The 133,020-nt window shown below is 51.7% G+C and overlaps 12 protein-coding genes across 26 annotated transcripts in view; 8 read left to right on the forward strand and 4 right to left on the reverse strand.

The window, feature by feature from the left end:
- Positions 1–296: 296 nt before the first annotated feature.
- RGP1 (RGP1 homolog, RAB6A GEF complex partner 1) lies at positions 297–9,088 on the reverse strand. The gene is made up of 8 exons (XM_025852987.2): positions 8,960–9,088; positions 8,440–8,576; positions 7,836–7,919; positions 7,582–7,731; positions 7,196–7,342; positions 6,872–6,999; positions 6,477–6,666; positions 297–6,008 (listed from the first exon to the last, which is right to left on the reverse strand). Exons 1-8 carry the CDS (start codon positions 9,073–9,075, stop codon positions 5,785–5,787), a joined length of 1,176 nt encoding a protein of 391 aa, XP_025708772.1. The 5' UTR covers positions 9,076–9,088; the 3' UTR covers positions 297–5,784.
- Positions 4,530–5,558, forward strand: MSMP (microseminoprotein, prostate associated). Its single transcript, XM_025852992.1, has 3 exons — positions 4,530–4,659; positions 4,896–5,004; positions 5,378–5,558. The coding sequence occupies exons 1-3, from the start codon at positions 4,530–4,532 to the stop codon at positions 5,556–5,558; spliced, it is 420 nt and encodes a 139-aa protein (XP_025708777.1).
- Positions 9,015–21,125, forward strand: GBA2 (glucosylceramidase beta 2). The gene is made up of 18 exons (XM_025852984.2): positions 9,015–9,120; positions 9,905–10,489; positions 13,555–13,646; positions 14,210–14,325; positions 16,412–16,630; positions 16,920–17,159; positions 17,385–17,487; positions 17,650–17,803; positions 17,895–18,020; positions 18,222–18,394; positions 18,592–18,696; positions 18,889–18,996; positions 19,094–19,245; positions 19,372–19,478; positions 19,629–19,771; positions 19,850–19,965; positions 20,065–20,256; positions 20,538–21,125. Exons 1-18 carry the CDS (start codon positions 9,074–9,076, stop codon positions 20,805–20,807), a joined length of 3,048 nt encoding a protein of 1,015 aa, XP_025708769.2. The 5' UTR covers positions 9,015–9,073; the 3' UTR covers positions 20,808–21,125.
- Positions 20,989–25,424, reverse strand: CREB3 (cAMP responsive element binding protein 3). Its single transcript, XM_025852991.2, has 9 exons — positions 25,173–25,424; positions 24,924–25,068; positions 24,780–24,847; positions 24,580–24,669; positions 22,976–23,082; positions 22,798–22,866; positions 21,836–21,920; positions 21,656–21,740; positions 20,989–21,578 (listed from the first exon to the last, which is right to left on the reverse strand). The coding sequence occupies exons 1-9, from the start codon at positions 25,263–25,265 to the stop codon at positions 21,262–21,264; spliced, it is 1,059 nt and encodes a 352-aa protein (XP_025708776.1). The 5' UTR covers positions 25,266–25,424; the 3' UTR covers positions 20,989–21,261.
- A 214-nt stretch (positions 25,425–25,638) lies between these two features.
- On the forward strand, positions 25,639–57,367 carry TLN1 (talin 1). 3 transcript variants are annotated; one of them, XM_025852981.2, is made up of 57 exons: positions 25,639–25,903; positions 31,861–32,023; positions 32,267–32,364; positions 32,554–32,737; positions 32,850–33,002; positions 33,264–33,406; positions 33,515–33,642; positions 34,371–34,431; positions 35,071–35,175; positions 35,515–35,670; positions 36,432–36,533; positions 36,695–36,771; positions 37,005–37,185; positions 37,388–37,501; positions 37,631–37,739; positions 37,966–38,174; positions 38,331–38,429; positions 39,437–39,604; positions 39,775–40,069; positions 40,641–40,807; positions 41,602–41,730; positions 41,896–42,012; positions 42,101–42,214; positions 42,406–42,540; positions 42,927–43,055; positions 43,612–43,714; positions 43,825–44,033; positions 44,400–44,519; positions 44,729–44,926; positions 45,143–45,282; positions 45,467–45,560; positions 45,664–45,753; positions 45,869–45,991; positions 47,164–47,307; positions 47,741–47,902; positions 48,133–48,273; positions 48,367–48,548; positions 48,724–48,856; positions 49,064–49,165; positions 49,253–49,423; positions 49,519–49,668; positions 49,778–49,879; positions 49,955–50,074; positions 50,823–50,969; positions 51,143–51,309; positions 51,422–51,605; positions 51,700–51,825; positions 51,925–52,041; positions 54,322–54,507; positions 54,642–54,749; positions 55,265–55,370; positions 55,571–55,695; positions 55,791–55,916; positions 56,045–56,107; positions 56,225–56,407; positions 56,548–56,676; positions 56,803–57,367. In XM_025852981.2, exons 2-57 carry the CDS (start codon positions 31,894–31,896, stop codon positions 56,926–56,928), a joined length of 7,680 nt encoding a protein of 2,559 aa, XP_025708766.1. In that variant the 5' UTR covers positions 25,639–25,903; positions 31,861–31,893; the 3' UTR covers positions 56,929–57,367. The 3 variants fall into 3 exon arrangements, with proteins under 3 accessions (XP_025708766.1, XP_025708768.1, XP_025708767.1); XM_025852983.2 differs by having other exon boundaries at positions 32,608–32,737; XM_025852982.2 differs by lacking the exon at positions 25,639–25,903 and adding an exon at positions 30,227–30,359.
- Positions 57,368–65,164: 7,797 nt separating this feature from the next.
- TPM2 (tropomyosin 2) lies at positions 65,165–72,924 on the forward strand. Of its 4 annotated transcripts, none has more exons than XM_025852944.2 (9): positions 65,165–65,513; positions 65,944–66,069; positions 68,975–69,108; positions 69,207–69,324; positions 69,422–69,492; positions 69,933–70,008; positions 70,185–70,247; positions 70,414–70,483; positions 71,697–72,018. In XM_025852944.2, exons 1-9 carry the CDS (start codon positions 65,400–65,402, stop codon positions 71,777–71,779), a joined length of 855 nt encoding a protein of 284 aa, XP_025708729.1. In that variant the 5' UTR covers positions 65,165–65,399; the 3' UTR covers positions 71,780–72,018. The 4 variants fall into 4 exon arrangements, with proteins under 4 accessions (XP_025708729.1, XP_025708728.1, XP_025708727.1 ...); XM_025852943.2 differs by lacking the exon at positions 71,697–72,018 and adding an exon at positions 72,773–72,924 and having other exon boundaries at positions 65,169–65,513; XM_025852942.2 differs by lacking the exon at positions 69,933–70,008 and adding an exon at positions 69,621–69,696 and having other exon boundaries at positions 65,172–65,513.
- A 957-nt stretch (positions 72,925–73,881) lies between these two features.
- CA9 (carbonic anhydrase 9) lies at positions 73,882–91,719 on the reverse strand. Of its 6 annotated transcripts, none has more exons than XM_073881371.1 (16): positions 91,549–91,719; positions 91,308–91,459; positions 89,911–89,971; positions 89,728–89,818; positions 89,518–89,630; positions 79,397–79,771; positions 78,575–78,604; positions 77,929–78,099; positions 77,610–77,752; positions 77,440–77,532; positions 76,326–76,392; positions 75,297–75,505; positions 74,946–75,090; positions 74,771–74,797; positions 74,278–74,377; positions 73,882–74,120 (listed from the first exon to the last, which is right to left on the reverse strand). In XM_073881371.1, the coding sequence occupies exons 1-16, from the start codon at positions 91,652–91,654 to the stop codon at positions 74,054–74,056; spliced, it is 1,950 nt and encodes a 649-aa protein (XP_073737472.1). In that variant the 5' UTR covers positions 91,655–91,719; the 3' UTR covers positions 73,882–74,053. The 6 variants fall into 6 exon arrangements, with proteins under 6 accessions (XP_073737472.1, XP_073737471.1, XP_025708569.1 ...); XM_073881370.1 differs by having other exon boundaries at positions 89,911–89,974; positions 91,549–91,718; XM_025852784.2 differs by having other exon boundaries at positions 75,297–75,454; positions 89,911–89,974; positions 91,549–91,717.
- ARHGEF39 (Rho guanine nucleotide exchange factor 39) lies at positions 85,315–89,193 on the forward strand. Of its 2 annotated transcripts, none has more exons than XM_025852793.2 (9): positions 85,315–85,516; positions 85,715–85,809; positions 86,075–86,195; positions 86,448–86,566; positions 87,177–87,247; positions 87,491–87,619; positions 87,798–88,027; positions 88,278–88,366; positions 88,542–89,193. In XM_025852793.2, exons 1-9 carry the CDS (start codon positions 85,379–85,381, stop codon positions 88,555–88,557), a joined length of 1,008 nt encoding a protein of 335 aa, XP_025708578.1. In that variant the 5' UTR covers positions 85,315–85,378; the 3' UTR covers positions 88,558–89,193. The 2 variants fall into 2 exon arrangements, with proteins under 2 accessions (XP_025708578.1, XP_025708579.1); XM_025852794.2 differs by having other exon boundaries at positions 88,545–89,193.
- Positions 91,720–94,859: 3,140 nt separating the features above from the next.
- On the forward strand, positions 94,860–96,538 carry SIT1 (signaling threshold regulating transmembrane adaptor 1). Of its 2 annotated transcripts, XM_025852795.2 has the most exons (5): positions 94,860–95,045; positions 95,160–95,295; positions 95,379–95,437; positions 95,561–95,622; positions 95,710–96,538. In XM_025852795.2, exons 1-5 carry the CDS (start codon positions 95,006–95,008, stop codon positions 95,941–95,943), a joined length of 531 nt encoding a protein of 176 aa, XP_025708580.1. In that variant the 5' UTR covers positions 94,860–95,005; the 3' UTR covers positions 95,944–96,538. The 2 variants fall into 2 exon arrangements, with proteins under 2 accessions (XP_025708580.1, XP_073737475.1); XM_073881374.1 differs by having other exon boundaries at positions 94,860–95,295.
- A 10,506-nt stretch (positions 96,539–107,044) lies between these two features.
- On the forward strand, positions 107,045–114,269 carry CD72 (CD72 molecule). Its single transcript, XM_025852792.2, has 9 exons — positions 107,045–107,272; positions 107,362–107,469; positions 108,155–108,226; positions 108,815–108,904; positions 109,243–109,578; positions 112,093–112,238; positions 112,864–112,979; positions 113,694–113,840; positions 114,131–114,269. Exons 1-8 carry the CDS (start codon positions 107,191–107,193, stop codon positions 113,833–113,835), a joined length of 1,092 nt encoding a protein of 363 aa, XP_025708577.2. The 5' UTR covers positions 107,045–107,190; the 3' UTR covers positions 113,836–113,840; positions 114,131–114,269.
- A 136-nt stretch (positions 114,270–114,405) lies between these two features.
- TESK1 (testis associated actin remodelling kinase 1) lies at positions 114,406–120,002 on the reverse strand. Its single transcript, XM_025852790.2, has 10 exons — positions 118,486–120,002; positions 118,240–118,361; positions 118,063–118,111; positions 117,413–117,559; positions 117,008–117,090; positions 116,748–116,838; positions 116,414–116,497; positions 116,172–116,261; positions 115,921–116,035; positions 114,406–115,593 (listed from the first exon to the last, which is right to left on the reverse strand). Exons 1-10 carry the CDS (start codon positions 118,696–118,698, stop codon positions 114,707–114,709), a joined length of 1,881 nt encoding a protein of 626 aa, XP_025708575.1. The 5' UTR covers positions 118,699–120,002; the 3' UTR covers positions 114,406–114,706.
- The window catches only part of CIMIP2B (ciliary microtubule inner protein 2B), a 21,645-nt gene continuing 7,080 nt past the window's right edge, over positions 118,456–133,020 (forward strand). The window contains exons 1-2 of one of the 3 annotated variants that reach the window (XM_073881383.1): positions 118,456–118,581; positions 130,546–130,664. The gene's annotated coding sequence lies outside the window, so the exon portion shown is untranslated. Of the gene's footprint in view, positions 118,582–120,058; positions 120,808–130,545; positions 130,665–133,020 lie in introns of those variants that run through there. The other 2 variants (XM_073881382.1, XM_073881384.1) reach the window with 2 other exon arrangements.

Here is a 133,020-nt window from a genome sequence, read left to right on the forward strand (position 1 = left end):
AAAGGAAGATTTCAACAAGAGTGTTAAAGATGGAAAAGAGCCAGAGAGGGCTGTAGGCTTTAAAAAAAAAAAAAAAAAATCAATGAAGAAGTAGTGGTGTATGTTGGCAAAGAGAAGTGCAGAGTTAAGGGAAGGGAGAGAATTTATGGTAGAGGAAGTTGGTGTGAAGTTTTCCTCTAAAGATGCCCAGCAGAGCAAAGAAGGAATGAAGGCAAAAGCCACTGGGATTAAGGTAGAGCTGGGCCTGAAACAGCACAGGAGAAAGCAACAGGGCCCAAAGTAGGAAATTATTATTATTATTATTATTTTAATTAACTGACCCAGATTTTCTGGTCTGGGGCCAAAGGCAACTGCAGGATTTAAAGATCTTTAAAATAAATTATATAAAGATCCTACTCCCTGGAACTGCCTTTGGCCCCAGATAAAATAAACTATAAAGATCATGACAGAATTAGCATCAGTTTCTGAGAAAGTACAAAATACCATTGTAGAGTTAATTTTAGCAATCAAACTAATAAGTGCTGTTACAGAAATGCTACTTTGAATAAAACACCTTTAGCTTCCTCTTTTTATCAGCCACAGGGTAAAAACAGAAACTCTGTAGTTACATACATGCCCATAGGAGATAGTAAGTAACCTAATATATACTTAAAACCGAGTTATTTGTCTTTGTATACTGTAGCCTATTGCCCCACCCCAAGAAATGTTTTACTTGGTTCAGGATTCATAAGACAGGTTAAAGGGCTGCACAGAAAAAAGCTAAGGTTAAAAATAAAGACCATAAGATGAGGGAGGGGGAAATGAGATGTGTTGTGCTGATAACAGAAATGGGGCATTAGAAACACAGAACGCACTCAAGTCAGCAAGGGGAAAATGGCACAAAAGCATTACAATGCCATTTAACTAATCTTGATAGCCTTACTGAGGGTTCCAAATCAAATACTGAATCAGATTTTTCAACTTTTCTATTTTTAAAACAACATTTAATCATTTGATAAATGCAGTTATGTGATTTTAAATGACTATTAAAATTAGCACATCAATGCCTAATTCTTTGGCAAAGGCCAAATGGCAGGCAGTAATGTTAGACACAGAAAACCTCGCCTTTAAGTCACTCACTACTCTTCTTTCTCAGAGGTCGTGGATTCTACCTGTGAGGCCAAATCCCAAATCCTCATGCCAGCATTCAAAGCCTTCAATGACCTAGCCACAACGGTACCTATCGAACCTTAAATCCCGCTACCCCCAAAACCTGGCCTCCACTGTCCGAGCGCACAGACCTCTGGACAGACTTTATCTCTGGGGTCTGGCCATTTCCACCTTCCTACCTGGTGTGGAAGTCCCCTTCCACCTACAGGTTCTGGCTCGCCAAGGCCTACACTGGCGCTGCGGTCCTCCAGCACTCCAGTCCACCGCGCTCTCACTCCGCAGCCCCGCACTCCGCCCTCCCTGGGCAGCACCACCTAACCCACTTGCCGTTTTGCCCCGGGACCCTTTTCCCTCCCCTCGGCCAGCTCTTTGAGGCCTTCTCCCTACTCCCCCTCCTCCCCAATATTCTCCCATGGGACATTCCCCGCCTGCCTCCAGTCACAGACTCTGTATTCAGTGTCTATCGGGTTTCGCACCTGGGGTAAATGCAGGACCTGGACCCCGCAGGGCCCCTCCCCCCTTAACTCCCTCCCCAGGCTCCCCCGGTCCAGCCACCCTCGGGGGCTCCGGCCACCCAAATCTTCCCGCCGCGGCCGGTCCCTCCATCCGGCGGCGGCGGGCAGCGCGGGTCGGCGGTGACTCACCGGAGGGCCAGCGGCCGGGGCGGGGGGGGGGGGGGGGGGGCCGGAATGCGCTCACTTCCTCACCGCGCGCACCTGCCCGGCGCCGCTGGAGCGCCGCCCGGCCGGGCCTCCGGCGGATGTTTTTTCTGTCCCCGCGCGCGCGCGCACGCGCGCGCGGGCAGTGAGCGCCAACCGCCCCCTCCCGGCCGCGCCCCCCCCAACTGGCATCCCCAACGACCGCTGCCCCAGGAATCACAGAATTGGGCCCTAACTACTGACATCCCCAACACACAAGCACACACACATAGCAACCACCAGCGTGGACTCTGACCCCAAATGGCTACAGAGACGCACGCTGCCGCACACACACCAGCAGGAATGCAAGTGGGTTCAACATCTTCCCGACACCCACCGCCCCACAACTTCTGAGAGAGGGATCCTAGCTCAGCCCCCGCCTTTCTTTCCGGAAGCCCCCTACTCCTGCCCATATGCCTACCTTATCTTCATTACAGGCGGCTCTCACTTCGGTCCCCATTATCTCACACAAACCAATTCCCACCGGGCCCCCTTTGCCTTCCAGCATCACCTTCAAGCTTCCCAGCCGTGTCTGCCCCCTACTGGGTTGGCTCCAGGTTGCAGGAGCAAAAGACTGGTCCAGACTTTCAGGGTGTCAGCAGGACCCCCTTCCCCAGAAAGGTAGCAGCCGAGCTACTGACCACTGACAAGACTTCTGGGCCTTGTGCTAGAAAGGCCTTCTCATCCACCTCCTCCAGCCATGCCTCCCACACACAAGCCTATTAACAGGGCACCCTGCTTCAACCATGAGTTTCCTTTTTTCTCTCGGTACTCCTCTGAAACAGAAAGGGTATCAGACCTAACTAGGGTGAGCATGTACAGCTGGCATCTCCATCCACTTAAGCTCTCTACTGGGAAGAGGAACAGACAGGGAGTCTGAGGTGAATGGATGAGGTTGTTTCTGAATGGTCAAGAGGTGAGGCAGGGTAGCCCTCTAAAAAGCTCAGCCAGAAGTAGTTGTAGCTGATCCACTGGGTGACATGGAAGGAGAGTCGTTGAAGTAAAAGGGACAGGAGACTTAGAAGGAACAAGAGAACGTCAGAGTGATCAGCCTTCTGCGTAGGAGGGGGAACAGCTGGGATGGGGTCTTTGGAGTGTGGCAAACCGAAGGAAAGGGGCCATTAGTAGCAAAGAGATGGCCAGCATTTTAGAGTGGTCAGAAAAAAAGAACTTGAGAGTTCCCATGAGTGGGGACGGGACGCAATGGATCAGAATCCTAATGTGAAAAGCAGGAGTCCCAAAGTTAGCTGGAAGGATGAGAAAATGACACCTCTTCCCAGGGCAAAAGCAAGGGTACTGACCTAGGAAAAGTGGGTTTATCAGCAACACTGTTTCTCAAACTGGAGGTGGTAAGGACAACACGAAACACAAATGTGAAATGGGCGGAAGTCTGTGGTAGGAGACAGCAGCCCCCAACAAAAGTCCTCAGCAATGCAGAGCTGCTCGATGTGATTCAAACAATGAAACACACCTATTTTGTCTCTGAACTCTAGCACCAATCACAGCAGCTGATATTTTCTGAGGGCCATGTGCCAGGGACACTACTAACAGCATTACATGCATTACCTCATTGAAAGCCTCTTAACAACCCTGAGTTAGTATTACTATCCCAATGTAAAGATAAGGAAACAGATTTGAGAGGTTAAGTGGCTTGCCCAAAGTCACACAGTCTTAAGTAGAATCAGGATCTGAATTCAACTAGTCTGACTCTATAACCTATGCTCTTAATCACCCATCTTGGGGGTCTCTAGAACCTGCAGGAAACCCAAAAGAGGATGTCAGAGGATTCCTCAATTCTCATTCCATAATGTACAAGAGGAAAGAGGGGTACCTCTGTGAAACTGGAGTGACTCATACCATCAGGGCATTTTAAAGATGTTCCTCTTTGAAAGAACCATCCCCAGATATGGGAAGACCTTTTATCTGCCGTATGTTTGGAGGTACTGAACAATGCATCCTCAGTATGCCTGTGGAAAAGAGACACCTACCTCCCCATCTCTGAGGGGCAGCCATGTCTCTAGGATACTTCCGGGAGACTCTGCCCTAGGATCTGAGAAACATTCCGCACTCCAGGTGCCTGTTCGCTCTCCTGGAGCCTCTGGCTGTCGCACCCTACTGCAGCTCCTTGGTTTGGCTGGGGCACAGGATTAGCCATCCCCAGGAAATGCCTCCCTCCGGTCCAGGCAAGGATCCCAGCACACACACCCCTGGAGTGTGTGTGCTGGGGGTGGGGGGGGGGGGGTGGAATGCTTCCTTCTCTCCAGGTCAGGGAAGAGATGTAGGGACCACCTGGGGGCCCTCACCCCTCCCACCTCCTTGCTGGGGAAGTGCCCAGTCCAGTGCCCCTTCCATGGCCACCTCCCTCCCCCAGCTGTGCCGGGGCATGAATCAGCTCTCACAGCTTGTTAAAGCTAGACCTCTTGTTTTCATGCCCTCACCTCAGGAAACAGAGTTACAGCTTTTCCAGCTCTACTCAGCAGGGGGCCAGGGTCCTCACTTTATAAACATCCCCAAGCCTGCAAGAGCAGAGGGCACGGAGATGGTGTGAGACAGGAGCCCAGGGGAGAAAGAGAGAAACTAAGACCCAAGGAGAAAAACAAAGAAAAGCCAGAGACAAGCCAGAGACAAGCCAGAGTAGCCTGAACAGAGACCAAGAAGGGATCGCGAGGGCTGTGCACAAGAATGACCCTAAGGATGTGCTGGACTGGACAGGCGAAGGGGGTCCTGGGAAGCTGGGGGATCATCTGCTTGGTGACCTCTCTGCTCCTCCAGCAGCCAGGAGTCCACAGCAAGTGCTACTTCCAAGCTCAAGGTAAAGCTGGGGAAGGCGTTAGGAAAGGACAGGGACAGAGGGAGCTGGGGTTTAGAGATGATCTGGGGGGCTTAGAGATGATCCTCTATCGGGATACCCAGACTCCCCCCAGCTCGGAAACAGGAGAGACTAAAAATGGGGGTGATATGCACTTACTTTCTCCCACTCCAGACCACAAGCGATCCTGTCTGCCACCACCACTCCCAAACACACTAACATTTCCTGTTCTTCCCTAGCCCCCTGCCACTATGAAGGGAAGTATTTTACCCTGGGTGAGTCTTGGCTCCGCAAGGACTGTTTCCATTGTACCTGTCTGCATCCCGTCGGTGTGGGCTGCTGTGACACGTGAGTGACCAAAGATGGCCAGAGAGAATGGCTCTGACATGAGTGACTGAGGGCTGGCCAGGGCGTAACCATATTGCTGTGATGTGACAATGAACAGAACAGTGGTAGGAGGCTGGCCGAACCCGAAGGTACCAACAAGAGTTTGAGAGATAAGGCTGCAGGCTACAAAGTGAGGGGATGTAGGGGTGGGTCTGGACGGAGAATATTTCTGCTATGAAATGAAAAAATCCGTATCTGGTAGGCGAGAGCTTAGTTAGGGGGACCAAGAGGGCACTAAAGATAGGGGAGGAATGCTGGCAGAGAGCAAGTGTGGGGCAGGGATAAAGGTGGCCCTTCGCTGTGCTGACTCCTTTCCCATCCTTTGGTTCCCCAGGTCCCAGCATCCCATCGACTTTCCTGCGGGCTGTGAGGTACGTCAGGAGGCAGGAACCTGCCAGTTCTCCCTGGTGCAAAAATCTGACCCTCGGCTGCCCTGCAAAGGCGGAGGGCCCGACCCAGAATGGGGCTCAGCTAATACCCCTGCTCCTGGGGCTCCTGCTCCCCACTCCAGCTAAACTCAACTGATCACCCTTCTGCTGACTGCCCACTGCTGCTGCCACTTCCAGGGAAACCACTAGCAGCTGCCAATTTATTCTGAATAAATAAATTAATGCTACAGCTGAAAGCCTGCCTCTCACTGTCCGTGCCATTGGACCCCGCATGGGGAAAATGGGCCCTACTAGAGTCCAGATGCTGAGTTCTTAGTATCCTGAAGAAAGACAGTGTCACGGTGAGCCAGTTTCAGATGGTTATGGTGCTGGTGCTGGGGCCTGGGGCTGCGTATGAGGCCAGGGTAGGGCTTGTGGGCAGCACCTTGATGGGGAGGTCCCAGCTGAAGGTGTCTACAGGCACTTGCTCAGGCCCAGTCCAGGTGACAGGCTCGGGCTGTTCCAAGGGAGGTAGGAGCACCAAACCTGGTTCTCGCGATGTTACAAATTCAAAATGCAATCGCCACTTCAGGGACACTGTGGAAAAGAAAAAGATAAAAGGCAGAGGCATTAGAAGCCAGAAGCAAAAACCAATGCAGGATGTGGTTAGTGAATGAGGAAAAAAAGCGGTATTCAGGAAGAGAGGGAGAGAAGTCACAGGGCTAGAAATCTGTTAACTAGAAATGTGACAATCAGGATAGCAAGGTCAAGCATCTAATAACCATAGCATAGACTTGGTAGCTTGAAGTAAACATGCCGGGGAATCAAGAGATTGAGGCATCATAGGGTCTCAGTGGGTAGGAGAAGGAAGGATACCTGCAAAGCTCTTTAAGAGTTTAAGTGTTGGTGCATCTAGGACACAGGTTGAAGGTCTGAGAAAGTGTTAAGGGTCAGAGGCTGGGTGTGGGTCTGGCCAGGAGTTTGTTAGGAATCAGGACCCATTACACTCTATGGAAATACGGCATTTTACTCTCTCCCCCCCTCCGGTAAGGGTCAGGATCTCACCAACGGCTGTGCAGAAGCCTGGGGTGGAGCTGAGAGGGATGGGGAGAGAGAAGCTGGTTCTGGTTGTATGCAGGCAGGACTCCTGGTGCCGGGCATGAGTCACATGAGACACAGAGGGGACACCCCCCGTCCTGCGGCGCCTCTGGTACTCGGGCTGTACACGTTCCTCAGTCTGTAAGCTTACTGAAAACTGGGAGCAAGAAGAGAAGTGGGTGGTAGCAGGCACTGAGAAGTGCAAACTTTAGATGAGAGGCTTGAGTCCAACCCCAAGCTGTTTTACCAAAAGAACCCTGGGTGACCACACTATTCACTTCTATATACCACCCCTCTATGCAGGCCCTTCTTCCTCCCTAGCCCTCCAGGCCCAGCATCCCAAAAGCCCCTTTCCTTCTCACCTGCAAACAAGCTACAGTTCCTTCCCCTAAGTTTAAGGTCCCCACCACATCCTCGCCGAGTCTGTATACAGATTTGAAGATGCCAAATGTCCCAACTTTTCCTCGGCCATCACTGATATTGTATAGATCTGGGGAGAATGGGACACTATAAGCCTGGCGTCCACACTGGGGAGTACCTTGGGCTGGGAACCAGAGGCCAAGGTGGGGCTTTTCTTTATAACGTGGGATATATCAGTGAATCCTCAGAAGTACGTGGCAATTAGGAACATCTGTAATACTATGGGGAGGGTTGGAGGGGGGTGGCAATTGTGAAAGGATTCTCACGGAGGCTGCGGCAGGATGTGGCAGCCATGAGACGCTCCCCAGCCAGCTCAGCTAGCCATGAATCCTTCTTCCCACCTTCATCCTCCTCCAAGAATGGACTAGATGGGGCTACAGCCTCATCCTGGGGAAACCGGACATCTTGAAGGCCTACAGAGAGAATAAGTGGAAAGAAGTGCTAGGAGGGAATAGACAGTAGAGGTTAGGGTTTTAGACGCCAACCTGTGAAGGCTGAAAGTAATGGGAGCCGTGCCCCAGGTACCCATCTTAACCTATTGTCCAGAACCCTCCCCCCCCCAACCCCCTCACACCTTTACTAAGACCAGGAAGCCTCCCTCCAGCCCCCCTCACAAGCCCTCTACAGATCATTTCCAGAAATCCTTACTTACCTGTCAGCACAAGAACCCTCAGAGGAACCCTGAGTAAAGTGATGGGTGAGTTGACACGCTGGCAGCCAATGGTCAGTTTGTAGACATACTTGACTGACTGACCCCGAAAGGACGGTGGTCCCTCTATGGGCAGCACTTCACTGTAGGAGTCTGGTTGGGAAGTAGTAGTCAGGGCAGCCAGAGGCAGCCAGAGAAGTCCTCCCTCCAGGAGCCTTAGAAGGCAATCCAGGGGTGGGGAGGAAGCAATCACTCACATGATTTGGACTCTCCGGGATCTAGCCTCAGATCACAGAAAAGGATTTTTGGTGGAGTGGAAAGGATACACTGACCTCTCTCACCTAAAAGAGATTAAAAAGACTGCAATTTATTTTTATTTTCTTTTAAAGATTTTATTTATTCATGTGAGACACAGAAATACAAAGAGAGACAGCATGAGCAGAGGGGAGAGGCAGAGAGAGAGGGAGAAGCAGGCTCTCCGCTGAGCCAGAAGCCCAATGTGGGCCTTGATCCCAGGACCCTGGGATCGGACCCAAGCCGAAGGCAGAGAAGCTTAACCATCTGAGCCACCCAGGCTGCAGCCACCCAAAAGACTGCAATTTAATGACCCCTCTGTCCAGTACCGGATGAAGCTAGCACAGCAAGTAGGGGTCGTAAGCACTGCCAACAAAAGGCAGCCCAAACTAAGCCACCCCCCTTTTGTTTTAAGATACAACCAGTCTTAAACCCCCAAAGTAACAATTACATTCCCCCTCATCTCCGATATGACAAAGACAGGAAGGACCCACTAGAACAATTTTACAAGTTTACTCTCAGATGACAATGATTCCCCCCTTCTAAAGACAAATGCCCTTCTCTAACCTCGGTGCGGTAGAAAGACAGTCTGGCTCTCCGGCTGGACGTCTGGCTGACTGGAGTCAGGGGGAGGTAGTGCTACTCGACTCTCACTCGCATGGAACTGGCAGTGGATTTGGGCACTGGCCCAGGCCAGAGCCTCACTACGGGAGGAGGAAAAGAAGGCATCAGAGGGGAGTTGCTGACCTCATAAATGCTCTCCCAAGCTCCCTAACCCCCCTGAGGAGACCAACACGGTGAGGTGGCTGTCCTAGGAATCAGGGAATCTAGAACCCCAAAGAGAATCCATTAAACAAAGAGAAGTATACTGTGGGTAAAAGTGGGAATGGGGGAGTAGGGAGGAAGGGAGTGTAGAGGGTTGTGTCAACCACATCTTCTGTTAAACAGCCCTTTCTTTCCTACAATGAGAACACAATGAGCAAGAAGGTGGTGGCGCAGCTACAGGACAACCTGAGCTCTGGCTTAGCACTACAGATACCAGGCTACCTCCCAAAAGAACCACCTTCTTCAGTATCTCCATTCCCACCTGGATGCAGAAGTGGCCGTGGGGGGCAGGGGGTTGGTGACCGTCACTACACACTCCAGCGCCTCCCCCGCCAGAAACACAGGACCTCGGCTCAGCTCTGCTACCACTTCAATCATGGCAGCTCCGGAATCAGATCTAGAAGGAAACAGGGGGGGTCAGAAGTCAGTACCATGGCAGGCAGGGGCGTCTGCGGCGAGCCTCGGGGCGAGGACAGAGGAGATGGGCGGTCACCACCACGGTGTCTGAGGGAAGCTCCTGGATTTGGGGTGCGGGAAGTGGATGGGAAGTACGGGTGGCAGCTGACTCAGTAGGGGGAGGTCGTCGCTCGGGCTCCCAGTCCCCCGCCCCTCTTAGCGCTGAGTTAGTCCCCTTACCCCACCCCCCCGGAACCTCCAAACCGGCCTCCGCCCCCCGCCCGCCAGATTCCAGGTCCCAGCCCAAGGCCACGGCCGCCCGTCACCTTGTGCCCCAACCCCGGGCACCTCGCACGGTCGAAAACGGGGTCGCGGCACACCGAGGCCCTCACCTGCCCTCCCCGGCAGGACCAGGCCCAGTGCGTGCCGATGTCCGCGGCAGAGGCGGGACTTCCCTTCAGTCCCCTTCCCGACCGAGCGCCTTCCGGCCGGAAACGCCCGCCTGACCGGACCGGAAGGGGCTCTGGTCGTCCCGCCGCCTGGGGTCAACTTCCCACGGGCTGGCACCTGGGCGCAGGCGCTGTCCCAGACACCAACCGGCGGGACCCGGCGCCCTACCCAGGGAGGGGCCTGGCGCCACGGCCCTTGGACCGGGCTGAGGCTGCCGCGAGATCCCAGGACGGTCCCGGGGGCGGTTCCTTGCGGGCTGGCCCCCGGGGCTCCTCCTCTTTCCGCGGACTCGGTAGCTCTTTGGCCGGGCAAACTAATCACCGCGGCCCAATGACGACGAGGCCCGACCCTTCCCTCTCAGGACCCAGAGAGACTACCGAGGGGGAGTCCGAGGCGGCTTCATTGCTGTCGCCGCCAACGCCGCTGCAGCAACAGCTCCCAGGCTCCACAGAGACGCTAGCTCACCTCGGCTTTTCCCAGCGCCCGGCCCTCCGAGACGACACCTAACCACCACAGCCGCCCGCATCTCGACTTGGCTGGCGAGGTATTTTGTACCAAAAGACTTAGGACCCGGGACCATCGAGGTCGTGGGGACCCAGGATCCAGGAAACATGGGAACTGGAGTCCCAGCCTCGGAGCAGACTAGGTGTGCCAAAGGGGAACCACAGATTTATCGCCCTGAAAATGCTGGAGGCACTGAGGCTGGGCAGGTTACAGACTTCGAGAGCTCTGAGGACAATCGACTCCAAAGTGAGCCAGGCTACAGCAATCCGGAGGATTCTGGGCAACTCATGGCATCTTATGAAGGTAAAGCTAAGGGCTACCAGGTGCCTCCCTTTGGCTGGCGCATCTGCCTGGCTCATGAATTTGCAGAGAAGAGGAAACCCTTTAATGCCAACAACGTCTCTCTAAGCAACCTGATAAAGCATCTGGGCATGGGCTTGCGGTGAGTAGATCCCATTGCCTAGAGTACCTTAGGTTTCACTTTGTTCCAGGTGAGAAAGGGTGGGAAAGCAGGTGGATGCTTTGTCCCAGTCAACTGGCCCCCCACCCCCAACATATTCTAAGCCTGTGGTTTTGGGGGGTGAGACCGGGTCACATCTCTGCAACCCCCTTCCTCCCAGTAACTTACTTTCTAGTAGGAAAGAACAGGAACATCTGGGCCTGTAGTCAGCCTTTCCCATTTAAGCTCCCTCTCACATAATCCCTCTTTCCCCAAGACCGCCCTTTGGCATTTGCTATACTTTGTGGCAAGGTGGGAAAGGATAGTTTGGCGGCTGCCTACTGACACAATGTTGTTTTCTTCAGGAGGGGGAAGTTCTCAACCCTGATTCCCCTGAGCAGCTGGGGTACTCTCCTTGCCTCATTTAGGCATACCACATTACGTTTCTTTCCTCAAGCTTTAGCTCCAGGGAGTGGGTGACAGCCTGCCTGCTCTCACCCCCAGGAGAGGGTGTGAGAGGTGCCGTTCACTCGCTTCTGGGATAGACAATCCCTGATATAAAAAGCAAAGAAGACCTCTGGCCAGAGAGGCACTGCCATAAGTGTCCCCAGAGCTCTCAGTAATAATAGCCTTCCAGAGCCTGCGCTGATGCGCTTTCCCCCAAGGGTTACAGACACCCCAAGCACTTACCCTGAGCTGTAGAACTCCTTTAGATCCCTACAGATCCCCTCTGAGTTCAAAAGCTAGTGATGAGGAGCCAGGACCTATTAACAGGAACAGGTGGATATGAAGACAGAAAGCATCACCCCGAGGTCATCCTGAGTCAGCCCACACTGTAAACACAGCTGGGGATGGAAGCATAAAGGTTGGAAAACCCAGCCCTAACAGCCTCTAAACTAGGGGATCCTTCCCTCTCAGTCAGTGCTGTAGGGCTGGGTTGGGTAGCCCATTTACCTAACCCCAGCTCTCAGCAGTGGGAAGGGTCTGGCACTGTCTGGGTATCTGGCTCCTTTGCTAGGTCCTGTGGGTAGCCTGTCCCAGAGAACAATCATCCCTACAGGCTACTTCAGAAACTGACCCAGCCTAACTTTGACACCAAAAGCTTCTGGGTCAAAATAAGATCGAGGGCTAGAGTGCTGAGAGAAGCGCGCTGGGGTGCATGTGATAGGGACCCTGAGATCAAGAACAAGTGGGCATCCTAGCCCTTCGGTCCCTAAGTATGAACTGAGTCAGAGGCCTAAAGCTGTGCTCAGCCCCCTGGACCTTGGCTCCACATACCAGGATAGGGTGGAAATCACCGACACAGGGCTTTTAGAACAGGATGCAGTCCTGCATTGAGGAGAAAGCAGGGGTGAGACAAGGAACAATTCTGAATGATAATCCTTAAATTGGGGCTGACATTATGGAGAAGGCCAAATAGATCAGGAATGGCCAGCTGCCAAGTTAAGGGAATGAGACGTGAACCCTAAGAGGAAGCCAGACTGGGGGTACTCTAGTCAGGAGTTGTAGCAAGCCGACATCCTCTTGGCCTCATTGTGGGAAGATCTCAATTTTGATCGCTGTCCCTTCCAGCTAGAGTCCATTCATTCAATTAGTATTTATTGAGTGCTTGTTCTATGCGAGATGCTCCTTTGTGCCTATCTCCATATCTTGCATTTCTCCCTTACTGCCCTAATCCCCACTGCACCCACCCTCCCTTCCCCAATTCTTTCTGGCCTCTAGTTTCAAAGTCCAGCTTACTCTAAAATGGCAGAGAGAACTTTGTGCCTTCCCATCCTCTCATCCTTTGCCCTCCCTCCTCCTCCCCCTACTCCCAGAATGTGCCTTTCCCATTCTCATTTCTCCTCCCCTTGCTTCTCTTTGTGTTCATCTGTCTAGTGCCCCACTGCTTGTACAATCATTGGTAAATTCAGCAAGTGTTTATCAACTGCAGACCACATGCCCTGCCTGTGCTTGATGCTGTGGGTAATCAACTAGTCTTTGTCAATAACCCTTTCCCCGAGGAATTTAAAAGTATGTCAGACTCCCACGAGGAACACTTAGAAATAACAAGATTGTCTGATTGGGCGTTCAGACAGTGTATGTACAGGTAACGACCGTACCTGACACACATATTCCACTTGATGGGTTTCCTCTCTATTATGCCATTTGCTCTTTCAACCACTCCATGAAGTAGGGAGGACAGGAGGTACCCCATTTTGCAAATGAGGAAACTGAGGGTCAGAGGAGTTACTTACCCCAATTACACGGTTACAAGTGGCATGCTTGAACAATGGGTATAAAATAGCTGGGTAGGGAGGATAGTGGAATTGGGAGAGTCTGGCAGGGCAAGGGTTGCTTAGTGAGGACCCACTCTGAATGGGGATTTGTAGGACTTAAGATTAGAAGTTAGGCTGAAACAGATGTCAGAGCCTTGAATCCCAAACAGAATCATTTGCCTGTTGGACACAGAGCTGTGACAAGACCAGGAAAATGTAGGGATTTTTTTAGGCTTTACTAGGATATTATGAGAGAGCAGACTCAGAAAGCTTACAGTTTAAATGAACTTTTAAAAAAGACTTAAAAGGGTATGCCCCCAAAAGTAAATACTGGTTGTCTATGGGTGGGATTTTTTTCCCTTCCATCTGGCATATTTTATAGATTTTCACCTTTCACAATCACTAAGAAAAATAATCATTTTAAAAAGAAGAAATTTATCCCAGCAGACTGTGCCTATTGGGGGAGGGGGGTGTAGTTGGGAAACCAAAACTGGTCCTTTCAGCACCTCAAACAAAAGTTCCTAAGCTAACTCAAGCAGTGATAGTAGAATTAGAGGTGAGGCAAGGTCAGAAAGCTCCTGATAGAGGAGAAACAAAGACAGTCCCATGCTGTGAGCTGGGGTGACTGGGAAGAGAAATAGAACTGTTGAGAAATAGAGAGGAGGACAGATTTGGAAGTGAAGAGAATGGGTCCTCTGCAGACTCATTTGATGGGAAGTTACAACTGGGTATCTGGAGAGAGGCAGGTGACTGCAGCCCAGGAGGTACCACCCCCTGCCCCTTCTACTCACACTGCCTCTTGCTCCTCAGGTACTTGCAGTGGTGGTACCGGAAGACCCAGGTGGAGAAGAAGACACCTTTCATTGACCTCATCAATTGTGTGCCCCTGAGACAGATCTATGGTGAGCCTCACCCCAGCTCTGCTCTGCACAGAGAGGGCCCAGCCTCCGGGTCTACTGCAGAGATAGGCAAAGAGGCTTCCAGCTTAAGCACGTTGCACTGCCCCATCCCCTGGGGTTTTCTTTCCCCAACCTTATTGAGCTATAGTTGACACGAAACATCATATTAGTTTAAAGTGTACAATGACATAACAATAAAAAATTAAAAAAAAAAAATAAATAAAAAATAAAGTGTACAATGTAGGGGTGCCGGGGTGGCTCCATGGTTAAGCGTCTGCCTTCGGTTCAGGTCATGATCCCAGAGTCCTGGGATTGAGCCCCACATCAGGCTCCCTGCTCCGCGGGAAGCCTGCTTCTCCCTCTCCCCCTACTTGTGTTCCCTCTCTTGCTGTCTCTCTGTCAAATTAAAAAAAAAAAAATCTTTAAAAAGAAAAAATAAAGTGTACAAAGTGTTGATTTGATATTCCCGTGGTTTTTAGAGGAACTCATGTCTATGGTCTAGAAAGTAAGAAATGGGCTTCGTTTCCTCTCGCTGTGCTTCACTGACTATCCTGATCTCCCTCTAGGTTGCCCTTTGGGTGGCATCGGGGGAGGCACTATCACCCGAGGCTGGAGAGGCCAGTTCTGCCGCTGGCAGCTTGACCCTGGAATGTACAAGCACCGAACGGTCGTCGCTGACCAGGTAAGAACCAGGAGGTGGAAGAGAGGTCCAGAACAACATCCCGGGTCAGGAAGAACATCTTGGCTCGTGTAGGATGTGGACGTTCGATGTGCACATGTGCACCTGGTTCACTCCAATAAGTATTTTAGGATGCTTTCCTTGTGCCCAGCCTTGTGCTAGGATGTACTGGGAATGAGATACTCCAAGGGCACACATTTCTGCAAAGCGCCAACAGCCCCAGCACCCCCGTGCCCTCCAATTCTCTAGTAAATGCCTCTTAACATCCTTCATACTGCCCCAGCTCCACTAACTCAGCCAGTACCTGCACAGAGGGTACAGGGAATTCCCAGATCCCTTAACCTAGGTGAAAGAACATGTAGTAGGACCAGAAGGGAAAACAAACCAAAAGTCTGTAAATGCATGGAGAAAAAAGATGTATAGAACACCCGCTGTTTACCCTGATTGGCCAGCCTTCAGCTAGAGGTCAGCTCCTCTGCTGATCACTCCTCTGGAGGTCTCCTTGGCTAAGAACCTGGGAAGCCCCTCCTCTCCCAGACATAGCTCTCTGGCCTTTTTCCCTTTTCTGAAGCTTCACTTCTTTTCCGTCTGTTCCTTCATCACATCTGGGCCTTCAATTGCCAGAGTCATATGGTCTACCTTTCGTCCTATCTCTCTAGTGACCTCACAGGTAGAGCTGTCTACCACGTTCCCATTTCCTGTCTGAGGGATGCCTCCAGCTTTCAGCTCGTCTTCAAAGAAAAAAATGACTAGCAGACCTTGAGTCCAATTAATGACAATGCCCTTCCTAGTTCAGGTTTACCAGCCCTGCCCAGTGCCCCAAGCTTCCTCTCTGGCTCATCCATTAGGTATCCTGAGGGGACGTGCCTGCCAGAATCATGACTCTAGAGTTAAAGTAATTATTGCATGCTTAACATGTGCTAGAGATTGTGCTATGCATTTTGTATGATATTTAATATTTAAAGACAGTCCTACAAGTTAAGTACCATTATTATGCCCATTTTATAGATGAGGAAACTAAGATCCAAAGAGATTTAGTAAACACCCCCAAGGTCATGTGGTTGGCAAATGGAAGCACGTTGGGATTCAGAACCAGCTCTCAATGTGGTCTTAACCATTCTCTACCATTCCAGCAATATTAAAAGTTATTGTATACGTACATAAAAATATCAGGCATACTTTGAAGCAAGGGAAGAGATATTAGCCCTTCATATCCCCTATCCTCCAGAAGATTAAATTTTTATTAGGCAAATAGGACTTTGAGAAAATGGAGACTGTGAGACCACATAAGAACCAAAATGAGAGGGATAGATAGTACACTGAGAAAAAATGGACACTTGGCCCATTCTCTCCCTATACATGCCAACTGTGCCTGTTTCTGGTGGTGGAGTCGTAGTGGAGGTGGGGGGAGCCTCCATGAACTGGAGAGGGCCCTGCCCTCAATGAACCCATAGAGCAATCAGGGAGTCAGAACGTAAACAAAAACACTATGCTAGACTAAAGAGGTAGGGGCACATACAGGACAATGACTCACTGCCTGAGGAGAGGAGATGGCGTTTGACCTAGGCTTTGAAGGATGAGCGGTTTCATCAGATGGGGAATGAGCAGGAGCAAAGGCATGGAGGAGGAAATGTAGTGTGTTCAATGAACAGTGAGTATTTGACATGACCAGAATGTAAGTGCTTGAACAGGTAATGTGTCTGATGGGCAGGGAGAGGCCAGATCAAGAAGGGCCTTTAGCCTTTAGCCTGAGGGCCATGGGGAGTCACTGAAACATAAACACAGCCTGGCACATCTTGACTTGTCTGTGAGAAAGATCACTGATAACAGATGGGAAGAGGCAGAGCATAAATGACGAAATGGTGAGGGCACGAAGACCACCACAGTAAGAAAGGAGAGGAAATGGGGCGGCGGGGGGGAGAGAGGGGGAGGTAGGACCTGGTGGTGACTCACAGTGCGGCAGAGGGGCCTGGCGGATGAGCGAGGCTGTGGTGCGGTGATAACCCCTGTAGGCCCAGAAAGGGGAGGGGAGACGAGTTTGAGGTGGCTGTGGTTACCCCATCCCAGCCTATCTGCCTTCTTGGTTTAGTTCACAGTGTGCTTGCGTCGGGAGGGGAAGACCGTGTACCAGCAAGTCCTGTCCGTGGAGCGCCCAAGTGTCCTGCGCACCTGGAACTGGGGCCTGTGTGGGTACTTTGCATTCTACCACGCCCTCTATCCCCGAGCCTGGACTGTCTATCAGCTTCCTGGCCAGAATGTCACCCTCACCTGTCGCCAGATCACACCCATCTTGCCCCATGACTACCAGGTGAGGTTCCCACTGTGTTTCCTCCATTGCCCTCCCTTCCCTGAGATCTGTCTCTGCTGTAAATTCCACAATCCTTGAAAGAGAGGGGACCGGAACATGAGATGCTGGTTTTCCAGGACCTCCACTCAGTGGTAAGACCCCCTGCCTGGGAATATGGGGAGATGCAAGTGGAAACTAAAGAGAGTCTACTGGGGGCAGGGGATAGTATTTGAGCCAGGTCCTCAGTTCAGAGGAGTGGGGCCAGGAGGGGCTACACTGGGACCATCTGAGTCTGATCTTTTGCTCCCAGGACAGCAGCCTGCCTGTAGGAGTCTTTGTGTGGGATGTGGAAAATGAAGGGGACGAAGCCCTGGATGTGTCCATCATGTTCTCCATGCGGAATGGACTGGGGGTTGGAGACGATGCCCCAGGGGGATTGTGGAATGAGCCCTTCTGTCTGGAGCGTGATGGGGAGACCGCACAGGGGCTGCTGCTACATCACCCAACCCTTCCAAATCCCTACACGATGGCTGTGGCTGCACGACTCACGGTACATTAGAGCCTCCCCTAGACCTTAGCCCCCAAACGCCTCCCCTCAGCCTGGCCCCCAAGTTCACTGCATCCCACCACGGGCTCTTCCTTTCCTCAGTTCCTGAGTTCCATCCTCACGACAGCCCTTAAGCCTCTGGTGGGAATAATAATGGGCACTGGAGAGTAGTCCAAAGCCAGCGTACTTGTGGAGCTTCCCCTCAAAGAGTCTTTGGCCCCTTAACAGGCGGCTACCACGGTAACCCACATGACAGCCTTTGACCCTGACAGCACTGGGCAGCAGGTGTGGCAAGATCTACTTCAAGATGGACAGCTGGACTCCCCTGCTGGTGATGGGGGCATTTGATAGGGAGGTGGTGGGAAGAGAGGTTGTCCCCGTCTTGGGAGGAGGGGTGAGAGCACTGGTTAACGAATAGGCCTTATTTTCCCATATTAGGGATCCCTGGGGCTGAAGGGGGTGCCTATGCCGATTTCTCCTGTGCTTCTCTCAGGCCGAAGCACACCCTCGCAGAAAGGAGTAGGCATCGCTGGGGCTGTGTGTGTTACAGGCAAGCTGCCACCTCGAGGCCAGTGCCGCCTGGAATTCTCACTGGCTTGGGATATGCCCAGAATCATGTTTGGAGCTAAGGGCCAGGTCTACTACAGGTGAAGGGACCAAGAGAGTACAGGGATCCAAGGTGCTGGAGCTCTGACCTGGAACCCGAGTTCTCATTCCTCCCCTTTTTATCCATCCCAGGCGGTACACGAGGTTCTTTGGCCGTGATGGTAATGCAGCACCTGCCCTTAGCCACTATGCCCTGTGCCGATATGTGGACTGGGAAGAGAAGATCTCAGCTTGGCAGAGCCCAATACTGGACGACAGGTGCCAATGGGGCTGATCTCTTGCCTTTCTCCTGGGCACTCACACTCCAGTTGGGACTCCTTGGTTCAGTCTCCACTCAACCATAGTTAGCAGAGTTGGGCTGGGATTCACCTGGTGCCCCCTGCTCTGCAGAACTCCAGAATCCTTCCCTTCTGGGGAGATCCACACTCATCAGACCATTTCTTCCTCCTGACTCCCCAGATCCTTGCCTGCCTGGTACAAATCTGCGCTGTTCAATGAACTATACTTCCTGGCTGATGGAGGCACAGTATGGCTGGAAGTTCCTGAGGACTCCCTACCAGAGGAACTGGTGGGGAGCATGTGTCAGCTCCGCCCCATCCTCCGGGAATACGGTCGATTTGGCTACCTGGAAGGTACAGGCAGCTGGTGGGCCACAGTATCCATGAGGCCAGTTAGTGCCCTGCCACAAGGCAGGACAGTGGGTCTTGCCTACCCCGGGGGATTGGTTGGGATGAGGGGGTAAGCGGCCGGTGTGGGGTAGGCCAGTGCCCCATCCCCAATTCCAGGGGAAGCAGGAATTCTGGCAAGTGTGTCTTCCTCCTTCCCCCAGGCCAGGAATATCGCATGTACAACACATATGACGTCCACTTTTACGCTTCCTTTGCCCTCGTCATGCTCTGGCCCAAACTCGAGCTCAGCCTGCAGTATGACATGGGTGAGGGTCCCTTTTGTGCCCCTTCTGCCGTCTCCCCCGCCCCACCGAATCTTTGTGGCCCTCAGATTGCCTCCACCCTCCTCTCCACTCGTCCTGCTTACTGGCTCCCCTCCAGGGTCGTAAACACAGTTCTGAGCTCCACCTCAAGTCTGCCCATTCCCTGCCCCCCCACTTGTGTGTCTGCTTCCCCAGCTCTGGCCACACTCAGGGAGGACCTGACACGGCGACAGTACCTGATGAGTGGGGTAATGGCACCTGTGAAAAGGAGGAACGTCATCCCCCATGATATTGGGGACCCAGGTAAAAGTACCTCCACCCCAGGGTTCACTTCCCTCCCTCAACTTTTGCACCCTCTACCCACCAATGCAAATCAGTCAGGTTTCCTCCCCTCCCACAGATGACGAGCCATGGCTCCGAGTCAATGCATATGTGGTCCACGATACCGCGGACTGGAAGGACTTAAACCTGAAGTTTGTGCTGCAGGTTTATCGAGACTATTACCTGACGGGTGACCAGGGCTTCCTGAGAGACATGTGGCCTGTGTGCCTGGTAAGACATGCATGTGCAGTGGCCAGTGTGCCAAGGGTACGACTGGTGTTTGGGGACAGCCCAGCGGGCTATTGTTGTCTTTCTTTAGCATCTACCTAGGTCTTCAGTGTCTTGGTTCCTCTCTAGGCTGTGATGGAGTCTGAAATGAAGTTTGACAAGGACCAAGATGGACTTATTGAGAACGGAGGCTATGCAGACCAGACTTATGATGGATGGATCACCACAGGCCCCAGGTTGGGGAGTAGGGATTTCCAGGGTGCCTGAGGTGGGGAACTGGGCACCAAGGAATTGTGGGCTCAAGGAAGAATGAGTCATCGCTTGTGGTGATGTATGGGAGTGGCTGGAGTTGCCAGTCTGACCCCCAAACCCGTGTCCCTGATCAGTGCTTACTGTGGAGGACTGTGGCTGGCAGCTGTGGCTGTGATGGTCCAGATGGCAGGTCTGTGTGGGGCACAGGACGTCCAGGATAAGTTTTCTTCCATCCTTAGACGGGGCCAAGAAGCCTATGAGAGACTGCTGTGGAATGGTGAGTTGGAGGATCCTAAGGAGTCTTAAGACAGCTGTGGGGCCACAAGGAACCTTATTTTGTCTTCCTCTACGCCAGGCCGCTATTACAACTATGACTGCAGCCCTCAGCCTCAGTCCTGTAGCATCATGTCTGACCAGTGTGCTGGCCAGTGGTTCCTGAGGGCCAGTGGTCTAGGAGAAGGAGACACCGAGGTGAGGAGGACGAGGAGGAGGAGCCAGAGAAAAAGGTGGGTTTCCCCTGGAGGTGGGAAGCACCTTTAGGAAACCATGATTCTGCCTTTGCCCCTCTAGGTATTTCCTACCCGCCACGTGGTCTGTGCTCTTCAGACTATCTTCGAGTTCAATGTCCGGGCCTTTGCAGGAGGAGCCATGGGGGCTGTGAATGGGATGCAGCCCCATGGTGTCCCCGACAGATCCAGTGTCCAGTCTGATGAAGTCTGGGTGGGTGTAGTCTACGGGTTGGCAGCCACCATGATCCAGGAGGTAATGCACTCCCTTTCCATCTCTCCTCCACCATCTGTATCCTGGGCTGGCAAACTTCCTTAGCCATCGAACTTCTGTAGAGCCCTACCCATCTGGAAAGCCTCTCCCTTTTTCCTGGCGTGCCTTCCATTTCCTGCCTTCAGGTTCTGTCTATGGGTCAAGCTTATTTCTACCACAGGCTGGGAACTCCCTGAGGGCAGAGGCCCTATTGTCTCTATCTGTCCAGCTGAAGTAGCTATTCAGGGATTGCCAAGTAATGTGCCTGACATCTCTTCCTCCAGGGCCTGACTTGGGAAGGCTTCCAGACAGCTGAAGGCTGCTACCGAACGGTGTGGGAGCGTCTGGGCCTGGCCTTCCAGACCCCTGAAGCATACTGCCAGCAGCGGGTGTTCCGCTCACTGGCCTACATGCGACCGCTGAGCATCTGGGCCATGCAGCTGGCCCTGCAGCAGCAGCACAGAAAGGCCTCCAAGCCAGTAGCCGAACAAGGCACAGAACTAAGCACAGGACCTAACCCTGGACCAAAGGAAGCCACAACAAACCCAAAGTGAGCCCTCTGAACTGTGGGAGGGAGGCTCTCCAAGCCCAGCCTCCAGCCTGGCCTTTCCTCTTCCTCTCCACTGCTCCCCGCCCCCCAGTCTCCTGCAACCCTGAGCCACCAAGACAATCATGCCCCTTCCCTTCTCCCCACCCAATCGTGCCAGTAAAGAGGGGTTGAAGGTGATCCAAGCATCAGAATCACTTATTTATTTCTCTCCTCACCCAATCCCCTCACTGCATGAAATGTTTAACGAGGTCGGTTGATTCCCCCAGGCCCACTCAAGGGGTGGTAGATTTACATGGGTACAAATAAAAGACCCAGAAAGCCAGTTAAGTGTGGTGTGTTTGAACTCTCAGGCTTCCTGACACAGGACGCATGAGCTCACACTAGCCCTCTCCCATTCCTTTCATTTGGACACAGACTAGGAACCGCAGGCTCTGGCATAGCACCCCCCCCCCCCAAATCTAGCCTGAATATCTGCCCTGTAGGATAACAGATGTGGGGCTGTGAGTAGGGAACCATGCCCCATCTCTTGTGAAATTTGCATGCAGGGGAAGCGCGGGACCTGGGCAGGGGGACTTTGAGGAAGGGACAGGAAGTGGCAACTTCAGGGGAGGCTCAGCACCAGGAGCCTGAGGCATGTGGTAGAGCAGGCAGCAAGAGTTGCCAGGAGCCTGGATCTCTTGGTCTGAACTGTCCTTTGGTACCTCTGACTGCAGGGCAGGCAGCTCCAGCTGGTGAGGGTCCTCACTGGGGAGGGCACGAAGCTGGCGGGACAACACTAAGGAAACAGACTCCTCAAGGACCCGCCAGGCTTCCCCACTAGCCCTTCCTCAATGGTATTCTCAAGCCTCTCACCTCCATGCTCAGCTGGCAGGCTCCCCCTTGTGTCAGAGGAGTACATAGCAGGTACGATGAGCAGACAGAAGGAGAAAAGTAGGACCTGGAGAACGGGGGGAAAAAAAACGAAGGGCTCTAGGTTGCAGCCCTGTCCCTGCCACCTGAGAAAAGGATCTCTCCTTCCATCACCATCCTCACCAAGACGCAGGTGCTGGTGCTGCTCGTTTTGTCTGACACCTGAATCACCATGGCCTGGAGTCTCCTCAGCTGGTCCAGAAGGGACCTGGAAGAAGAAAGGGGACAGTGAGCAGTCCCTGGCCTGGCACCCTGAGATACAATGAAATCTTCCTGTTAAGGCCACCCCTCCACCTGTGCACTGAATTAATCTCTTTTGCTTTTCGGCCTATCTTTAAATGATTCTTCCTCTCCGTGGACAAAATGCCTGAAGTTCCTCATTAAAACAAACACCTTTCTGTCCTGACCTGATTTAAACTCCTTTGCAAATACCTTCAGTGGTTCTACACTGCCTCATCAGCTATGCACATAATCCTCACCGGGCATTCGATGTTCTCTTTCTGACTCAACTCACCTATGTTAAGGTTCCAGCCAGACTGCACTATGCCGTGCTCTTTCTGCCTAGAGTGCTCCCTATCCCGATCCCCACCCCAGAATCCTATCTACTATCAAATGTCATCAGCCCCAGGGGGTCTTTCTTTTTTTTTAATTAACATATAATGTATTGTTTCATTTGTTTCAGAGGTACAGGTCTGTGATTCATGCTCCTTCGGATCACTACATTTGTATCTTTGGGGTAAATACCCAGTAGTGCAATTGCTGGGTCGTAGGGTAGCTCTATTTTCAACTTTTTGAGGAACCTCCATACTGTTTTCCCAGAGTGGCTGCACCAGCTTGCAGTCCCACCAACAGTGTGTGGGGGGGTTCCATGGGGTCTTTCTGACTCCCTCCTCTCTGTTTCTGATATTTAACTTACTTAATTACTTGTGAATTTGTTCCCCACTACTGTAAGCTTCTTGAAATCAGATCCACTAAAGGCCAAGCACCAGACCTTGCATGTAGGAGCTGCCCAGTGTGGAACAGGGGAAGGAATGAGACAGCATAAAACAGGAGGGAGGAGGGACTGATGTTAGAGAGTTACTTACAAATTCTGTTCCTCCAGGAGCTGTACTTTGTTCTGTAGCTCCAGATTCTGGGCTGTGTATTTCAAGACCCTGGGGGAGTAACAGGACACGGGGATATGTTCTGTGCCCCCCTTTAAAACCCAACACTTCCAACTAGCTCTGCGCCCCCCCCCCCGCTCCATCCCTCTCCCTTTTGTACCTGCTCTCTAAACCTCCCAGATACACCTTCTTCTTCCTGCGGCTTTCCTGAGCAGACTTTTTGTTTCTAATTTTCCTCCGCACTCGTGTCAGAACTTGCTCCTCCATCTAAGAGAAGATAGAAAAGAGATCTTCATCAGAGGAACACTGGACCAAAGAGTTGGAAGGCAACTAAGTTCAATCTTCTCAATGCAGGAATCCCTTCTACAGCTTCCCTGACCAAAAGGCACTTGGCTTCTCTCTGAATGCCTCTGAAGGCCAGGGGTTAACATCCTTACAAGCCAGACCATTTTTAACAGTTTTATTAATTAAAAAAAAAAAGAAGAAAAGAGAAAACAACCCTTGCCCAGGTACCTCAGTTGGTTGGGAGCCTGACTCTTGATTTCAGCTCAGGCCATGATCTCAGGGTCGTGGGGTGGTGCTCAGTGGGGAGTCTGCTTGAGATTCTTATTGCTTCTCCCTCTCCCTCTGCCCCCCACCCTGCCCTGTTTGTGCGCACAAGCACAATCTATTAAAATAAATAAATCTTTAAAAAAAAATTTTCCTTATTCTGAGCCAACATATGATTTCTATCAATTGGACTTACCTAGTACCTATCTCTGAGGCCATACAGAATGAACAGTCTTTAACTATTTTAAGGGACTTAACATTTCTTCAGAGTTAAATAACCCGGACAAAAATTTTAACTCCTCACTTTATCTTCTCTCCTTGGGATGGACTGCATCCTCTTAATATCTGTCAAAAATCTGGGTTCAAAACTAGACACTAAAATGTGCTCTGGCCAGTATAAAGGAGAATAAGATGGTCACTGCCCTTTTAGAGGCAACATCTCCATTGATACACCCTTCAAACCCCACTCACTTTTTTAGTCATCTCAAACTGCTACTCACCTTGTACTTTTAAGAAATTAAAATTCTCTCAGGGCACCTAGGTGGGCAGTCGGTTAAGCGACTGCCTTCAGCTCAGGTCATGATCCTGGTGTCCCGGGATCGAGCCCCGCATCGGGCTCCCTGCTCAGCAGGGAGTCTGCTTCTCCCTCTGACCCTTCCCCCCCTCTCATGTGCTCTCTCTCTCTCTCTCTCTCATTCTCTCTCTCTCAAAAAAAAAAATCTTAAAATTCTCTCAACTTTTCTGTACTGTTGATTTCACAACAGTACAATACCGTGCTTGTAAAGCTGCCACTCGTTGCTTGAAACTTAAAAACTTAAAACTTGGGATTTTACCATTATTCTTGCTATTAGTCCAGCCTTGATGAATTCTAAAACTTAATTCTACCGTTCAACTATAGGTGGATTATGATGAGGCCCTTAGTGAAATCTAAGCATCAGGGTCCTTTGCTTGCACAGTCCTTCCAAGTCCCTATACCAATGTTGCACTGATGATTTTGAATTCTTCTTTCTTAGAACACCAAAAATTTGTAAAAGCGCCACAAAACCAGGACCTGCCTCTGCATCCACCATTTTAACTACATGTTCCAGCTTCCTATTAGCAACAAATTTGCTAAGTTCTCTAACCTCAGTCCTTCCTGATATAAAATTAACAGAAGTGGGTACTTGGGACTCAAAAACCCCCTCCAGCTTTCACTCCTATCAATGGGAGTCTTACCTTAGTAAGAGGAAGTGTCCCATGCAGAGTAAGCCCCTCCTTCTCCAACAGCCTCTTCTCCTCATCTGTCAGTATCAGCCTAGCAATTTCCTAGGGTTACCAGGAGGTGGGCAGCAGAGTTGCAAGGGGATGTCAGAAAGGAATGGGGAATCCGCCCCCACTCGTGCAATGTGTGAATAATCCCGCCATAAATCAAGTACCTGCTCTGCTGGCTCCTCCACACGCAGTGGAGTCGCCTGGGCCCCCTCTTTTCCATAGTTCCCACCATCTGCAAAAGGGAAAGTACAAATAGCCAGGCCCACGAGTCCTGTCTTCCGCCCAAACCTCACTTATTTCACACTCACCTAGATCTATGGAGACATGCTGTGAGATAGAGTAGGTATGATCATGGTGAACAAGACAGGAATCAGAGGAGCTAAGGACGTTCAACGATGCTGGAGGACTCAGCAGGGAACTGAGGAAATCCTCTGCCTCCCATTCACTCAGCGTCTGCACAGGGTTCAAATTAATAAGCCTTGACCTATTACTACCCACTGCCTCATGAATGCCGTCCCCCCAACCCTGCGCCTCCCCGACTCACAGCCCCCACCCACCTCGGAAAGGGGCTGCTCGGCCCCCAAATCTCCGCTTTCCTCTAGCAGGAAGTCCAGCAGGTCCTGGTCACCCAAGTCCAACGCCAGGTCCATACTGGATATCAACGGGAAGGATGGGCAGAAACCCAAACGCTCACCCCACCACCAATCCGCAACCCTGAACCAGTCGATCTCCAACCGCACCAGCTCCCTAGACTCGCTCCTCCGCAGCTTCCAACACCACGGAAGTGACGCGCCTACCCCCGAGGCATTCCGGGACTTGGAGTTCCCTCTGACGCGGAAGTGGCCTAGCAGCGGCGCGCCACGTCCCAGGAGCTATGCAAATAGAGGGGCCGTCCCTGTTGCCTCCTCACACCCTGAGGGCGGGCATTCTGGGGGACGGGCTCCGCCTTGGCCCCCGGCTGAAAAAGGGAAGAGTTCGCGACTAAAAGGGAACTCGGGCGCAGTTAGAGCGTTTTCTCCGAATTGTGCCGCACCCTTACTTCCTGCCGGGGAGGGGCCGCCGGTCTAAGGCCGGCTCTCGAGCATCGAGAGCTGGGGCCAGAGCAGCTTCCTCCTGTCCCCGCAACCATAGAGCGTGGGCCCAGGGCGCCGCCCGCGGGTGGGGGACGTTCCGGGGACGGAAGTGGCCGAGAGAGTGTCGAAGGGAGGGCGAGGCCGGAGCCCGATTGCCACCGGGAGAACGAGCGGGTTAGCGGGCCGGCGGGCGGGGCACGAGCCGGGCAGCGCAGGTAGGCCGGGCCGGGCCGAGCCGGAGCCTCAGGGTGGGGCCGCAAGGCCAGGCCCGGGAAGCGGGCTGGCGGGCAGGCGGGCGGGGTCTCCTGACTCTTCTGCGTCTCCTATTTCGGGTCCTGTTGGAGAGGTCACCGTCCAGTGTATCTCGGCTTGGGATCGGAGTTAAGTAGGCCGTTTTAAGGGAGACAGGCCCTTCCTGGGATCAATCCTCTGTCTGGAATAAGTTTTGAAGAGGGAGAGGAGTGGGGTGGCAGTGAGGCGCAGGGCGGGGATCGGCTTTGAGGTTAGCTGATAGCGGGTATGTGGGTAGGAAAGCCTCGGGTGAATTTGGGATTAGGTGGAGTTGGGTTTGGGAATCAAGGTTAGCTTAAGGAGTTATAAAACCGGAGTTGGAAATTTAGAGTTACTAGTGTGAGTCAGGTCTGTTTTATGTAGGTAAAGTTTGGATTAGGTCATTATTTTGTTTTCTGGCCAACGTTAAGTCAAAGTTAAGATTCAGGGCCGGGTTAAGGGTCAACACAGGAATTGAATTAGAAATCCAGTTTTAGGGACTAGAGAACAGTAGCATAGTACCGGGATAAATAGCAAAGGGTTGGGTCGGGAATCAAGTGACAAAGGAGTTTTAGGCTTAGAGATCAACATTTAGGGTTAAGGTCGGGGAATTTGGTGCTAGAGGTAAAAATTAGATCAATATTAGGGCTCAGGGATTGGGTACGGGTGTCTGTTAGGAAAGGGATGAATGTTAAAGCCAGTATTAGGAAACAGGAAACAAAATATGGGTCAGGGTTAATGTCAGGAATTAGGGTTAGTTTTAGGGGGGTCATGGTTGAGATTAGGGCAGTTGACCTCGGACAGATAAAATTTAAGAGACTGGCAGTAGATACATGCACTCGTTTTGCGGGGAGGTCTCATTCCTCCGTAGTTTCAGGGGTTCTCTAGCCCAGAGATACGATAAACTAATTTCAGGTAGGGTTCTGGGTTTCAGCTACAATTGCAGGTTTCTGGGATTCCAGCTTCTTTATTCTGCTCTTTAAATCCAGTGCTCTTGCTGTGGTCACCACAGTTGAGGGACAGGGGTCCGTGGACTATGTTGTTTACAACACAGGGGGTGGAAATGGGACTGGGACCCAGGAGATGTACAAGGCCTAGTCATAAGTGGGGGATTACTCAGGGAGAGGGGACTATGATGAAGGGAAGGCTGACCACGGAAACACTGTTGCCACCGGAGAAAGAGATGACTGAATCCTCTGAAAGTTCAGCCCCACTGCCTCCCAGTTCCCTCATTCTGTAGTTATTAAGTCCTTGTTGGCCCTGCAGTTCACACCCTCCCTGCATACCCCCTTTCTGCAAGCACGGTCCTACGTACAGAATTCTCCCCTCATCTGTAACTCTCCCATACTTGTTCATCTTACCAACGGTTTCCAGCTGCAGTTCTTCCTCCCTTCCTATCCGATTCTGCACCTCCTGCCATATTTTGCCCTCCCAAATCTGAGCTTTCCCATCATCTTAAAGCACTCTCCCACACTTTCCCCCACTCACCCACCTGCATGCCTCCTGGTCATCTGCTGAATACCGCCCGCCCCCCCCCCAGCCCAACATAACTGTCAAGTACCCCCAGGCCCTGCTATGTGCCAGCCCCTGGCGCTAAGCCTCCTTAAGTTCTTGGTCCAGTTGTAGATCCCCTTCCCCCACTCCCCAAACAGAAAAGAGGAAATGAGACCCAAAGAGGAAACTGGGTCTTGCTGATCCCACGCCCAGCCAGGCCACTGACCACACCCCCATCTCACTCCCAGCCTGACCCTGCCACTGACCACAGCACTGTCCCCTCCTCAGTGTGACGGGTCATGCCCTGTACCCACCCACCGCCACCAACTCCAGCTCTGCTTATATACCACCAGTGTCCCTCCACTCTCCCCCTCCTCCCCATCCCAGCCTTATTTAGCCGCTGACAACAGCCCCATCTCTTCTCAGCCTCCTGCAGCCTGATCTGACCTCTGACCTCGCTCTGTCATTCCCTGACTTATAATTATTTTTTCCCCTTCCCCTAGCCTGATCCAGTGACTGATCATATATGTATTTTTCCTGTCACCATCTTCCCCAGCCTTTCTCTACACCTCGTCTTCCCCATTTCTAGTCCGATACGGTCACTGACCTCATCCCTTCTGCCCCTACCTGGTGCAGCCCACGTCCCCATCTCCTGTGCCCCAGAGCCCCATCTTCATATACCCAGCTCGACCTGATCTTTTCCTTCTCCCCTTCCCAATTCCTTATGTAAACTCATGCCACCCCAGCCACTGAGTGGCTACTGATGACAGAAGCTGTGGGACTCCAGTCTGACTTTGGGCCCTGGTCCCTGAAGGTTGACAGGACAGACTGCCATCAGGTCCTGACAGTTCTGCCTCTTAAAACTACAAATGAGCGACACCCTCCTCTCTACCGTTCTAACTGTTGTCATCACTTCTCACTTGTGCTAATGCACTTTCTGACCAGTCTCCAAGGTAACTGCCAGAATTATTTTCCACAATCTAGTTCTGGTTCTGTCCCTTTTCTGCTCAAAGCCTCCCGTGGCCTCCTGGTGCCCTCCAGTAGGTAAAATACTCCTTCCTCTCTAATCCTCCCCTGCCTTTCCACCCTGACCCGGATTTCCCCATCGCTGCTCCCTTGCAGGTACCCTGTGCTTCAGCCAGCCTGCCTGCTCACTTCCCTGAATGCTCCTCCGTGATTTCCTGCTCCTCCACCTTTGCTTATGCTCTTCTCTCTGCCTGGAATGCTACCCCTGACTCACCTCCGGCTGGCGTAGCGGAGACAGCTTGGGCTTTGGAGTCAGAGAGGTGTGGGTTCGGATCCTGGCTTCACAACTCCACAACTTACTAGCTGTATGATTTTGGAGAAGTTCCTTAAACAAGTGTTTAACGTCTTTGCACCTCAGTTTCCTAACCTGTAAAAATGGCTATAATGGTATCTTGCCGGGTTGTTGTAAAGATTAAATGAAATTATGTATACAGAGAAATTGACATAATCGTCAATAAAAGGTAGATCCTTATGATTTTTATTATCTTTATTTAAAGTCCTAACTAACTGACACTTTTCACAGAGACTTTTTGGTCCCTCTTCTCTAACCTAAAGGGATTTCTCCCCTGAGCACACACCTCTTGACTCTGACCACATCCTGCCCTGTATTATAATTCTGTATTTAGCTTACCCACTCAGCTAACTGGGAGCCCCTTGAAAGTGAAGGCGAGGGCTTGCTCTTCTTGCTTCCCAGTCACTGAGAGTTTGGCCCGGGGCCTTTTTCACAACAGACCCTCAGAAATTCCTGTTCTATGAATGGAAGGAGAATGTCTAATGGGAGGAGAGATGTTGGGGCAAGTTGTTCTCTTACGGATAGAGGTGTGTTTGTGGAGGAGCTGTGCGCGTGGGATGGGGTCTTTACGGGAAGATAATGTGGTTGTGATGGGGTCTGTGTAAGGGACTGCATGTTTGAGATGACGTGTATGTGGAGACAGTATAAGTAGGTTTGTGGTAAAGAGCTCTGTGCATAGACTGGGGTGCAGTTGGGGAGAATGAATATGCATAAATAGGTGTAGGTGGTAAGGGACTATGTCGAGGGAGATCAGGTCCAGCCCTTCAGCTGCCCAGTCCAGCCCGAAGTGAGCCTCCAGCAGCCTGAGGCCGGATATGTCAGTCTCACCCACAACCACCACCTCCCCCCCCCCCCCCCCCCCCCCCCCCCCCCCGTGGTTGCGGCCTCAGAGGCCAAATTTGGTAACAGACTGAGTGTTACTCCCCCAACCCTCATACGTTCTGACTTTGTTTTCAGCTTTCTCTCTCCCTTGTCCCTGTCTGTAGCTCCCTGTCTTTCTGCAGCTCCCTTTGTGGGTATCTGTTCTGACTATATTCTCCATGTACCCCAGATTCTTTACCCTCCGTATACTTACATTCCATTCCTTGCTGGGATTTGACCTCTTGTCCTCCCCCCCCCCCCATTGCCCAACTCCTCTGGAATGCATCTCAGGAATGCCTTGAGGGAGGAGGAGTTCCCTGGGAGGGAGTTGGGGGGGGCATTGTTGCTGTTTCATAAAACATGATGGAAAAGGGAGCAAAGTTCTCAGGCCAGACTGGGACCTGGATAGCTTCTCCCCATACTTCCAAGGACCTTGTTCTCTACCCTCATCACCCTCAGTTCCCACTTCTCAGTTCGTCATCCTGTAGCTCTGGGGGTGCTCACTCAGGAGCAGCCTGGGAGTGAGGGTAGGCATGACTCATCTCCCTTATCGGGGTCTCACCAGAGGTTTCCGTGCTTGAAGAAGAAGGGGGTGTTCATATGTCCGGAGGAAATGGGGGAGACGTGCAATTTCGACTTAGGGTGGAGGGTCCTTTCAGTCCTGCTCTCAGGTCCTCTGACGACTCCACTTCGCTGACCCTCCAGCCCTCCAGCAACCCCACAGCCAGGTCTGTCAAGCTACTGGGAGAGGTGGCCGAGGAATGGGGAGGTGGGCAGAGAGCTGGGGAGACTGGAAGAATCCTCATTTCTTTGGAAATAAAGAGAGAGAGTGAGCTGTGGTTTCGTGGGAGACTCTGGACTGTTCTATAAGGTCAGAAACGGTCTGTCAGATCCCCCATCCACACCTTTCCCACATAGACCTGTCTCCTGTTTCTAGATTATTAGTCTCTTTCACCTCATCCTTCCTAACCTCTTCACCCTCCAAAAACCTATCCCTTCCCAACTTCCCTGGTTCTCTACCGGCTACTGTGTCCCAGCACCCCCACCTGTTTCCAGCCTTCCTCTGGTCCTGCGTTTTCCCACTTGGGGCCAGCCAAGGAGGGTTTGCCAGGAGGGGAATGGGCAGCCCGGATTTGCTCATTCTCTTAGTTGAGAGGAACCAATCCCTATACCAAACTGGGTCACATCATCAGCTGCCAGGCAAATTGTGCCCTGGGTGCCAGCCGCCACCTGCAAGGGTTCCTCCAGCCTGCTGAGATGTGGTGCCAAGGAGGGTGGGAGAGGTCAGGGTGGGGCTGATCTTGAGCTGCACTGAAAACACCATCAAGGGAGGTAGTGAGGCGGATGGCAGAGTTTGAGGACTTACTGAAGACGGGAGAGCATGCGAGGAGTTGTCGCGAGGACTGGGTATTCACTTGGTGACTTGAAGCAAGGACCAAGTTAGAGGGACTGGGCTCTTCTTCTGACCTGCCTTGAAACTACCCCGCCTGCCCCACCACAGTCTGATATGCATTCTACAAAACTGAGGAGTTGACTAGTAATTTCTGAGATCCTTTTGGATTAGAGAATCATCCATTCTAGCTCGACTGCCAGGGAAGCCAAATATGGGGCCAGGCTCCCTGGGAAGGCACCTCCCTCTCCAGTTAGATGGCTCAAGCAGCCGGGTTTGGTCTCCCTGCTGGGCTAGCTAGAGTGGGTGTTTGCAGGCTTCAGGATCTCTTGGGAATTACCTAACATAACGTCCTCATTTTGCAGAGAAGGAGGCTAAAGCTGTCAGAGGGGAGGTCACATGATGAGTCAGGGCAGAGCTCTGAAAATCCCAGACAGGAAAAAGCCAGCAAGACCTAGTGAGAGACAAAGAGAGAAAAAGACTGGACCAAGAAAAGATGAAAACAAGGCAGAGGCAGGGCTGGGAAAGGAGCAGCTTAAGGGGCAAGAGGGAGATACTTGGCAGACAGAAGCGAGGCACAGATTCTAGTGGTAGGGGCAGGATGGCGTCCTCAGGGAACATAGCATTGCAGACCAGACTCCTTCACATATCTTAGGTGGTGAAGATTGGTTCCTTTGGTATAAATAACCTCTCACTCTTTAAAATTCTTAAATAAAAACAACTACATTACTCTCTGCTCCGGTGGGTCCCTTTCAAAAACACCCCTCCCGGGGCCCCATCTGGGGGACCTCCTCCCCTCTAACGCGGATGTGTGCTAACGCCCCGATGCCACGGGCCAGGTCGAGCCAGGCTGGAGAGGAGAAGCTGCCACCATGGTTGCACTTTCACTGAAGATCAGCATTGGGAATGTGGTGAAGACGATGCAGTTCGAGCCATCCACCATGGTGTATGATGCCTGTCGCATCATTCGTGAACGCATCCCAGAGGCCCTGGCTGGCCCTCGTGAGTCTGAGTACCCCGGTGGCGGGGGTGGGAGTCTTCGGTGCCTCCTTGTTCCCAGGCTCTTGGCTTTGAGGGACGACCCCATCGTCCCTCAAGGCTACTCACCCCTCAGGCCTATGCTCCATGGTTCCCTCTCTCCCCTTTAGGCCCCCGGTCCCTGGGGAAATAGTAAGGGGCAACTGTGCAGCGATTCAGCCTCACTGGGGTCCTTGTAAGTCTGAGGTGATCCATCCTCTCTTTTAGCCAGCGACTTTGGGCTGTTCCTGTCAGATGATGACCCCAAAAAAGGGATATGGCTGGAGGCTGGGAAAGCTTTGGATTATTACATGCTCCGAAATGGGGTGAGTATCACTTCATCAAGGACCACCAACATCCCCTATTCCACCTCCTCTTTTCAGCACCCATATCTCTTGTCCCTGACCCTCTCCAGGCTTTCTGTCACAGGCAGTCAAAATAATCTGCTTTTTGAGTGAGCCACCCCAGTCTTGCTGTTAGTAATCTACTTTCCTCCCCTCTGGCCACGGAAAAAGGAAGTAATACCTCTAGCTTCAAGTGGGCCCCTCCTGCTATTCCTGCCTGAACAGGACACCATGGAATACAGGAAGAAACAGAGGCCCCTGAAAATCCGTATGCTCGATGGAACTGTGAAGACTATCATGGTGGATGACTCTAAGACTGTCACCGACATGCTCATGACCATCTGTGCCCGCATTGGTAAGGGGTCTCAGTGGGGCTGAGGGCTGGGGAATGGAGGCTCCAACTCTGCCAGAAAACACGGATGCAGTGCCTGGGATGCTACCAACCCCTCCCCCTCCCCCTCCCCCAGGCATCACCAACCATGATGAATATTCACTGGTTCGAGAGCTGATGGAAGAGAAGAAGGAGGAGGTGACAGGGACCTTACGAAAGGACAAGACACTGCTGCGAGATGAAAAGAAGATGGAAAAACTAAAGCAGAAGTTGCACACGGATGATGAGTGTAAGCGGAAATAGAAAAAAAGAGGGCCCTGGAAATGGGTCGGGGTCGGGGGAGCAGGGGACAGCTCTATATTCATTAGTTATGGAAAATCTGCTTTTGGAAGACACTGTTTTAGATGCAGGATGCATCAGTAGTAAAACAAAGTCTTACTCATGGAACTTAGCGGTGAGAGAAGGTAGGAGATGAAGAATAAACAAAAGGCAAAGAGCAGACAAGACAGGCGCCCTAAGGGCTTGGCACTGAGGGGACTCTGTGTCCCAGTGAACTGGCTGGACCATGGCCGCACGCTGAGGGAACAGGGAGTGGAGGAGCATGAGACGCTTCTGCTGCGGAGGAAGTTCTTCTACTCAGACCAGAATGTGGACTCCCGGGACCCCGTACAGCTGAACCTTCTTTATGTGCAGGTGTGGAGAGGATTTGTCCAGGGTAGGGGAGGTGGGGAGAGGGGGCAGAAGCACAGCGAAGGGTATCCCTGCACCCACACACAACCTCCACCGCCTTGTGTTCTCCAGGCACGAGATGACATCCTCAATGGCTCCCACCCTGTCTCCTTTGACAAGGCCTGTGAGTTTGCTGGCTTCCAGTGCCAGATCCAGTTTGGGCCCCACAATGAGCAGAAGCACAAGGCTGGCTTCCTCGAGTGAGTGACCCACATCCCACACCCTGTCAGGGCCCAGGACTCATTGCCGTTGTGACCCCAGCAGCCCTGCCCCGCCCCCCAGGCCTTCTCTCTCTATTCCTTTTCTGATGCACCAGGGTTTGACCCACACAGGTACCTTTTTTGCTGCTGTCAGCTGTTTGTCTCCTCACGGGCCCCATGTGGAACATGAATGTAGCCCAGAATCTCTTGCCTCTGCCCCATACCTCTCAAGCAAGCATGTAACCTTTTTGAGATCCTCTGAAGAATTTTACTGCAGTAGCCAGAGAAAAACAGAACATTTCTCCTCATAGGGAACATAGACTTAATAGAAAGCTTCACAAATTTGATCCACTGACACTCCTCAGAATGTGTAGAGTTCAACGTGTCTTGCTTAGCTTCCTACGTGCATGGTCATCCTTCTACTGAGTTCCTTCTGCTCTTGGTTCCCTGCAGTAGTGCCCTGGACCCTCTTTTCCTCAGGGACTGAGCCTGCAACTCAGGTTCCCTCAGTCCCTTTTTCCCGTAGGGAGAGACACAGGCTGCGCTCAAGAGCTCATGCTAGGTCGTCTCGATTTCATGGATAATCCCGACTCTGTTCCCTCGAGCCTTCCTTCTCCCCAAAGATAACACTGTCCTAGACATTTCTTCACACCCCCAGGCCCACAGTCCATGGCCCACATATCCCTGATGCTGTCCACTACATGCTGACCCTCCCTTTTCTGGTGTAGCCTGAAGGACTTCCTGCCCAAGGAGTATGTGAAGCAGAAGGGAGAGCGTAAGATCTTCCAGGTGAATGGGGGTAGGGGAAAGTGTTGGGGATGCCCCGGGAGCTTTGCTGCTTAATCCTAGCTGACTGAATGGACCCCTGCCCCTTCCTTGTCCCCTCCCACCCTGCTTCCACCCACCAAGCTGCCCTCCCACCTCTCCTGGGCCAAGAAAGCAGAAGACCTGGGCCTTTCATCTCAGCTCCATCACTGCATTTGCTGTGGAATTCAATTCAATATTCTTGTATTCTTTTCTTTGCCTCTAACGTGGGATGACAGTACCTGCCCTGGGTAGGATTGATAGGAGAATCAAATGAGACAGTATGCCTTAAATTACCCGGAAAACTATATCTTTGTACAAACGTGTTATCTCCACTTCTTGGACACTCAACCCAAAAAGCCTTCTGTTTGACCTTCTACTTCTTATCTGTTTATGTCTCCAGAACATCTGCAAGTTCTTTAACTATATTCCTTGAACTGTCGCTTCTGCGTACCCTTTGTCAGCCCCCAGCCTGCCACCCTCTCGTTTCTCCTATCCTGCACCCCCTAATCTTTCCTGTGTCCCCCACAGTACGCTCCCATTGTAGTTAACGTCGCAACTCTTTGTCTGTGACACTGTCCTCCTGCCTTTTGTTAAACGTTTTTTCCCACTTCCTACTCCAAGGCACACAGGAATTGTGGGCAGATGAGTGAGATCGAGGCCAAGGCGCGCTACGTGAAGCTAGCCCGTTCCCTCAAGACATATGGCGTCTCCTTCTTTCTGGTTAAGGTGGGCTACAGACCCTTCTCACTGCCTTCCTTATTCCCGCTCTTACCCTTTCCCCTCAAAGTTTGGCCCTGCCCTTGTTCACATTTTCCATCATCCCTACGAGTCCCGTTCTCTGCCTTGCTCTGACCTTGTGAAAACTTGCCCTGTTGTCAGCCCTCTGCCACCACTTCACTCCGGACCCTGTGTTTTCCCTCGAGGAGCTTGTTCTGGCTCCATCCAGACACCCAGTTACGCTCTCCCGTGCTCCTCAGCACCCCCTTGTGGTCGAGATCTGATGTGCTCATTCACTCCTCTGCGTGACCTCTGGGTACAGCACCAATGACAACCTCTGCCTCACAGGAAAAGATGAAAGGAAAGAACAAGCTGGTGCCCAGGCTTCTGGGCATCACTAAGGAGTGTGTCATGCGAGTGGACGAGAAGACCAAAGAGGTGATCCAGGAGTGGAGCCTCACCAACATCAAACGCTGGGCTGCCTCTCCCAAGAGCTTCACCCTGGTGAGTCTAGGTGCCCAGAGGGAAAGGGGCTTTGGAATTTCCAGGCGGGGGCAGCTGCAGAGGTCTCTCCCCCCGCCTTGGGATAGGGCACTGAGTGTGACTCCAGAAAAAGGGAGAACTTTGTAACGATTACAGGACCATGGAGATCAGAGTAGAGGAGGTTTCCTGGAGAGTAAGTGATGCTTAAATGAAACAGTCTTTAAAATCAACAGGACAGAACCGTCACCAGCAAGTTGAGCTCGCAGGAAACTTGGGGAGAGGGAAGAAAAAGGTGATAGAAAGAAAAAAAATAAGCCTCCTCCCTTTCAGCAGCAACTATATAATAGTTTCCCCCCCAGCTTTATATTTTGGTGTGCTGGATTGGAAACTGATACCATCTTGATGAAGTGCCCCAGTAAGGGAATGAGAACTTCATAAAGGCTATCTCTCCATTTTGGATACTAGTGCTAACCCTCAATTGTGGTCATTTCAATGATAAATGTTTGTGTCCTTCCAACTTTATTGTCAGGGGGAGAGAACAGAGATTTCCTGGATGGCATTCGTGTGAAACTATGTAGCATAAAGACTGCTTCTCAGAAATAAAATGTTGCCCTCCAGGGAGGAAAATGAAGAAAGAGGAAATTGAAGAAGGGCGGGCTTCTCCCTAGAGGGCTGTCGGCAGGGGAAGCGCTCACCGGCTCATCCATGGGGCTCCCATCCTACCCTTTTCCATCCTGGGAAGATGCTGCCCCTCCCACCAAGCTCCCACCTTGTCACCCTAGGATTTCGGGGACTACCAAGATGGCTACTACTCAGTACAGACGACGGAAGGGGAGCAGATCGCCCAGCTCATCGCCGGCTACATTGATATCATCCTTAAAAAGGTGCCCGCCCCAACCATCTCCTTATCTAACCCCACCTTCTACCCAAGCCGGTCCTTTCAAAGTGGGGACCCAGGTTCTGGAAAAAGGCTGACTAGGGGAAAGAAGAGGCTGCCGTTTCCCTGCCTCTCTTTTCTTTAATTGTTCCTTTTTCCTTCCTACAGAAAAAAAGCAAGGATCACTTTGGGCTGGAGGGAGACGAGGAGTCTACTATGCTGGAGGACTCAGTGTCCCCCAAAAAGTACGAAGGGAGCTGGGCTGATCCCATCCGTCAGGGGCAGGGACGGCAAGGCCTGCCTCCAGGGACTGCTGAGGGGTGGGGAATCCGTGGGACGGCTCTTGAACCGGTTACGGGCTCTCATGAGACCTCACACGCCCCCTAGACCACAGGACCTGCAAAGGTAGTAGAGCTGGGTGGGAAGGGGGTGAGACCACAGAGTCCTCTGAGTGCTGCCCAGGGTGTCCCCTCTCTAGGTCGACAGTCCTGCAGCAGCAGTATAACCGGGTGGGCAAAGTGGAGCACGGCTCTGTGGCCCTGCCCGCTATCATGCGCTCCGGAGCCTCTGGTCCTGAGAATTTCCAGGTGGGCAGCATGCCACCGGCCCAGCAGCAGATTACCAGTGGCCAGATGCACCGAGGACACATGCCCCCTTTGGTAAGAGTGCATCCGCTGCCACCAGGGTACCAGGCCTTTCTCCCCCACTCCCCCCGCCCCCGCCCATCAGCTGGGCCCAGCCAGGAGCTAGGCAGTCTTTTTCCCACGTCCCTGTTTGTATTCCTGTCCCTAGCCTCGAGTTCTCCTTTACCTTCTCTTGCCTCTAAGCATTCCCTATTTCTCCTCCTCCTCTGTCTTGTAGACATCAGCCCAGCAGGCACTCACTGGGACCATTAACTCCAGCATGCAGGCTGTGCAAGCTGCCCAGGCCACTCTGGATGACTTTGACACTCTGCCCCCCCTGGGCCAGGATGCCGTGAGTATGGGAGGGAGGAGAGGCCAGCCGCGCTGAGGCTGGGACTCCCCGGAGGCATTGGGGTTAACCAAACCAGGGCAGATCCTGAGCTTTGCTTCTCTTCTCTCTCTCTCACTCTCTCTCTCGCAGGCCTCTAAGGCCTGGCGTAAAAACAAGATGGATGAATCAAAGCATGAGATCCACTCCCAGGTCGATGCCATCACAGCCGGTACCGCCTCCGTGGTGAACCTGACAGCAGGTAAGCCGGACTCCCAAGTTCTCTGTGTGACGGGGAGGGGGAGAAAGAGCACGGGGGAGCACGAGCGTGATGGGCTCTGGGTGGGACCGCAGCTTGACTCATGGAAGAGACTGTGTCAGGATGTGTGTGTGACTGACGCCTCCGTGCGCCTCCCCGGCCCATCGTCTGGCCTGCCCACCTCTCACTCGCGTTCCCCTTCCTCCTCCTCCTCCTCCTCCTCCCTCAGGGGACCCCGCGGAGACAGACTATACAGCAGTGGGCTGTGCGGTCACCACCATCTCCTCCAACCTCACGGAGATGTCCCGCGGCGTGAAGCTGCTCGCTGCCCTGCTGGAGGACGAAGGCGGCAGCGGCCGGCCCCTGCTGCAGGCCGCCAAGGGCCTCGCCGGGGCAGTGTCGGAGCTGCTGCGCAGTGCCCAACCAGCCAGTGCTGAGGTCGGGGGCCCCGGGCTGGCACTAGGGAGGAGAGCCCAGAGGAGACGGGGGGCGGTCCAGGCTGCGGGGTGGAGGCGGGGGGCCCGTGGGCGTGTAGGACCCAGGGGCACGTGGGCAGGGATTGGGCAGCTTCTGACTGGTGTCCGCTCTCCACAGCCCCGTCAGAACCTGCTGCAAGCGGCTGGGAATGTGGGCCAGGCCAGTGGGGAGCTGTTGCAGCAAATTGGGGAAAGTGATACTGACCCCCACTTCCAGGTTAGTGACTTACCCAGCCCCAGAACATAAGCTTCTCGGAGGTAATCTCTGACCCTGAATCTAGCTCCTAATCCTGTTAATACAAATTGACTTCTGAGAGCCAATCTGAACCTCTGGTTTGCAGGGAATGACACTGGGAACCTCCAGTCCCTTTTTGGGGGGATGAGAATTCAGAACCCCTGAGTCCAGACTAAATCTACTAGTTCACCCTTGGCTGACTGATACTCTGTAGCCGCCTGTCATCTTTTCCTTGGCTTCCCCATATATAGCCCTTGTCCCAACTTAACATCTTGAAGCCCCCTCCATGCCACCCTAAGGACACTGACCCTCTAGCTCCCCCCCTTCCCCACCCCATGCCAGTTTCCTCAGCTGACTTGTCATCCTGGATTTCCCACGCAGATATGTGCACCCAGAGGGGCTGGGGCTCGATCTCCCCCCGATTCCCCCACGGTAACGGCCTCTGGCCTGGGCCTTCCCAGCTTTGTCCTCTCTGAGCCGCATACACTCGCTCTGCACCTCTACCCCCCAGCCTCCTGGGGGAGCAGACCATGATGGGAGATGGGTAGGCATGCGACAGGCAGGGCTTGGGAAAATGGGACCAGGGAGGGTTGTACAGGGTCTCGTACTCCAGGGTGACTGCTTCCAACCAAGATTGAGAAGAAATGGAGGAAAGAAGCTGGGGGTGGGAGGGACCCCAAGAGGTACCTCTCTCCATCCCAGTGTAACAGCACTGCCCCTCCCTCCCCATCGCTGTCCGAGTGTATCCGCCTCATGCATTTCTCCCTCTGGTGTAGGCTCTGTTTCTTTCGGTGTAGGTTTGTTCCTCGGTGAGGGAATCTGTCCTACTGGGTGCTCGAGGCAAGGGCTTGGGGTAGCTTCTGGTTGCTTCTGCATACACTGTCCTGTGATTGGAGCCAGTGGGAATAATGAAACAGCTTATGCCTCTGAGAAGGGTCCATGGATTCCAAGCCCGATCTCAGGCCCTGCTGACAGCCCTTTCCTCACAGGACGTACTAATGCAGCTAGCCAAGGCTGTGGCAAGTGCTGCAGCTGCCTTGGTCCTCAAGGCCAAGAGTGTGGCCCAGCGGACAGAGGACTCGGGGCTTCAGACCCAGGTCATTGCTGCAGCAACACAGTGTGCCTTGTCCACCTCCCAGCTGGTGGCCTGTACCAAGGTGAGCCCCAGAGGTTGCGCTAGCCTGTGCTGAGGGTGATGGTGCCGCACACGAGGGCCTCTCCTTGCACCTCTCCAGCTCCTCCTTACCTCTCCCAGTGACTGTCACAAACACCCCACCTCACGACTCCTTTCCGTGGCCTTCGTCTCTTACTCGCAGTTTGCCTGCAGGTGGTGGCGCCTACGATCAGCTCACCTGTCTGCCAAGAGCAGCTGGTGGAGGCCGGACGCCTGGTGGCCAGAGCCGTGGAGGGCTGTGTGTCCGCCTCCCAGGCAGCCACAGAGGACGGGCAGCTGCTGCGGGGGGTCGGGGCAGCGGCCACGGCTGTCACCCAGGCCCTGAATGAGCTGCTGCAGCACGTGAAGGCCCACGCCACGGGCGCTGGGCCTGCTGGCCGTTATGACCAGGCCACTGACACCATCCTCACTGTCACTGAGAACATCTTCAGTTCCATGGGTGATGCTGGTAAGGGCACCACTCCTGGGAAGACGGTGAACCCCAGTGAGGCTCCCTGAGCACAGTGGACATTCAGTCCTTGCAGACCCGCCACCTCCCCCTTAGGACTCAGCACGGTAGACTAGGTGTTCAGTCTCTTGGAAACCTTCAGTTTCTCCTCTGTAAAGCAGGAATATGATCCCTGTTCTGCCTTCTCTGGTGCGTTTAGAGAATATACAGTAGTGTACACAAACACAGCTGAAGGTTGGAAGGTGACATTATTAAGAGAGAGCCTTCCCCACTCCACCCTACCCGCTCACCCCTAAAAGCCTTCACAGGGAGTATCTTACCTTCTCAAGACGATTTGCCGATAATACCCATTAGAGACTGTCTTCCTTTCCATGAAAGCCCACCAGGAAATCTCCCTCTCCAAGATCCTAAACTCAAAAAACAATAACTCCAGGGGAATCCCTTTGAGAACCTTTGTGTCTCTTTAACTGTTCTCAAGAGCACTGTCTACCTTGTCTGCACCCTCTTCCCCCACCCCGGCACCCTCGCAGTATCTCTGGCTTCCTTACCTGATGGTGTCCTGTCCTCTCAGGTGAGATGGTACGACAGGCCCGCATCCTAGCCCAAGCCACCTCTGACCTGGTCAATGCCATCAAGGCTGATGCCGAGGGGGAGAGTGATCTGGAGAATTCTCGCAAGCTATTAAGCGCCGCTAAGATCCTGGCTGATGCCACAGCCAAGATGGTGGAGGCTGCCAAGGTACAAAGTCTTCTGTGCACACTCCCAGACTGAGACCTGAAGGGAAGCGTCTGGATGGTCGCCCTGTCCTGCTGGGAGGGACCCAGGAAAAGCAGGAAATACGTGAGAACAAATAGAAGCGCTCAGGAAGGAAATGCACCCCAGGCTTCAGGTAGATGGCGGCCCAGGCTTCGAGCCAGTGCGGCCTGCTGGAGTGCTCGCTCACTGACAAGGCAGCCGTGCCCTTTTCCCTCCCCCAAGTCCAAGGTCTGCTGTCCTTACTTTCCCCTACTTTGCTGCCTGCTTCCTGGTCTCTCCTGGGAATGCACAGTCAACAGTGCAGAGAGAGACGAGGCAGGGCACACAGGGACCCAAGGTACAGAATACTATCCAGAAGAAGCCAAGAGGCTCTCATACTCCCTGAGCTCTGGGGCTCCTCAGTTTGCGGGAGTAACCAGGTCCCCAGATGGGATTTTTGAGATGCCTGCTCTGCACTGTGTCCTCCCTGTCCCAGAGAGCCCTCCTCACCCCTCACCTGCCAGTGGCATTTTGTGGGGCGTCGGGAAGGACACGTGGCTCCTGCCCCTGAGAGGGAAAGAAGACATAGTTCCACCTAAAGAGGGTCCACAGGGAATCCCGGGCCCCCCTGCCCTTCCCTCGCGCCTGCCCAAGGCAGCTCGTCTCAGCTGTGATCACCTTGAGTGTGGGTAGTTAGAAGTGACTTGGGAAACTGTTGGGAGTCTGGAAGGGCCGGAGCAGAGCTTAGCTGGGGGCCGCAGGGACGCTGAGGACGCATGTCTCCCCACTTGTCGCAGGGGGCGGCCGCCCACCCTGACAGTGAGGAGCAGCAGCAGCGGCTGCGTGAGGCGGCCGAGGGTCTGCGCATGGCGACCAATGCGGCTGCGCAGAATGCCATCAAGAAGAAGCTGGTGCAGCGCCTGGAGGTGAGGCTGGCGAGCGAACCGGGAGCAAGAGTGTGGGTGCTGTGGGAGGAATGATGTGCAGAGAGAAACTCGATCGGCGTTTCCTCGTGGGGTAGCACAGCCAGGGTGGGCAGGAACCGGGTGGGGGACCGCCCGGGGCTTGTCCCAACCACCCTGTCCTCACAGCACGCAGCCAAACAGGCTGCGGCCTCAGCCACACAGACCATCGCCGCAGCCCAGCATGCAGCCTCCACCCCCAAGGCCTCTGCCGGCCCCCAGCCGCTGCTGGTGCAGAGCTGCAAGGTGAGACTCAGTGGGAGGAGGCGGGGGACGAGGGAGACTTTCCCCTGGTCTGTGGCGAGGTGGCTCTCATGACCTTTTCTCCCCACAGGCTGTGGCCGAACAAATTCCACTGCTGGTGCAGGGCGTCCGAGGGAGCCAGGCTCAGCCGGACAGTCCCAGTGCTCAGCTGGCCCTCATTGCCGCAAGCCAGAGCTTCCTGCAGGCAAGGCACCCTCTCCCGCCTCTCAGACAAGACCGTTCCCACCCTCTGAGTCCCCGAGATCACCCACAGTTTAAAGCTCCGCCAACAGCCTCCTTCCCAGACAGAGCCACAGCACTCACCGTGTCCTAACCATCATCAGTCCCCGTACCCAAGCAGATGGTACATTCATCTGCCTGCCTGTTCCCCAACAGCCAGGTGGGAAGATGGTGGCTGCTGCAAAGGCATCCGTGCCAACAATTCAGGACCAGGCTTCGGCCATGCAGCTGAGTCAGTGTGCTAAAAACCTTGGTACTGCATTGGCCGAACTTCGTACCGCTGCCCAGAAGGTATGGGAGCTGGCTGGCTTTGGAAAGTGAGGGTAGGAGCGCCTGGATGGCGCAGTCAGTTAAGCATCCGACTCTGGACTTCGGCTCAGGTCATGATCTCAGGCTCATGAGATCGGGCCCCATGTCAGGCTCCACGCTCAGCGCAGAGTCTGCTTAAGTTTCTCTCTCCCTCTCTGCTGTGCGTGCATGCACATGCACATGCACATGCTCTCTTTCTCTCTCAAATAAATAAATATTAAAAAAAAAAAAAAGGAAAGAGAATGAGGGTGGAGTTCTGGGATGATGGGGACTCTGCAAAATAACCTAAAATAGGGGTAATTGTATAACCTGGGGCATCAGTGGGACACAGCAGTACCTCTGGTACCCAAACCCCCTTATCACTGTAGGCTCAGGAAGCGTGTGGGCCTTTGGAGATGGATTCTGCACTGAGTGTGGTACAGAATCTAGAGAGAGACCTGCAGGAAGTGAAGGCAGCCGCTCGAGATGGCAAGCTTAAACCCTTACCTGGGGAGACTGTAAGTATTCTTAAGATCTCGTTCTTGGGCACCTGGGTGGCTCAGTCGGTTAAGCGTCTGCCTTCGGCTCAGGTCGCGATCCCAGGGTCCTGGGATTGAGCCCCGTATTGGGCTCCCTGCTCAGCGGGAAGCTGCTTCTCCCTCTGCCTGCCGCTCCCCCTGCTTGTGCTCTCTCACTCTCTCTCTGTCAAATAAGTAAATAAAATCTTACTTAAAAAAAAAAACCTCGGGTGCCTGGGTGGCTCAGTCGGTTAAGCGTCTGCCTTCGGCTCAGGTCATGACCCCAGAGTCCTGGATCGAGTCCGCATAGGGCTCCCTGCTCAGCGGGGAGCCTGCTTCTCCCTCTGCCTGCCGCTCCCCCTGCTCTCTCTCTAAATAAATAAAGTCTTTAAAAAAAAAAAAACCTCATTCTTAATCAAACCCTGAGGTTTTCTTTCCCACCTGCACTCCAGAGCTGCCCAAAACCTTCATTTAAACTGCCAACTGATCCCAATTCGCTTCTCAAGTTCCCATTTCCCAGTTCTTTCTGCCCCTGAGTCTCCCACTTCATCCCTAGATGGAGAAATGTGCCCAGGACCTGGGTAACAGCACCAAAGCAGTGAGCTCCGCCATTGCCCAGCTGCTGGGGGAGGTTGCCCAGGGCAATGAGAATTACGCAGGTATGTGGAGGGGCTGGGGAAAAGGAGCTGAAGGAGGGATGGAGCGGACAGAGGACGCCACAGGGATCAGGGCCGAGCAGTAAAGGCGCCTTTTCCCTTCATCTCCCCAGGGATCGCAGCTCGGGATGTGGCAGGTGGGCTGCGGTCACTGGCCCAGGCTGCTCGGGGTGTAGCTGCCCTGACGTCAGATCCTGCAGTGCAGGCCATTGTGCTTGACACAGCCAGCGACGTTCTGGACAAAGCCAGCAGCCTCATTGAGGAAGCAAAAAAGGCAGCTGGCCATCCGGGGGACCCTGAGAGCCAGCAGCGGCTTGCCCAGGTCAGGTTTGGGGAAGAGGCCACTTCCCCCTACGGCCCAGCCTGCCTGGAGCAAAATCTCATCCACACTGATAGGCACCTTCCCAGGTCTGCTCTTGACAGCTCCTGTCTGGATCCCACCCTTTCCCTCAGTCTTGGTAGGAGTGTCTCAGTTAGCCTGAGGCAGGGGCCTAGCTGAACACCAGATTCGAGACAGTTTGATCACTATCACTTGATACCCTAACTTCAGCCCCTTCAGCTACGCACCCCTTTTCCTCTTCACTTTCGAAGGCAGTAGATCAGTTATTTCCCATGTCCCCATGAGTGGAGGAGGGGTTCTCCCAAACTGTTTCCATTTTGGCAACGCCTGTCTCCTTTTCCACCTCAGGTGGCTAAAGCAGTGACCCAGGCCCTGAACCGCTGTGTCAGCTGCCTGCCTGGCCAGCGAGATGTGGACAATGCCCTGCGAGCAGTGGGAGACGCCAGCAAGCGACTCCTGAGTGACTCGGTAGGAAGACCAGGGCTGTGGGGGCACGTAGGAGCTGAAGAACTCCAAGCTTCTCCTTCCACCTCTGGACCTCTCCTTGACCTTGACTTCCCAGATTTACCGCCTTTCATTACTCCCAGTCTCTGTGCCCACCTCCCAGCACTCCTTGACCAAACTCTCCCTCGCATCGCTCCCCATGCTCGCTTCTGACTTTCTCTCTGACCCTGCAGCTTCCCCCCAGCACCGGGACATTTCAAGAAGCTCAGAGCCGGTTGAATGAGGCTGCTGCTGGGCTGAATCAGGCAGCCACAGAACTGGTACAGGCTTCTCGGGGAACCCCCCAGGACCTGGCTCGAGCCTCAGGTCGATTTGGACAGGACTTCAGCACCTTCCTGGAAGCTGGTGTGGAGATGGCAGGACAGGCCCCGGTATGAAAAGACACAGGGTCCGGCTCAGGGGTTAGGCGAGAGGTACCCGTGTGACTGCTCAGTCCTGACCTCTGTCTGCCTGCCTCCCTCCCTTCCTCCCTCCCCCTCCCCAGTTTCTAGCAACATTTGAGTGTCTGGGACGGAAGGAAGAGCCCTTTTAGAGACAGATAAGAAAGGACTGACCGGACAATGTGTTGACCTTTTCACCTTCAACAGAGCCAGGAGGACCGGGCCCAGGTCGTGTCCAACTTGAAGGGCATCTCTATGTCTTCGAGCAAACTCCTCCTGGCTGCCAAGGCCCTGTCCACAGACCCTGCTGCCCCCAACCTCAAGAGTCAGCTGGCTGCAGCTGCCCGGTATGTAGGAGCTGGGAAGCCCAGCCCGGCAGTGTTGAAGAGACTGGGGAGGGGACCTTTCATGAGAAGTCCCAGCTTAGGAGTGGTTACACACGGAAGAGAAACAGTTAGACACTTCCCATGTATAGAGGACCCAAGAATGATGACCTGTGCGTGCATCCACTCAACTTTCTTTTCCTCCCAGGGCGGTGACCGACAGCATCAACCAGCTCATCACCATGTGCACCCAGCAGGCGCCAGGCCAGAAAGAGTGTGACAATGCCCTGCGGGAATTGGAGGTGGGCACACGGCAGGCTGAGTGGTGTAGAGGCTGAGGATGGTATTCTGGGTCTGGGGGTGAAGGAGGTGTCTTGAGTCCTACTTTGTCCTCCCCCTGTCCAGACTGTCCGGGAACTCCTAGAGAACCCGGTCCAGCCCATCAATGACATGTCCTACTTCGGCTGCCTAGACAGTGTGATGGAGAACTCAAAGGTAAGTGCGGCAGGGGGCCCAAAGAGGGCTGGTGGCAGGAAGATGGGACAAACCAGGGACTCCTCCGCCCCTCTGAGGACAGGAACAGACTCTCTTGATACCCTCTCTTTCTCAGGTACTGGGTGAGGCCATGACTGGCATCTCCCAAAACGCCAAGAACGGGAACCTGCCTGAGTTCGGGGAGGCCATCGCCACAGCCTCCAAGGCCCTCTGTGGCTTCACTGAGGCAGCCGCACAGGTTATTCCCCTGCGACAGTCCCCAGATGCTCCCCTGCTTTCCCTCCCCCGCCTCCTCAACAGCCTGACGCTCCTGTAGATAACCAAGAAGTGATGTTTGCAGAACCAACTCTGTGGAGGCTGGGTTTCTTTCCCCTCCTCGGTGGAGATGTTTGTTAGCAACCATAGAATACCAACAGTTCTGGTCGCTGTCACCCCTGAGCCCCTGGTACTTTGGGTTAGGATGACACTGTCCAAGCAGTGGCCCTTTTCCAGCCCTGGCTTTCTTGGTATATGCTGACTGGCATATGCAAGTTTTTTTTCCGCATAATTATCACTTTATTAAAATAGTACCAGTGACTACAGTTCCAGTTAATTGAGTCACCACTTAGCTTTGCCTTTTTATGCAGTTATGAAGATTAAAACAACCTGTTCGCTGTGAGAGTATTTTGCTTTAGTACATGAACCCTTAAGGCAGGCTGGCTTGAGAGTTCATCTCAGACTGTTTCCCTGAAAACCTACCAGCCTGCTCCCTCAGTCTCCCCTACCTCCCTTTGCCCTGTTCTGTTGGGTGGCCTATTTTAGATGGTATGACTTATCTCTGGAAAAGCATGAAGAGGAACAAGTAGAGCGACCATGTGTTGAAGTATAAACCAAACCTTCTGATGGTCTTCTAATCATAAAAAATCGTTGGCAACCGTTGTACCCATCCCTTCCCTCTCTCCAAATTTCTGAAGCTTGGAGGTGTTGTAAATATCAGTGGTCGTAACAACCTGCAGTTTTCAGACTCTTTCATAGGGGCTTTACGTGCGTGCACGTGTGTGCGCGTGCCAGGGTGGTTTCCAAACCTTTTTTGACTTTTACTTAGAGTAAGCAGTACTTTTTACCTTACAATCCCCCAGGTACACATCTACACAGAAGTTTGATGAAACCCTTACCATGTGGTTTTCCTTTTTTATTTTTTTTTTTTACCTTTTCAACCTTCTGAAATGTTCAAACACATTTAACAAAACAGGAGAGGTTTTTTTCTTTTTTATAGTGCTACTATCATTTGTTAAAATACCTCCGCTCACATAGTACCCTGGCTACTAAACTTAGCCCTACTGTACCCCTTTGTCCCCACTGTCACTGGTCGGTCCCACCTGAGAGATGGTCTTTCTTCCTCACCCCACCCCTACCCCTCTCTCTCCCCAGGCTGCATATCTGGTGGGGGTCTCTGATCCCAACAGCCAAGCTGGGCAGCAAGGACTGGTGGAGCCCACGCAGTTTGCCCGTGCAAACCAGGCAATTCAGATGGCCTGTCAGAGTTTGGGGGAGCCTGGCTGTACGCAGGCCCAGGTAACTTAAGGGAACAGGTACTATGGGCAAGTCTGGGAAACGGTGCCCGGCCAGGATGGACTGCCCCAAGAGGGAGATGTGGGAGATGTGGGGGTGTATCGCTGACCGTCCACACACAGCTTCTCTGGGGGTAACTGTCTTATCCTGCCATGTTTCTTGTCACTCTTAGTTACTGCTAAGTTCAGAACTTCTCTGTAGACAGTTTGAGTTCACTCTCCTACTTACCCTACTACAGTTTCTCCATCAGGGTGGCTGTCTTCCATCTCCCCCTTCCCACACCCTGCTCATCTTTGGGTATCTCTGTCTCCCAGATCTTCACTTTTCAGGTGACTCCGTACTTTCCTAATTAGACTTGCAGAGATCTTGGTCTCCTTCCCCCAACGTGCAGGGCTCCTGCCCTCACCGTGGCTCTTCTGCGTGTCTGCCTCCGCAGGTGCTCTCTGCAGCCACCATTGTGGCCAAGCACACCTCTGCACTGTGTAACAGCTGCCGCCTGGCCTCTGCTCGCACGGCCAATCCTACCGCCAAGCGCCAGTTCGTACAGTCAGCCAAGGAGGTGGCCAACAGCACAGCCAATCTTGTCAAGACTATCAAGGTTGTCAGTGTTTGAAATTCCCAGCCTCCCTCTGACCGTCCAGTCTCCTCTCCCCCAGTCCCTGCATCAGTCCCTGGGGCCTTCTACCATAGCCCGTCTGCCTGAGCCCAGGCCCTTGCGTGTCCATACTGGTCATCACCAGCCTCTCCCCACCCCCTTAGCCCAGGACACCTGCACTTCACCTCCCTTGCCTGCAGTCAGTCCTGAGGTTCTGTCCCTCCCCCTTGCAGGCACTTGACGGAGCTTTCACAGAAGAGAACCGTGCCCAGTGCCGAGCAGCAACGGCCCCTCTGCTGGAGGCCGTGGACAATCTGAGTGCCTTTGCATCCAACCCTGAGTTCGCCAGCATTCCTGCCCAGATCAGCCCTGAGGTGAGGCAATGTGAAGGGAAAACCGATGGGCCGGCTGCCCCCTCATCTTTGCAGGAGTGTTGAGACTCACCTCCCTGCCTCCTCTCTCCCCAGGGCCGGGCTGCCATGGAGCCCATTGTGGTCTCTGCCAAGACAATGTTGGAGAGTGCCGGGGGACTCATCCAGACAGCCCGGGCCCTAGCAGTCAATCCCCGGGACCCCCCGCGCTGGTCGGTGCTGGCTGGGCACTCCCGGACTGTCTCAGACTCCATCAAGAAGCTCATTACAAGCATGAGGTGTTGCAGGGGTAGAGAACCAGTGTGGCTAGGGAACATAGAGCAGAACGGGGGGAGGGTAGTGCAATTAGATGGGATAGGCTGTTGTCCAAGATTTGGGGGATCTGCGGAAAGATAGACTAGCCTTGTTTTAAAAGGGTGGTTTGTGGTGTTGGAGCCTATGATGTGTCTACAGGGACAAGGCTCCAGGGCAGCTGGAGTGCGAGGCGGCAATTGCAGCTCTGAACAGCTGTCTGCGGGACCTAGACCAGGCTTCCCTTGCTGCTGTCAGCCAACAGCTTGCTCCTCGGGAGGGAATCTCTCAAGAGGTAAGGGGGAAATGGGTTATACGGAAGGTTGCATCTGGGGAGAGAGACGGCAGACTCGAGGAAGATGGGGGATCCAGGAGTGTGCCTCATAGAGACGTCAAGGGTACAGGAGGAACATGCCCAGGGGAGTGAGCGAGTTCAGTATGGAAGGAAGTAGCAGGCCCTGTTCCAGGTCACAGTCAGGGCTCAAGTCCGCTTCTTTCCCAGGCCTTGCACACTCAGATGCTCACTGCAGTGCAGGAGATCTCCCACCTTATCGAGCCGCTGGCCAGTGCTGCAAGGGCTGAAGCCTCCCAGCTGGGACACAAGGTACCCGGAGAGACAGGTGGGGAGTCCGGGGCAGGGCAAGCGAGGGTTCCTGGCCCAGCTGACCTCCACTTGAACCCCTCGCCTCAGGTGTCCCAGATGGCCCAGTACTTTGAGCCACTCACCCTGGCTGCGGTGGGTGCTGCCTCCAAGACCCTGAGCCACCCGCAGCAGATGGCGCTCCTGGACCAGACTAAAACCTTGGCAGAGTCTGCCTTGCAGTTGCTGTACACAGCCAAGGAGGCTGGCGGGAACCCCAAGGTACTGAAAGTGGGAGGGAGGGGCCGCTACTAGGAAGAGGTCAGAGAAGCAGGAATACCAGAGCCCCCCCTCCACTTACTCGCTCTGTCCCCCAGCAAGCGGCTCACACCCAGGAGGCCCTGGAGGAGGCTGTGCAGATGATGACAGAGGCCGTAGAGGACCTGACGACAACCCTCAACGAGGCAGCCAGTGCCGCTGGGGTTGTTGGCGGCATGGTGGACTCCATCACCCAGGCCATCAACCAGGTTAGAGTCCTTGGGTGCCTGTGGTCAGAGGCTCCCCTGGGCCAGGGTCCCTGAGCTCAGTGTCAGAGACCCTGATGGTCTTTCTCCTTTCCCCATCCGCCCCCCTCAGCTAGATGAAGGACCAATGGGTGAACCAGAAGGTTCTTTTGTGGATTACCAGACAACTATGGTGCGGACAGCCAAGGCCATTGCTGTCACTGTTCAAGAGATGGTGAGTTTGGGAGAGTGTAGAAGGCTACCCCCAGGGAGCTTAGTGTGGGCATAACTTTACTTCTGTTGTCACCAGGTAACCAAGTCAAACACCAGCCCTGAGGAGCTAGGCCCTCTTGCTAACCAGCTGACCAGTGACTATGGCCGCCTGGCCTCCCAGGCCAAGCCTGCAGCTGTGGCTGCTGAGAATGAAGAGGTAAACATGGGGGCAGCTGCCGTGAAGGCCTTCCCCACCGCCCTTCACAGAAAATCGCAGTAGCGTGCCCTTGTCCCCATCATGTCAGCCTCTGGGGCCATCCCACCCTCACTCTGTCTAACCTTCTTTAGAAAGGGGAACACCCCCTCAGGGCCACTCCACTACAGAGTGATCAGGGCTCATGTAGGGACAGGATCAAAGTCACGGGGATAGAGGAGACAGCTGACAATCTAGAGATTTCCTGGTCTGCCGACACCCCTCTGGGAGTGTGGCTACTTCTCTGCTATCCTGCAGGTCTGTAATCCCTTCTTAGTTCTTCCTTGTTGCAGACCCAAGAAGTTCTTCCTTCCCTAAGCTCCTGGCTTTCCAAGAAAGCAAGTAATTTGATCTTACCATCACACACCTAATCCCCAGCCCCAAATCCCTCCTTAACCACATCCAGGCCAAATCGTAATCCGTGGCCCTCTGATTCAAATTCCCCAGCATAAAGTGCTTCTCCCCCACCTCCTCACTGGGCTTAACATAATCCTCACCAGTTGGTGCCTACATGCTATTATTTTCCATGTGTAGGAGGTGACCTCCTGCCTGAAGGATATGAAACAGGAAATCTGCAGGCTGGGCACTTTTTCTCACCACCCCTTTAGTCTACGATGCGTGTTCTGTTAGGTCCTTCGTGACTCCTCCAAGCACAGTGGAGGTCCCCGAGTGCCGTTTGTAAAGGCCATCTTCCTTTCCCATCCGCTCGCAGATAGGTGCCCACATCAAGCACCGCGTGCAGGAGCTGGGACACGGCTGTGCCGCTCTGGTCACCAAGGCGGGCGCCCTGCAGTGCAGCCCCAGCGACGCCTACACCAAGAAGGAGCTCATAGAGTGTGCCCGGAGAGTCTCTGAGAAGGTGACTGTGCTCATCACCGTGGCCTGGGGCACTGGCTCTCCGACCCCGCAGTGGCCCTTCCCATCATCGTCCTGCCTTCCCAGCCCTCTCCTCCGTCCCTTCTCCCGGCCACCAGTGACCATCCCCTTCCACGAGGCACCGGCCGGAGTCCCCACATGCCTTCCCTCCCCCAGGTCTCGCACGTGCTGGCCGCGCTCCAGGCGGGGAATCGTGGCACTCAGGCCTGCATCACGGCCGCCAGCGCCGTGTCCGGCATCATTGCCGACCTCGACACCACCATCATGTTCGCCACCGCCGGCACCCTCAATCGCGAGGGGGCCGAGACTTTCGCCGACCACCGGTGAGGAGGGAACCGGGCCTCCCAGAGGTGGGGGGTGTGCAGGGGTCGGGGGAGAGGCTGGAGGGGCTGGGGGAGGCCTGTGAAGGGCTGACTAAGCCGGGCCCTCCCTCAGGGAGGGCATTCTGAAGACCGCAAAGGTACTGGTGGAAGACACCAAGGTCCTGGTGCAGAACGCGGCCGGGAGCCAGGAGAAGCTAGCCCAGGCTGCCCAGTCCTCTGTGGCCACCATCACCCGCCTCGCTGATGTCGTCAAGCTGGGTGCAGCCAGCCTGGGAGCCGAGGACCCTGAGACACAGGTAGCCACCCGACGCCCCTACTTCTGGCCAGAAGCACTCACCGCCTGTTGCCCCCGTCTCTCCCACGGACCAGAGCTTCCACTCCCTCACGCAGGTAGTGCTGATCAACGCAGTGAAAGACGTGGCCAAAGCCCTGGGAGACCTCATCAGTGCCACGAAGGCCGCAGCTGGCAAAGTCGGGGACGACCCTGCTGTGTGGCAGCTCAAGAACTCTGCCAAGGTTGGAGGGGAAGGAGCGCAGCATCAGTGGGGGGGCGGATCGCTGTGCATCCTCCTGTTCCTTAACATGACCCCCCCGCAACTCCTCTGATGCCCCCAGGTGATGGTGACCAATGTGACGTCGTTGCTCAAGACCGTGAAAGCCGTGGAAGATGAGGCCACCAAAGGCACACGGGCCCTGGAGGCAACCACGGAACACATACGGCAGGAGCTGGCGGTAAGCGGGAGTCTGGGGCACCGGGGACGTGGGTCCGAGAGGGGTCGTGACAGACTGTGAATCTCCTTATTCTCCTCGCTCACTGCCACGCTGCTTCCGTGAGCCGCGCTGGTGTCTTTCCCCTCCTCGCCTACTTTAGTTAGCGTTGGACGCCTGCCTTCTCCCCCTCCCACTTCCCGCCGCCACCAGTGGCATCCGAGCCGCCACATTCAGTGGTCTCCTCTTGGCTTTCATCTTCTTCAGACATTTCGAGATCATTGGACTTTGTGAACAAGCCTGTCTGGAATTCTTTCTTCCTCGGCCCTCGTGACAGTGGCTTCTGTTGTTGCTTCTCCAGCGCCTCTCCCATAGCGTCGGCGAGCCACCCTCGGCGTAGTAAACGCGGAGGCCGGCCCAAGCCGGTGCAGACCACTGCTTTCTCTGTCCTGTTCTTTGGCACGCTTAACCACTTCCACGGCCGTTCTCTAGCAAGTTGACTTCAGTTCTGAGTTTAGTTATTCTCAGCTGCCTGTTTGACAAACCGCTGAGATGCCAGGCCTCCCAGCTTCTGGCCAACAAGCCACTTCCTCTTGCGACGGGAGCCGCCTGCAGCCATGCAGAATCCCCCTCGGTCACCTGGGACTTCTCGGTCTTGGTCCCCAGTCCGGGCCATTGCTCGACCTCCCAGCCGCCCTCCACTCCCCTGCTCCTCTCAGCCTCCTGTCCCGCCCCCCCTCCCCCCACTGTGGGCCCCCGGATTGGGATCTTCATCCGCTCTCTGTCCACTTTGCTGCGCGGGGTTTTTGCCTGGGCCTCTCCTCTCCTCCCATTGCTGCCATTCTCATCTCCTTCTCAGCTTGCTCATTTCTGAATTCCCCTTTCTGATGCGGTCTTCGGCGATGCCCAAACTGAAACTCTTTAACTTTGTGCCTCCCAAACCTGACCATTCCCTTGTCCTTCCCATCTCAGTCAGTGGCACCTTTTAATAACTCAGATCCTAAAGGCAGGAACACAGCTGTAACGTTCGCTTTTCTCTCGTTCCTCACGCCTAAGCGCATTGCCAGGATTTGTCAGCGCTCCCTCCCAACGGATCTCATTTTCTCCTTTCCCCATCCCCACCACTTCCACCTCGTCCAAACCATCACCAGGCCTACGGTGTATTTATGCCGTAGCCTCCATCTGCTCTGCCCTCTCATGCACCCCTCCAATGCGCTCTCTGTACACGGGAGCCAAAAAATGTAAACGAGGTTATGTCACTTCACTGCTTAAAACCCTTTAGGGAGTGTCCTGGCCTCTGTGGTAAAATCCACACTCCTTACCGTCACCTTCCAAGCCCCACGGCCCCTGCCAACCTCCCTCCTTCAGGCTGCAGCTTAAATGTCCTCTTCTCAGAGGCGCCTAGCTGGCTCAGTCGGTGGAGCCTGCAACGCTTGATCTCAGGGTCGTGAGTTCGAGCCCCACTTTGGGTGTAGAGATTACTTTAAAAACTAAAATAAAATCTGAAAAAAAAAAAAAAAGTCCTCTCCCCAGAGAGGCTTCCCCAGCCACCTACCTGAGAAAGGACCTCATTTTTATTTCTCAGCACGGCACCCTCTTTATTTCCTTCACAGCCCAGTTCAGTCTTTCGTTTTTCTGCTTGTTTACTTATTGTCCATGTCCAAAACAATAGTGTAAACTCCATGAGAACAAAGGCCTTGTCTCCTTTATTCCCCACTGTACTCCTAGCACCTCACACAGAATCTACCACCTGCTGATTTTTAATAATTGGCGGGATAAACACATACATCCAAAAAAACTGGTTTTACTTACTATGCAAAATCCTAAGTACCTTGGTCTGATATTCAAGGCCCCAACAACCTTTTTTCCACCATCCCTATAATTCTAGAACATTGCTCCATACTCTGTCACTTGACATCCTGGTTATTCAACGCCCTCCTGTTATCTAGGTCTCTTAAGACCCAGCCCCTTGCCCCACCTCTGCCACTCACCCCTTCAAGGCTTCTCTATAGTTTAGGAATGAAAACTCAGCTCAAAGGTAATTCAAACAAACTCTCAAATTTCAAACAATATAAATTTCAAACAAATAAACTCTCCCCAATCACTTCGGTCAGAAATGCCCAGCAGCCTTATGTTAGCTGTGATGTGTGAACTCCTCCTAGGACCTGATCTACACTAAGTACTCAGTGAAAGCCTGCTCTCGAGCCCGGGGATCAATGGACCAGTTTATACACGTAGAGTGCTACATTATACAAGTAAGTCTCACTCACTGTACAATTTTTCTTCTTGTTCAACCCCCAACAGGTCTTCTGTTCCCCAGAGCCACCTGCCAAGACCTCCACCCCGGAAGATTTTATTCGCATGACCAAGGGTATCACCATGGCAACAGCCAAGGCTGTTGCCGCTGGCAACTCCTGTCGCCAGGAGGATGTCATTGCCACGGCTAATCTGAGTCGTCGTGCTATTGCAGACATGCTTCGGGCTTGCAAGGTAGAAACCCTGATAGTGAGGCGGAAGTCTGACGTGGTGTGGCAGCTTTAGGGCAGAACATGGGAGGGGAGAAAGTGCAGGGGCTCTGGGGGCCTGGAGCTCTGTGGGACCCTAACGCTAACTCCACGGGATAGGAAGCAGCTTACCACCCAGAAGTGGCCCCTGATGTGCGGCTTCGGGCCCTGCACTATGGCCGGGAGTGTGCCAACGGCTACCTGGAGCTGCTGGACCACGTGCTGCTGGTAAGGAAGGCGGCCGTTGTCTGCTCCTCGTACCAGCCTCCCTGCGTACGGTCCTCTCCCCATGTGCTTCACACCCAGCTCTCCAGCCGGCTGTTCACGTCTCCCCCCCCACCCCACCTTCTATTTCCCAAATCTGTTCTCATGCCCAAGCCTCCTTCCACTGGGGCCCCATCATTCTTAGCATCTTTGGTTTTCCCGCTCACCTCTTCCTCTTCATTTCTCTTACCTCCTCTCTTCCCACCTGACCGCCCCCTTCTCTGCCTTCGTCGTCTCTTCTTTCTCCTCATTTCATCATTCTCCCTGCTCCCTGTCAGCCGGTGAGTGACACACAGCCCCACTGTCTTCCCCATGTGTGCGGTGCGGGGCCAGGAGCGCACCTGCGCAGGCGGCACGGGGTTTGTGGGCTGCAGCGTGGAGCGGTCCCAGCAGGGGGCAGGGGGCATGGTTGGCCTGTTTCTTAGCTCCAGCAGAAGCTAAGATCTGATGCTTCCTGCTCCCTGGCCTCTCTTCCCCAGACCCTGCAGAAGCCAAGCCCAGAACTGAAGCAGCAGTTGACGGGACACTCAAAGCGTGTGGCTGGTTCGGTCACTGAGCTCATCCAAGCTGCTGAGGCCATGAAGGGTGAGGGGTGACCAGGGGCAGGGAGGGAAGGGCCGTCTTTGTCGTGGGGAGGGGGGGATCTCTGCCTCCTGGTTGGGCTTGCTCTGAGCTGGCCTCTGCCTGCAGTCCCCACAGGTGCCGGGGGCACTAAGCATGCTGCCCAGTGCTCCTGACCTCCCTGCTCTGCCTCGGCCCTTGTCTTCCTCCCTTTGCCCCACCAGGAACAGAATGGGTGGACCCAGAGGACCCCACAGTCATTGCTGAGAACGAGCTCCTGGGGGCTGCGGCCGCCATTGAGGCTGCAGCCAAAAAGCTGGAGCAGCTGAAGCCTCGGGCCAAACCCAAGGTCAGTCCTCCCCCCACTTCCCGCCCCTCCTACTGGCAGAATGCCCCCACCTTCACTTTGCATCTCTCTCTGCAACCTTTGTCTGTTCCTTGTAGGAGGCGGATGAGTCCCTAAACTTTGAGGAGCAGATCCTGGAAGCTGCCAAGTCCATCGCAGCAGCCACCAGCGCCCTGGTAAAGGCGGCGTCAGCGGCCCAGAGGGAACTGGTGGCCCAGGGGAAGGTATGTACTCGGACGCGCATGAGAACGGGCACAGCAGCCGCTTTGCGGCCGGTCCTCCAGTTGATGGGGGGCTTTTACACACCCACGGAGGGCACAGGTCTGAGTAGGCCCTCCTCTTTCCTCCACAGGTGGGCGCCATTCCTGCCAATGCACTGGATGACGGGCAGTGGTCCCAGGGCCTCATTTCTGCTGTGAGTACACAGTGCCCACTAGGTCCCTCTGCTAGGGAGGCTTGAGAAGGCCGGAGGTGGGCGGGGCGGAAAGACCAGGGCAGGCGGCATAGTCTAACCTAATCCTCCTCACTTCAGGCCCGGATGGTGGCTGCGGCCACCAACAATTTGTGTGAAGCCGCCAATGCCGCTGTACAAGGCCACGCCAGCCAGGAGAAGCTCATCTCATCAGCCAAGCAGGTGGCCGCCTCCACAGCCCAGCTCCTCGTGGCCTGCAAGGTCAAGGCTGACCAGGACTCTGAGGCGATGAAACGACTTCAGGTGAGGAACCCTGGCCATCCGACGGTCCCTCGGGCGGTGCCGCTTTAAACCGTTACCCCCCCAGACGTGCGTCCCAGTGAGGGCGTAGAGTGACTCCTTCTGCTGAGTTTCCGGCCTCCCGCTGCCTTCCCTCTGCCCAGGCTGCCGGCAACGCGGTGAAGCGAGCCTCCGACAACCTGGTGAAGGCGGCTCAGAAGGCCGCCGCCTTTGAAGACCAAGAAAACGAAACAGTGGTGGTGAAGGAGAAGATGGTCGGGGGCATCGCCCAGGTGAGCGTCGCCCCAGACACTGCGGGACACGGCCAGGAGGGCGCTCACGCCGCCGGCGCTGGCCCCGGCCGCCCCGCGCCTGGTGCGCACGCTCGCTGAACTGAGCCCCTGATCTCCGCCCCGCAGATCATTGCCGCACAGGAAGAGATGCTTCGGAAGGAGCGCGAGCTGGAAGAGGCGCGGAAGAAGCTGGCCCAGATTCGGCAACAACAGTACAAGTTCCTGCCTTCAGAGCTTCGGGATGAGCACTAGGGCAGCCGCTGCTATTTAATGCAGCCCCGGCGCAGAGACTGTGCGGGCCACTACCAAAGCCTTCTGGGGGTCGGCCCGGCCCGCCCCACCCCAGCACTCCCCAAAGTGCCTGCCAAACCCCGGGCCTGGTCCTGCCCGGTCCGGCTGCACACGCCCCGTCCCCTCCCTGCCTCCAAGTGCCTTCATGCCCTAGGGCCCCCTAAGTGCCTGCCCCTCCCTAGAGTATTCACGCTCTAAGAGTAGTAGTAACGCTGCAGCACCTCGGTCTGAACCTGAACCCGCCGGGGCTGCCGCCTGCTCCACCCTACCAGTCCCCACAGCCTTGGCTCTACTCCTTCTCTGATGCTGTCTCTACCCCCACCCCCAGCTACCTGTGGGGGCCACGGGGTTGTCAGCCCCAAACAGGTCATGCTCCCAATAAAGGTGATTCTGCCTGCGACCCCCCGCCTGGCTTTGTGAGGAGATGGGAGATTCCCCTCAGGGAAAGACAAGGTGGAGGAAAGAATGCGATTCAGTTCTATCACCAACTTCCCCTGGCTCAGAAATGGAGTGGGGGCACATTGTGGCATTCTGCCCCTTGCGGCCCCTTCCTCCTCCTTGCACCCAGATCCCCGAAGTCACAATAGTTAGGAAGCTGCGAAGTCTTCCTGTTGTCCCCCAGAGCTCACCGGCCAGCGCTGCCCACGCCTCACCAAGTGTCATTCTTCTGCTGGGACAGCAGCTGCCGCTGCTCTTTGTGGCTACCAGGGCCACTCTGTTCTTCATAACCGCTCAGAGCATTTGAACAAACCCAGGTCCTGACCAAATTCAAAGTTTGCAAAAGCAGTTTTGCTGAAAAGAATAAGCCCGTAAGTCACAAGTGTCTGAGCCTCAGAGACCTAGGACCACAGATCTGGTCGAGGCTGTTAACAAGCAAAGAATCCAACCTGAGGCCGCATCGGGTGGGTTCTACTGCTGACAGGGCACTTGTAGGCCCGCCCAGGCCTTGTTGTTACTCCTGCCTAGAATAGCACTGGAAGAAAAAGAATTGAAAAAGCTTCATCAGGGGGCACAGCTCCCCTCATGGCCAGGTGGGTCCCAGTAGCCCCATTCCAGTTGCCCAGTTGCCCTGCTAATCTGGAGGTTACTTGGAGGGAGGCGGTCAGGGAGGTAGCTGTTACTTCCGCTTCCTTCCGACTTCACCCCCTCTGCTCACACGGCATGGACCAGGTGGTGGTCCTCTCAGGTCCGCCATGATTCTCATGCGTGATTCTTTAACCAGCCCTGTGGCCCAGAATATTTCCTTGTCTCTCCCTCCAAGTAAAACACAAACATCACCCACTACTATTCTTGGGTGCATTTCGCCTCCTTGAAGCCACGGCATCTTCTACTCCTACCCCATTAGAGTAAGTTTAAAGTAGGTAGAATTGGGGCACCTGGGTGGCTCAATTGGTTGGACAACTGCCTTCAGCTCAGGTCATGATCCCGGCGTCCCGGGATCGGGCTCCCTGCTCGGCAGGGGTCTGCTTCTCCCTCTGACCCTTTCCCCTCTCATGCTGTGTCTCTCTCTGAAATAAATAAAATCTTTTTTTTTTAAGATTTTTATTTACTTATATATTTTTTTAAGATTTTATTTATTTATTCATGAGAGACAGAGGGAGAGGGGGGGGAGGGGGGGGAGAGAGAGAGAGAGAGAAAGAGAAGCAGAGGGCAAAGCAGGCTCCCAAGGAGCAGGGAGCCCAATGCAGGACTCAATCCCAGGACCCTGGAATCATGACCTGAGCCGAAGGCAGACGCTTAACCATCTGAGCCACCCAGGTGCCCAATAAATAAAATCTTTTAAAAAATTTTAAAAAAATAAAGTAGTACTTTGTCCTCCCCAGAGCAGCCCATTAGGGAAGGTGCCAACTTCCTACCATCACTCTCCTGATTAATTCATTCAATATTTGCTAAGCCATGCCCATGCTAAGCACTGGAAAATAGAGATGCATTATCACCTCTGACGCAGAGGCCTGGCAACTCCAGTGCATACCACTGTGGCCCCCTCACCCCAGATTCAATGTCCTAGCGTCGTGAGTTGGGAACCTAGATTTCAAATCCCTCTACAACCTCCCCAACAAGTGGTAGTCCAGACTGTCTGAACTCCTCCAGCTATCGGCCCAGGACAGCTGCTTACTCCTGCCACCACTTCCCTGCCATGTCCCCAAAAACTGTGACCAATCGCATACCTCTTACTAGTGATGACTCAGGGAGCCTTCTGGGGAGAGGCTCGATTACCCATTAGACTAGCAGTTCTTAAAATGTGGTCCTCAGGCACCTACTGGTGCCCAAGACCCTTTCAGGAGTCCGTAAGTTCAAGATTATTTTCATAACACATTAGACATAAGACATTATTTTCCTTCTTCACAGTGCTCAACATTTGTACTGACAGTGCAAAAACAATGCTGGGTAAAGTTGCCTTAGCACATAACAAGGCACTGGAACAAACTGTACTAATAATGGCTGTAATTTTCACCACCATGCACTAGCAATTTAAAAAATAAATACCAGCTTCACTTAAGAATGTCCTTGATGAAGCAGTTTTTAAAAATTAATTGTATTAAATCTAAATCCTTGGGTAACAAGTCTTTTCAATATTTTTTTTAAGCAGGCTCCATACCCAACATGGACTCAAACTCATGACCCTGAGATCAAGAGTTGCATGCTCCCCCGATTGAGCCAGCCGGGTGCCCTAGCTTTTCAATATTCTATGTGATGAATTGGGAAGTACGCACAGAGCACGTCTGCTGCGCACCAAAGTATGACGGTGTCTCAAGGAAAGCACTTAGGCAATCATTTGACTTGTGAGCTGAACTAGCTGCTTTTTTCATGGAATACCACATATGCTTGAAAACGACGGATGAACCATGGTTATCAGACTTTCGTATCTGGCAGAACTTTTCTCAAAAAGGAACAAAGGGACTCTACAGTATCAGGGGAAAACCCAACAGTATTTTTTTTTTTAAGATTTATTTATTTGAGAGAGAGAGAGCGTGTGCACGAGCATGGTTGGGGGGGGGCAGAAGGAGAGGGTGACAGGGAATCTCCAGCAAACTCCCTGCTGAATGAGAAGCTGGTCTCATCACGATCTCACAATCCTGAGATCATGACCCGAGCTGATACTTAATTGCCTGAGCCACCCAGGTTCCCCAAAACCCAACAGTATTTGTTGCCAATTTGAGCTTTCAAGTAAAAATTAGAATTCTGGGGTGCCTGGGTGGCTCAGTTGGTTAAGCGACTGCCTTTGCCTCAGGTCATGATCCTGGAGTCCCAGGATCGAGTCCCACATCGGGCTCCCTGCTTAGCGGGGAGTCGGCTTCTCCCTCTGACCCTCTCCCCTCTTGTGTTCTCTCTCTCTCATTCTCTCTCTCTCAAATAAATAAAATCTCTAAAAAAATAATAAAATTAAAAAAAAATTAGAATTCTGGAAAACTTGTATCTGCTACCATGAGCTTCAGTTTCCCAAAACTTAAAACTCAAGACTTTTCCATTGAAACCAATCATCATATTAAGGAATTTGACTTCTTTTTATAATGTATAATGAAATGTATCAACATTTTAACATTTGCATAGCTCAGTGAATCAATATTTTCCAAATGACCAATGCATGATGTTACATAATTATACCTGGGTAAAAGATCCAACCAAAGTGCAGAACAGACCAATGGATTTTAATGTAACATAGTACAAAAAAGTTATTGATGTGGTTTCAGATTCCACGTTGCAAATAACCCTTAAGAAACTACCATTTGTCAAGTATTGAGGTAGTATCAAATATACACAATTACCTTAAAAGACTATAAATATACTACTCTTTTCCAGCTATATATCTGTGTGAGACTAGATTTTCTTCTTCATATAGAGTACTTAAAACAAACCACCCTGTAACAATAGATAGAAAGCACAAGTAGATTTTGAGAATCCATATGTCCTCTATTTAGCCAGATATTAAAGAGAGTTGCAAAAAGTAAAATAACTGCCATCCTCTCACTAATTTAGGGAAGTGAATATAGTTTTCACTAAAAATCATTTATGTTCAAAATAGAAAGGTTTTGGGGCACCTGGGTGACTCAGTCAGTTAAGCATCTGCCTTCAGCTCAGGTCATGATCTCAGGGTACTGGGATTGAGTCCCGCATCAGGCTCTGTGCTCAGCGAGGAGTCTGCTTCCCCCTCTCCCTCTGCCCCTTCCCCCTTGCTTGTGTTCTCGCTCAGATAAATAAAATCTTTTTTTTAAAGCCTTCCTATAAAAAACAAAAAATAGAAAGGCTTTGCACAGCAAAGGAAACCATCAACAAAACAAAAAGTGAATGGGAGAAGATATTTGCAAATGATATATCTGATAGAGGTTAATATCCAATATGTGTAAAGAACTTATACAATTCAACACCAAAAAAACAATATGATTAAAAAATGGGCAGAGGACCTGGATAGACATTTTTTCCAAAAAAGACATACAGATGGCCACAAACACATGAAAAGATGCTCAACATTATTAATCATTAGGGAAATGCAAATCAAAATCACAATGAGCTATCACTTCACACCAGTCAGAGTGGCTACTATCAAAAAGACAAGAGATGACAAGTGTTGATGAGGATGTGGAGAAAAGCGGACCCTTGTGCACCGTCAGTGGGAATGTAAATTGGTGCAAATACTGTGGAAAACAGTACAGAGGTTCCTCAAAAAATTAAAAATAGAAATACCATATGATCCAGTATTTCCACTCCTGGGTGTATCTACCCAAAGAAAACGAAAACTCTAATTCAAAAAGATATATGCGCCCCTGTGTTTATTGCAACATCATTTACAATAGCTAAGATATGGAAGCAACCCAAGTGTCCAATGACAGATGAATAAAGATGCAGTGTACTGATATACACAACAGAATATTACTCAGCCATAAAAAAAAAGAATGAGATCTTGCATTTGTAACAACACAGATGGACCATAGAGGGTATTATGCTAAATGAAATAAGTCAGAGAAAGACAAATACCACTTGATTTCACATATATGTGGAATCTAAAAAACAAACGAACAAACAACAAGGGGCACTTGCGTGGCTCAGCAGGTTGAGCATCTGCCTTTGGCTCAGGTTGTGATTTCGGGGTCCTGGGATTGAGCCCACTTCAAGCTCTCTGCCCAGTAGGGAGTCTGCCCCATTCTGCCCCCCCAGCCCCGCCACTGCTTGCACTCTCTAGCTCGCTCTCTCTCAAATAAATAAAATCTTAAACAACAACAAAAACAGACTCTTAAATACAGAGAACAAACTGGTGGTTACCAGAGGGGAGGTGGAGGGACGGACGAAATACGCAATAGATACAGGGCATTAAGAGGTACAAACTTCCAGTTATAAAATAAATGTCGGGTGCCTGGGTGGCTCAGTTGGTTAAGCGACTGCCTTCGGCTCAGGTCATGATCCTGGAGTCCGGGGATCGAGTCCCCCATCGGACTCCCTGCTCGGCAGGGAGTCTGCTTCTCCCTCTGATGCCCCCGCCTCATGTGCTCTCTCTCATTCTCTCTCTCAAAATAAATAAATAAAATCTTTTAAAAAAAAAGTCATGGAAATGAAAAGTACAGTATAGGGAATGTAATCAATAATACTGTAATAACATATGGTGACTACAGTTATTGTGGTGAGCACTTAGTAATGTATAGAATTATTGAATCAATATGTTGTACACCTGAAACTAATATAACATTGTATGTTAATTATACATCAATAAAAGAACATTTATGTTAATGTGTAATGGGTTTCTGTTATTTTTAATGAATTTATAAGTATTTTAAATTTTTCTCAGTTTCCATTTTAATATGTCAAGTATTGATAGATGTAATCCAAAAATCCAAAAGGTTTTTGGATCCTCAAACCCCATTCTTAATTTTTAAGAATGTAAGAGGTTCTAAGACTAAAGAGTTTGGGGGGGAAAAAAAAGTTTGAGAACTGCTGCACTACACCATGAGTTCCTTTAGATCCAGACAGTATTAATATTTTTGTGTGCATAAAAAAATTTACCCAGCAGAAGTTTATCAAGTGTCAACTCTTATGCCTGATGCTATGCTAGGCATTGGAAATTCAGATTTAAAAAAGATAGTCCCTGTTCTAGAGGATTCACGGGCCAATGAAGAGACAAAGGTAGGTACAAGAACAACTGTAACAGGAACTATGAGAATTACAGGAGCCTACACCAGGAACACACATCTATTAGGTCAAAATGAGAAGGGCAGTGGCCAGGGAAGGCTTCCCAGAGAAGCTATCATTTGATCTGAGTTTTTAAGGCCACCAGAAACAGCCAACGGAAGAGCATTTTAGAGGGAACAGAATGCATAAAAGGTGGAAGCTTTAAGAAAAATATAGTTATTTCCAGGTCCTGCATGTAGTTCAGTATGAATGCAGCATTAAGTCCAAGTCTGTGTATTGGGGGTGAGGATGGGAATGAAAGGAAGTGAGGCAGGGAGGTAGGCAGGGGCCAAAACGAAGGACTTCATATACCATATTAAGAAATGTGGATTTCTATCCTCAAAGGAGGGAGGGAGGGAGGTGGGAGGGGTTTTGGAGAATTCTAGGATCTTATTGGCATCAACTTTTTAAAAGATTTTTGGTTAACAATGTCAAGGTTCCGTTGAAAGAACATAGGAATTGGGGACCCAGGAGGAAGACCACAGTACAGTATAGGGAGGAGGTACTATAAGGAGCTGCCCGAGACAACCCCAGAGACTTGGCGGAGGAACCTCATGTGTAGGAAGTAGAACCCACAAGATTAAGTGGCAGTGGAAAGTGAAGAACAGGGGAGCGCTTGGTAACCCCCAAGGGTTTAGCACTGGCTACTGGGAGGGTGGAGGTGTCTTGCATCAGTTTGGGGAAAACAGGGAGATGGTTGGAACGAACATTGCGAGGTCAGGTTTGTTCCACGCGTAGCAAGCAGGCAGCTAAGCACATCTAAATACCTTTCCGCACCCCCTCCCCCGCGGCCCGGGCCCAGGGCCCACGGTTCCCACGGCTCCCACCCCCACCAGCAAAGGCCAGGCCTCCCACCGCTCGGCCTCAGGGGAGCGAGGCGAACCGCTCCCTCCTAGTTTCCTCCGCCTGGGCTCCCCCCTCCCCCTCCTCCCTACCGGCTCTCCACTTCCTCTCCCCCACCCCACCCGAGGGAAAACGAAAACAAACAGCCCCGCGCCCCGCGCCTCACACTTCCCGACCCCGGGACCGGCTCCGGGAGCTGCTTCTGCGGCCTCAGGGAGCCCCCCGACTCCCGACGCCGGGAGCTCTGTAACTCTTCCCCTCGCCCCCCGCCTGCCCCGCCCCAGCCCGGCCCCGCCTCCCCACGGGGAAACAGCCCAAAAAAGGGCAGAACAGAAATTTTGGCGTAAAGTTGGCCCGCCAGGGGAGACAGGAGAGTCCTTAGGGAGAAGGGGAAGGGAGGCAGGGCGCGCGGGGCCGCCGCGGCAAGGGGAAAGCCGGGCGGGGGGAGGGGAAGGGGCGAGGAGGGGGCGGGAAGGCCGCGTCGGGTGGGGGGGGGGCGGGGATCGCGGTCTGGCCGGAGCCACGCGGAAAATATGCGGGGCACGTGGGGGGCAGGGCGGGCGGGGCGCGGAGCTGGGTACCTAGCCGCCCCGCCACCGTAGAGGAGGGGCCCTGGCTCCAGGGGCAGGGGCTGGAAGGGGAAGCGAGGGGAAGAGAGGTCAGGCCGGCCCTCGGGGGCAGCAGGCCCGGCCTCGCTCCTCACTGGGCCGGGGCTCTGGGCTCCCCTCCTGCCTCAGTTTCCCCATGTCCCTGGTGAGACTCACCGCTATCACTACCACGTCGGTAACGTAGACCCAGAGTCTGGACTCAGGGTAAACTGAGGTACTCGAACCACGGAGGAGCCCCGCCTCCCAAGAGACATTTAATCCAGGGGGGATTTACAGGAAACTTCTAAATTAAGGGCAGCGGCTGCTGCAGCTGAGTGGGGCACGCGGGTCCCTGCGCCCGCGCAGCTGCCGTGAGCTCACGCCCCGAAATAGCCCCAGGGGCCCCAGCCGCAGCTGCCACTGGGCCGGGCTGTCACTCAGAGGAAGCGCAGAGCCCCCAGCCCGAGGGTACCCTCCCCTCCGCAAAGCTAGAGTTTTTCCAGCGCACTGTACCAGCTACTTTACCTTCCGACGGCTGGGGGGGGGGAGGGGGGAGGGGAGGAGCCTCGATGGGGGGGCGGTCCCGAAGGGGTGGGCACAGGGGGCGGCCGCGCCCCCCCATCGGGCTGTGCTTCTGCCCCTACAAGGTTTGGGCCGCGGTGGGGGAGGGTCCCGGCCCCCGGCTCCGCCCGGTCCCTCCCAGCCTTTTAGGCGCCCGCGCGGCTGGGACATCCCAGTCCCGCTTGGTCCTCCTCGTCCGCCACCCGTGCGCCCAGTCCGCGCAGCCAGCCCGGTTCGTCCAGTCCGCGCTGCCCACCGGCCGGCCCGCCCCCCACCGCAGCCATGGACGCGATCAAGAAGAAGATGCAGATGCTAAAGCTGGACAAGGAGAATGCCATCGACCGTGCCGAGCAGGCCGAGGCCGACAAGAAGCAGGCTGAGGACCGCTGCAAGCAGGTGGGGGCCCCGGGCCCAGTGCAGCGCCCTCCTCCCCAACGAGGGAGGGGTAGGCCCTGCCCTGTGCCCCCTAGCCTGAGGCCTGCAGTCCCAGGCTCTCCCGTCCAGTGTGGGGGCTGGACCTTCACAGGACCTTCAGGGACCTAGCTGAAGCCACACTTAATCTCACCCACCGTAGCCTGGGGAGCTGCAGTCCCCCAATTTCCACACCTGTCCCTGCAGAGCAATGATGGGCCCAGCCTCTTGGGGCTGGAAGCTTTCTCTCTGGCCCCACCAGGTCCCTTTCAACACCCCTGGCTGCACTGTCCTTCCTCTGCTCTCCTGCTTCCTCCCTTGACAGCTTTTAAATGCCTTTTGGTACCCCACTCACACGCAACCTTGCCTCCTTCCTGCACCCCAGGCCTGACTAACCAAGGCCTCTCTCTCCCAGCTGGAGGAGGAGCAGCAGGCCCTTCAGAAGAAGCTGAAGGGGACAGAGGATGAGGTGGAAAAGTATTCTGAGTCAGTGAAAGACGCCCAGGAGAAACTGGAGCAGGCTGAGAAGAAGGCCACCGACGTGAGTGTGGACCTGGGGTAGGGTGGGGGAGTGCACTGGGAGGGGTCCCAGACAGGGGGATGAAGGGAGAAGGGGACCCAGACATCCCCAGCACCAGGACAGAAATGGTTTTCTCTCCGAAACCCAGGCTAGGGCAAGGTTGCACAATTAATCTGAGGCAGTGGGTAAATCAAAACTACCCACCACTTCCCCCAGAAGACGCAGCCTTGTAACTCCATCTGGTTCCAGCTCTTAGAGTGTACAGCGATCAAGCAGTGAGTCACCGTGGGGCGGGTGGGGAGGGGTGGTACAAGAATTTACCCTCCACCGCAGTTAATCCTCTAGCTGGAAGTGGGGAAGAGGCTGCAGTTCCATTTGTGGGGTGTGAGGTATGGGTGTAGGTACTATTGGGCAGGAGGTGGGAGAGGAATCCAGAGACGGGGCCTGACTTGAGTTACAACCCTGGGGGGCCATTAGAAATTCCCTGGCCTTGACCTCTGGCTCCAGCAGCCCTGCTGTGCACCCGGGGCCCAGCTGTTTCTAGTGGCCCCTCATTTACCCTCATTAAGCTGTCAGCCTTGCGGCCATGCCAGGCCACAGGGCGGAGGGACAGGGCCACAAATGCCAAGGCACCCACCTTAGCAGGTCCTACTCACTCTGAGATTTCTCTGCCCACCCCACATCCCCTAACCAGACTTCTCTGCCTTCTGCCATTCCCAACCCCCACTTTGAGGTTGGAGAATGGTCATATGACTTTGGTTAGAATACTTGTACCATTCTCTGCCTCAGTTTCCCCACTTGCCTTCCATCCAGGATTAAAATGAGCCTATGATTGGAGGTATGGGAGGATTGGCAAAAGTAGGTCTGAACATCTGAGATCTGAGATGACATTACTGTTTATGTTGACCATTATCCATGATCCCCAACACCCCCCCCCACCACCACCAAGGTTGGTTTCTCTGACCTCCAGGCTTGGTTTTGGTTCTCCACCAGCCCTGGCACTTGGGAGGGAACTGATCTGCAGCTGCTAGCAAAGACAGCCCGGGGCATCTGACGCTCTATAAATAACTAAGGCCCAGTGCAGCTGGAGGCAGGACTGGAAACCCAAGGAGCTGGGTGGGGGCTGGAGGGGAGGAGGGGAGGACAGGAACAGAGCTGGGGACACAGGGCAGCAGTGCCGAGAGTCAGTAGCAAACACTGCCCGGACTTATTGCATGACCTTGAACACAGCACTTCACTTACATGATGCCTCGGTTTCTCCCTTCTCCCTTCACATTTATCCAGTGGGGACAGTAGTGCCTGTCCTGTGGTTGGAGAGCAGCATCCATAACTGGAAAGAGCTTGAGAAGCAGAAAATGGCAAATAGCAGTCCTGTGATGAGGACCCCAGGACTTCCCAGACTCTTCAGAGTCATTTGTCACCCCACTATGACAAAGAGAGTTTTCCTTTTATAGAGTCTCATCTTTGTCTAGAGTAGACCCCTAAGGTCCCCCAGGGTCATTCTTCCCAACCCCTGTGCTTTCCCCAGAATCCTGAGTCATCTGGCCCTCTGCCCATGATGGCCTTTGTCACTCTAGGTGGCCTCAAGCACCTGGAGGACAATCTGTGACTTTCTGTATATGGTGCTGTGTTTCCCCTGCTGTGTGATTACCACCTGGGACCTGCTTTCTACCCGCTCCGCCCTCAGGGCTGCCACCCATCCCTTCCCTCTTTCACTTATTCTCCTACACTGGCCCTTTCTCCTTCCCAATCTTAAATCTCGAGGCCTTTGTCTCTGAGGGAGGGACAGGGATAACCTAACATTTATGGAGTGCGGACACTGCAGTCAATGGGCTCAAGTGCTTTCTGCATATTATTTTACTATTTCCCAAACTTGGCTTATCATCAGAATCACTTGGAAGCTTAAAAAAAAAAAAAAAATTAAAAGATTTCCAAGCTCCTGCCCTGGAGATCTCATTTGAGTGGACCTAGCATGGAGCTAGAGAGCCTGTTTGGTTTTATAAGCCTCCCAGTGGTCCTGTTGATTATGAGAAGCACTGCATTGCCTTAGAACAGCCTACAGAGGACGAACTGCTTGTACCAACTCAGATGTAAAATTTTAAAAGGAGGAATCTGAGGCCTAGAGAGACTAAATAAGTTGCCCAAGGCCACACTAGTGTTGAGTGGATGAGCTGTAGTTTACAGACCACAGTCTGACTCAGAGCCCATGCTCCTAACACCAAACTGCACCGCTCCTCTCGTTTTCCTTTATTGGAGGCCCTTCTTGCTCTGCCCTCCCATTTTTGTAAGGTATCATCATTTTCCATGGACCATCCCCAAAACCTCCAAGGTTTTGACTCTACCGCAGATCAGGGGCTAAATAGGTGTCACTCACACTGCCCTAGCCCTGTGGCCAGAAGCCCTTGTAACAGCCACGGCTGTCGCCTATAGGCCTGGCTGGCCTCCTGAGCCCCTCACTGGGAGTCTGACCAGCAGCCAGTGACATCACGGAGCCTGACTCTGGGATTGGCTGTTTTAGCAGCGGTATGGTCTGGTTGGCCTGATTTTCCTCACCCGCTCACCTGGGCCAGGCTTTGCTGGGGAGGAGACAGGGCTCCTCAGACCTAGTCTGAGCACGGGGCGCTTTCACTGGGTACAGAAAGGCCTGCAGATAACCATCGGGAAAGTATGCACGGTGCTAGAAGAGTCCCTGAAGCAGAGGAGCGGAGCTTGTTAAGGAATGCATGTTTGCGGCTGGAGTACAGAGTCTGGATAGAAGATGGTTGGTTGAGGGGAAAAAAAAAAAAAACCAGACTGAAAGTCTGGAAGCCAGGAAACAGATTCTTTCTGACGAGAATCTTACGAGAATCTTACCATCGTCTGGAGCCTCTTTGATCCTCATCCAAGGCAGACAAAGGCCCTCTGACCTCTGGCGTTTGACCCACAGGCCGAGGCGGACGTGGCCTCCCTGAACCGTCGCATTCAGCTGGTAGAGGAGGAGTTGGACCGGGCGCAGGAGCGCCTGGCTACAGCCCTGCAAAAGCTGGAGGAGGCTGAGAAGGCCGCCGACGAGAGTGAGAGGTGGGGCGGGGGGCCTTCCAGGGGGCGGGCCAGGGAGGGGCCGGGGGCCTGTCTCTGCTGGTCCTGACCCCACTTCCGCCCTGCTCCCTGCCCCTCAGAGGAATGAAGGTCATCGAAAACCGAGCCATGAAGGATGAGGAGAAGATGGAGCTGCAGGAGATGCAGCTGAAGGAGGCCAAGCACATTGCTGAGGATTCAGACCGCAAATATGAGGAGGTGACAGCCCTGCCCCACTTCCTTCTCCCTCCCAAACCCCAGATTCCCCCAGCCACTCACCAGGGCTGTGCTCCTTCTGTCCCTCCCCGCCCCCCAGGTGGCCAGGAAGCTGGTGATCCTGGAAGGAGAGCTGGAGCGCTCAGAAGAGAGAGCGGAGGTGGCTGAGAGGTAAGGGGACCCTGGGGCGGCAAGTGAAACTCGGCCTGGTCCCGTGGCTCTGGGGCACTCTGGCAGTTTCCCAGGCTTGGGGCCATAGGGACAGGTCCTGTTCTCTGACCCCTCACTGCTGCCCCCAGCCGAGCCAGGCAGCTGGAGGAGGAACTCCGAACCATGGACCAGGCCCTCAAGTCCCTGATGGCCTCAGAGGAGGAGGTAGTGACCTCTCTGGACCTTTCTGGGCCACAGTGCCTTCTCTCAGTTCACCTTCCCCCCAGTCTCAGGCTGCGCTCTCCCCTGCTGGAGGTTGGGAAGGGCCTGGGGCTTCCAGACTCGGCCTGCTGTCACTCTCACAACTTTGCTCTTTTCTCTCCTCCACCCCTTCCGCACTGCGCCATCCCCACTGTCTCCCACACTGTGCCCTCACACCCCCCGCCACACACCCCCTGCAGTAAATGTGGGGACCTAGAGGAGGAGCTGAAAATTGTTACCAACAACTTGAAATCCCTGGAAGCCCAAGCGGACAAGGTAGAGGGGGTTAGAGGGGCAGTGAGGATGGGGTCCTTCAGGGGAGGGCGGCGCTGGGCCCAGGCAGGGAGGGGCTGGGTGTTCCCTGGAGACAAGACCAGGAGGAGCCTGCGGGCTCAGTGGAGTGAAGGATTTGTGGGGGCGATCTCCTGACGGCATGTGTATGTCCCTAAAAGTATTCCACCAAAGAAGATAAATATGAAGAGGAGATCAAACTGCTGGAGGAGAAGCTGAAAGAGGTAAGAGTCCTTTCGGTCCCCACTCTCGCCTTGAGCCCCCCATCCCCGTCAGAGACTGCCCGTGGCAAGGACTTTGGGAATAGGGCTGGAAGAGGAGGTTGACGTAAGTGAAGGTATCCGGGACGGCCTAATTTTTGTCATTCCCCCGTGTTACCTTTACTCCCAGGCTGAGACCCGAGCAGAGTTTGCTGAGAGGTCTGTGGCAAAGTTGGAGAAGACCATTGATGACCTGGAAGGTAAAGGGATACCCTCCTAACCCCAGGGCCTGTTTAAGTGGGTCCCCACTGCCCGTGACTGTCGGTCCGTCCCTTATTTTCCCATTATGTCTGTCCCGGGTGAATTTATCCGGGTGTTGGACCACCTCGGACTCCACCAGCTCCCGGGTCTGTGCCCACCATTCAGGTAGTTGCACCTGGGTGCAGCGTGCCCACTCCAGCGATTCTCAAACTTGAGTGTGCATGAGAACACCTCCGAGAATTTTTATTTTTTACTTTTATTTTTGTTAAGATTTTATTTATTTATTTGACAGAGAGAGACACAGCAAGAGAGGGAACACAAGCAGGGGGAGTGGGAGAGGAAGAAGCAGAGCTCCCGCGGAGCGGGGAGCCCGATGTGGGGCTCGATCCCAGGACCCTGGGATCATGACCTGAGCTGAAGGTCCGAGAATTTTTAAAACACAGATTCCTGGGTCCTACTCCAAAGTGATTGCTGACTTTGGGCTGGAGAATTTGTATGTCTAACAAGCTCCCTGGTCATGGCAATGCTGCTGGTCCTCAGACCACACTTTGACTAGCTCTGATCTAGACAGTTCATCACCAAATGCAACACAATAGCGCTATATCACAAAGATCTTTTTATTAAATATAGAGAGATTTGGCTTAATATCTAAGTATTCATGACATTACTAGAAAATACTATTTTAAGCTAGATTTGATGAAAATGAACATCCAGGTATTTGCTAATCTGTGGCTCTTTCTCATTAGTAGCAAGAATGTCATACCTAAACTGTATTTTCTTTTTCTTCTATGATAACCCTTTCGCTTTCGTAATTCCCACTTCTCGTGCTTCTAGCCTTCTCAGGCAAGCCTCAATTTTATCTCCAACTTTAGGACCTTAGTCCTTTCTGGCCCCAGCCCCTTCCCCTTGAAGCAAGCACTCCTGCTCATTCAAAGCACTGTGCCCCCATGTCCCTGGGGGAGGTAGGACCAATTTAGTCTCCAGAGAAAAAAGAGACAGGGGTACAGAGAGGGGAGGAGGGAGCCCTCATGGCTGTGCAGCCTGTTCTCTGGCCTATTTCTCTCACTCCATCTTTGTCCACCTCTCTCTGATTCTTGTTTTCTCTTTCCATTACCCTCTCTCCTTCCTTTCCTCTCTCCCTCCATTCCCTCCATTCCCTCTCCCCGCACTCCCATCCGGCCCCCTTCCCCTGGACTCCTCCCCCCCCCCCAGACGAAGTCTATGCACAGAAGATGAAGTACAAGGCCATCAGTGAGGAACTGGACAACGCACTCAACGACATCACCTCCCTCTGAGTCCCACACCAGTGTGGCCCCCTCAGCCGCTTCTCTCTCCTCTTTCCATTCTCTGTCCGTGGGGAGGGGCCAGGCAGGAGGAGCAAAACGGTCAGCATCACACAGCCAGGCTGGGCGCGGCCTTGGAGAGCCCCGGCGCACCTGCCACCCACCTTGGCACCTGCTTCATTCTTCTCTCCACCCACTCCACCCTCCAGCCTCTACCTCTTTCTGCTGCTTAATAAACTCAACTTGGTCTCCGTGCTGTTTTCCTGCCCTCCAGAGAGCACTTCCATCACCCCCACAGAGATCCTGGCTCTTGCAGACACCCCCAATCTTGTGACCCCCCCGCGCAGTGAGCTCACCCACAGAGCACTGTGGCCCACGCAGAACCCCCCTCCACACAGCACTCTCAGTCTGTCAGTGTCTCACTGCTTCACGTGGGCACCTATCACCCCATCGGTCACCGCGAGCCCTCTGCCGCCACCGCGAGCCCTCTGCCGCGCTCTTGTGTGGACCCAGGCCTGTCACTGACCTCAGAGCACTCCGCTGTGGTTCCAGGATAAAGGAAAGATTGGAGGGGAGATGGGTGGGGAGGTGCCAAGGAAGGGCAAGAAGGTGGTGAAAGGTCTAGGGTGACATCTGGGAAAACGCTGGATGCCAACAACATGGGGTTCTCCCTGCAGGTCTGTTTTCTGCCTCAGGTCTGTCTGGCCCTCCCCTTTCTGGCTCAGTCTTTGTCTTTCCTTCTGTTTCCAACTCTCGTAAACCCCGTAAGGAAGGAAGTAAAGTAGTTTCTGACTCAGGCCCTCCCATCCCACCCCCATGACCCCGAAGCCTCAAGTGAGGCGTCCGTGTCTGTCTTGGTCAGTCCGTCCATTTGCCCCGGCACAGGATCCTCAGATTCCTTCGTGCTTATGTCTTCCTGTGCCTCCATCCCATTCCAAGTTTGCCTCAGCCCCCGTCTTCCCTCGTGTCTCCCTGCCCCCCCTCACGTGCTGCTTCCCCTCGCAGAGACCTTGGCCAGTGCCAAGGAGGAAAACGTGGAGATTCACCAGACTCTCGACCAGACCCTGCTGGAACTCAACAACCTGTGAGGGTGGCTCTGCCCCCAGCCGGGCTGCCGTCGCCGCCCCAACGCAATAAAGTGGATGTTACCGGCATCACAGGGCCCTTCCAACCTTTCTTTGGTGTTGGCGAAGGTGGTGATGGTTTCCCAAAGTAGAAAGGCTAAGAGGATGCCCGAGGGGAGCAGTGGCGTTGGAAGGGCCCCTGCGTGACCACGCTCCACCGTAGGACTTCCTTTGCTAAGGGAGCCAAGAGGTGGGGGCAGTGGGTTCACTGAGGAGGGTTGTGACCAGGCTGTGTGAAGCAGAGAGGCCCCGCTGGGCTGGGGGGACATCCGGGCCCTTTCTACCCGCAGGGCAAAGGAGCTGCTGTCCGCGGCGCTGCCCCATTCCAGCAGGCCGCCAGTCTGAAGGCAAAACTGCAAAGCTACACAGATTTTACTTGAGCAGGGTGAAAGCCCAAAAGCCTCACTATGATTTTAAGCCTAGAGGCTAAGCCTGCCCTACCCCCAGACACATACACTGCTGTGGGTGTGCCCACGGTCATTCTAACTATCTCAGTCACTTCCGCCCCCTTCCCGAAAACATCTGTACTAGGCAGTAATGCCCCCCACCAAACCGTCCACACCTTAATCCTGTGAACTGTTACCTTACGTGGGAAAAGGAACTTCATGATTAAGCTAAGGATTTTGAAATTGGGAGATTATCCTAAGTTATCCAGGTAGGCCCAATGTAATCACAAAGGTTCTTATAAGAGGGAGGCAAGGTCAAAGGCAGTTGTAAGAGATAACAACAATGGAAGCGAGAGGCTGGAGAGATACGAGGAAGGGGCCACAAGCCAAGGAATCCTTGGCTTCTAGAACCTGAAAAAGGAAACCCCCCTCCCCTCAAAGTGTCCAGAAGGAACCAGCCGTTGCTGACACTTTGACTTCAGCCCAGAAGATTCATTTTGGACTTCTGACCGCCAGAACCCTAAGAGGATAAATTTGCATTACCATTAAGTTTGTGGTGATTTGTTAAAGGCAGCAATAGGAAATAAATACACCATCCTCCTGATTTGGGGAACAAAGCTGCCTTCCATATATTTTATTAGAAACATTTATTTAAAAAAATATTTGGACCTAAAAAAGGAAGTGGTTATAAAGGGTAAGGACAGGACAAAATCTCCAGCTCGCCCTCAGATTCTTCGGGCTGGCTTCTCTGCACATTCTCCCAAGGTCCAGGGCCTCTAGGCAACCGTCTCGGTGACCTCTGCTGGGTGGTAGCTAACATTGCCTTTGGTCCCACTTCGGAGTCTACACGACACCAAACACAAAAGCCCAATCAGAAAACTCCCCCTCCAGATGAGCTCGTTTGCATGCAGTGTTCCTGAAGCTGTTCTGGACCCGTCCAGGGAGGTTGGGCCTGTGGCTGAGGAAGGGGCGGCGGGAAGTGGGAAGCGGGCAGGTATACCTTTGCTGCCTTCTCATTTGCACAAGGAAGGCGGTGCTGGTGGCTGCAAAGAGGAGGCCGAAAACCAGGGCCAGGATGTCACCTGGAGGGAGAGGAGAGGCTGCCTCAGAGTGACGAGCGGTCTGCAGGATTCCCTCGGCCGCCTGCAGCGGATCCCCAGCCCTGCCCCCCAGTTCTCCAGCTGCCTTCAGTGTCAGAATCCAGAAGAGGCCAGCAAAGGGATGGGGGTGGATACCCAAGGAGGAGTAAGATGAGCACCTCTTTTCTTACCTAAAAGAGGTTGTTTGGGAAGGGGGATGCTAGGAGATCTCTGGAGCTTCATTCTGATCAACTTTTGCCCTGGGGGCAGGGGAACACCCTCCCCCTTGATCTGACTATCTTATTGGGGTGGGAGGTCTGTTCTGCAGAAAAGGAGAGGGGGTAGAGGTGGTCCTCGCCCCTGAGGCTGAACAATGCCACAGGGTCAGGAGCCAGAGATGGGGCACAGACTCACCAGCAGCAAGGCAGGAATTCAGGTGGACTGAAGAGGAAAAGGACAAATTAGGACCAGGGCCGGTGATACCAGTGACAGACACAGGCACCAATGAAGACACATGGGAGGGAGAGGGACCTGTGGCGGAGGGGAAGGGGCGGCTCACACAGCAATATGGGGCACCAGAAAGCCGCACCTGGCTCAACAGTCCTGGGGCTGCTCTCCACTTCAGTGGGGAAGGAGGCCTCGATCATTCGCCCATTCAAAGGCTGCGTGGCTCGGAAGTTCAGCTGTAGCCGAGAGTCATCAGGTCCCCACAGGGAGCCAGACAGGGTGTGGAGCTAGGGAGGTCAGGAGACAGTGGGGGTGGGCTCGTGACAAGAAAATGAAAGGGTCACAGGCCTACTCACAGCCAGCACCTCAGGGCTTCACCCGCTATGTCCTCTGCTTCCCCCATTTGGCCGCTTCATCTCTTTATCCACCTTGATCTCATCCTTACACCCCTTTCCTCCACATCCCCTATGTCACCATCATGCCCCAGCCCCACCTGCTTAGCGCTCAGCCTCACTGTCTGGTTGAACACAGTCCAGATGACCCCCTGGGCACAGGGGGGTGTGGTTAGAGACCCCTCATAGCGGAAGTAGCGGCTGAGGTCAGCAGGCAGCAGTGCAGATACATCCAGTCCTGGGACCCAAGTCTCCGAGTCTGTAGAGAGGACCTGTGCTGGAATCCCACCTGGATTGCTTCCCTCCAAAGCTTTGGAGTACAGGGATAAGTTTCACCTCCCAGAAGCCAAGCTGGTGCAGCTTCCTGAGACCACGTCTTCGCTAAGTGTGTCCCTTCCCATAACTCAGCACAAGACCTAACTCAGAAGAAGGTAAAGGGCTGTGAGGCCTCACAGAGTGAAAGAAGTGCTCCCAAGGTCCTCCCTCTGAGTCTTCGCTCTTACTTTGCATTCTATGATAACATGCTGGACTACAGATTTAAACCCAAAATGAATCAAAAGGGAAAATGAGCTGAATAACTTGTAAATCAATATAAACATTTGAAACCATAAAGAACAGACACAAACACAGTTCCCTCTAGTTTAGTAAAATGTAAGTTCTGGTAGTGAGGTTTAAAATTACTCAGAGTGGCTGAGAAGGGAAAGATTTCCAACAAAAGTACAAATTTAAAATAGTTGATGCTTTATGAAGGAGAAATAGACAGTTTTCAGAAAAATTTTAGCTCCCTGGACTCAACCTCTGAAGTTCCAAACTTTTTTTTTTGTTTTTTGTTTTTTGGTTTTTTTGGTCTTTTTTTGTATCTTCTTTTGGTTTTTGTTTGATTTGGGGTTTTGTGGGGTTTGGGTTTTTTGGGGGGATGGGATGAGGTTTTCATCTGTTTGTTTTGGTTTTTAGCCATAAAGCCTGTGGGCCTCTGCTCAGCTTTATAATTATTGTCAAGATGATAGTTAGTTCACACATTGGTTCCCTGCATTTGGGAGGGAGCCCATCTCCATCACACCTGAGGCTCCCCAAGGAGAGTTCTTTATGAACAAGGGTATTGAGGGTAGTGGCCAAACCAACAAACTGACCTTCCTCAGTGATTTCTTCCAAATGTGACAGCAACTGCTCATAGGCACTGTTTTCTTCTGAGCCCTCCTGGGAAATGACAGTACAAGACAGGTTCTTACAGGTATCTAAGGCCATGCGTGGCTGGAGGCCTGAAGGTGAGGTGGCCTTCCCATACCTCCCCTCCCCCCCTTTCTCAGCTCTGAGAATGCTGGGAGAACACAAAATCTGTGTATTACTACTCAATTTACTTTTATTTTGCAAACGAACCTAACCTGCTTGGTGGGCTGGTTTTCAAGGGTAAATTGGAGAAGGAGGAAGGTGGGCCACTCTCCTAGGATAGGAGGCCCTCAGTGACCTGGGTTCTACTATCTTTTCCAGTCTCACTGATCCTACCTCCACATACACACTCATGGTCTCCCCACAGAAAACCATAATAACCTTGTATTCACGTTTCCTCTACATTCACCTTAAGAATTGATGTGTTTGATTTTGGGAGCAAGGACATGCTATCTCAGAGGCACTGCTCTGAACTTTGTGCTGTGAGGCTGGCGTTAAGGAGTCAAGCAGTGACTGAACCTAAAAGGTATCTCACCATCCCTCCATTTTACTAGCCTCTTCTAATCACTGTGTAGGTAGCCCTGTTTGTTACAGGTCCAAAGAGGTCACTAAATATTTCTCTAGACTTTATTGCATTTCGCAAAATGGAAAGTACAGGTTATAGGAGTATTCAAGAAATTACTCTTCTCCCCTCCATTCCACCTGCCATTCCCTGAGTGGGTCATATTCTTAGTCCACATACACTGTTGGCTCTGCATGGAACGTCTCCTTTTCTTTCCCACTACTGAAGGCGTCAAGTTTGACCTCTGTGAAGTTTTCTCTGACCACCTCTTTTACTATGTCTGTGCCTTTTTGTCTTTCAAGTCAGCCTCCTCCACCGGCTGTGGGCGGAGCCACGGTTTCGGAATCCTTTGTGCGGCTCAGTGCCTGGCCTACAGGGGGTGTTGAATGAATTAATGAGTGAATGCGGACTACCAGGTGCCAGCTTGCGTGTGCCAGGATGGGGTATCTGGGGTCAAACTACCCTGAGCCCTGGGGCGTGGGGAAGCAGGGTATAGGGGTGTCCAGGGCCGGTACCTGCAGAAAGGCGGCCAACACGGCCAGCCCCCCCGGGCGTCCCAAGGCCTCATCAACTTTGGCAAATGCAGTGCTGATGTGAACCACATGGATCTGGAGAGAAACAGAGGGTAGAAGTGGCCAAGACAACCGGCCCAGCGCCCCCCTTCGCCTCTCCGCTATGCGCTCACCTCGGCTGGGAAACGGCGGCCGTCAACCGTGTGCTCCGAGCCCGGGCGACCCGCAGCCCCCCAGTGCAGATGCAACTGCAGGGCCCGGTACTCCTGCCCGGGGCCCAGGGCCATCTCCAGCCCCGGAGGCAGAATCAGCTGCACTGAGAGGGAAGAGGCAGCTGAGCCCGCAGGGCCAACCTACCCGGGAGGGCCAGGCTAACTCCCAAGCACACGCCTGGCCGGCCCTCGGCACTAGACCCCGGCCCAGCCCCAGATAGTCTCCGCCCCCTCCTGAGGCTCCGCCGCGAGACCACTCCCCCCCCGCCCCCCGCCTCACCCGTGTGGCCATTGTTGCGCAGGCGCAGCTCTGGGAGTGCCGGGAGCTCAAAGCCCAGGAGTTCCAGGGGTTGCAGGGCCGGACAAAATACGGCGAGCTCTGGGCGGATATCTACTGGCGACTGGAAGCGGCCTGCGCAAGCTGGGGACACCTGGGGCCAGGGCGGGTCGCCTGGAGTGAGAGTGAGGACAGGAAGTCTGGTGACAAGATCAGGAACAGTTCGGAAAGCGGGGTAGAAAAAGTGAGGGGGGGCGCCTGGGCGGCTCAGTCCTTAAGCGTCTGCCTTTCGCTCAGGTCATGATCGAGCCCCGCATCGGGCTCCCTGTTCGGCGGGAAGCCTGCCTCTCCCTCTCCCACTCCCCCTGCTTGTGTTCCCTCTCTCGCTGTGTCTCTGTCAAATAAATAAATAAATAAATCTTTAAAAAAAAAAGAAAAGAAAAGAAAAAGTGAGGGGGTGGAGTGAGAAGGCATAGGGCGGGAAATAGAAATCAGGGTTGTGGACAGAGACAGGGAGCCGGCGGAATTGGGGACTGGCAGACAAGGATGCAGTGGGTGGGACGCCCAGGAGCAGAGTTCAGGAGGGCTGGGGGCTCACATCAGCAGAGCAGGGTGACCAGGGTGGGTGTGCAGGGCGTGGGTGGCTCACCTCCATAGCGCCAATGACCGTGGTCATCCCCTGCATCAATGAGAAGGATGAAAAGCCGATCTTTAAGCCTAGTCCCTCCCCAGCAGCCAGAAAGAGGTGGGTCCCCCTCACTAGCAGGGGTTCTCCAACTCAGATACCTTACAGGGGCATAGCAGGTAACCGAAATGCCTAACGTGGCCAGGTATAAAGCACAACAGATTGCAACCAAACATAACACCGTGGCTTGGTAGACCAAAGCTCCTACTGGCCCCAGAGATAATCAGTTTGCAACTGCTATCTCAGTCTGTAAAGTGGGTGGGGGCCTCAGTCCCCAGGCCCAAATCAATACACCCTCTTCCCTTTCTCCTGTCTCCAACTCCCTTCCCAAGGTTCCTGGTTTCTGAGTCAAACTCTCAGGTTCCCCTACTTGCTATTCCTTCTTCCTAGGCCTCAGTTTCTTCATCTGTAGACTGAAGAGGTGATCTCTACAAGCCCTTCTGGCTCTTCCTTGGCTACCCCCCCCGCCATCTTTCCTCTTTTCCTCCCTCATAGTCTTACTTCTCTCCACCATACTATGTCTTCTTTCCACATCTCTTTCTCCTCTCCAACCTCCTCTTTGCTTTCTCATCTCTTCCTGCTCACCTCTCTCCGTCTGTGCTTTTTTGTCTCCCCATTCATCCCCTTCGGGCTCTGATGGGAAAGAGCTTCCCTGGGGATGGGAAAGGCTACTGTCAGAGTACAGGCTCCTTTTCTTCTCTGAATAAATCCCTGCCGGGGCTGGGGTTTAGTGAGGGGAGGACAAACCTCCTGGAGGCTAGATTTGGAGGGCTGATGACCACTTACCTTTGTTGTGCCTGTGGGCATTATTCTGGGAGCCTGGGGGGTCCCTGGGTGCCTCAACAGTAGGCAGATCCTCTAACTTCAGAGAGTCCTCTTTTCCTGGTTCAGTCTTCATTCCAGATGGGTCCTCCCCTCCAGGTGGGTCCTCCTCTCCAGGTGGGTCCTCCCCTCCAGGTGGGTCCTCCTCTCCAGGTGGGCCCTCCTCTCCTGGTGGGTCCTCTTCACTGGGTAGGTTTTCCTCATCCAGCTGATCATCTTCCCCAGATGAATCTCCTCCCAGCCCGGCCGACCCCTGCATCCGGGACAGGCTCTGGGGATGGGCAGGCACCAGGAGCTGCAGTACCAGCAGCAGCTGCACAGCAGGGCCTGGAGAAGGGGCTGGGATCGACAGAGGGAGCCAGGGACTGGGGCACAGGGGAGCCATGCGGCTGACTGCGGGGTGTCCCAGACACGGTGTGTACGGGCTGTACGTGCATCGGAAACAGGAGCTGGGTGGGGGAGGAGCAAGCCTGGAGGGGAGCAGGCTGACTCACAGAGGGCCCTTTTGTAGAGATGGAGCCAAAGTCCCGTGGGTCTGCCTGACCCTGTGCCCCTTCCCCGATACCAAAGCCTGGATGGGGGTGGTGTGAGGGGCAGGTATGTGCACACGCAGGAGGTTATCGGGGTCACAGGCTCAGCCTGGAACCCAAGGCACCACCTGGCACTACACAGGCTCTCCCTGGCACCGCCCAGCTGCTCACCAGCCAGCCTCAGCTAACCCTGGCCTGCTTCCCAGCCCCAGGAAGAGAAGGAGAAAGACAGGGAGTTGGGGGCCCCACAGCCCCTGGCTGAGAGGGGAAGCAGCCCATGGATATATCCCTGGCCTAGCCAGGGAGCAGATACAGGGGTAGGACAAGCTGTTGGGGAAGCCTGGGAGTGGCTGGACAGAGAGGTAGGTGGGAGGTGAATCTGAGTATAAATGAAAAACTGAGTATGTGTAAGAGAGGGACTGTGATGGCTTTAAACTAAATTTATTTTTCATCATATTACACCTCTGCTCAAAAACCTTCATTGGCTTCCATCTGCCCATCTTCTTCCTGCAGCTGACTTTCAAGCCCTTCAAAATCTGACCCAAGAAACCTTTCCATTTTATCTCCTACTATTCTCCCCCATACTCCAGCCAAATTAAACTATTCATTTTCCCCCCAGACCTTTGGTCACCTTTGTTCATCTAGTTCTCACTGCTGGGAATACCACTCACTCTTATATTTAACAAATATTTATTTAGCATCTACAATGTCCAGCACTGGGCTACGGACTAAAGGTACAGAAATGAATAAGACACAGTCCCTGTCCTAAGGAGCTCACACTGTCTAGTGAGTGAGGGCAAACACTATCACAATATTCAGTGGAGAGAGATGAGTTCTGCCTCAGAAAGTAATACAGAAGTAGACAAAATCTGATCAGGACTTTTGAAGAAGTAGCAATTCAATTGCTAAAAACAATGGGGAGAATGGTATTTTGTGCAAAGGAAAGGCATCAAATATCTTGTGCAGGAGAATGACAGAGTCCAATTGTCATACTAGGTTGTAATGAGGGCTGGTGTGGAGCATGGATTTGAGGGGGAGAGCACGTGCAAGGAGATGAAGAGTGAAAGGACCCCAAGAATGGACCTGGGGTTCCCAGTATGCCTATTCATTTGAGAAACATTTATTGAGCCTCCTCTAATCCTCCAGGTACCATTCTAAGCCCTAGGGATGCAGCATTGAACTAGAGACCTGCCTCTACTGTTCTGTAGCTCACATTCTAGTAAGGTCCCTATGGCTCCAACAAACCAAAAGAGAATAAGGCCATCTCAGGAAGTTCCTATCTGGGGCTAACATTCAGTAGATATGCACCAGTACGGTTGTATGGCTAAGAGAAATTTGTTGAAATATTTCTAATCCTGTTGAGAAATAGTTCCTAGCTTCAGGGTGCTCCGGCTACCTCCCTCCTCTCTGGGGACTCTACTGATCTCTTATCTAAAGAGGTAATGCCTGGCATAGCAGAGGCCCAAGGACCCCACTTGAACGCCCCAGCCAGCCACTGTCATGAATCAGTAATTGCGTACCCACTACCCTGTTAGTTTTACTCTCTGTCCTGTCTAAATCCCTTCTGTGGTTCAAGACTCAGCTCAAAGGCCACCTCTTCCACTTTCTGCCACAGGAAGAGATTTCTGATGCCTCTGAACCATCACAGTTCTTTGCCTGCCCTTGCTAATAACCTTGCCCACCATCCAACTTATATTATGGTGACTTATGACATTTTATCATCTAATAGCCTTAAGTTCCATAAGGGCAGGGTCCATTATTTAATTAAGTCTTTTATTCACCAACCATTATTGAGCATTTTTCTCTCTGCAGACCACCTTGCCAGGACTTGAGAAAAACCACATTGACTAAGATGCCTTCCCTGCCCTCAGGGAGCTCAGTGGATGACTTGTGTTTGTCAAACCACAACTGTTCCAAGAGCATGATGTCACATTTTTACAGTACCCCAAATTATCTGCCTTGTCAGACTGTCACACTGTATACCAAAATTTTCACAGAGCTGAACAGTTGCTGTCCTCCAAGGAGGCAGTCAGCCTAACAATCTGGGTTGCTATCTCTGGGGCCAAATTAAGAGCCATCCATGGAAATCTGATCCAGTGTGCAATGTGGAAGGTCAGCTTATTGTCTGGGTCAGCTGTGATGTCAGAACCTTGGTTAGACACTAACACATGGAGGGCACATGGTAGTATCTGAATTGGATGGACCTGGACAAGACAGAATGTGGTAAGATGAATCTAGTTGAGGTGGAAGAGTTCATAGAAAGCACAGAAGACAGAAGCACCATGCTAACTAGAGCCTGGAGTCTGTATGTGTGGAGATCTTTCTCCAAGACCCATCCCAGCTTTACTTCATTTTCCCTGTTTCCAAATGTTCTTCTTTCCATTGTTTTCCCATTTAGGTCCCTGTCAGGATTCCCTGGTACACTTCTCCGAAGCACTCTATATGTCCACACGTCTCCCTGCCGTCTCAGCTGCTTTTAGTCAGTATTTCAGAGCCTAGATCTGTGTCTATGAGCAGGTCTCTCTCTGTTTCAGCCTTTTAATTTTCCAAACGCCATTCTCCTGGTGCTCTTTCTTAAGCGCTCTGTTTCTGTGTGTGACTGTGTTTCTGGTCTGGGTGGGGAGTATAGACTCTGACCCTGGATCATGCCTTTGCAGCTGGGAGACTGCCAAACTCTAAAACAGGTTTGAGCTCCCAGAGTCTTATTCAGGGAGCTTTCCCAGGTTGGGACACGGTGTACTCAGGCCCAACTGACTGGGTCACTCCCTGCCTGATGCATGGCCTCTCTGTGGTATTTATGGCCAAGTCTTTGGTGGTTAGGGTCTGTGTCTTCAGACATGTAGGGCCATGTTTCTGCTCATTCCACGGCTGCAGAAGAGACTCATAGTGATACTGACTACATGGGATTATCTGTCCCCTTAACCATGAATTCTTAGTGTGGACTGCCCCACATTCACTTGAGAGAGTGTAACCAGTCCTCACCTATATGGTATCACCAGTTTCCTTACAACCCAAGTCCAAGGTACAGTCTGACCCAAAACTTTCTCTTTCCCGCCATCCAACCCTTCAAGTTGTTTTTCCCTGATCTAAGTCCAGCATTTCTCCTTAGAATTCTTAGAATGTCAGTGAGCTAAAGGGGACCTCAGAACCCTAACAGTACTCTGGTTCTTGTCTTGGGTTCCAAATTCCTAGGAGTCCACAGTGGTAGGAATGCAGGGTCTGAAGGTTTCTTAACATTTTGGTCTTTAATAGTATTTTTTTCCTAGTTAAAAAGTAACGCATGTGGGGCGCCTGGGTGGCTCAGTAGTTCAAGCGTCTGCCTTTGGCTCAGGTCATGATCCCAGGGTCCTGGGATCAAGCCCTGCATCAGGCTCCCCTGCTTCTCGCTCTCCCTCTGCCTGCAGCTCCCCCTACTTGTGCTCTCTCTCTGTCAAATAAATAAATAAAATCTTTAAAAAAATGAATAAAAATAAAAAGTAATGCATACATGCTCAAGCAGAAAACTTGGCAAAATGAGAAAAACATAGGGAATTTTAAAAATCACCCTATTTGTTCCATTCACCCCTTTAACCTCAGCGATCCAGTGCCTAGCACAGATTAGGTGCTTAAAAAAATATTTGTGGAGTGCATTAACTTCAATCCCATCACCCAGAGATAACAACCGCAACTACCTCTTGACTACTTCCAGTCCTATGTATGCTCTACGTATATGGGATCATATTGTACAAACAGCTTTGTTAGCCTGCCTTTTTTTGGTTTTGGCAATATACTGTTTTTCCATATTGATAGGTTTTTTACATTTTTAATGCTTTTGTATTATTCCTTCAAATAGTTGTGTCATAATTTTCCTAGTCAATTCTCTTTTTTTTCCCCCTAGTCAGTTCTCTACCACTGGACATTTAGATGGCTTCCGGTTTTCTATTGTTACAAACAACACTGTACCACCCATTCTGGCATATATATTTTTGTCCACATATCTGGTTCTCTAGGATGCATTTCTAAAAATGGAATTGCTAGGTCATAAGAGTAAGCACATTTTAAGACTTTTTTTTTTAAGATTTTATTTATTTGACAGAGAGACACAGCAAGAGAGGGAACACAAGCAGGGGGAGTGGGAGAAGGAAAAGCAGGCTTCCCGCTGAGCAAGGAGCCTGATGTGGGGCTTGATCCCAGGACCCTGGGACCATGACCTGAGCTGAAGGCAGATGCTTAACGACTGAGCCACCCAGGCACCCTTAAGACTTTTTATACAGGGGTACCTGGGTGGCTCAGATGGCTAAGCGTCTGCCTTCGGCTCAGGTCGTGATCCCAGGGTCCTGGGATCGAGTCCCGCATCAGGCTCCCTGCTCCTTGGGAGCCTGTTTCTCCCTCTACTTCTCTCTCTCTCCCTCTGTCTCTCATGAATAAATAAGTAAAATCTTAAAAAAAAAAAGACTTCTTATACATCCTGGCAAAATGGCACTGCCAATTTACCCTCCAGGGCTACTGTCAATCTTTCAAAGACCTAACGAAGTAAGGAAAATCTGGTCCATTTTATCTTTGACTAGGTAGCACAGACTAATCAACTCCAAGCTTTAGCCTTTGGCCAGAATTACAGCAATTCTGACCATCACGTTAGTTACTAACGTTTACCGACCAGGAGCTAATGGGCTGTCAGGTTTTGGATCAGTATGAAAGGAGAAAACGAGTTAGTAACTTAAAACCTAAAACTTTTTTATTTTTATTTTTTAAATAATTTTATTTATTTATTTGAGAGAGAGGATGAAAGAGAGAGAGCGCATGAGAGGGGGTAGGGTCAGAGGGAGAGGCAGACTCCCTGCTCAGCAGGGAGCCCGTTGTGGGACTCGATCCCCAGACTCCAGGATCGCCTGAGCTGAAGGCAGTCGCTTAACCAACTGAGCCACCCAGAAGCCCAAAACCTAAAACTTTTGTCCAAGGGCCAAAATATTTCAAACCGTGTGACCGGTAAGGTTTCCTAGTAGTGAAAGCACTGGGGACGACTGGGCCCCAGAGTCGGGCACAGACCCAGGACAGAATATGTACGGTAATTATTGCCCCCTTCCTAATTTTACAGATAGGACACTGAGGCCCCGCTGGTGTCTGCACACCCAAATCTCCTGACTCAAGGTCCACAATGCCGCCCCAATTTAGCGCCACTCCAGAGGAGGGCCACCCACCTGCCCCACTCGGCGCTGCTTTAGCGGGCTTCTCGCACCTGCAGCGCCGCCCTGGCGGTAGGGCAAGGCCGTAACGGCAGAGACTCGAAGCGGGTCGGCAGGCCGCCGCGCATACTCCGTCCCGCGTGCAGCCTCCCGGCGCCAGGGGGCGCGCTCCTCTCCCCGGCCCCGCCCCCGGAGCGGTTGGGATTTGAATCTCCGGCGGGCTGCGGCCGGAAGGACCGACCCCTCAGCCCGGCATGGAGAGGTCGGGCGCCAGCGGACGGTGCCCGGTGCAAGAGCAGCGTGCCCGTTGGGAGCGGAAACGCGCCTGCACTGCCCGGGAGCTGCTGGAGACCGAGCGGCGCTACCAGGAACAGCTGGGGCTGGTGGCCACGGTGCGGCCGCGCGCGCCCTCCCTTATGGGGCGGGGAGCCCAGGGTATGGGAGGGTCTCAGCGAGGTCGGTGACCCCGAGTGTGTTGGGTCTTGGGCTGTCCTTCTGCATGTAGGGACCTCAGGAATTCTACGGTTTCTAGCGGCGGCTTGGCATTAGCCTCCTCTTCCTGCAGACTATATACCGGTATTCTTCCGCAGTATTTCGTGGGGATTCTGAGAGCCACGGGCACCCTGCGACCAGCAGAGCGCCAGGCCCTCTTTGGGCCCTGGGAACTCATATACGGCGCCAGCCAGTGAGTAGAAGGGGCGTGGGGAAAGAGAAGAGGGAAGGCCCTGGCCTCTGGCAGTGCACGAAGCTTGGAGTGGGGGGAGACCCAGGTTCATATACGGAGTCTGCCAATTACCTCACCTGTGCTCTTGGCCCAGTGCCTTGCCATGCCCCACCTTCCATCTGTAAAATGGGGTAATACCTCTACCTCCAGGGCAAGGTTATGAGAATTCAATGAGGTGGTGCTTGGTAGTTGTTGGACTGCTCTTTTACTGTCCTCACCCACGCAGAGAGCTGCTTCCCTACCTCGAAGGAGGGCACTGGGGGCAGGGGCTGGAAAGCTTCTGCCCCCACCTGGAGCTCTACACTCAATTTGCTGCCAACGCAGAGAGGTCCCGGACCACCCTGCAGGTAACCCGAAGATAATCTCAAGTCCTTCCCCTCTTGCCCCATACACTGCCTCTTCCTCTGGAGCTCCAAACTTCATTCATACTGTTCCTACATTTATAGAGCCCCATGGGTGTCCCCATCTGTCCTAGGTTCACTGTAGGGCTTCTCTCAGTAGCACACGGCTTATAGAGGGCTGGGGGTGTGTACACAGATGAATACAATCTTAAGGAGTGGCTTCTCTCCCTGCTGCCAACCCTTTCCTCATCCCTCCAGGAGCAACTAAAGAAAAACAAACGTTTCCGGAGGTTTGTGCGACTTCAGGAAGGCCGCCCTGAGTTTGGAAGCCTTCATCTTCAGGATCTGCTCCCTCTGCCTCTGCAGAGGCTCCAGCAGTGAGTAAACTCACCTGGACTCAGCCAACTTCTCTTTTCTGAGTCTGTATGATTGCTGCTGTCAGCTCTGTGGGGTTTATGGCTTCTTTCCCATTGCCTCTCCTGGGACAAACTGCTCCTAAAAACCTCTTGCAAGAGTGTGAACCCACTGGAGTAGCTGGAGTCTGCAGCCTCAGCCCCTTAGCTAGGAATGTGGAACTCTGCATTGAAGTGAGGGGGCCTGTAATAGAGCTAGTGACAAGCAAGGTATCTGGAAGTTTGTTGAGATGAGAGGTTTGCCTACCTTAGACTTCTGTTCCTGGGGCTGTTAAGAGGATACAGTCAGGTTATCTCTAACATCCTCCTTGGGTGGATTAATTTTCATTTTGGGATCTAGACTCCCAAATTATGGTCAATCTGCTCCTGACTCCTCAGTGTGGGATGGAAGAGGGCCATGTGGTAAGAGCCCAGGTTCTGAGTCCCAGATGAAAGAGGGGGATGCAATCATCAGAAGCAGATCTTTCCTGGCCTTGCAACTGAAGTGTGTGTCAGGAGCGATCTGTATGTCAGGCAGAAGGAATTCTGCCCAGCTCTACTTCCCCTCATGGACTCCCAGCTGTCTTAATTCCAGGTATGAGAATCTTGTCATGGCTTTGGCTGAAAACACAGGTCCCAACAGCTCTGACCACCAACAGCTCACACGTATGTTCTTGCTCCTCTGAAACACAGGCAAGAGGCTGCCTCTCCTGTATCCCTTTCTGGTTCTGACCAACAATGTCTGGTATGTCCCTGTCTTCCATTGACATGTACACAATGTGCCTGTTGCCCTGCCTACTCTCCAAGAGGTTAGACCCTCACCCCAGTCCCCTCCAGAATAGCCTTTCCCCACCGTCAGTCACCCAAAGTCAAAGCTCTACTGGGAGTAGGGTGGGGGGTGTTTTCCAGGGGCTGCCCGGCTGATAAGTGAGACCGCCCAGAGAGTCCACAGCATTGGTCAGAAACAGAAGAATGACCAGCACCTCCGGCGTGTTCAGGGTTTGCTCAGTGGCCGCCAGGCAAAGGGGCTTACCTCAGGTAGTCTGAACACTCCCCTTCTCCCCCCCGCCCCCCAATCCTCAAACTACCCTTTTCTGACCCTCCTTTTTCTGTACTGCCAGCACATATGCCCTATTTCCTTAGCCTCCCCTTCCTTCTGCTCCCATGGATCATGGTCGTGGAGCTGCACCAGAATAACAGCTCTCCCACCCCCCAGGTCGCTGGTTCCTACGCCAGGGCTGGTTATTGGTAGTGCCTCCCCATGGGAAGCCTCGGCCCCGAATGTTCTTCCTCTTCTCCGATGTACTCCTCATGGCCAAACCTCGACCCCCACTGCACCTGCTGCAGAGTGGCACCTTTGCCTGCCGTGCCCTCTACCCCATGGCCCAGTGTCAACTCCACAGGGTCTTTGGTCACTCAGGAGGCCCTTGTGGTGGACTGCTCAGTGTAAGTTATGGGCGGGAGCCCTAGTTAGGTAGGAGAGGCTCAAAACAGACTTCAAATGCCTATGTACTATTTATCTCCTTGGCCTGGGCCCCCTTCTGAGGAACTAAGCCACCTGCATTGAGATAGTGGGGGCTTGGGGTTCATCCCTAGTTTTCACCTCAGCCCTGAATTACCTCCATGGAAATAGCAAGGCCTTCAGCTTTAGCCTGGGCCTTTCTGAGCCATGCGCTAAGAGGTGATTTCTCCCTAGCTGTCCTTTCCCCATGAGAAGCTACTGCTTATGTGCACAGACCAGGAGGAGCTGTTGCGCTGGCACCACAGTTTGACTCTGGCCATCAGGTAAGATGTGCCTTCGCTCAGAAGACTGCTGTGATGAGGCCCGTGGGCTAGGAATGAGCAATTCTAATCCTATCTCACGTCTTACACCTGCTGGGCCATCCCACCCCCAATGCCTTGGGTGATTTTGTCTGAATAGAGTGCTCAGGCCAGTGCCTGAACCGTCTTCTCTCCACAGCAGCCAGAAGAACTAGAAGAATCTTAAAATTCCAGAACCCAGGATACTTGAGGGATAGGTCAAAGTCAGCAGTACAGAGAAATCTTCAGTACTAACTAAACAAAACACAGAACACTTCATGGTTTGAGAAGGGTCGTTTCAGGTTTGCTTGGGACCAAGCCGTGCCAGCCCTTAAGAATCAGGAAACCAAGTCCAGCCCAGCTGAAGCTCTGCTGAACCAGCCCCTCCAACGTAGATGAGGGGATTCAGGACTGATAACCTCAGTGCTGGGTCTCTGGCTGCTTGGTTATCAAGACTGCAGCTTTGTAAATGTGGATGTTTTTATGTTGTATGCAGTTTCTATAATTTATTTTCCCACTGGATTTCAGTAAAGTTTTTTTTTTTCTTAACCTTTTTGGAAAGGCCTTCCTGTCTCAGCTCTGCAATATGAGAAAGAAAGGTTTTTGTGCCCTGGAGGCTGGCATGATGGTGGCCTCAGGAATACAAGGAAAAGAGCTGGAGCTCCCTCTATCTCTCAGCTCTCACACTGGAAGTTGGCCTCTTTTTATCCTAATAAGGGAACCTTTTCAAGAAGGCTTAGTTGCTCTTGGGCACCTAGTATGGGTGTGTGTAGGACCAGCTGGAATGGAAAAAGCACACAGGAGTATCCAGTCACAAGAACAGACTTTGTTTTAGTAAACCTTCAGCTGTCATTTCTCCTTGCCGGCGGGGGCTGTGACTGCGGCCCTTCCCACAGCCTTGCTGCATCTTCTCCTTAGCCCCTGCTCCACTTCCCAGGGAGTAGCTAGGGTTCTTGTCTCTGTGCTCCAGCTTAAGGGCTCCTCCCAGGCCTGACTGTCACCAGCCTCCTCCTCCTCCTCTATACATAAGTCCTCAGGAAAGGGTATGCTGGCCTCTGTGAGGGGAAAGATCAGGCATATTCCTACCTCAGAGACTGTCTCTACCTCCACCAGACTCTCACCGCCCAACCCTTTACCTGGTTCTGGAATGTCCACATCCCTGTTTGGCTTGCTGTCTTGTAACAGCTGGTGGATGGTCTGAAGCTTCATATTCAGAAGCTCTTGCTGGGCTCCAGCTAGGGTAGTCACACTGTAGAAATACCCACTCAGAGGCTAGCTGATCTCTGTCCCCACCTCTTCCACCTATCACAGAGCTCCCCTGGCCACAGGGCCATTGCTCTTCTTACCGCTCAAAAAGGGGGTCCAGTTGGGCCATCAGATTGTTCAGGTGTTGCTCTGTCTGGGCCAGCTGTTGTGCCAACTGGGCCAGCTGTTGCTCTGGGAGTAAGGGAGAAAAGGAGAGCAATGGTTATTCATACCTTCTACTGTCCCCTAATCCCCTACCAAACACAGACTTGTGCAAAACCCACCTGACTGCAGTGATTCCTTCTTGCCTGCCTCTTCTTGGAGAACTGCAGCCTCATCTTTCCCCTGCTACAGAAGAAAGAGAGGGCTAGCCTGCAGCAACAAGCTTCTCCATCACCTGTGTCTCCAAAGCCAGTGAGAGGAGGATAATTTGAAGTCGAGAAAGCTATGGAGTTTTCACTTCAGAGAATCACATCTAGCCTAGCTCCCTACCCAGGACGTGAAGCAACCTGTCAGTATGCCCCCACACGTGGTCATTCAGTCTAATAAAACTCCCAGGAATGAGCAGCTCTCTCCAGTTTGAGAACGCTCTGGTTGTTAGTTCATATACCAAACCAAAATTTTTCCTTCATGTATCTTCTTTCCATGTTGCCTTCCAAAATCATGTCTTTTCAACACGATAGCTGCTCAGGAATTTGAAGACAATGGTCCTTGCCCACCTCCCCTTCCCCATGTCTTATCTGGTTTAATATCCCCAATTTTATTCAGTCAGTGCTCATCTGACATGGTTTTCCCTGGTTGCTCTACTGGGCATGTAGTGTTCTTAAAAGCAGTGCCCTGAAGAGAATAAAATTCTCCAGGGGTGTTCTGATCAGAAGATGAGGTGCAATACCTTGTTCCTAGCATTGATTGGGGAAATGGGTTGTCACATCACACGACTGAACTTTATTATTCAACTAATAAACTGCTGCTAAGTTCTGTTTCTTCCAGATAGTACTTGGGTCCACAAATAGAATTTATTATCGACTCTCTTTAAATTTCATCATTAAATTCAGTCCCTCATCCTAACCTATCTATTTGGAATTATGATTAGCTATCCCTTTTAATTTCATACCATCTCCAAACTTGTTCAGCTCTCTGCTTCCCAATGCAAATAAGTAATCGGGCCAGGTTTGAAGATAGAGCCGTGGGAAGTATTACTTTCCATCTCAACCATTTCCATACACTAAAATGGACTGTCAGTTTACATTTCAGGGCCTCCTCTCTAAGAACATGAGACAGGTGCCTTGGATATTGTGGCTACGGCAGTCAACGCTTTGTGCCAAGATTGGAATTTTACCAGGAGCCACACTTTTATAGTATGGACACTTACTTGCTGGGTTCAAATTCCAGCCATACCAGTTTCAACTAGCTCTGCGTGACTTTGAGCAAATGACTTAATCTCTTCATTGGACTGTTGGGAGAATTAAATGTGGTGGTTATTATTTATTTACAATTTACCAAGCGCCCTTTACATCTGCTACCTCGCTGGATGCTCAAAATAACCCCCCTAGTGTTGGAAAGCTAAGGAACTACAGTTTTCGTTTTACAGACTGACGGAAAGAAGTGTCTTTTCATGGTACCACAGCGCCCCCATGGGAGATTCAGGCCCGGAGCATCCCCACCCCCGGTCGCCCCGCACCTGCAAACACTTGTACAGCACAAAAGCCACGACAGCTGCAGTGTACAGCGCCCCCAAAGGCAGAGCTCCCGCCCGGGCCCGCTCGCGCTGGTCCTTGGGCGGCGGCCGACGCCGGGGTTCGGTGGCCTCAGGGCCGATCTGGGTGGGGTCCCCTGCGAAAGACGGCAGAGGTGGGTCAGTAGAACTGGGGCCTGAGACCCGTGGGCAGTCCTAGCCTCCCTCCAGCAGCCCTCGCTGATACCTGGGTGTGCCCGGAGGTCGGGGCTGGGGCGGTCTCCGAGGACCCCGGGCAGTGCAGACACAAGTAGCAACCCCAGCAAACCCGCAAGCGAGACCGAGCCCGCCATCGCCGACCACAGAATGAAGGCCCCGCCGGCACCAGGGTTAGCCGGGAGCCCCAGTGCGCATGCGCAAGCGGGGCGGTGCGTGGGTCCCGCTCCGGGTCGCGCGGAGAGGTCACGCCCATTTTTAGTGTGTGGGCGGGGCAGTCTTATTAGCATAGGACTTTGGCCCAACTTTGCTAAATGAATTAATTTCTCATCTATTTAGAATTCTATTAGCCAGAAGTTTCTAGAAGCCAACAATCTTTTAAGATTATGCTGGAAAATGGATTTTATTTCTTATGCTAGCAACCTATTCACCCTAATCAAAAAATGAGTACTTTGGCCAACGTTAAAAGGCTGGAGGGGGGAAGGTCTGAACGTAGCTCGCGCTGAAGGCCTGTTTCCTAGGCTACAAACGAGGGACTGGTTCCTTATTCGTGCCTAGGGGAAAGTCCCCGGACCAGGGGCAGAGAGTGCCGCGTGCGTGTGCACGTTGACTTTCCCTGCTTCACACAAGAACGTCCGCCAAGAAGCGACCCCACCTGTGGCGGGTTAAGCTGAGCGGCGTGTTGGCGGGGGCGTCATCCGTCAGTATTTCTAGTTACGCAGGCAGTGCGCCTGAGCGCATCAACCACACGGGGCTTATTCTCAGCGCGACAGACTTTTACAGATGTGACTATTGTGCCTGGTTCCTGTTGGGCCATGTGCTTCCACGTCCGTAAGTGGGATAATTCACCCCTGAACTATTCCCTCTTATGACTTAACACACTTTATGTCTTTTTTTTTTTTTTTTTTTTTTTGCAGTTCCCTCTTCCTACAAGGGCCTCCTCTTCCCCACCCTCTCCAATTGGCAAATGCTTCTAATATCACCATTCATTGTGTAGCATGGCACACAGTAGACTATGGACTGATTGCCCGGCCTAGAATCCTGCCTCCACTACTCGAAAGCTAAATGACTTCGGGCAAGTTCTTAATTTCTCTCTGTGCCTCAGTTTCCACTCTGAGGAATGAAGATAATGATAATACATATATGTGCCTCACAGAGTTGTTATGATGATTAAGTGGGATAATCCAAGTAAAGTGCTTAGAACCATGCCTACCTCCTAGTGATTTTAACTTGATCAGGTGCTCCGAGCCAGGCACTTGAAATTATAACTCTCTTCGGAACCTTCCACTGCTATTTCCTTTCTGTACAGTTAATGTCTACACACCCTTCAGATCTCAGGTGTATTTCCTTCATTCAGAACCCTTAACTTCGAATTTATTCATGAGTGCAGCTATTGTACTTTCTTTATTTAAATCACCATCATGTGTTAGTTATATCTTCAATAAAACTGGAAAAATCCATTTTGGTTCTTTAAAATCAGTTAATTAAAAATCAGTCAATCCATTAAAATTAATTATAAAAAGAAAATACCGCTAGACTGTAAATTGCAGGAGAGCAGGGGCCATATTTCTTTATCATTTTATTCCTACAGCTTAGCACGGCATCTGGCTCTAGCAGGCACTCAACGAATCCTTGTTGAATGAAATACAACCCAACAGGTAAATATAATTAAGCTCGTTTTTTTTAAAGATTTTACTTATTTGTTTGAGACAGAGCACAAGCAGTGGGGAGGGCAGTGAGAAGCTGACTCCCATGTTCGGAAGGGGGGGGGGGGGGGGGGGGGGGGGCTGGATCCCAGGACCATGATCATGAGTTGAGCTGAAGGCAGACATTTTACTGACTGAGCCACCCAGGCACCCCTAATTAAGCTCTTTTAAAGAATGAGTCTCCGGTGGGTTCCATGCTCAGCGGGGAGTCTGCTTCTCCCTCTCCCTCTGCCCCTCCCCTTACTCGTACTCTCTCTCTCTCTCAAATAAATATTTAAAAAAATAAAAAATAAAAAAATAATGAGGAAACAAAGGTTCAGGACGGTTAAGTAAGTTCATCACGTAAAAGGCAAGTCAGGGATTGCAAAGCTTTTCTGTCTGTCTCCCTATCAGTTACCACATATCACCCCCCCACCCCAACCCCCAGCCCTTCCTTTCACTGCCAAGACCTCAGGCAGACCTGCAGAGTTTCCTTGTGTTTCATGCTGCCTTTTAATTGTCTGGGATACATTGGGTCGTCTTCCTAATTAGATCAAGAGCCCTTTGAGGAAAGAAACCATTTCCCACTCACATCTTTATCTCCAAAGCTTGGCACATAACCAAGCGATCAGCACAGGTGACAAATGAATGAGGTATATGCGTGCTAAATAAATGAATGAACTAGGAGTGTATCTTCTGTTCTTCCAGAAATGGAGGGGGCAGGGCAGGGAGGAGAGACCCACACTCAAGGGAGTTACTGTAGTCTAACTATCTAGAGACAGCCTGGTTACAGAGCAGTGTAGTCCAAACCTTGACCCTAAGCCAGTTGGCACAGTCAACATAAACAAGTGGTTCAGGCCAGGTATAATATGATAAATGGCCCTCAACTCATTGTAGCCTTTAGGGAATTTGGGCCCACTATTGCCAGACATATCACTGACCTCTGGTCTAAGGAACTTGAAATCCTTCTTCCACATCAAAAGCAGTCCATGTGGTTGGGCTGTATCTGGGCAGGACAGGTACTCCACTCCCTGAAGTGAACAAGGGCGAAGACACGGCTCAGCTTCCGAGGATATACTGGGGTAGAAGTTTCTTTAATTCAACTAACTTTTGAGATTGACAGTTCTTAGGGACAGTTTCGATGAAGTGGGTCGGGAGGGAGGACTCTAAGTTTCCACTAGCCCCTAAACTATTATCAGTAATAATAAGAATGACAATGGTCATCTTATCCCCTACAGTCAGTCTTAGAGTATGGTGGGATTGTAGGTACCTGGAGGCCTCCCCTTCTCATTCCTCTTTTTAGCATGCTCAGTGAGGAACACATTCTCTCTCATGGGTCTCAGAGTTGGAGAGAAAAGGCAGACACCCTGTGGCAGAAGGGAATCTGTCCTGAGGCCTAGCTTCCTTGTCTTGTTGGTCCTGCCTCATGCTACTTGTCTCCTGTCTTCATGGGCTCACCTGCACACTGGCACAGTAACCTCAGGCCTGCTTCTCTCTTCTCTGGCCGAAGAAGGTATAGGGCCATGGCGGGGGGGGGGGGGGGGGGGGGGGGGAAGCGTGGGAGATGCTGGGTGGCGCAGGTGCAGGCACAGGGCGGTGTCTTTGTTCTTTCACTCATCCCTCCCCTCCCCCTTCCTCCCCGGAAACCAGTGACTCTGCCACCAGCAGTATTGGGGATGCTGAGCTGTGGGGGCCAGGCCCAGGGAGGGGTGAGAGTAAAGGGGCCTGCAGCAGCTATCAGGCCATAAACCAGGCTGACCCCTCAGCGCAAGGCTTGCAGGCTCAGCTCCCAGGTCAGCAGTCATGAGCAGAGGTGACAACAGCACAGAACTGCTAGTGCCTGGTGAGCTGGGCGGGGCAGGGGCAGGGGGAGGGGTCACATGGCCCCATGTCCCACCTGCTAGGACCTGGAGGGTTGGGCTGGGCAGTAACACCCTCCGTCCGCTGGCATCCACAGGAATCCCCACCGTGACCCAGGCCTGGGGACTATGGGCCCTCCTAGGGGCTGTAATGCTGCTGCTTCTCATCTCAGTGGCTGCGCACTTGTTCCGATGGGCTAGCAGCCAGAGCAGGAGCCGTCCGGGACAGGGACGGTGAGTGGGGGACAGCAGAGGTAGGTGATCAAGAGCTCCCCGTTACCAAGAAGTCCCCTCATCCCCTCATCTCTGTCTTGCAGCTCTGGAGAATCTGTGGAAGAGGTCCCCCTATATGGGAACCTGCCTTATCTTCAGACTGGTAGGCGGCTGGCAGAGGGGAGGGGCACCGAGGCCACGCACGTCCCTGGTGGGTGGGGGTGGGATGAGGGATTGCAGGAGGAAGAACAAGAAGTGACCAGATTACAACTGTTCCCTCTCCCAGGTCGGCTGGCTCAAGAACCAGGGCCAGACCAGCAAGATCCGACTCCTAGACGCCCCGTCTCGGTGAGTCAGTTGGGGCTAAGAGGGGAGGGAAGGAAGTGGGGGCTTTTCCAAGGGTCCAGTGAACTTCTAACAGCCTTGAATCTCCAGGCTGCAGAGAAAGTGATGTGCTATACCAGCCTGCAGTTGCGGCCTTCTCAGGGCCATATCCCCAGCCCCGGAACCCCCATCAAGTACTCAGAGGTGGTGCTGGATTCTGAGCCAAAACCCCAGGCCTCGGGCCCTGAGCCGGAGCTGTACGCCTCAGTGTGTGCCCAGACCCGCAGGACGCGGGCTTCCTTCCCAGACCAGGCCTACGCCAACAGCCAGCCTGCACCCAGCTGAGATGGAAGGGCTGGCAGAGTGGGACAAGCATCGCCCCCAGCCTCCTCTGCTGCAGGGGTTACTGCTACCCTGCCCTGGCATGACTGTTTCCCAACCACCCCCCAAAGACAGGTAGCCAAGGTCCAGTCACAGGAGGTCATGTTTCCCAAACTTCCCCTCTAAGCCGTGAGGGAGACATCTCAGGGGAACAAGTAGGTCCCCAGTTTCTTGGGGATGGAGGAAACAAAGGCAGTGGCCCCCATTCCATCTCGCTCTCTCTTTCCTATCTTTTCCTCTAAGGCCCCAAGCTCCCCAGTTTCTCACTTCCTCCTCCTTGTGGATTTTAACCAGATCCTCTCTGCTCCAGCTCCCTTAAAGTCTGCCCCTTCGGTGTCCCCTCAGATACAGGAAGTGAGCAGTGGTGGAGGGGGTAAGAGCCTGAGAGGAGAAGGGTGGGTATACGCCTTGGGAGCCCACAGTCTGGAGGGATCCTGGAACCCAGCGACCTGAGGAACCCAAGCCTGGCTTCTTATCTGAGAACCCTGGCTGGAGAATACCAGTCTACATCCTGCTCTGTTATGTCCCCAAGTTTTCAAATAAAACTTCTCAGAAAGTGTTTAGATTTTTATCTAGAGGGCTTCAGACCTGCAATGGGCTCTACATGGTAGGAGTGTGAGCTTTGCTCCCTGCACAGAGCACTTCTGGGAGCGTCTCGCAGAGGAAGATGGACCAAGAGCGTCTGTGGCATCAACACTGCCAGGGTGGGTGCTAGGGGTGGGGGCTGGAGCCGAGCTCAAGCTGTACTTGCTGCTGCTAGAACATCGTCAGAATTTGCACTCAGAGCCACCCCACTCCCATCACCTGGAGCCTGCAAGCTCACCAGCCCCTGACCTACTCTCCCCATGGCCTCTAGGACTGTGCTGCCTCAAGTCTACGCCACCTCCCCCTACGGCTTCTGTAGAGGCAAGTCTGGCTTAACAGACCTTTCTGAGGTTTCAGGGCCAGAAGATAGTGGAAACCAGGCTTCTACTTCCAAACATCTCTCCTTCCCACTCACAGTCCCAGAGAAAACCACAGTAGGGAGCCGTGCTCCTGAGCCCTACCTGGTGGTCCCAATAAGGCGGACCCTCTGCACACACACAGATTAACCCAAGTGCTAGATCTGCCTCCGTGGACCTCAGCCTGGGCCTCCCCCAGCAGAGGCGCCGGTCGCGGTAAAGAACAGGCAGCTGAGGCTGTGTGGGAGGGAAGGTGGCTTTGGGGGCTGGCACCGGATGCGGGGAACCACTGGCAGCGGGATGTGGGTTTCTGAGGACTGCTAGTCTGAAGACCGCTCAATGTGTCCCCGGCCTGGGGGACGTGAGAGCCAGACTCTGTAAGAGAAGGGGTTTGGGTCCCGCCAACCCACTGGGACGAGACGGAAACTGCAGCCTCAAACACCACCATCGCAGGCCTTACAGCCCCCCTCACACCCGCTCTCCCGGTCTCCGCCTGCTCAAGACTAAGCCCGCGGCGCCCCCGCCTGGCGCGACGCGGCCTTGCCACGACCTCTGCGCATGCGTAAAGCTGCCCGGTCCACCACATGCTGGGAAATGTAGTCGCGACAGTTCCCCACCCACTACCCCCTCAATCTTCCCGGCCCCACGAGTTTAGCCCGACACTTCTCCGAGCCAGGACCCTGCGGTTCCCTGAACAGCGCTTTCTGGTTCACCGAACGTAGCGACTCACTCGGTCTGGAGCTGGGTGCGATTTGAACGTTATTTTCCTTCTGGTCCCTGAAGCCTGGATTCTTTATCCTCTCTCTTCCCTACAACCTTTTAGTTTTTCTCACTGTCTTACTTGTCTGTCTCCGAGGCTCGTGCCCTAGCCTAGGCCCTCAGGACTGAAGGCCAGGGCTGTGACAACTTCCTAGTTGATCCCTGGGTCTAGGAAAAAAATTAATTAGGGCAGCCAGATCCCCCTCAGACACCTTCGAGGACCCCCTTGCCTCATCTCTAGCTTGTCAACTCGTTTCCCAAACACCTTGCAGTTGTCTCCCCTTCTGTTGCTCCACGGGTGCTTTCTTTAGTGGCCTCCCTTCCCTGACGGGTGTAAGATTCCTGCTATAAGGAGTGCCCTGTTCCTGGCAAATTCCCAGGCGCAGATCATTGGGGAAAGCCATGAGAGCCCTCTGGAGCTCCAGCTTTTCCCCTCTTCCTGAGGTCTCAGATGGGAAGATTGGGGATAAGCCCAAGACCCAAAGAGGAAGGGTCCTTGGGACGGTCAAATGTTCAATGATAGAAAGTTGTTAAGGAATTACTTGTAGGTGGGGAGGGGCCTAGGAAGCCATCCAGCCAAGACCCCTCCATCTTTGGCCTTGCTCTGTACTCTGATGAGTCTAAACTTCCAAGTTTGTTTTGGCTATAAGGAGGGAAACAGAGCTGGGACATGGAGAGAGACCAAGTCTTAATGACTTCATTTGAAACCTTGGATCCAGACATGCCCAGAGCTCTATCTGCCTCCCGAACTTTTTGGTTATGTAAGCTAATGCATTCTCTTTTTTGCTTAAGTCATTCTAAGTTAGACTTTTCTATCTCTTGCAACCACGAGTTCTGACTAATTCTGTGGGGGAAAGACCAGCACACCAGGGCCAGCAGAAGATGCTGAACTTCTGAGATCTTCCCTTATTGCTCAACTCCTCCACCAGCCACCCTCTTCTGACATACTTAAATGCCATTTGACCCGAAAATATTTCTGCTTGGTGTGTGCCTCTTGCCAGGCTTTTAAATATCTAGAATTCTACAGCTGGGAGGAGGCAGATCTGGCCCAAACTTATATCCACTGCAGGAGCCACCCTACCAGCCTCTTGTTAAACATTTCCAGGAATAGGGAGCTTGCTACCTCACCAAGCACTTGTTTCCAATGTTTCTTTTTGAGAGAACTTTTTTTTTTTTTGGAGCCAAAATCAGCCTCCCTGTTACTTTTGTCGTTAATTCGGCCTTCTGAGCTACAATCATATAATCACCCTTCTCCCGCCTGTACATGACAGCCCTGATGGATGGCCTAAGTCTTTCTTTTTTCTCCTTCCCGGGAAAAGCTTTCTAGAGTTCCTTTTACAGACCTTATTTGCAGCCTACTCATCATTCCCACTGTTTTGCTTGAGCAGAGTCTCTCTTCAAGTATGATGCTAGGAAGTGAATATAGTACTGGCAGCAAACTGTGGAGAGCCCGTCTCTTCACTGGGCACCAAGTCTCCAGGGCTTTGTTTGTAAGGAATACAGTCATTTTGCCTTGCTTAAGTGAAGGGGTTTTTATTGCTAGGACACTGGGGGCAGGGAGGAAGCCAAATGGAATGGGGATTACAGAACAGTGGCTATGCTATGACTGGGCTTCTGCAGACTGTTGCTGGATTTCGGACCTCAAATCACAGCCTCGCTGGGGACCTTGGTGACAGGAGTATGAGGGTCTTTCCACTCCTGCTCCTCCTGTCCCATAACTCTCTGACAGAGTTTCTGCTTCTTTTATTTATTCCTAATTTTTTCCTACTTTGCTAACTTGCTTCCTCATCCTTTACTGTACATTTTCTACTTCTGGTTTCTGCTTCCGCACACTGCTTGATATTTTCTCCTCTGTATCATGACCTCAGTTCAATGTTTAATTTTAGGAATAGTGGGAGCACATGTTAAAAAAAATTAAATAGAGGGGCGCCTGGGTGGCTCAGTCGTTAAGCGCCTGCCTTCGGCTCAGGTCCTGATCCCAGGGTCCTGGGATCGAGCCCCGCATCGGGCTCCCTGCTCAGCGGGAAGCCTGCTTCTCCCTCTGCCACTCCCCCTGCTCGTGTTCCTGCTCGTTAACTCTCTCTCTGTCAAATAAATAAATAAAAATCTTTTTAAAAAATTAAATAGAACTGTAAGGTAGGCACCAGTGGTTCTCTGCCAGACATTGGGCAATGTACAGAGACATGCTTGATCATCACAGCTGGGGAGTGCCCCAAGCTATTGATCTATAGGGGGTAGAGGCCAGGGATGCTTCTGACTGTCCCACAATGCACAGGTCAGCCACTCACCATGCAGAATTTCGGTCCCCAAAAGCTAAAAGTGCTGAGGTTGAGAAATACTAGAATGGGGGGAAGAAAGTAAAAGGCCATTCCCCCACCCCATTCCTACTTCCAGTTGTAGTTCCCAGGGGCACCTGCTATTAACGGCTTCTGTGTTTAAGTATTCTGGTGATTATCACTGTATCTGTCAATAATATTTAGAATACTTAGAGCAAGGGGAATCTGGGTATATGAAAACCCTGGAGAAGCTCTCCCTTCCACAACCCCTCCGCCAACTCCTAGCTATGGAGGACGAGCTTTAAATGGGCTCTGCTTCCTGGCAGAGAGAATTTCCTGCAGACAAGTTTCTGGAGAACACCTCAGAGCCAAGAAAAAGGACCTTCAGAAAGACAGCAAGTCCCAGAAACAGCCGGCTTTCCAGGAACAATCAATGGCTTTGCTGAGTCTCTCCAGCTCTCTAGAAACTAACCGGTGGATTGAATTTCTCAGCCTTTGAGGCCAGGAGAATGCAGACAAACCAGAGGGCAGAGAGACCTGCCGGAGGAAACAAGTGAATCTTGGACTGAATGAGAGCCTGGGGGAGATAGGTGTGAAGGTCAAACACAAAAGATTTCCCTGAACTAGAAAACGTGATATCAGAACTAAAAATTTCCATACATAAAGAAGAGGATGGTTACTGCTAAAACTCTCAAAGAGGTCCAGAAAATTAAACAGATGAACTATCTCAAAACATGTAACAAAAATATGGAGATGCAAATTATGTGGTGAAAGATGGGAGATTGAAACAGACTCAGGGGATTTAGCCTGCAGATTCTGAGTTCTGGGAGAAGAGGAACAGGCGAGGACGGATCATAATTACATAATACACAGAATATCCCTGAGCTGAGGAAAGATTCAGCCCCTATACAGGTTAAAATTCCTGAACTCTGTGGATAAGAACAATATCACACACATTTCCAGGCAGAAAGAAAGTTTGTTCTTATTTGCCACCCTGGAAGTTAAAGACAGCAAAACTGAATGTGAGGTAACGGAAGAGTGGCCCTGCAACCAGGACCTAGCGAAAGGGGAAAGAAAGAGAGTTGAAGATTTACAAGAATCGTCCAGTATCTCACGTGAGAAATACTTTCCAGAAAAGGCTCTAATGAAATAACAAATGGGTCCGAACAGACTTCAAGATGGGGGAAGGTGAAGGGAGGAGAGAGATCAGTGGGGTGCAGCGAACCATGACCTATATATTTATATCGATATTTCTACATATGTATAACGTGTCACACAAATGCTAAATACTCTTGAAACAGAAGGAACCCGTCGTAAGGGAAATTCTAATAAGGACTGAATTATCTCCAAAAAACTCTGGAATCAGGTGGTGGGGATAAGGGGAAGGTAAGTGTTCTAGGATCCGAGGGGGAAGGAGGGGAGGAGGAAAGGCCCAGTAATCTAAAGACCATGTCTTATTGAGGTGGAGAGGAAGTAGAAGGTAAGTAGAGTATGATGGAAATAGTTGTTCTGTTTTCATACACTAGAACAATAGTGTGCATCTATTTAAGAGAACAGGGCAAGGGATGGTAACTGTGAATAGAATGACAAACTCCAAATTAACAAGGAGAAGATGGGATGAATAGCCATTCATTCAGTCCAGCAAAGGTAAAGAAAAGAGTTCACAACACTGTTTACACATTTAAAAACAAGTAAGATGGAAATAAATTAAATGTACCACTTGGTACAGTAAATATGAGTGGACTGAATTCTTCCACTAAAAGACTCTAAGACTTTGTTAGAAATCAAATTCTGGTCAATACTACTTAGAAGAAATATACTTAAAGCAAAGTGATCAAGAAAGACTCAAAATAAAGTCGTGGGAAAGGGATACCAGACAGATAAACAGAAAGCAGCAATAATGCTGGTATCCAATAGTGATTGAATACATTTGTTAAAACATAGGATTATACACTTAAAATTGATAAAACTTATTGCATGTAAATTACAATACAGTAAAACTAGTTTCAAAAAAGAACAAAATTATAGTATTTTCAAAATTTAAACACTGAATGAAAAAGAGTGAATACTGGATACCTTTTCAATTACCCTGTATCATGTATCCCTAAAATGCTATAAAGATAGCAAGCTTTGAAAAAAAAAAAAAAAAGAGGGGCGCCTGGGTGGCTCAGTTGGTTGAGCGACTGCCTTCAGCTCAGGTCATGATCCTGGAGTCCCGGGATCGAGTCCCAAGTCCCACATTCCATCGGGCTCCCTAGCCCAGCCGGGAGTTTGCTTCTCCCTCTGACCCTCCCTCCTCTCATGCTCTCTTGCTCTCTCAAATAAAAAATTAAAAAATCTTTAAAGCAAAAAAAAAAAAGGGAGTATTTATTTCAATAAATTATAGAAAGAACAAGAAACCAAAATTAATCAGGAAATATCAAAATCTGACATGAATGAAATGGAGAACAAAAATACTAAAAAGCATGAATTTTAAAAAGTTCTTTAAAAGGGCTAATAAGGGGGATGCCTGGGTGGCTAAGATGGGTGAGCATCTGCCTTCAGCTCAGGTCATGGGTCCTGGGATCGAGCCCCACATTGGGCTCCCTACTCCGAGGGAAGCCTGCTTCTCCCTCTCCCACTCCCCCTGCTTGTGTTCCCTCTCTTGCCGTATGTCTCTCTGTCAAATAAATAAAATCTTTTAAAAAAATAAAAATAAAAAAATAAAAGGGCTAATAAAGTAAACCTCTTATAAGCACAAAGAAAGAGAAAAAAGAGCAAAAATAGACAAGATTAGTTCCGAGAAAGAAAACATGACAGAAGAAAAAAATTAAAGAATTATAAAAAGGTACAACCTAAAATTACTCTCATCAACTAACTTGAAAATTTAAAGGAAATGCATACACTTCAGGAAAAATGTAAATGACCAAAACTGGCCCAAGAGAAAGAAGTTTGAATAGCTCAACCTACCTTAGAAAAAACTAGAATAAGGTGATTATAGACCTACTTTTGGGAAAGATTGCATTCAAAGGGCACCAGAGCTGAGTTTTATCTATTCTTTTTTTTTTAATTCAATAGAGAGAGAGAGAGAGAGAGAGAGAGAATGAGCTGGGGGAGGGGCAGAAGGAGAAGAAGTAGACTCCCCACTGAGCACAGAACCCAAAATGGGGCTCTAGGGCACTATCCCAGGACCCTGAGATCATGACCTGAGCCAAAGTCAGATGCTTAATGGACTGAGCCACCTAGGCGCCCAAGTTTTATTTATTCTTAAATAATGATAATTTCCATGCCATTTAATCTAGTCAAAACTATAGGGAAAAGAAGAAAAGTTCCCATATTTAATATTTAGAGCCAGCATAATTTAATACAATTCCTAATAAAAATTCTTTTTTTATAAAACTTTTTTTAAAGATTTTATTTTATTTATTTGACAGAGAGAGAGAGAGAGAACGCAAGAGAGGGAACACAAGCAGGGGGAGTGGGAGAGGGAGAAGCAGGCTTCCCGCTGAGCAGGGAGCCCGATGCGGGGCTCGATCTCAGGACCCTGGGACCATAACTTGAGCCAAAGGCAGACGCCCAAGGACTGAGCCACCCTAAATAGGTGCCCCTATTAGGGGCACCCCCCTAATAAAAATTCTAAGTAAAAATGAAAAAGAGGAAAACCGCTGAAACTTAATGAAGACTTTTTACTAAAACCTAACAGCAAATATTGTTCTCAATGGTGAAATATTAAAACCACTTCCATTAAAATAAACATTTAGACAGAGATGCCTACTATTATTATTATTTAACATATCTTGGACGTTTTACCAAATGCAGGAAGTCCTTAACCACACTTACATTTTTGTTAAGTAAAGGAACATCTGCACAGGTTCTGGGGATTCAAGTGTGACATTTTGGAGAGGCCCTTAATCTGCCTACCATGCTCTGTCTATATGGATTAGTGCCTCCTGGAGCCAGTGAATTAAAATAATGAAGATGGATATCACCTGACTCCCAGGGTCTCAGGAGACTTCCTTGACTTCTTGATGTGGGCTGGACTTCACCAAAGTTTACACAGATGAGCCCCTTTCCACACAGCAAACTCTTTCCCAATGCCCTCATAGCTGGGCTCCCTCCTCTTGTCGACCTTTACAACCCAGAGCCCTGTAATACACAATGCAGAAGCTAGGAGAGAGTAAGGAGCGGGCTCTGGTGTCTGTCCTGGAGGTGCTCACATGATATGATGGCTATGCAAAAGCTGAAATGCATAGCAGTGGCCTCTCGGCTCTGAAAAGCCTGCAGGCTCTCCTGGCATGTGGGCAGGTGAGGCGCAGCCTGAGTTACAGGTGTCCTTCATGATGTCCAGTCTTGAAAGGTAATGTGAAGGTCAATTTTGCAAAGACCACATATGACATACATGGGGAAGAAGGATCCCACTCTCACAGCCTAGTCCAAAAAGAAGACATTGGAAGGGAAAGGAGAGCATCCTAAGGGGCTGTGTAACTATCACTAAAAGAGCTAAGGAGGACAGAGACGCAGGCTGGGCCTTCTTCACGTACCCATGCCATTGTGGAAATGCAGTCTAGTTCACTCCAGTTGCATTGAGTGCCCTTTCTTCTGAAGCCTCTCCAAGGGTCCGTTTTTTTTTTTTTTTAAGATTTTATTTATTTGAGAGAGAGAGCATGAGAGAGAGAGAGCATGAGAGGGAAGAGGGTCAGAGGGAGAAGCAGACTCCCTGCTGAGCAGGGAGCCCGATGTGGGACTCGATCCTGGGACTCCAGGATCATGACCTGAGCCGAAGGCAGTCACTTAACCAACTGAGCCACCCAGGTGCCCTCCAAGGGTCCGTTTAGGCAGCATACTCATTGATTCTTTTCTTGAGCACATACTGGAAACCTGGTTTGGCATTTTACCTGGTATCCAGACCATGTTCACTTGTGTACTGGTTCTGAAAATGAGGGCATTATCTACAGTTTACTGAATTCCTGCAAATGTTCCTGCAACTGATCTACATATGTGCTGCCCCCACCCCCGAACACTACTCCAAGTACCCCAACTGCCCCCCCTCCGCCCCCAGCTGTTCTATACGCTCCCACTCAGGCTCACAGGCCCCAGAGGCCCCCAGGGAGCCACCAACTCCCCCCACCGTCTGTTATCTGGAGGAAGCCCTGATAGGGGGACTGGGGGAGGGTTGTTGGAAACTTTAATTAAGCAAGGATGGTTAACAGCTGCAGGGTCACCTTAGGAAACAGTGAGCTTGAGAAAAGAAATATTTCTATCATCTGTCCCCATGACCTTTTAAGACTTCTGCAAATGGCTCCTCATTCCCTGCCATGGAAAAAAATAACAGCCATCACAGGCACCCTTCAGCCCACAGAATCCTCTGAGCTTAACCCTTCCAGCAGGCCCTCTCACATAGAGGTGCACCTCACACAGACACCCCGATGGACCACAGAGACCTGAGGATGCATGTTCACACGTGCACACGCACACTCACGCATACACCTGCCTCTTCTCAGGTGACAAATGTGCTTTCCTACCTCAGTGGGCACTTTCTCTGTGAGGGCTGGGTGGTGTTGCCGGGCGGAGCTCTCAGCAGATCCACAGGGCCCGTTACAACCCCTCCACACACCACTAGTCATACACTACAGCTGTCAGCATGCGGCAAGGACCTCTTTCCCCTTCCTTTTTCCTCCCCACAGGTGCAGCATGTGAAGAGGTTCTGCGGGGGCAGATGCCACTCCCTCCAAGTGGGTTTTTTCCCACCCACGTAGCCTGTCTTGCCTCAGCCTCTTCGCCCCCACAGAAGTAAGCCCTTTTGGGGTCATTGCTTGGTAAAAGAGTGTTAGGGAGCACCACTGAACCATGCTCAACAGCCCTCCTTCCCCTGCCGGTTTCCCTCCCTTCTATCAGCCAGGCCTTCACCACCCATGAGGGCCTCAAGCCCTTGGTCTTCTCCCACAAACACCCCCTTTTTGCTTGGGGCTGGGTGTAAAGGGACAATATTGAAACTTTTTAAGGGAAGAACTTTAGGTAAGTAAGAAAACAAAATAAAACAAAACCAAGAAAATATCAAAACCTCAGGTCCAGAGTCTGTGAGCTCAGCACCCAGCCCTTTCCCTGCCTCCCTTCTAGAAAGCCACTACCCTTCTTCATCCCCACTCAACTCCTTTGCTCATCTGCCCTGACCCCCCACAAGGGTGCATGAGGGCTCAGTGCTGCAGGTTTTTCCAAAGGTGCACAAGCTCGGGTTGTCCCTCATCCTCACCCCCAGCCCAGGCCTATCCCCAAGCCTGTGCCTCCTGGACTCAGCTTGCTGGATCCAGCTCAGATGTCTGGACACAGGATGCCATGAGTCCAGCAGGGGGCAGGATGGGATGGGGAAGGGGCTGATTGGCCAAAGGTGTGATCAGGAGGGAACAAGGCTGGACAAGGCCAGGGAAAGGCTGTGAAGAGGGAATCTAGGGGGGTTTATAGAAGAGAAACAGTGTGGTCCCAGATCCTCTGCATCCTCCAAAGCGCTGCCACATTCTCAGGAAGGGCTTTGGAGTGAGAACCTCCTTGTGTGTGAGATCCTCAGCAGTTCTGCAGGACTACAGCAGGAAGGGAGGTGGGTCTACCCTGAAAGCCTCCAAACTGATAGGGAAATGAGCTCCACCAAATCAAAGCCCCCTTTCGGGGAGCCCAGACCTGCTGGGAACCCCAGGATGATGAAGAGCAGAGGCTCCACACTAGGATCCCCCAGTATGATGGGGAGGATGGAGCTCTACTTTGGGAGATCCTCTGGGTTCAACTGGGCACAAAAGAGCTCTGACAACACATGGATAAGCCTGTGGACATAGCAGCCAAGAGAAGAGCAAGGGCAAATCAGGGTAGATGATCAGGAGGACATGCATTTTGAGTGCAGCACTGCCAAAGTGTGTGTGGGATGCATGAAGGGGGAGCACAGGCAGGACGAAGGGACAGGTCTAAGTAGTGATCCAGTGACACCTCCAGGCTCTACGTCCATGTTCTGGACCTCAGTTTCCCATCCCCTGTCCCTCTGGAAACCACCCCATCAGGGATGCAATCTGCTTCACTGAACCCATCTGTCTGACACTTGTTCACATCTTCCTCTTTTGTAACTAGAAGTCACAGGGCAAAGCATTAAGCTGTGCAGTCACAGAAGGAACACAGAGCCTAAGAGCGTGAAGGGACAGAGGGGACAGTGTCAAGAGAAGCTTTGAGTTGGTGGATGAAGGAGGAGACGGGTGGGAGCAGAGGTGCTCAGGGCAATGGCAGAGGCCATCACCTATGCAGACCTGCGGTTCGTGAAGGCTCCCCTGAAGAAGAGCATCTCCAGCCGGTTAGGACAGGGTAAGGGTGAAAGAGGCATCTCTTTGATTTTGCATCCCCAAGCTCCCTCATGACCCCACCCCCACCTCCACCTTTTCTCTCCTCTCCAGACCCAGAGACTGATGAGGATGAGGAACTCACCTACGAGAATGTACAAGTGCCCTCAGTCTCAGGTGGGCCCGTGAGCTCGGCTTCTTCTGGAGTAGGGGACAAAGCAGGTACGGAGAGTCCAGAGGATGTATGTTTGACAGGGTGGGGTGTGTGTGGGGGGGTGTGGTGTGTGTGTGTGTGTCTTGAGCTGGGACTCCACGGTATTCTTGAGCGGGTGGGGGCGGCGGGGGAGACACAATATCCCTGGGAAAGGAGGAGCGTGCTTAGGAAAGAGAAGAATGAGCCCTGGATAAATGGGAACCAAGGAAGAATAAAGCTCCCCGGGGCAAGGTGGAGGTCCAGTGGGGAGAAAAGGGCTCCTAGGAGAGATCAGGGCAGCCCCTGTGGGGAGATGAATTCGAATGGGAAATAGGGAGTCACGGGACAGAGAAAAGAGGGTAGGGGAGAGGGATGAGAGCACTTCTCGGGAGAAGGTTTGGGGCAGGCAGATGGGGGGTGCTGAGTAAAACCTAAGGGGAGACCCAGGAGGGAGAGGAAGGGGTCCCGGGGGAGAGGATGTAGTAAGACCCAGGAGAGACACAAGAGTCCTGGGGGAGATGCGGGACTCCGGAGAGTGCTAAGGGTGTCCCAGAGCATCTCAGGATGTCGCAGAAGGCTTCTCGGGCCAGACTGGAGAGGGAGAGGGGGAGGAGGAGGGGGAGGGGGAGGGGGAGGGGGAGGGGGAGAGGGTGGAAAGAAGGGGAATTTCCCGGGGCTTCCATTCTTCAAACTGGACTCGCTGCGGGTCCTCAGGGCTCCAGTCGGAGCGGCCAACTGCGTCCTGGAGCTCCGTGACGTCACCAGCTGCCGGGAGGCTCCTCGCGGGTGAGTACCCAGCCCTCCCCGCCTGCGCGCGCCCTCCGCGGCCCCGCCGGCGCTCTTGCGGGGCGGGGCGGGGCCTCGGGCGCGGCGGCCTTTCCCACTTCGCCGACCCCGCTACGCCCCGCGGGGTTGTCACCAAGTACGGTGCTGGCGCGGTCCCAGCGGGGCTGATGCTGGGCCCGGCGATGTGCGGGCCCGGGACCTAGAGTGAGCCCGGGGAGCAGCCTTCCGGACTGCCTCTTTGACCCCTATACCCATATGTATCATTCCCACAGGTTGACCCAGATCTTCCCTCCACCCCCTTTACAGTGGTCCCCATTCACATACCCCTGTCCTCTGTCTCCGTCTGAGATTTAGTTCCCATCCTACCAGATAGCGCCCCTCAATCCTTACCAGTAACGATCCCAGCCCTTATTCTGGAACATCTTCCTTCCGCTGCCTGCGGAAATTCACTACCCCACAAAACCCACCATGCCGGCACCACATCCTCTGAGGGTGCTCTTTCCCATGAATATCCCCCACCCCCACCCAGCCCCTCAGTCTCTAAACTTTCCTGGGGCTCTCTGCCCTTCATCCCACTGTCTCCCGAAGGCCGCGCAGCCTGTACGCAGTACCTCCTTCTTGGCCTGCTCCTCACCTGCCTGCTGTTAGGGGTGGCCGCCATCTGCCTGGGAGTGCGCTGTGAGTATGGATGTCCCCCATTTCCCACTTGCCACAAGCAATTTTCTCCCCTACTCTCTCCCCAACAGCTGCCCTTCCTCCAGGCAGGGCCCAGAGTCACTACCACCATATCCTTAGCTTTTCATCTAGTTTCTAGCCAGGTTTGTTTTAGAGTGTGGTGTCTTCCTAAATTGTCCTTACCTAATCCAGTACCTCCTTAAGCTTGAGGCAGTCAGATCTTATATTTCAGCCTGTTTTGCAAAAATTTGCAAGAAGCAGAAAAAGGACTGACGCTGAAGTCTCAGGGCACCAGGGCATGGCTCAAGATGTCCTCCAAATCTCTCATTATGGCCGAACAGATCTGCAGGTGTCTCAGCAGCTCCAGCAGACGAACAGTGTTCTGGAAACCACTAACAGCAGCCTGAGACAGCAGCTCCACCTAAAGATAACCCAGCTGGGGAAGAAGGAAGAGGATCTGCAGGGGTCCAGGAGGGAACTAGCCCAGAGTCAGGAAGCACTACAGGAGGAACAGAAGGTTTGCCAGGCTACCCAAGAGCAGTTACAGGCCTGCTGGTCTGAGAAGGAGAAGACAGAGGAGGCCTTGCAAAGTAAGGAGGTGCAGAGGATGACCTTGGAGCAGAGGCTGAGCAGCATGCAGGCCACACTGAAGCCCTTATTCACATGCCCCTTAGCAGGTATCCGCTCTGGGAGAGGAGAGATGGGAGGGTCTGCTGTGAGGGATGGATTGAAGTGAGGAGACACTCGTGGCAGGGGTCTATCTGTCAGGGGGTCATTGAGTTGTTGAGAAAAGGGATAGCAAGTGAGAGTGGTGGCCAATAGAGAGGAGGATCAAGCTGCTTTCTGGATTTAGGGCGACTCACAGAACTCTCAGGCAGATCCTGTAGGAGGAAGGAGGTTGGCTGCTGGAAATGCAGATCACACTGTCCAAAGCACCAAACTCAGGTGCCCTTGATAGCAGTGTCAAAGATCTGGGAACCCCCTGAGTTGGGATGTGGAATTGGTTGCACATTTTTCTAAAGAGAGGGTCTATAGCTTTAATTATTTCTCACTACATCTGAGATTCCCCAAGGGTTAAGAATTACTGATTGATGAGGTGCGGTGTGGCGGTGGGGCAAGGTAGCTGAAGCTCTCTGGTGTGGGTGGCACTCACAATGAGGTGGGTGGGGGTGAGGAGCTGGGGTGGAGAGTTCATCTATTTTGAAGGCAGGAGCCCAGGCAGTATGTGGGGATGAGGGAGGGGGCCACAGAAAAGGGGAGAGGCTGTGCAAGAAGCAGGCTGAGGTTCGAGGCAGGGAGCCAGGCCCAAGGCAACTGGAATGTTCATGCACTGGTTACCTATGGTCCAGGTTTGGCTCTGTCTAGCTCAAGGGGCATCGGGAGATTCCCCCAAGGCTTAAGAGGGCGAACTGATGTGCAGACACCCCCAGCCCTCGTGTCTTTAGCCTTCTCATTCCCTGTGACCCTCAGTCCCCGCCACCCCCAGGCCATTCCCTCAGCTGCACCCCAGACCTCAGCTCTTCTGCTGGAAGGCTGGTTTCAGACCTCCACTCTGACTACAGCTGCCTGCTCCAGGCTTTCCCCACACTTCTTCTTCAACCTCATTGATGACTCCAACCCGCTGTCTCCCGTTTCCTCCCTTTGCCTCGGCTGTCACTTCTCTGTCTGCCCATCTTGGCTTCTGGGGCCCATCACTTTAGCCACTGGCTCCTTTGTTCTGTTGTCCTTCTGGTGCACCAGAGTGGCAATATCTCAACTCTGGATGAACTCCCCCCTTGCTCCTGCCGCACCCAGGTGTGCTGTATTGTGCTATCATTCTGCTTGGTGCCACCAAAACTCTAGTCTCAACCTCAGCCCGTTCCTCAGGCCGCCTGGCAGCTGTGCAGTGGTCGGCTTGCTCTCCGCTTGAGCTCCTTATCCTACCACCTCTCTCACTTTTAGCAGGTGCCCTACTCCGTCAGAAGAATTCCCTTCATTTTCCACCACTGAGTCCATTCACATTTCTGCCCACCCCCATCTTTTGCAAGGATCACTGCAACGGCTTGCTGCATCATTTCTCCTAAACATCCTCTCCCCCTCCCCCCATCCACTTGTCACGTGGCAGCCAGGGTAATCCTTTAAAAACAAAAATCTGATCATGTCATTCCAGTTAATTAATTACATCAAAAGTTATGGCATACATACTATATGTCCAAGCATTGTGCCCAAGCACTTGGGATATAGCCAGTGAACAAAACTTCTCTATGTAAAACCCTACATTGACTTACTTTTCCTTGTAATATGAAAATAAAAAAAATCCTTAGCCTGGTTTCCAAGGTCCCTGCCTACCTTTCAGCATGCCACTTACCCTCTCACCCTCTTCCATCTGGCCGCACCGACTTCGTATTCCTTTTAGTTGCCATAGGACAGAAACTCAAGAAGGTAGCTGGGTGAGGGCAAGAGACAATGTAGACAGAAGAGAGGGAGCTGGGGAAGGAAGGAAGGAAGGATCTTTGAGTGCCGCAGGTAGGACTCCTGGAACAGAGCAATGAGAGAGGTGGGTTGCGATCAGGAGCACAAATTGGGGTATGGGTTGTGAAAGAAAGAGGGATGTTTCTTGCTTAGAGATAGTCAGGAACAGAGGAACAGAGCAGAGGCAGGTTTTGGGGTGGAAGGGAAGGAAACGGAGAGAGTTCATATCAAGAGTCTGACAATTTCAGCAGAACAGCAACCAAGGTTATTACTTGTAGAGGTGTGGAGAGAGGGAAGGAGGTGGCTAGCAGCTTGGAGGGTGTGAGCAAGTTTTGAATACGCAGCAAGGAATGCTTTAGGGAGCAATTGAGATGATTAAGAGGCCTATTGAACACTTACGGGGGGGCCCAGGTGAGGTCAGCCAAAGTGTGGGGGGGAGACTGCAATCATTCAGAAATTGGGAATAGTATCACCACCCTATTAAAATAAACCTCCTAGACTGTTAAGGAGTGAGGTTGTGAATATTAAAGACTTTTACTAAATATGAATAGGAATGGCATTCCCAGGGGATGCCAAAGACAGATGGCAAAGATGAAGGGCTAGATGTCAGTGAAGGTGCTGGGAGTAGACCAAGGTGGGCACTGTTAGCAACCAGACTGAGGAACTGTCACTTTCATCCTAAATGAGGAGATCTCCCTCCTGGGTCTGGGCTGTGCTGTCACATTCTTTCTGGTTTATAGATACCTGCTGTCCCGTGGGATGGACACTGAACGAGAGGAGCTGCTTTTACATCTCATATACGGAGAGAAGTTGGCAGGAGAGCCAAGACCACTGTAAATCTCTGTCCTCTGACCTGGCCGCATTCAGTGATGGTCCTTATTCTTCAGTAAGCATACCTTGTTCACAGACTGTAGTGGGTACTCTTAGGTAAAGGGATAGATGTCACCGAGTCAGAAACAGCAGTGCACACAGGGCATGCGTTCCTTTGCCATGCAGCTTCTCAGCGCAGTGCTCCAGGCGGCCCCTACCAACTGGCCGGAGTTGGCACAAGAGTCGAAATTCATGAACCATCTTTACTTGAAATTGTTTCTCATCTCAGCTTTCTGGTCCCCTTTCCAGGGCTGCTTAACAGCTTCTTTGACTCTCTTGGCCTCTCAGGCAGAGAGGTCCCATATCTGGTGGGCTGGATTGCTGGGATTGGCTCATTATGACCAGAGCCACCCATGGAATGACTCCCCTTCAAAGGCTGGCAGAAATTCTTACCCAGCTGGGAGGTGAACTGAAGGGCGAGCCTGCACCTACAAGGTGGCGCTCGAAGGCCGCAGGGACAGGTCACCGATGAGCTGATGTCTTGCGCCAGACAGTCCTCTTGTCAAAGCTCAGAGACCTCCCTATTGTGCTCATCTTCTTCCATCGGCCCATGTCCCCTCCTCCCTACACTGGCCCCCCCTGCACCGGAATATTTCTCATCATTCTCCACATACCTCTTGTCTCTCTGAATCTCCCCTCAGCTTAGAAACCTCAACAGTGCAAGGAAGATGTTGACACAAATTAGTCCGCCTGGTTCATTTTGGACTGGTCACAGCTTTAAGAGGTTGCCGCAGGCTGACGGTAAACAGCCCTTTTGGTAAGTCTGTTGGGACTTCTGGACATATTCAACTCCATAATTCCTTCATAAAGACATAGTGATGAGATTCCCCTCCTACTCCCAAAGTTTTGGGAGGTCCTGCTCTCAAAACTCACAAGTCAATATTGTAATTGCCTACTTGTCCATTCCCTTTACTTAAAACTCTTTAGGACAGTCTTCTTTTCTGGCCCCTTCCCAGTACCTGGCAGTCCCAGGCCCTTTTTTTTTTTTTTTAAGTTACTAAGTTGGGACCTATCTCGTCTTTCTCTCAGAGGGAGAAGCTGAGGCTTTAGCTAGGACTTCACAGCTCACGAACCCTGGCATTCTAACTTCCCATCTCTTGACAAGGCTACCCAAACTGAGGTGGCACTTTCTCAGTCAGGGACTCTTGGGGCACTAGAGTTGCCTCAGGGAGATGAGGGAGCAGTGGGATAACTCTGAAGATCAACTCCAGGGACCCTGAAACAGGGGAGTCATCTCCTATGTTCCCTATGGAGTTTCCATCTTTAATACCTTGGGTGATTTCCCCCTCCCCTGGTCCTAAAGCCTCTTTGAGTTAGAGTAGACATCTGTCCCTGAACCATACCCAAACATGGCCTTAGGCAGGCTGGGCAAGTTAGAACTTCATTGTGTTTAATGCAGGGCAAGGGGAGAGAAGGGAGGGTGGGAGAGGAGGGGCAGGGCTTAACCAAGTTCTACCTCACCAATCTTTAGGTATTATGGTGAAAGCTCAAGATGTTACAAGGTACAAAGCAAGTGGCCAAGAATGCAGCAGGAGGACTGTAGTTCTCCAAATCCCTGCATCTGTGAGATGGCAGCTTTCAAGCATCCAGATAGGGACCACTTTTTGCCCTGAGTTGGGTAAGCATGACAAATCGACTGAGGCATGGGAGTTGGGGAGCAGGGAGGGAGAGGAACTCAAGAGCAAGGGCTCAGAAGCCAGGGGTAAAACTTATTCCTGAGAGTGACGGTCACCTCTACAGCCTTCAAGGTCTTGGTCTGCTTATGTAACGGGGGTCCGGGGGTCGGGCAGGAAAGGTCTGGACCTGAAGGGAGGCTGGTGATGTGGCTGTCCAGGGAGGTGGGATGAGCTGGATGAATGCTCTTATTAACAGTCAACTGCAGAACTCACCGGTGCTTTACTCTTATAGGTACTCATGCCAACAAGAGCCTGTACCCCTCACCCCTAACTGCAGTCTGCAGGCCCTAAGATCATCTCCCTCCAGCGCCCTGTCACTCCGCCTGGGCAGTGCCCAGCCAAGGGCTGATCCATGCCCAACACTTCTAGCCAGCCTGCTGCCTGCTTGAAATCCTGCCCCAGAAACTGGACTGTTCCTGGGAAACGGGTGAAGAAGTCGTTAGATTTTGGCCTCCCCAAGAATTTCCTATGGTGGAATTGCAGGGGGGTGGAGGAGGGCGCATGGGCTGAGTGGATAGGGGCAGCCCGGAGCCAGCCAGGCAGTTTTATTGAAATATTTTTAAATAATTGCACGTGTTAGTCTCATGTGTCAGCAATGCTTTGTCTGGTTCAGTGATCGCCCACAGAAGAGCAAACCCAGGGGCTGGATAGGAAATGTTCCGTCCCTTGAATCCATGCTGAGGCTCCCCTACATGGGGAGCAGAGCCGGTCAGCCCATCTGGGGCTGGCACTGTCCAACATGTGTGCTCAGTCCTCACAGGGCTTCCTGAAGGCCAAAGTTAGAGGCCAGAGACCACAGGCCCCACTGTTAAGAGCGCGCCCCGGGCAGCTGCAGGCCGGGTGTGGGAGGCTTGGCGTGGTGCCCTCGGTGGCAGAGGAGACTGCCCGCCTCACAGTTCAGGTTGCGGTAGCGGGCAACAGCTGGTGTGGGGCGGGGGCACATGGACAGGAAGCCAAAGCTGAAAGGGCCAAGACAGCAGCCAGGGCAGGGCAGCCCCTCATCAGACTCCCGGGGAGCTGAAGGGGGCGGTGAGGGTTCTGTCCGCTCCAGGGCTGCTGCCCGGGGCAGGCTATGCTGGGCCCGGTTCCACGGCTCCCCAGCCCAGCCCTGTGGGGAGTTCACCACCACAGCCGGGGGGTTGTTGTTAAGGACAGGTCCTGATCTAGGGGACCAGGGCTGGGAGGCTGAGGAACAAGTGCTGATGAAGTTGTCTGTGGCCACGGCCAGGGGCAGCTGGGGAGCTGGTCCTGGGGGTTCTGGCTCAGGGCTACTGCCCTCACACTCCATTCTTTCTTCAGCCGAGGGGCCCACGCTGGGAGGGCCAGGACCTGGCAGTGCTGTCTCCATACGTCGGGGGAGCTCAGGGGATGATGGGAGCGAGCGGCAGCGACGGGCAGGGGTCCCGGGGTGGATCAGGATCTCTGGAGTGGTCACCAAGGGCAGCTGCGTGGAGGGCAGTGGTGATGGTGCAACAAGGGGCAGGGGCCCGACTGGCTTGCTGGGTGTGTCCAACAGCTTGATCTTGCCTCCCCGGAGGTCTTCCCGGAGTGAGAAGGGGTTGACGCGAGTCAGATTGTCCCCCCAGTTGGGGGGTGATTCTGGTGACGGGGGCAGGAAGAGGTCTGACCGGCTTCGGGAAAGCCGGGGGTCTGGCCTAGGAAGTGTGGCAGAGGGAACCCCTCTTGAAACAGACCCTGTAGACAGAGAAGTCTGTGGTTACTGTTCTCAGCATTGATCATGGCTCCTTGAGGCCTCATTATTCACCAGGAGGCTGGTGGGACCAGAGCTCACAAAAAGGAGGCCCATTGGGTACTTTGGACAGGGGGAGATGTGACCTCTAGCCCTCCTTTACCTCTTCTTTCCTTCTTCCCCTCCCTTGGCTCTAGAATTTGGAAATATCTTATTTGAGATGTCCTTTCATACCCCCACCCCCCAACTAATAAATACACTTAGTCTTAATCCCCTGAGTTCTAAGGAAGAGGCAGAAGGAATTCAGGTGGGTCAAGGTCATGCTCACTTACTCTGACTGTGTGTCAGGGGAGCTCTGGTGAGGGGGGCTGGCTCAGGCAGCTGCTCCAGGATCCATTCCAGGTGCTGGGTGATTTCGGTGAAGGGAGCACGAGTGCTTGGTTCCATCTGATGAGTAGAGACAGGGACAGCTTCACTCAGTGCTCCAAAAGAGGGTCCCTAGGTTTTCCTCCCACCACCTGGAACAGGAAAGCCTTGCCAGCTGATGGATGGGGGTGGTGGGCAGGGAGAGAGAGGCTCTTACACTGCAGCAGTGGATGGCTAGGAGCAGGAAGGGCAGTGGGCAGTCATCCCCTACCAGGGTCCGGAAAGCAGGCACATCCAGGCCAAAGTCCTGCGGGGACAGAGAGGAGGGGCCTTCAGGTCAGCCTTCCTTGGGTTCGCCTTCTGATCCCCAATCAGGACCTCAACCTCCAGGGAACCCTCCTCGGTTATGAGCTGCCCAGTCTGGAGCTCCCCCTTATCAAACCTGGAGACATCATTCACCTCAGTTCGGGGCAGGTAATCTGGGTCCGCAGGTACTCGTGCAATGAGCTCACAGAGGACAATCCCAAAGGCAAAGACGTCGGCCTGAGGGGAGGAGAGAATGTCAGCGGGAGTAACTGATGGTTTTCATGTCAGAATTTTGTCAGAATATGTCAGAATTTGGGGGAAGTCTTGATAGTTTTATGCATTGGAGGGGTGCCTATGAGCGGGCAAGGAGGAATTTGGGGGTCTCCTAAATATTCTGTATGGCTGTTAAAGGACTTGGGATGGGGCCTTCTAAAAGTATCTCAAGGGTCTCTGGAAGGCCTTGGAATCTGAAGGATTGATGTCTTACCTTCTCATCATACAGCTCACCCCGCAACACCTCTGGAGCCATCCAGTATGGGGAACCTACCACAGCCAATGGCTCCTTTCTTGCCCCTTCCCTGCAGGGGTAGGGGCAGAGTGATCAGAGACACCCCACTCAGATAACCCCCCTAAACAAAAGGGGATGAGTTCAGCCCCCTCCCCACTCCAAAGGAGATGTCTCTGGGGGCTTCACTTAGATAGGGACCTTCTAGAAAGTTTGGGGGGGCCCAGGGGCATTCACCTCACCTATACACAGGAATCTTTTCAGCCAGCCCGAAGTCACCCACAACAGCCGTGAAGCCTCGGTCTTCCCGTCGGATCAGACAGTTCTGACATACATATAAGCCATCACCTTCTGTTCTCTGATCTCCCAATATATACCCCAAAGCCCTGTCACTCCACAGTAACCCCAACCCTCTCTGATCTCCCAGTTCTCCAGTGCACCCCAATCTTTCAACATCATCTATCACTCCAAACATAGCGTGGTACTCAGCCCCTCAGAGCTCCCCCTCACCCCAGTCCCCATTCTCCAGGGCCTTGCTACTCCAACATCCTAACAGGTCTACTACCCATATTCTAACATCTATGGGCCGGTTACAATGTAATAGCCTCAAATCCCCTTTCATGCCTCCACCCACCTGGCCAGCCTACCTTGGATGTTAAGTCTCGGTGGAATACACCTTTGGCATGTAGGTACCGCAGGCCGCGGGCAATGTCCAGAGCCAGGTGGAGCCTGACAGGCCAGGATAGGGGTTCTGGGGAGCTGAGCAGCTGTTCCAGGGTCCCCCCATTCATATACTGAGGCATAGGGGGAGAAGGGGAATGAATGTTAAGGTTTCCGCCTGTACTCTAGGTCTCCCACTTATAAGCCAGGGGACACTCAGGAGGAGGGATCACAAAGGTCAGAAGGGTGAGTCTGTGCTCTAGGGTCCCCCACTCATATTCTAGGGCTGTCCTGTCCAAGACATGTGCAACTATTTAAATTATTAAGTTTAAATAAAATTAAACATTTAGTTCCTCAGTCACACTGGTCATATTTCTACTGCTCCCTAGCCACATGTAGCTATAGAAGATTTTCATCACTACAGAAAGTTCTATTGGACAGCATTGTTATAGCGCATATAGAGAATGTGACCAGCTGAGGCATTTTATTTGTGATTAGCCCAAAGGAAGTTCAGGGAAGCCTCTCATGGGAGGAGGTCCTGCTGCCTCTCAGTAGTCCTCTGTAGATGCACTGGGCGCGGACATTCTCTCTCCCCTTGGTGGTGTTGGGGGTCCCCTCCTTCCTGGCCCATCCTCACCTCTGTAAGAGCGTGCAGCTGCCCCTGGTGCACACAGACCCCCATGAACCTGGAAGAGGATGGAGAAGATAGGAGGGTAGGCTGTAAGAGTCCAGGCCCTCTACAGTTTCCACTTTTCCCGCGGGATCTTTCCTCTTCTCCCAGCAAGCTTCTCAGCAAGCGGCTGGGGCCGCTCACCTTAGGATGTTGGGGTGTCGGAGCCGGTTCATCAGCTGCACCTCGCGTAGCGTGTTTCCCCGGTTACTGGGGAGTCTGTTCATTTTCAGCACCATGACTTGCCCTGACTGTCGGTGCCTAACCTGGGGGCGGCATAGGCTGGCGAGTCCAGGGCAGATCCGCCAGGTCGCGCGGGTCGTCCGGGTCTGGGTCCCCTAGTTCCAGCCTCCCGTCTAAGGCTCGGTCCCGCCCCTCTGCTGATCCTACCTTGTAGACCTCAGAGAAGAAGCCGGCCCCGATCTTCTCGGCGCAGTGGAAATCGTCCACGCGCGCCAGGCTTGACACGGCGCTGCGGAGAGCCCGGTAGGAGGAGGGGCGGCCCCGGCCTCCACCCGTGCCCCCCGGTCCCGGGGGCCCCTCCCCCGGCGCCTCTCCGGGCCCTGGCCCAGGGCCCCGCAGTGGGGGCCGTTCCCCGGCCATGGCCGGGCCCCCAGCCCGGGCCTGCCTCACATGGCAGGGTCCCCGGGGCCCGGGCAGGCCGCGCTTGCCATGGGCGTGCGCCCAGCCCGATCCGGGACGCTGGGGCTCCCGCTCCTGCCCTGGAGAATGGAAGATCCGCGGAAGATCTTGGGCCCGCCCCCGCCGCGCCGGCTTGCAGGGCCCGGGTAGACGCCGCTCCGCTTCGCTCTGCGCAGGGCCTGGGCCTGGGCCTGGGCCGGGCGGTGGCGGTGTCTCTCCTGGGCGCCGCCGGGCAGGCGGGCGGGCGGGTTCCCCGCAGGCGGAGGCGGGCGGGCGGGCGGGCGGGCGGGCGGCAGCGGCTCCGCTTCGCCGCTGGGGTTCAGGCTCCGCGGCCTGCCGGGGGCGGGGCTGAGCCGGGCCTCCGCTTAACTCCTTCCAGTCCGGCCCACGGGCAGCGGCCACGCCCCCTCAGGTACACAACCCCCAACCGGTGGCCGCGACACCCTAAGCGAGTGGGTCTGATACGTCGAGGCCGAATTAGTTCTGGCCCGAGCTGAATAACTGAAGGGAATTATGGACTGATTGTGCGTACGCGCAGCTCAAATGTCTTTTAGCTGCCCTGGGAGTCCTTTCCCTCCTCCCACCCTCAGGCCACTGTCTGAGGACAGCCGGGCTCAGGAAGCCTCCGGATTCCTGGGCTCCGTGGGCCAGCAGGGCAGAAGAGTAGACCCTTCAGGTTCAGCCACAATCGGAGGTAGCCCAGCAACCTGCCTACCTTCCCGGCCTCCGCTCTGGCCCAGCCTGCCCATTTCCCAGGTCTCGACCCCTACACCTCTGGATTCCCTGACACTTTCTCCCTTCTCCGGCGGTTGTGGTGCCTCAGGCCTGTATAGTGAGCCGGTGGCCAGTCCGTCCCTGGTGTGGCCTACACCTTCTTACTCCATCCCGCCTCCCTCGAATAAAGTACAAAGAAAGAGAGTATCCGCCCAGTGACCACCCAGCCCGAACCTTCCTCTTACTCTTTCCTCCAAACGGCCCTATCTCTCTGCAGAGAAGCCTCCACCTGTCCGGAAGCCCCTCCTCCTGTGGGATCCCACCCCTTGGCAAAACCCCGCCCCTCCAGGAGGCCTCCCCTTCGGAGACCCCTCTCTTCCTCAGTGAGATCCCCCCGTTCACAGGGACCGTTCCTCAGTACAATACTGCCTCCGTCAGCGTGTACCAGAACCCCTCAGTGCGACACCCCTCCCACACAATGAGACCCCACCTCTCAGAGTGACTCCACCAGTCATTGTGACCCCTCCTCTCAACGTGACTCCTCCCCTCAGTGTGGCCCAGCCCTTATCAGTGTGACCCCTCTCAGGACGTTCCGCCCTCCACCTCGTAGGAATCCGGTCTGCCCCCTCAGGCTGGAGGAGGAGCTGCAGCTGGCCTCTTTTAAGTCGGCGCTGGGCCCTGACTGCGCACGCACTGTGCACCCGCAGTACCCAACGCTTCCGGTTCTCCGCTGGCTCCTCCCCCCGGCGTCGGCGAAATAGCCAATTATCGCCAGGGATGAGTGACGTCGCTCGATCCGGCAGACGCCTCCGGGGCAAGCGATTGTGGGCGGCACTGAGCAGCTTGCCACCTAGCGGCGGAATGGAGGGCGGCGGGAGTGGAGGCTGCAGGTCTCCGGAGGGAAACGGGCTGCGACGCAGCTTGAGGGAGGAAGGCTGAATTCTTTTCAAAAATTCTCAAGTACTGCATTTCTGTTTTTGTGGTAAGATGGAAAGGAAATTTATACAAGCACAGTCTGCATCCATGTGGGTGCTCGCCTTCTGACAGAGCCCTGGCCCGTGTTTATGAGAGATGGAGCCGAGTTCTGTTTAATTGTCCAAGGCTAATGAATAGAGAAAAAGCAGTCTTAGATTACAAACCGTGCCTTAGAGTGGAGAGAAGGCCAGAGGCTGTGCCCGTGCACCGTGCAAGAGAAGGTTTCGCACAGCTCTGGAGAGAGAGTGGGAGAGCTTCACCATCGTCCGAGCCAGTGGAGACGGGCCAGTCTTGAGAACAACATATGCCTGGGCCTTGTTTGGTCTCAGCAAAACAAACTCATTCATGACCTTAATGTTAGCATCCACAACTATTTAATTTGTAAGTTTGATTTCTATAGTTGTATGAGATCTATAAACACTAGGAATTTATGCTTCATTTTGTTAAAATAATATTATAATAGATAATTCACATATATCTGACCGTTTATCTAAATTTGAGAGTTACTATTGTTGGTGGTAATAATTCCAAGCAGAGGGGCCAGGATCCTGTTTTCAAAAGATCACTGTGGTTGTCCTATGGAGGCAAGGAGACTTGCCAGTGCTTCTGTCAGGAAAGGCGAAGAGACTGAGCTAGGACAGGGATAAGAGGAAGGAGAGGAGGAAACATTCAACTAATACGGGAAAGCTTGCTGATTGATTTAGTATCCAGAGTCAGTCAGTTCAGTGGAAAGAAGGAGCATCAGCCGGGATTTTTTTTTTTTTTTAAGATCTTAATTATTTATTTGAGAGAGAGAGAGAGAGCACAGTTGCGGGCGGGCAGAAGGAGAGGGAGAAGCAGACTCCCGTTGAGCAGGGTGCCTGATGCGGGGGCTTCATCCCAGGACCGTGGAATTATGACCTGAGCGGAGGGGAGGGCAGACACTTAAACGACTGAGCCAACCAGGCGCCCCGGGGCCAGATCATTCTTTATTGTGAGGTGGCTGTCTGTGCATTGTAGAATGTTTAGCAGCATCTCTGGATGCCAGTAGCAGCTCCCCTAGTTGTGACATCAAAAATGTCTCTAGACATTGCCAGTTGTCCTCTGGGGGAATGTAGGAATTAGAAAATAATATTCTATTCTTCCTTCCTTCCTCTACAAAGAGAAACTTTTCCATACCTGTTTGTTACCCAGAGATATATTTCATGTAGGAAAGGCAAGAAAAATGCTTGTTTCCCTTTTATTTTCCCAGCTTTTAGTGAGTTAGTTCCCTTGCATCCTTGAAAAATGAGATATTTTTTAATGTCAGGGTTTATTTATTTATTTTTTTTATTTAGAGAAAGCATGTGAGCAGATGGGCAGAGGGAGAGAGAGAGAGAGAGAGAGAGAAACTTAAGCAGGTTCCATGCTCAGTGCGGAGCCTCACGCAGGGCTCAATCTCATGACTCAGATCATGACCTGAGCCGAAATCAAGAGTTGGATGCTTAACTAACTGAGCCACCCAGGTGCCCCGGTTTTGTTTTGTTTTGTTTTGTTTTAATAGTACCATTATGAACTCATAATTTAACACAAGTATGTGTTTCAATTGTTGGCTGTTTTTTTATCATTTTTAAATTGTCCTATTTTGGCCAGTGGGAATGAGTCCTTTTGACACAACCCTTAAGGTTTCTTGCTATTTGATATGGTAAAATGTTCCAGGCTCATTTGTGCACTCCTAGACTAGAGCTGGTATCAGCTATTTTTTCCAGTGAGTCATAATTCCATTTAGTTAGAAATGGCATTTAGAGACCACAATCGGACTACTAGGGATATAAGATTATTTGGCCTAGGAAGAGCAGTTTCGTGAATATAGTTGATTATTCTTCTCAAAACAGTCCCCTCTACCATCTCTTTATTAGGAAAAATTTCAAATAGGCAGAAAAGTTGAAGGAATGCACAGTGAATACCTGTGTACCTTCATCTAGGTTCAACAGTTGTTAACATTTTGCTGTTTGTTCTCTTTGGGTCTCTCTAATGTGGTATATGATATATGATCTGACAGAATATAATACATTTTTATTGTACCATTTGAAAATAACTTGTAGACATCATGGCACTTCATTAGCATTGTCTCTTAAGGTCATTTTCTGTGTAACCAAAATACCATTATCACATTTTGATTACTTTCTTCATTTAATTTCTTGATTCTCCTCATATTTTATTGGCTCTTTCTTCTAGTGTCTTCTGCTGATCTTCTAGATCTTCCTGATCTCTAAGCAGTGACATACCCAGGGCTCCATCATTGGACCTCTGCTCTTCTTTCTACACACTTATGTGGCATTAACTCCAAGGCTTTAAATACTATTCACATGCTAATAACTCCCATTTTCTCTCCCACTTTTCCTCTGAACTCCTGTATTCAGTTGCTTACTCATCAGCTCCAGTTGGATATCTTTTTTTTTTTTAAGATTTTATTTATTTATTTGAGACACACAGAGAGAGAGAGTGTGTGTGTGTGCACAAGCTGGGGGAGGGGCAGAGGGAGAGGGATAAGCCGACTCTCCACTGAGTGGGGAGCCTGACTCGTGGCCCAAACCCCAGACCCTGAGATCATGACCGGAGCCAAAGTCAGATGCTCAACCAACTGAGCCACCCAAGCACCCCACATCTTTTTTTTTTTTGGTTAAGATTGATTGATTTATTTTAGAAAGTGTTCATGTGCTTGTGCTTGGGCGGGGAGGGGCAGAGGGAGAGAATCTCCAGCCACTCCTCGCTGAGCATGGGAACAGGACATGGGACTCAGTCCTATTACCCATGGGATCATGACCTGAGCCGGAACCAAGAGATGGACACTTAACCGACTGAGCCACTCATGTGCCCCTTCCAGTTGGATATCTAATTGGCTTTTCAAAATCACTGGGTACAAAACAGAACTCTTGAATCTTGTACCTCTTTCCCAGCTTTTCTCTAAGGCTTTGCCATCTCAATAAATCTAATCCATCCCAATAAATCTAATCCATTAGATGCTTCAGGCAAGACAATTCAGAGTTATCCTGGACTTTTCTCTTTTTCTCTACCCCATATTCAGCATATCAACAAATTGTGTCTGCTAAATGTTTGAAATCTATCCATATCTTGATCACTTCTGACATTTTCACTGCCTCTGACCCCATCGAAGCTGCCTCCTTTGTGGTCTCTCTGCTTATGCCTGTCTCCCTATAGCCTCTTCTCTGCTGAGCAGCCAGAATACTCCTGTTTAAAGTATAAGTCGGGGTGCCTGGGGGGCTCAGTCGTTAAGCGTCTGCCTTCGGCTCAGGTCCTGATCTCAGCGTCCTGGGATCGAGTCCCACATCAGGCTCCCTGCTCTGCGGGAAGCCTGCTTCTCCCTCTCCCACTCCCCCTGCTTGTGTTCCTGCCCTTGCTATCGCTTTCTCTCTGTCAAATAAATAAATAAATCTTTAAAAAAAAATAAAGTGTAAGTCAGTTCATTTTCTCTCTCTGCTCAAAACCTTCTATTATCTCATTCAGAATCAAAATCAGAATCTTTTTTTTTAAGTTTTTATTTATTTATTTGAGAGAGAGAATGAGAGAGAGAGAGAGAGCATGAGATGGGGTTGGGTCAGAGGGAGAAGCAGACTCCCTGCTGAGCAGGGAGCCCGATGCAGGACTCGATCCTCGGACTCCAGGATCATGACCTGAGCAGAAGGCAGTTGCTTAACCAACTGAGCCACCCAGGCGCCCCAAAATCAGAATCTTTACTATTGGGACCCTTGGGTGGCTCATTCGGTTAAGCGTCTGCCTTCAGCTCAGGTCATGATCCCAGGGTCCGGGGATCGAGCCCCACATCAGGCTCCTTGCTCAGCGGGGAACCTGTTTCTCCCTCTGCCTGCCACTCCCCCTGTTCATGCTCTCTCTCTCTTCCTCCCTCTCTCTCTCTGACAAATAAATAAATAAATATTAAAAAAAAACCCAAAATCTTTACTATAGTTCTATTTTTCTCCTAATATTTATATTCTGTTCTTTTGCTTGAGACCATCAGTATAATGTTGAGTGAAGTAATGGCAGTAGACACTTGTCTCTTGTTCCTGATCTTTAAAAGAATGTTTTTGATTTTTCACTTTTAAATTTCATGTTTACTGTGGATTTTTTTGTAGCTACATATACCAGTTAGCTCTTATCACAAAAGTGGCATGTAGCTAATCACATCAAAACCCAGTGGCATAGGGGCACCTGGGTGGCTCAGTCAGTTAAGCGTCCAAATCTTAATTTCGGCTCAGGTCATGATCTCAGGGTCCTGAGATTGAGCCCCATGATGGTCTTCCCTCTCAGCAGGGAGTCTGCTCGTCTCCCTCTCCCTCTGCTCTTCCCCCTGCTCGCACTCTCTCTCTCTCTCAAATAAGTAAATAAATCTTTTTTGAGAGAGAGAGAGTACAAGCAGGGGGGAAAGGTAGAGGGAGAGAGAGAGAGAATCTCAAGCAGGCTCCATGCTCAGTGCAGAGCCCAAAGAGGGGCTCAATCTCAGGACCCTGAGATCATGACCCGAGCCAAAATCAAGAGTTGGACACTCAACCAACTGAGCCACCCAGATGCCCCAATAAATAAATCTTAAAAAAAAAAAAAAACCCAGTGGCATAAAACAACAATTACTAATTCTTCTAAATCCCTGGGCTGACTGGGGTCAGCATTCTATACTAGGATTGGCTAGAGTGTTTTGCTGGGTGCCATCTGTCTCTCTTCCTGGGACCAGTTGGATAGCCTGGGCATGTTCTTCTCGTGGTGATGGGAGGAAGGTAAGAGGACAAGTATGGTTTTGCAACCGCTTTCCTGTCTCTGGGTCATAACATGTCTGGCAACATTCCAGTGGCCAAAGCAAGTCATATGGCCAAGCCCAATGTATACTCTGTCTAGAGTGGGGATGGTAGGAAAGGAGAAAAGATTTCTAAACAATGATATAGTATATTAATTAATCTTCTAGAATTAAACTAACTTTGCATTTGTAGTATAAACCTAACCTGATCTTGATGTTTTTTCTTTTTCTTCCCCTCTTCCCCCTCCTCCTTCCTCTCCTCCTCCTTCTACATTATTAGATTTGGGTTGCTTTTTTTGGAATTTTATTTAATTTTTTATCAGTTTTATATTGAAACATAATTGAAATACCATATAATTCACCCATTTAAAGTGTAAAATTCAGTGGTTTTTGTTGTATTCACTGAGTTTGCAACTATCATCGCAATCAATTCTAGAGTATTTTCATCATCCTAAGAAGAAGAAACCTCATGTCCGTTGGCAGTCACTCCCTATATCCCCCTCTGACTCCTTGACCGATAGTCCTAGGCAACCATTAGTTAACTTTTTCATTGTATAGTTTTGCCTCTTCTGGACATTTCATGTATTGAATCGTGCAATATACGGGCTCTTGTACCTTGCTTTCACTCAGCATAGTGTTTTCAAGGTTTATCCATGTGATAGCATGTAACAGTACTTCATTCTTTTTTATTGCTGAATAATATTCCATTGTTTGAATGTACCATGTTTATCTGTCCACCAGCTGATTGTTGTTTGGGTTGTTTCCACTTTTTGGCTGTTATGAATGATGCTCCTATGAGCATTTATGTACGGGTTTTTGTGTGGACATACGTTTTCATTGCCTCAGGTCCCTTTTGATGTGTTTTGTTCCTCTGTTCTCCCTTTACTACATTTGTTTGGTTTAAACTAATATTTTTTAGCATATAATTCTAGTTTTCCTATTTTTTTTAACATTTTAGTTACTTTCTTAGTGGTTGCTCTAGGGATTACAATCTAGTCAAATTGTTGAAAGGCAAACACACAGTTATCTAAACCTTACATAGTTGATTTGCTTTGGGTAATCCTCTGGAGAACACTTAGATGTTCTGAAGTCCCCAGCATGACATCTAACTGGTAGTGCGGGCTAGTAAAGCAATTCATATTTGAATTTATTTTTCATGTAATAAGCCATTTTACACTACTCTTATTCTCATTGTTTTTCAGTGGCTTCTTTTGTAGCTAAGCAGGTAAAGATTTTCTTCTTTCCCAACATTTATGGTTCTTATTACTTATTTTTGTTTCATGTACTATCTAGACTATCTAGAGTAATGTTGAATAATAAAGGTAATGGTGATCAGTCTTGTCTTCGTTCTGACTTTTATAAGATTGCCTAAAGTGAGGGACTATCAACTCCACACTCTGGCATCCATCTTATGCCCATGGCCAACATAGTTAATCCTTAGTACTTTTTTCTGCTAAGCCACGACCCTTTTTCAGAAACCTCACAGTAACACCCCCTAAATGACTAGTTAATCGGATTTGGTACAGTGAATCAGATCTGCTGGCCCTGGCTATTCTCTTTGAAGTAGTTGATATTGGCTGTTCATTTCAAATATTCTTTTTCATGTTTCTGTTCCTGGTTTACTAAAAAGCCTTTTAAAAATCACAAATGGATATTTAATTTTCTTTCTTTCTTTCTTTTTTTAAAGATTTTATTTATTTGACAGAGAGAGACACAGCGAGAGAGGGAACACAAGTGGGGGGAGCGGGAGAGGGAGAAGCAGGCTTCCCGCTGAGCAGGGAGCCCGATGCAGGGGGCTCCTGGGATCATGACCTGAGCCGAAGGTAGATGCTTAATGACTGAGCCCCGATATTTAATTTTCTAAAAGATTTCCCCAGGGTCTGTTAGAGTGATGAAATGGCCATTTCCTTTGGTTTATTCCTGTTAACTACATTGATGGATTTTCTAGTTCAATCATTGCTATAGTCCTAGAAACCTACTAATCTTAGTGTATATTATTCCTTTACAATATTGTTGGATTTTGTTTAGTTCATATTATGTGCCAGATAGCTGTGCTGAATGCTAGAGATACACTTGTGAACAAGATAGATAAAGTATCTGCCCGTATTGGGCTCTCAGTTCAAGGGTAATAAAGAGAGAACATTTGCCAGTGCTCCCTTATGCTGAGCCTTTGGCAGAAATCACTCAAGGTACGCTGTCTTGCAGAGCCTTGAGAAGTCCCAGAAACAGGGCCGTGGTCATTTAGTGGTATCTTCCATTGGACTGGAGGAGAGCAGACAAGCATCCTGCTATTTGCTGTCCCTGGTCTGATGTTTTATTTGTAATTTTTCATCTGCATAACTTGTATGAGGCTGTTAGGTTTTGAATTAAGTTAATACTAATTTGGTGAATTAAGTGTGATGTGGGTCTTTTGGTAGGGGGCATCTTTTTGACCATTTTTCAGGTTCTTCTGTGGCTATTATTTTATTCAGATGTTCTGTATCATTTTGGGTTGATTTTGATTTATATTTTCCTGGACAATATTAATTGCACTGAAACTTTTTGGTTTAATTACATGGAGTTTCACTTAGTATTCTTTTATAATAAAAAAATTCCTGTTTGCCTGTGTTTTTAGCCACTTCCTCATGCCACTCCGGGGGCCGGGGGGGTCTTTTTTCTTTTGGCTAGCTGTGCCAGTAGTTTGCTGACTATGTTGTCTTTTTTTTTTTTAAACAGCTCTTAGAAACATCATTTCTATTGTTTTTCTGGTTTCTGGTTTATTGGTGTCTATTGTTAGCTTCATAAATTTTTCCTCTTTTCCTTAGCTTATGATGTTCCTCTTTTTCTAGCTTCTTGAGTTGACTGCTTATTTATTAGCTAGTTAACTTAGTTGGTTTTAGACTCGTTTACCTGGCTAGGCTGTCTGCAGCCTGTTCTGCTGACATCCTCACAGCCTGCCCTGCAGCGCACAACGTCCTGCCCTCCCTCGGCACAACTGGTTGGTCAGGGCAGCCTACCCATCTGCTGTGAGGCCAGGCTTTAGAGAGACAGAGGTGGTATAGGTATCAGTGTTCATCTATATCTGCTTCTCCTTTCTTCCTGGGCACATGGAATCGTATACTTCCAAGCTGCAGAATGTTAACGATTGCTAAATCTCGGTAAAGGTTATATTTTTATTGTGATTTTTCTGTAGGTTTTTTTTTTCCAAATTAAAAAGTTAAAAAAATATATATATACCAGGGACCCAATTCCCAAAATAACCTGGATGGGGCTGGACATGAATATTTTTTAAAAAACCACTCTGTGTAATTCTGAAGCACATCCCTGCTTAAGAAATCATTGTTACAGAGATGGTGGGGGAAGAGGAGCTCATTTTGCGATGAGCCACACGCACACTGAAGCTATGAGGGAATAGAAATCCATCTGGGAAACGGAGGGAGAGAGAGTTTGCAGATTGAGAGAGAGAATGAGGGGAGGAGAGAGAGAGAGAGAAGTGAGCAGATTCACAGAGAGAAGCACGTGGCCCCAGGGAGAAAAGAGTGAAAAAAAACAGCTTTCACTTTTATCAGCTTTCAAGTTTCTCAATTCCAGGTTCTACGAGGCCAGGCTATATAGTTCGTGCCTTGGGTCCCCATGAAATCGGATTCATCTTTTTTTTTCTCAGTTTTTTATTGTTATGTTAATCACCATACATTACATCATTAGTTTTTGATGTAGTGTTCCATGATTCATTGTTTGCGTATAACACCCAGTGCTCCATGTAATACGTGCCCTCTTTAATACCCATCACCAGGCTAACCCATCCCCCCACCCCCCTCCCCTCTAGAACCCTAGTTTGTTTTTCAGAGTCCATCATCTCTCATGGTTCGTCTCCCCCTCTGACTTACTCCCCTTCATTCTTCCCCTCCTGCTATCTTCTTCTTCTTTTTTTAAACATATATTGCATTATTTGTTTCAGAAGTACAGCTCTGTGATTCATCAGTCTTGTACAATTCACAGCGCTCACCATAGCACATACCCTCCCCAATGTCTATCACCCAGCCACCCCATCCCTCCCACCCCCCACCACTCCAGAAATCGGATTCATCTTTAAGATAATCTCTCCTTCCTCTTACTCTTCATCCTGTTCCTGTACTTGGGCCAGGAAAAGTGGACGGTTGTTTTTTGTCACAAACCCCGCTCCCACTGGAACGCTTGTTGTGATATTATTGACATTTTATTAGGTGCCAGCAACCACTCTGCTTTATATTACCATTTAAGTTTACAGTATTATGCTTACAGTATTACTATTCTCATTTTATAGATGAGGGGACAAGAGATCCAGAGAGGTTTACCAGTTTACCCAAGGTTGTACAGCTAGTGAGAGATCTAGAATTGAGCCTATGTCCTTAGTCATGATGTCAGTATGCACTTGAGGCTAAAAATTGCCTCTGAAGGGGCACCTGGGTGGCTCAGTTGGTTAAGGGTCCGACTCTTGATTTTGGCTCAGGTCATGATCTCAGGGTCTGGGGATCAAGCCCTGCATTCGACTCCTCGCTCAGCAGGGAGTTTGCTTAAGATTCTCTCCCTTTCTCTTCCCCCCTCCCCCCACTTGCTCACTCTCTCTCTCAAATGAATAAATAAATCTTTTAAGAAAATCTGCCTCTGAATTCGGCTTTGATTGAATTCTCATTTGTTATTTGTCTCTGAATGATGGTGTGTAATCATACTTTTTTCTTTGCCCCAATAATTATTTAAGAAGACTTTTTTTTAAAGATTTATTTATTTGAGAGAGCTAGAATGAGAGACAGAGTACATGAGAGGGGGGAGGGTCAGAGGGAGAAGCAGGCTCCTCGCCGAGCAGGGAGCCCGATGCGGGACTCGATCCCGGGACTCCAGGATCATGACATGAGCCGAAGGCAGTCGCTTAACCAACTGAGCCACCCAGGCGCCCCTAAGAAGACATTTTTATGAGCTGAGAGGAGAGGGAGAAGTAGGCTTCCCTCAAGCAGGGAGCCCAATGTGGGGCTTGATCCCAAGATCCTAGGATCATGACCTGAGCTGAAGGCAGATGCTTAACTGAGTGAGCCACCCAGGTGCTCCAAGAAGGCATTTAAAACATGTCTTAGGGGTGCCTGGCTGGCTCAGTTGGTGGAGCATGTGACTCTTGATCTCAGGGTGGTGAGTTCAAGCCCCACAGTGGGTGTGGAGCCCATTTAAAATAAATTTTAAAAAATGTCTTAGTGTTTAAACTAATTTTTATTTTTCATTTACAGGTTTATTGTGTTTGTGTGAGAAAATGTGCCTTGATTATTTTGTGCTTATTGGGATTTTTGAGTTTTTTCTTTGTGGCCTATTATAAGGTATTTTTTTGTTTGTTTGTTTTTTAAATGTAGGCTCCATGCCCAGTGTGGAGCCCAGTGTGGGGCTTGAACTCACCACCCTGATAACAAGACCTGAGCTGAAATCAAAAGTCAGATGCTTAACTGACTGAGCCACCCAGGAGCCCCGTAAGGTAATTTGTTTTTGTTTAATCTCCATTGTGGCATTTATTGTGTTTTGACTTTCTCTGTACCTCTGTCTCTTCTTTATAGATGTAAAATCACTGAGGTCAGGAGTTATATCTAATTCATCTATTCATCTCTGTATTGACCAGAAGGTAACTGCCTGGCAGAGATGTTTGATGATAGTTAGTGGACTGAATAAATTAATGTTGGTCCTTGTGGATTTGAAGAATATTGTACATGAAAAAAGGCCAGAAGGAGACTGTGACATTTCCTTTGCTTTGATCCATCCTCTGTGCTCAGAGCAGTGATATCCAGATAGTGGCCTATTTTCAGGAAAACTTATAGTTGAATAAGATTCAATTGGAACTGTATCCTAGGAGGAAAATGCACATTTTAAAGATCATGGAAACTGTATGGAACTTTTACAAATATGGTTGCATTTAGAAATGATTCTGAAAGCATGTCAAAGTTTCTTTTATTTTTATTTTTTGAAAATGTGTGGGTTTTTTTACAGCCCATTAAATATTTGCACTGGTGAATAGATAAGGGAGTTAGAACTGGAAAGGGTCTTTTCTTTTTTTTAAGATTTTATTTTTAAGTAATCTCCACACTTAACATGGGGTTCAAACTCATAACCCTCAGATCAAGAATTGCATGTTCCACCGACTGAGCCAACCAGGTGCCCCAGAACTAGAAAGAATCTTAATAACCATCCAGTGCATCGCTTTCATTTTACAGATGTGGCTCAAAGACTTGAAGTGATTTGCCCAAGCCTGAACTATTAGTCCCATGCTCTAGTCAGGACTAGACTCTATGACCCGTTTTTTTTTTTTTTCCAATGGCCAACAGACACATGAAAAAGTGCTCAACATCCCTTGGCATCAGGGAAATCCAAATCAAAACCACAATGAGGTATCACCTCACACCAGTCAGAATGGCTAAAATTAACAAGTCAGGAAACAACAGACATTGGCAAGGATTCAGAGAAAGGGGAACCCTCCTACGCTGTTGGTAGGAATGCAAGCTGGTGTGACCACTCTGGAAAACAGTATGGAGGTTCCTCAAAAAGTTGAAAATAGAGCTACACTATGACCCAGCAATTGTGCTACTAGGTATTTACCCCAAAGATACAAATGTAGGGATTCAAAGGGGCACCTGCACCCCAATGTTTATAGCAGCAATGTCCACTATATGACCTGTTTTTAAAAGTCTCCTGTGTAGCTGATATGAGGAATTCTTTTTTTTTTTTAAGATTTTATTTATTTATTTGACAGAGAGAGACAGTGAGAGCAGGAACACAAGCAGGGGGAGTGGGAGAGGGAGAAGCAGGCTTCCCGCCAAGCAAGGAGCCCGATGTGGGGCTCGATCCCAGGACCCTGGGATCATGACCTGAGCCGAAGGCAGACGCTCAACGACTGAGCCACCCAGGCAGGCACCCTGATATGAGGAATTCTTTTTTTTTTTTAATTTTTTTATTGTTATGTTAATCACCATATATTACATCATTAGTTTTTGATGCAGTGTTCCATGATTCATTGTTTGTTCATAACACCCAGTGCTCCATGCAGAACGTGCCCTCCTCAATACCCATCACCAGGCTAACCCATCCCCCCACCTATGAGGAATTCTTAATCTCAGGAAACAAACTGAGGGCTGCTGGAGTGGTGGGGGGTAGGAGAGATGGGGTGCCTGTGTGATAGACATTGGGAAGGGTATGTGCTGTAGTGAGTGCTGTGAATTGTGTAAGACTTGAATCACAGACCTGTACCTCTGAAACAAATAATATATTATATGTTAAAAAAAAAAAAGATAGCAGGAGGGGAAGAATGAAGGGGGGAAATTGGAGGGGGAGACGAACCATGAGAGACTATGGACTCTGAAAAACAAACTGAGGTTTCTAGGGGGGAGGGGGGTGGGGGGATGGGTTAGCCTGGTGATGGGTATTAAAGAGGGCATGTTCTGCATGGAGCACTGGGTTTTATATGCAAACAATGAATCATGGAACACTACATCAAAAATCAATGATGTAATGTATGGTGATTAACATAACATAATAAAAATTTAAAAAAATTCAAAAAAATCAAGGAAATTTTACCAAAGAATATATTTTAGAATTAAAAAATTTTTAAAAAGTTAAAAAATAAAAAAAAAATAAAAGTCTCATGTGTAGGAACGCCTGGGTGGCTCAGTTGGTTAAGTGTCTGCCTTCAGCTCAGGTCATGATCCCAGGGTTCTGAGATCGAGTACTGCATCGGGCTCCTTGCTTGGCAGAGAGCCTGCTTCTCCCTCTACCTGCTCTGCCTGCCTCTACCCCTGCTTGTGCTCTCCCTCTCTGACAAAAAAATAAATCTTAAAAAAAAAAGT

The sequence above is a fragment of the Callorhinus ursinus genome, unplaced genomic scaffold (genome assembly GCF_003265705.2).
Source record: "Callorhinus ursinus isolate GAN/ISIS: 27379988/994484 unplaced genomic scaffold, GSC_fseal_2.0 scaffold42, whole genome shotgun sequence".
NCBI classification, from domain to species: domain Eukaryota; kingdom Metazoa; phylum Chordata; class Mammalia; order Carnivora; family Otariidae; genus Callorhinus; species Callorhinus ursinus.

What these genes read in the sequence shown, in the direction of transcription:
- RGP1 (XM_025852987.2), bottom strand. Translation starts at nt 9,075, where the DNA reads ATGATTGAAGTGGTAGCAGAGCTGAGCCGAGGTCCTGTGTTTCTGGCG. An exon ending in TGTCTTTCTACCGCACCGAG is followed by an intron (nt 7,920 to 8,439) that starts GTTAGAGAAGGG and finishes AATCTCTTTTAG; the next exon opens with GTGAGAGAGGTCAGTGTATC. An exon ending in AGGCTTCTGCACAGCCGTTG is followed by an intron (nt 6,009 to 6,476) that starts GTGAGATCCTGA and finishes TCTTTTCCACAG; the next exon opens with TGTCCCTGAAGTGGCGATTG.
- TPM2 (XM_025852944.2), top strand. Translation starts at nt 65,400, where the DNA reads ATGGACGCGATCAAGAAGAAGATGCAGATGCTAAAGCTGGACAAGGAG. An exon ending in AGAGCGGAGGTGGCTGAGAG is followed by an intron (nt 69,493 to 69,932) that starts GTAAGGGGACCC and finishes CACCCCCTGCAG; the next exon opens with TAAATGTGGGGACCTAGAGG. An exon ending in TGGAAGCCCAAGCGGACAAG is followed by an intron (nt 70,009 to 70,184) that starts GTAGAGGGGGTT and finishes TGTCCCTAAAAG; the next exon opens with TATTCCACCAAAGAAGATAA.
- TESK1 (XM_025852790.2), bottom strand. Translation starts at nt 118,698, where the DNA reads ATGGCCGGGGAACGGCCCCCACTGCGGGGCCCTGGGCCAGGGCCCGGA. An exon ending in TCTTCTCTGAGGTCTACAAG is followed by an intron (nt 118,362 to 118,485) that starts GTAGGATCAGCA and finishes TGCCGCCCCCAG; the next exon opens with GTTAGGCACCGACAGTCAGG. An exon ending in GTGAGCTGTATGATGAGAAG is followed by an intron (nt 116,498 to 116,747) that starts GTAAGACATCAA and finishes TCCTCCCCTCAG; the next exon opens with GCCGACGTCTTTGCCTTTGG.
- CREB3 (XM_025852991.2), bottom strand. Translation starts at nt 25,265, where the DNA reads ATGGACCTGGCGTTGGACTTGGGTGACCAGGACCTGCTGGACTTCCTG. An exon ending in GGACACTTCCTCTTACTAAG is followed by an intron (nt 23,083 to 24,579) that starts GTAAGACTCCCA and finishes ATCTTCTCTTAG; the next exon opens with ATGGAGGAGCAAGTTCTGAC. An exon ending in CTCCTGGAGGAACAGAATTT is followed by an intron (nt 21,921 to 22,797) that starts GTAAGTAACTCT and finishes TTCTTCTTCCAG; the next exon opens with GTCCCTTCTGGACCAGCTGA.
- MSMP (XM_025852992.1), top strand. Translation starts at nt 4,530, where the DNA reads ATGACCCTAAGGATGTGCTGGACTGGACAGGCGAAGGGGGTCCTGGGA. An exon ending in GTGCTACTTCCAAGCTCAAG is followed by an intron (nt 4,660 to 4,895) that starts GTAAAGCTGGGG and finishes GTTCTTCCCTAG; the next exon opens with CCCCCTGCCACTATGAAGGG. An exon ending in GGTGTGGGCTGCTGTGACAC is followed by an intron (nt 5,005 to 5,377) that starts GTGAGTGACCAA and finishes TTGGTTCCCCAG; the next exon opens with GTCCCAGCATCCCATCGACT.
- SIT1 (XM_073881374.1), top strand. Translation starts at nt 95,006, where the DNA reads ATGAGCAGAGGTGACAACAGCACAGAACTGCTAGTGCCTGGTGAGCTG. An exon ending in AGCCGTCCGGGACAGGGACG is followed by an intron (nt 95,296 to 95,378) that starts GTGAGTGGGGGA and finishes TCTGTCTTGCAG; the next exon opens with CTCTGGAGAATCTGTGGAAG. An exon ending in CCTGCCTTATCTTCAGACTG is followed by an intron (nt 95,438 to 95,560) that starts GTAGGCGGCTGG and finishes TCCCTCTCCCAG; the next exon opens with GTCGGCTGGCTCAAGAACCA.
- ARHGEF39 (XM_025852793.2), top strand. Translation starts at nt 85,379, where the DNA reads ATGGAGAGGTCGGGCGCCAGCGGACGGTGCCCGGTGCAAGAGCAGCGT. An exon ending in CTCATATACGGCGCCAGCCA is followed by an intron (nt 85,810 to 86,074) that starts GTGAGTAGAAGG and finishes TCACCCACGCAG; the next exon opens with AGAGCTGCTTCCCTACCTCG. An exon ending in GGTCCCGGACCACCCTGCAG is followed by an intron (nt 86,196 to 86,447) that starts GTAACCCGAAGA and finishes TCATCCCTCCAG; the next exon opens with GAGCAACTAAAGAAAAACAA.
- TLN1 (XM_025852981.2), top strand. Translation starts at nt 31,894, where the DNA reads ATGGTTGCACTTTCACTGAAGATCAGCATTGGGAATGTGGTGAAGACG. An exon ending in ATACTGACCCCCACTTCCAG is followed by an intron (nt 38,430 to 39,436) that starts GTTAGTGACTTA and finishes CTTTCCTCACAG; the next exon opens with GACGTACTAATGCAGCTAGC. An exon ending in AACTGGTGGCCCAGGGGAAG is followed by an intron (nt 55,917 to 56,044) that starts GTATGTACTCGG and finishes TTTCCTCCACAG; the next exon opens with GTGGGCGCCATTCCTGCCAA.
- CA9 (XM_073881370.1), bottom strand. Translation starts at nt 91,654, where the DNA reads ATGGCGGGCTCGGTCTCGCTTGCGGGTTTGCTGGGGTTGCTACTTGTG. An exon ending in GAAGGAATCACTGCAGTCAG is followed by an intron (nt 89,819 to 89,910) that starts GTGGGTTTTGCA and finishes CCTTACTCCCAG; the next exon opens with AGCAACAGCTGGCCCAGTTG. An exon ending in TGCCCACAGGCACAACAAAG is followed by an intron (nt 78,605 to 79,396) that starts GTAAGTGGTCAT and finishes TCATTGATGCAG; the next exon opens with GGGATGACCACGGTCATTGG.
- GBA2 (XM_025852984.2), top strand. Translation starts at nt 9,074, where the DNA reads ATGGCAGCTCCGGAATCAGATCTAGAAGGAAACAGGGGGGGTCAGAA. An exon ending in GGAAACAGGGGGGGTCAGAA is followed by an intron (nt 9,121 to 9,904) that starts GTCAGTACCATG and finishes CTTCCCTCTCAG; the next exon opens with GACCCAGAGAGACTACCGAG. An exon ending in AGCCCAATACTGGACGACAG is followed by an intron (nt 18,021 to 18,221) that starts GTGCCAATGGGG and finishes CTGACTCCCCAG; the next exon opens with ATCCTTGCCTGCCTGGTACA.
- CD72 (XM_025852792.2), top strand. Translation starts at nt 107,191, where the DNA reads ATGGCAGAGGCCATCACCTATGCAGACCTGCGGTTCGTGAAGGCTCCC. An exon ending in TGCCGGGAGGCTCCTCGCGG is followed by an intron (nt 108,227 to 108,814) that starts GTGAGTACCCAG and finishes TGTCTCCCGAAG; the next exon opens with GCCGCGCAGCCTGTACGCAG. An exon ending in ATTCACATGCCCCTTAGCAG is followed by an intron (nt 109,579 to 112,092) that starts GTATCCGCTCTG and finishes TCTGGTTTATAG; the next exon opens with ATACCTGCTGTCCCGTGGGA.